The following is a 144,179-nucleotide window of genomic DNA, read 5'->3' on the forward strand; positions in this document are numbered from 1 at the left end:
CAGGCAGCGAAGTTGGGTGACAGAGGAGACACAATATATTATTATAATATCACCGGTCATTACTGCCCAGTCTGGGTCTCACAGAAGAGACACATTGTTGCTGTGAATGTATTGTCAGCTATTGCTCATGTTACATTTTTTCTTACATGACATTAATATAGAGCAAACATAAAGCTGACAAATATATATAACACAGTTACACTGTACATTTATATCACCCTAATATACCCCACAACTCTTTATAAGTGTTGACAGGAGTCTATATCTAAGGGTTATTTGTTTTTTTTTTATTTGCCCCTCTTGGTGCTAATTCTATACTGTTACTGTTTTGGGTTTTAATTGAGAATTTCCAACTTTCAAGCAATATTTCTAGGTAATGCTCCAGACTCCTCTAAATCCCCCTCACCATTTCCTAAAAGGCTTCTATGATTTGGCAAACTATGATTTACACACTGTGCAGTGTTCAAAGGGACGTCCATTAAAAATGAAAATGTATTATCGGTGGGGAGTACAAAGTATAAGAGATGGAATCGCCATCAACTAAAAAAATTCCACCTCTCTGACCTCCGCTGTCGGTCTTCTCCCAGCAAATACAACAAGCTGTGCTTTAAACTTTTTTTTAATTAAAGCCGAGGTGTGTGCTCCAATCACCCTTTGGTCTTTGGACCCTTCTCCAATGAACGACTTGGCGTGATAGACAACAATGGACACTGGGTACCCAACAACATCTGAGCAAACATATTGCCCATTGGGAAATAAGCAAAGAGACACAACCATTTGTTCATTAATATTATAATTTATTTCTATAGCAACACCATATTAAACAGCGCAGTACAGAGAATATTGAATCATAATGTAATGAATTCAAATCACCCTGCCCCATTGGAGCTTACAGTCTAAATTCCCTAACACACGCAAACAAAAAAACACACATTAGGCTCCACTTTTGTCACATTCTATTTAATCTACCAGTAGGTTTCTGGACTGTGGGAAGAAACTTAAGTACACAAACACAGGGAGAACTTAGAAACTCAGAGATTATGCAAAAAAACTCTACTGTTGCCAAACGAGATGCAGAAATTTGCATTTCTCCACTTGTTCATAACTCAAACTGGGTGTGTTCTCTGGATCATGCAATATTCTGCAGATCTCCGGAGGGGCTTATATTGATAAATTACTATTCTGGATACTAATATTATTATGCAATATTCTGCAGGTCTCTGGAGGGGCTTATATTGATAAATTACTATTCTGAAAATTATTATTATTAAACTACAAGATTCCAAATGGTATAAATTTACATAATTTATATTCAGTGTCCACAAGAAAACAATTTTACTTTTAACTACAATCTCTTAACCAAAGCGTTAACAGAAATAGAAATTCTCCATGTACGAAATAACATATTTTTTTTAGCACTTACATATATTTAATCAGAGCCAGAACTAAGGAGCTGTGGGCCCCGGGGGAGGAGGGGGGGGAGGAGAGAACCGGGGCCCACACTCACTAGTTCCCCGTGCAGATGGGCCCATTATCTCCATGGGTCCCAGTGCATCCCACCGCTTGCACCAATGGTATTTCTGCCACTGTCTTTAATGGCTATCAATCCTTTGCAGGATTGTAAAAAATATATAATAGTTATAAAGTGATATTGATATTAAGTAAAACTATAGACAAAAATAATTGTACAATAATGTTTTTAATTGACCATTCAAAAATACAAACACCAGCAGAACAATTCGCATCACCAATAAACAAAACATTAAGGGGCAGATTCAATTGTGAAAAAATCTGCGCAATATGTCTCCAGAAAGGGGCGCAAGACACCTCGTGCAGACTTTTTTTTACTGAAATATCCCTTATTTTTGCTGATACCCAAATGAAGTACAAGCAAAAAGGAGCATTAATGTTTACTGTAAATACGGTAAAAATGCCTCAGAACATCGCAGACAATTGAATTCTCCCTGTAGATGAAATAACAAGAACATGAATAAACATACAGTTCATGTAATTATTCAAATATTCTATAATCGCTGTATAAAGTTATGTAGGTTCTGAATAAATATTTTCAACAATGTGTAACAAATTCAGCACTACACATAGAAGAGGTAATAAATATAGATAATTATTTCTACAATTTCTGTTCTTATATACCTATATAAGTAATCCCTTCTGTTGATTGTTGATGGTGGATTGTTCAATTTAATATTTGAATAATTATAATATTTGTATAATTACAAGATTTGCATAATTATAATATTTGTATAATTACAATAATTGTATAATTATACAAGCTATTTGGTTTAAAACTTTTCACTTCATTGTTTTCTTACGGTTTGTTCTCTTTTTCTGGACTTTGCAATAAACTGCATGGCTTATTACGCTGCGAACTGTATTTTAATTTGCAATACATATTAAACAATGACCATTGTCCTTTAATTACAGTTTCCAGCCTATGTACAAACGTTTATAGTAGTATATATAAGGGTCGAGGATACACGCATTTCTGTGCATTGCGGTTAAGTGCAAAACATTTGCATGAAATTTATTCTGTGTGTAATAAATATATGTGAATTCCTCATATCACTGTGTAACACAAGGCATTAACAATCTGCAGTAGAATCCATTTCAATGTCATTCAGAAACATATCTAACCTCATAGGTGTTTAAAGACCTTTAGTAACACAGGACCATCTCTCCAAGTCTTGTTGCCCAATTTATTAGGGATGATGGATAAAGTTGACACTATCCAGTTTATGATTATTCATGAAATTTTTTCACAATTTCCTGATACATAATCCTGACACCAATAACAAGTTCTTGTGTCAATGTTTTCCTACATCCTATTTGATATTGGTATCCCAGTCGCCATCGTTATGTCAGTTTGCCCAGCGCGTCCTTCCTTCTGCATATAGATACTTTTATGTAGGTGACTCATTCTCAGTGAAGACATTCTGACTGGTTTATGACAGATCACCAGGGTCCAGGAAAGAAGGGATTTTATAACGAGATATATCTTCCTGACAGTAATCGTGTCTCATCTTTGCATGGCTCAGAAGTGCTCGTATAACGTATATATTCCTTTTATGGGCTCTCAAACTGATCACATCAATTGGGGACAATATATTTACCCATAACTTCAGTTTCCCATAATTCCTCCTGGCTGACATCAGGATAATATAAAGTGGATGAAGTAACAACATTTAAACAGAATCACCAAGTTCTGGAATACAATTTTGTGTATTTATTGCACAGTGCTTTGTGCACTATGCTCTGTACAACAACAAAATAATGACGTTCTGCTGTGGCCAATTTTTCCTGGGAAAGCTCATAAAGTAGCCCAATTTTAAGGGCCACTTGAGTCAAGCTGTTCAGTGTGCTAAGCTCTCTGATGCCTGCTTCCTTATACGTCACAGGTACCCTGACCTGGAAGCTCCAGGGGGCTGTACAGGGAAGGTGCACTAGAGAAAGCACAGACCATTTGGGACTCAAATCAGGCTGCTTATCCTGTTCTGTCCAAAGCATACTGGGCCATGGAAGAACAGGTGAAACCTCATTGTTTTATACCTGCGCGATGCACAAAGCTTCAACCACTGCTGCATCAATAGAATGGAAATCCAACACCTGGAGGCAGATTTTTTGATTTGCAATCAGCTAGGGGGCTTTGCATGGTGCTGTCCCGCCAACTGGCCAGTCTCAGTTGACAGCACCACAGTGGAGTTTAGTCACACATGGGTGGCCAAATAGCACCCTATCTGGCCATTTAGACTCTGGCTGAGACAGAGATGGCTTCCGCTGTCACTGAGGAAGGGCTCATGGAAGATGACCGAGATCACAGAAACCGATTACAGTCATCGTCCAACTGCATTGACCAACACACCTGGTAATGATCCCATGGGTTGTCATGGGGGAGGGGGCTCTTAAAGATTAAGTACAAGAAGAACACCAAGTATATTTAAACCTAGGGCTTCCACATGGATGTGACTCATGCACTAGTTAATAACAGGGTCATGTATATAAATGGTGCACTGTGACAGCGTACCTTGTTACTGTGTCATGAGCGTGGTGATGTCATCATAGAACTCCAATGGAAAAACAGCCAAGGACAACAGTGGGCGGAGCTGCCTACTCCAGGATTGTGGCTGCTGTGTATTAATTCAGGAAGGCAAAACAGACGAGCAAATTCAGATCGATTTCCTACATATTTCAACCTGAGGTACGAGCAGCCAATCTAATTAATAATGGTCGACGGAACTTCACAGAGGAGGATATCACAGATGGGCTGCAACGCTCCTCACACCTGGAAATACACATTTGCAAGTTCAGTGGAGCAAACAGCAGACAATGGATGAGCACATGTGTGGCACCAACCTGAGGGACTCTCCATCCCGAGTGCGCGTGTGGCACCAACCTGAGGGACTCTCCATCCTGAGTGCACGTGTGGCACCAACCTGAGGGACTCTCCATCCCGAGTGCACGTGTGGCACCAACCTGAGGGACTCTCCATCCCGAGTGCACGTGTGGCACCAACCTGAGGGACTCTCCATCCCGAGTGCACGTGTGGCACCAACCTGAGGGACTCTCCATCCTGAGTGCACGTGTGGCACCAACCTGAGGGACTCTCATCCTGAGTGCACGTGTGGCACCAACCTGAGGGACTCTCCATCCTGAGTGCACGTGTGGCACCAACCTGAGGGACTCTCCATCCCGAGTGCACATGTGGCACCAACCTGAGGGACTCTCCATCCTGAGTGCACGTGTGGCACCAACCTGAGGGACTCTCCATCCTGAGTGCACGTGTGGCACCAACCTGAGGGACTCTCCATCCCGAGTGCACGTGTGGCACCAACCTGAGGGACTCTCCATCCCGAGTGCACGTGTGGCACCAACCTGAGGGACTCTCCATCCTGAGTGCACGTGTGGCACCAACCTGAGGGACTCTCCATCCCGAGTGCACGTGTGGCACCAACCTGAGGGACTCTCATCCTGAGTGCACGTGTGGCACCAACCTGAGGGACTCTCCATCCTGAGTGCACGTGTGGCACCAACCTGAGGGACACTCCATCCCGAGTGCACGTGTGGCACCAACCTGAGGGACTCTCCATCCCGAGTGCACGTGTGGCACCAACCTGAGGGACTCTCCATCCTGAGTGCACGTGTGGCACCAACCTGAGGGACTCTCCATCCCGAGTGCACGTGTGGCACCAACCTGAGGGACTCTCCATCCTGAGTGCACGTGTGGCACCAACCTGAGGGACTCTCCATCCCGAGTGCACGTGTGGCACCAACCTGAGGGACTCTCCATCCTGAGTGCACGTGTGGCACCAACTTGAGGGACTCTCATCCTGAGTGCACGTGTGGCACCAACCTGAGGGACTCTCATCCTGAGTGCACGTGTGGCACCAACCTGAGGGACTCTCCATCCTGAGTGCACGTGTGGCACCAACCTGAGGGACTCTCCATCCCGAGTGCACGTGTGGCACCAACCTGAGGGACTCTCCATCCTGAGTGCACGTGTGGCACCAACCTGAGGGACTCTCCATCCTGAGTGCACGTGTGGCACCAACCTGAGGGACTCTCCATCCCGAGTGCACGTGTGGCACCAACCTGAGGGACTCTCATCCTGAGTGCACGTGTGGCACCAACCTGAGGGACTCTCCATCCTGAGTGCACGTGTGGCACCAACCTGAGGGACTCTCCATCCCAAGTGCACGTGTGGCACCAACCTGAGGGACTCTCCATCCCGAGTGCACGTGTGGCACCAACCTGAGGGACTCTCCATCCTGAGTGCACGTGTGGCACCAACCTGAGGGACTCTCCATCCCGAGTGCACGTGTGGCACCAACCTGAGGGACTCTCCATCCTGAGTGCACGTGTGGCACCAACCTGAGGGACTCTCCATCCCGAGTGCACGTGTGGCACCAACCTGAGGGACTCTCCATCCTGAGTGCACGTGTGGCACCAACTTGAGGGACTCTCATCCTGAGTGCACGTGTGGCACCAACCTGAGGGACTCTCATCCTGAGTGCACGTGTGGCACCAACCTGAGGGACTCTCCATCCTGAGTGCACGTGTGGCACCAACCTGAGGGACTCTCCATCCTGAGTGCCGGATACCAACAGTGAAAGGTTTCGGTAGTTCCATAAAGTTCTGAAAGAATTCTCAGATATTGTTTGAGTGCAGTATCTATTTTTTTAGAAGAATAGGTCAATGCTAATCACCACTTAATGATACCGAGGGGTCATCTTCATCCCAGGTTAGGTACGTGTTCACGATGCTGGGAAATCCAACAGCATTGAGTCCTACAAAACCGATTTGTGAAAAATACGACAACAATCTGAACAGACTTCCCTGAACACCGAATGTGCGGGTTTCCGAAGGAACCGCCATGCTGACAGCCAGGGCTTCCAAACACACAGGAGTCCGGCACTTGGGTTTAACGTCAGTGCGACTGATATCAATGTTTATTTAAAGTGGCAATGTGTGGACCCCGCAGGCTAAGTGTTTAAACATTCTCTGTGCACAGTGAGTTACCTCTGAATACTAATATTAAAGTAAATCTAGTACTTATAAAAATAATGTTTTCCCTTTATAGCGTACAGTCCCTGTACCCCAAGAAGTTGTCTGTGTGAGTGCAGTGAGGATGGTGTTCTCCAGCAGCCGAGGGGTTAATCACACTAAGTAAATTGTCAACAGTGATCACAGAGAATATGGAAAACATGTAGATTCAGCACCATGGACAGTAAACAGCGGCCACAGAATGTACTAACTGCAGCAGGTGATACAACTAGTGGCAGTAACCCTTACCGTGCCGGGGCTCTAGATATCAACCTGTCTCCCCACCAGGTCTGGTCTCTTCTATGGCAATCTGGACTTACACCCAGACTGGGAGTCCATGAGAGGGTGATATAGTGGATACATATGATCTTTGTACAATAACAACGGATAGACCACATTAATTGTCATAACTAATATGTCAGGATAATGATATTTTAAGTTCCCAGCAGGGGCTGGGGGGGCCAGGTGGGCATAGGGGGGGGGGCATATGCCAGTCCCCTTGTGGGCTACATTGGGGCTGGGTCACTGGACTACCTGCATTTTTTTCCCCTTTAAAATGATCCTAAGAGGCTGCCGAGCTTAGTTTCCACCCCCTCCCCTCCCCTCCCCAGGTAAAATTTGCCAACCAGCCCCTGGTACTCAGTGACAAAATGTATCCGTATGATCTTATTTATTAAAATAAATGGAGAGAAATTGTAAATGAGATGTTAGTGTCACACAGCAATCCTGTAATTAGAATACTGATCAAGTAACTTTATAATGAGCATCGTTTTATAACACTATGAAACCAGCCACTGTCAGAATCCAGGTGTAATCCAGGTGTGCTGGGTGTGTCTGTGTTATTATGTGTGTCTGGAAATGTGCTTGATGAAAACACTCCACCCGGTAACATCTATGAATAACTTGTCTAATTTATAGAACAATTAACATAAATATACAATAACATATGTTAACCAGCACATAGGAACAATAGACAATAGACTGTAAGGCAGCGAGATGATGACAGTTCAGCGCATACACGGAGGGCGATGGATCCCAAGTGTCTTTATGCTTCAATCGCACAAGTCCAAAAATCGCACCCTGTGTTCTCACAGACACACTGACATTTCCTGGGTGAAAAACAAATACAAAAACATGCTCACACCCTAGTATCAGCCACCTAAACATTATATTATTATAATACAGCATTGTTCCTTTTTCAATTTCGTTGCAATTGTCCTGTAATTCAGTTGCACAAATATGTATTAAAAAAAAAAAGATTTTCTAAAGAGAGTTTCTGATGCTCAAATGTACTAGTGAAACGTTATAGAAGAAGATGATGGAAATATATCTAACTGGGGTCACACATATTGTATCTTTATTATATTATTTTCTTGTTGCCTTAAGTGACGCCCGAGGACAAATGCAGCGAGCGGTGCAATCACTCCGGGGTTTCCTGCCTCTCGCTCGGTGCCATCGCTCAGTCAGCACATTTCTCACATTCATAATTGAACCTGCAGCATTTGCAGAGGATTCTGGGCAGCAGAGATGCAGGTGAACAGCCAGAGAGGGTTTCATTGCAGAGAGCATGCTTCATGAGTTACATTCTGCTCAGCTTAGAGCAGGAGAGGGCTGGCAAATTATAGCCCAGGGGGCAAGACTCGGCTCAGCAGCCTATCAGGAACATTTTAAAGGTAAAAAAAATGCAGGTAGCCCAGTGAGCCAGCCCGAGATAGCCCACTATGCCCTCCTGTCCCCAGCCCAGCCAGTCCCTGGCTTACATCTGGCATTATGCTGGTGATATGTAATCCTGGGATTAATCTCCAGACCATAGATTATATAATTGGCCAGATATCCTATCACCTACCTGACCAGGTAGACATTGAATGTCCTTTATCATATGTCTCTCTGTCTGACAGTCGGGGCACCAACGAGGGAGGGGTATGTAGAAAGCAATGGTGGTGATTACATGCGGGATAGATGGGGCTCTGACCTCATCAGAGACAGATTGTGGAAGGAGTCACACCCCTTATGGAGATTTCATAGTCCATTTCATAGCATCTCTTTTTGCTAAGTATTAATATATATATATATATATATATATATATATATATATATATATATATATATATATATATATATATATATATATATATTATGCACATTAAATTACTACGTCCTTCTGTCACATACAAAATAGGAGGGAATTATGTTCAGCAAGCAGAACATCAGAAGTGGCACTGTGCATTCCTCCATACATTCAATATACAAATACTGTGAATTGCATGCAGCATTCAGATCAAGAGAAGTGCTACTATGCAGTTTCCATACTTGCAGCCAATATCAGATACTGAGCATTACATCAGACATACAGGACTACAGAAGTATTGCTCTGCACTTGTCAGTAAACAGAATGAGAATGTACAGTGAGAATTGCACACAGCAGCCAGAGCTGTACTGGAATCGTGCACTTAGCCCGGTTTAGATGACATATACATAACAAGGAATCTGCCGGTGGTAGTGAAATCTGTTGGCAGCTGCTGAATGTTGTGTTGGCTCTAAAACGTGATTCTTAGCTGAAACCTGAAGATCATTAGATGATAATAATGAGTGTAACACATCTAACTTCCTGACACCTACATTAATTGCTTAACAAATTGCTAATCAAATGAGAACTGATTTGTTGCAACATAAAAAAGTTACAGTTTACACTTAGGGGCTGATTACAAGTTAGGTGCAAATTTTGTCTAAGTGCAGAATAAACAAACCATGAACTGCAAGGGGTGCAAATGCAAACCAGGCAAATACTGCTCATACATACTACACATAGTGCATACCTGCCAAATGTTATAGCCTCCCCTCTCGGAGGGAAGGTCAGTTGGCAAGTGTAGGAGGAGACCCAGTGACACCTTTGAAGGGGGCGGGGCCTTAATGATACATTGTAATGCAGAGGTTCACTGCATTCTATAGGGCGGGGCCTGATTATATAAATTGTGTCATTGAGCCCCGCCTATATCAGGATTGAGGGAGGGTGCCCCCCTTTTTCGGGAGTCTGAAAGGACCTCCCTGAAATTTGGGAGCCTCCCAGAAAATCCGGGAGAGTAGGTAAGTGGGACTCTCCCTCCAAGCGGAGCTGTCTTACCAAAATCGGGACAGTTGGGAGCTATGTCCTGGTACAGCTTTAATGCTGCACTCGTATTTTAAATGTAGACCTAGTACAAGCAAATAGTGATAGATAGTGGTATTGACAATAGTACAAACATAAGACAAATAAAGGAAGTAAAAGTGTTCTTTTCTGAAACATTTGTCTCAGCAACATTACATAAGTCATATACAGAATGAAAATAATTCTATATGTGCATCAGTCTAATAAATGACATCAGCAGTCACCTGAGGCTGCTGTAGTCCATTGTTCTGTGTATGGTAGTGCGCCCTCTGCTGGTCACAAGTCTAACCATGTGCTGGGAGATTTCATGCCTCTTCTCTTGCACCATGACCTACTTGTTACAGAAAGAGCTGTCACTTTGTACAATCTGTTGATGACAATACATCATCATCATCATCAGCTATTTTATACAGCGCCACTAATTCTGCAGCACTGCACAGAGAACTCACATAAGTCCCTGCCCCATTGGAGCTTACAGTCTAAATCCCCTAATACACACACACACACAGAGACACACAGACTAGGGTTAATTTAATAGCAGCCAATTAACCTACTAGTATGTTTTTGGAGTGTGGGAGGAAACCGGAGCACCTGGAGGAAACCCACGCAAACACGGAGCTGTAGTGTGAAAATCTCCACCGTGTCCCAGCTTGTGCGGCTCAGATGCCCAAAACAGAGACCTCAAAGGGTGTGACCAAAGGAGGGCGCTATACTGCCATGTGGTAGATATCAGCTGTTACCAACTGGTTGAACGGCATGAACCGAGTTTTCCAATAAAGACCCGTTCAGCAACCACCAAAGCAATGTGACCTACCATGCAGACTGATACAATAACTTCCCCAGATTATATTTCTCCATATTCATAGTGAGATAATGAGAAGCTGAGACTGACCCTTATCCCTTGTTCATCAATCAAACCAATAGTCAGGTGATCTCCACCTCTGACTTTGCTGTTTGTTGTTTTCTACAATTAATGTCACAAACTCTAATCTCCTACCAGACCATCTGCAGCGTTAATTTGTTTGTTGATTTTTGCATTTTTTATTCTTTTTTTTCTCTTATAAATAGGACAGTGTCATCCAATAACAATACACACAGATTGTTTTATTGTGTTTTTCATTCTCATGTCTCCTCTCTGGGTTTATAAACGTAGTTTGCTACAGAGTTTGTGCGGGAACAAAATAAAAATACATTATGTGCGTTTCTTATCCGTTTTAACATGTGGTTTACCTGGAAAATAAAAACAAAAACACACATTAAAAAGGATTACTATGCACCATGGAAAAACATGCAATAAAAGGACAGTATTTATTTAACAAAATGTATAATAAACATACCAGAAAAATATGTTATTTAAATATCTTGTTTTTAATGGCAAAATCCCAATTTGCACACACCTTTACCCGCATATTAAGTTACACTGGCTCCTCCCCCTCATTTGCATAGTAAGTCACTGGCAGTAACATCTGTCTGCGGAGAGAGGGGATCTAGATGTTATTTATCTGTACAATCAGGAAAGTGCTGTTTTATGGTCTAGAGTCAGGTTCTGCGGTTCTGTGAGTTGAGGTCGACGGCTCTTTAGCGTCTAATTAATTTATGTGTTGGCTGTAATAGAATCACGTCACTTCTCTCCCGTTACATATTGATAAGCAGATTATAGGGGTCATATCGCTGTACATATGACACCAGCACAGATGCGCTTCATAAAAGGTTATTGATTTAAATGTCTGACATGAAAAAAGTTAATCTAATAAACTGGCCGAACTCAGCGGCCAAATATATTTTCTCTGCCCCAGAGACGGGGGCAGGAGACACTAGCTCTGACGCAGCTGCTTGTCTAAGAATGTATGACACAACTTACACCTAAAGCGTAATATGCATCTTTGTAGTAAGATAAGAGGAACAGATAAAGTATTATTTAGAGTTCAGGTAGAAGGTGCAATCATGCAGCAAAACCAGGTTACGCTGTGGGATGTTGGGGGACATGTAAAATCGGAGGAGAAATTTAGATTTGGGAGACATTTCAGTGCTACATGCAAAATCATCCAGTGTTTTCCTGCATGAAATGGACACGGTTTCACAGGGCCTGACTATCCAATAGGCTGACAGGCTGCAGCCTAGGGTGTAAGGCTTTTTGGGGGGGAGCAAGATTTTTGGGGGTGCAAAATTGTGACAGGGAGAGATATAAACTGAAATTAATTTTAAAACAGAAGAGAACAGTTGTTCTCCAAAATAAAAAGAAAACATGACAGAAATTTGTTGTAAGGTTATCATTTTTACGCATTCCCAGGGTAAAGGCTGAAGACGATGGGCTGAGTCATTAAGGAGAGCAAGGCAAAAACATGGAGTAAGTCTTGTCCAGGACAAACCATGTTATAATGCAAGGGGTGTAAATTAGTTTGTTATTTTGCACATCAGATAAATACTGGCTGTTTTTTCATGTAGCAGACAAATACTTGATAGCTTTATTTTTACACTGACATTCAAAGTTCACCTAGGACATGCCCTACCCCAACTATAAATCTGTCCCCACATTTTAAATTTATCTCCCCCTCCAAAGCAACATGGTTTTGCCAAGGTGCAAAGTTACTCATTTTCTATTCTCTGCTCTCCTTAATGACCCAGGCCCAATGAGTCATCTTCTCGGCCATTTGGCTAAGATCAAGTGTAGTTCCTGTCCTAGAATGGGGTGACCAAACGCCCTGGAAGGGATGGGGCTCCTTGGTCTGATGCCAGAAGGCCGGTGGTGACTTGGCGGCTCGAGGTGTCTGTGCCTCCGGGGGACAGGGCCCGGAGGTGACCTGAAAATGCACAGGTGGTGGTGGCCCCATGATCACGTGTAAAGAGTAAGGCACAGAGCACAATACACTGAGAGCGAAACCTGCACCACTTTTTATTTTCTTGGTCCCGGCCTTATGGCTGGGCCAGAACAATTTTTACACCCTCCGGCCATCAGGCTGGGGCTTATGGGCATCCTTTTTTTTTATTTTGAACATGCAGCACTTATGCACACTTAGCACTTTTTTTGCACTGATTTCAGTTGGTTTGATTTTTGTTTGCACATTTTGGGTTTGGGTTTAACCCTAAGGGGAACCCCTCTCCCTCAGTTATCTGAGACTCTCTCCTTATGGGGAGAGTTGAAGAACAAGTCCCCCGGGGAAAGCTTCGGCCGACCTCGGGGTAAAGGGGACTGCCCGAGCCTTGCGGCGGAGGCAGTCCTGAAGACCCTTGCCCTCTAAGGGGCCTTATGGCTCCGAGGGTCGGGGAGTAAAGGGGCACCCCCTAGCTTCGGCGAAGGGGTGCCCGAAGAATCTCTTTCCTCCAAAGAGGCCTTTTGGCTTCGGGGGAGAGGGAGCAACGGGGCCCTTTCCTTTTTGGGAGGGGTCTAAGTCCCAAGCCCCCAGCACTGTTTTCCACGGCACTGGGTGATTTGGAGCACGCACCTCGAGCTTCAATAAAAAAAAATAAAAAAAAATAAGTGAGTAGGAGAGATAGCAATAGCACAACCTCAGTCTCAGGAGCGCACTCTCACTCCCCCATTCCACTGCACAGTTCTGATTTTAATGAAAATAAAATGAGTGACAGATTTCCGTGACCCTTTTCAAAAGCCCGGTGGAGCAGAGTTTCAAAAACAAGCAAGTGTGGGTGAAGGAGGCCGTATTTTAAATTAAGCACGAGTCCGTTTTACATTTAGCCTGTTGTAGAAGGCAAGGAGGCTACCAGCATATTAACCTAGGGGCGGCCTGATCCCTTAATTAGGCCCGGATGTTTTATTTTTGGTTTATTAGATATTTACTAAAACAATACTAAGTTTCATTTACTGAGTGCAGAATATGCAGACACACCACACATTTAATCCCATATTATAAATGGTACCAGCTGCGTGGCAATTTAAGCGCCCTATAGATACACAAAACAATAAGACAATTGTTGTCAGCACTTATCCTTAACTCTGCAAATCAAACCATGAGGTATTGGTTCATATTTTGATCACAATGTTTTCCACTTTAGGATCACTGCCTTTATTCATTTCACCCTAATTGTTTTCCTCCTAAAATACTTTTTATTCCAGCTTCATTTGTGTCTAATATTAATCAGGGAGTAAAAAACAGACACTTCCAAAACACAATGATCGGCTGAATCATCAAGCAGCGTTAATGCTGACATGTGCTGTATTTTGCGTAAAATCGCGCTATATGTGCTCAGACACGGACTATTCGCGGGTGAATGCAATCTTCGAATGGAAATGACACTTCCAACAGGCTATGATTTGAAGGGCAGAACAGGGGTGGGGAGGGGTGTATGCAGATAGGCAATGTACAGTAAGGGCGTGCCAAGGTTGGGCGTGCACACTTTTGTCTGATAGAAGATTTGGGCATCTATAAAGTCTGTGATTTTTAGTCGTATCACTTGCACCAGCTACAGACGCACATTGCATTTGTTTTCCGTCCCTTGATGAATGAGGCCTGATGTGAGGGTGTCCCGCCCACATTTATCTGGGACCACCCACATCTGCCCAGCTCCTCCCATCAGAAGACGCATACTTTGGTAGCTCCTGCAGATGACACTATCATGCACTTCCTGAGCACATTTGGGTGTATGACATCACACTGCAGGGTGCGTTGTACCACACACATGTATCACTGTACTGGTCCTGATATTGGTTATCACAACGCCTCATTATCACTATTTTTACATTCATTCAAGCTCTGGTATTATCCAATGAATGCGGCGCAGGGCAGCACAGTCCCTAACAGATGGTCCCGGGTCCACAGTAATCACAGAGTGCTGGTAATACTTGTTCATTGATTACACCGACACCTCCCCCGCTGCATAGTCCATCACTGTCCAGAGATATTGACCACAACTGACGATCATCCCCAGGGAGAAGCGGATGAGCTTTAAACAAACTCTCAGTCTCTAGTCCCTACCATGGGAAGCAGTAACGGGGAAAGGGGGCTGCTCAGTAGTCTGAGATCACCACTGGCTGCAAGCAAATGCCCATAAGAAACCCAGAGACTAGGAACACACATCTCCATTACAATATCCTAACAATGGAGGCCCCTGACAATGTGCCCTCTCCTCTCATTACAATGATCTCTCCCTGCATACTGAAGCCTCTGTGCTGCTCAGCAACATCAGGAGTAACAGGGAGGGGGGGTCGCCTGCTCTGTGCCTCACTAGGAAGCGCTACCCCTCCTCAAACGCAGCCATCTCGCTCCATAAACCTATGCACGCTGGTGAAAATCTACTTGCACCTTTTTCTTTTAAAATGTAAGCTCTGTGGGCAAGACTCACACTCCTGTTGTTTATCCTAATGTGTAAATATTAAATCCATACAGGTGCATGCTTCCTTGCAGGCTGCTGGGGGCAGCTTATCAATTCAGAAGCCCCCTCCCCCCCCCCCACCTCCAGGCTTCTACATTGTTAATCTGTCCCCAGCAACCTCCCCTCCCCAAGTACCAACGTTGAATTACCCTGCACATCAGAGGAACCTGCGTAGACCCACCGTGGTGGGATGGGACAGACATCCCAACGTCTCGCCAGTCACGACAAATGTGCCCACTTGCAGGACATCGGGACTTTCCACTAAAATCGGGACCTCCAAAATAGGGACAGTTGGGGGGTATGTCATCGATATGATGCCCAGAGATGTTGGTGTATTATAAACGTGTAATAATTACTATTTTGATATTTATAAAGCACCCGTATATTCCCCTGCACAGTACAGTGCTGAACATCGCATTTCATATCCCAGAGCCATCGTTTACCGTCTTGTAGCTGGGTACTTCAATAAATAAATGTATTCATATAGAGAATAAACATCAAAATAATATCAGTAATGGGGGTTGTGTATGTTAGAGCCCCAAATCCTATTAAAAATCCCCAAAAATGGCCCAATAACTCTAAAGTAGCCCCAAATATTACAATGACCAAAATAATCCCAGTGGAATCCATCAGATCAGTTTTGGTAATTTTGGTAAATTCGGCCAAAGGTGCAGAATGAGAGAGAGTTCCCTGAGATTGGAGGATTGTTAATGAATCTTAATGAGCAGCAATTTAGTGTGGTCAGCAGCAGTCAGCTCCTTTTATAAGGATAGAGACATGTGACATTTGTTCACCCCTGCTGATTGGCTGCTCTACATTCCGTGCACTGTGATTGGCCGAATTCTCTGGTGAGCATCATCTTCAACAGACCCAGGTCATGCAGGGAGTGATCCATCCACTCATCCCAGGGTTTGTACTGACGGAAGATCAGTCTGTTCACGGCCAAATTATTAATCAAATTGCTCGATATGAAAGACTGGTATCAAAACTATATGAAAAACAACAACACCTTTACCAGACGTTAGGGTGCCTGAATTGTGCTTAAATTAATATATCCTACATATAGCACTCAGTGGTTAGTAGTTAGTAGTTCTTGGCTTTAGGTAACTGAGGGAAGGGGGAATACAATATTTGGTAAATGTAGGGGAAATATTTGTTACAGGGGGGGTGGGGGGGTCTGCAGAGCTCCTGTAAGCAGCCACACTACAAATGACCTAAAAATATAAAGAATTGTAACACGCTCAGGTAAGTCACACGTGACTCCATTCCTGTGGCTGCATCATTTCTTACCTTCAGGTGACCTTGTTAACCCTTACGGTGTCTGGTTCACACGTCTGAGAGGTTTGAAGAGAATATGATTTATACCTCTTTTCTGTGCTCTGATTCCCAAAGGTACCCAGCAAAAAGTCATCAGTTTTCTGTGGGTGCAGCTCTTGGTAGTAACGCAGAGGCTTCTGGGGTACCTCTTTGGTAAGTTAGCTCTCAATTTAAAAACACATATGTATGGGCCAAATATATGGGACTCTCACTGTTTAGAGTTAGGACCACCCTATTAGCAAAAGTGCCGTGGAGTGGCGGGGGGCTTTAACATACATTTGCAAATGTGTGAAACTAACACTTTTGCATTTTTATCTACAGTAGAAGTGGCAGGTCTTTTGCTGGCTATAGCAGTGTGCTGGGGGAATTCTTTGTGTGTTTGTTCCTTTTAGGATAATCCCACCCTTTCAAGCACCTGCTATGAGCCTATAAATTGATTGAGCAACTTCCACTTCTGTATTAGTAACGCAGAAATGCCATATTTTGTGGGACAATGTGTATAATCTGTTGCTGCTGCTTAGTATGTACAGAGTTAGACTCTCAGTGAATGTGGTCCCAAGATAAGGAGCAGAATCCCCCAGCTGAGCCGCGGATGGTATCAGGTACTCAGACGGAATTATTTCTCTTTCATTTACCTGTGATAGACCGAGCTCAGCAGAAGCAGATACCAGACAAAGCTCCATAGAAAAGGATAGCGTCATGTAATGCTCAATAGAGACAGCCAACGCTCTACCCACAAGTCACAGCTCAATATATATATATATATTTATATATAGGTAGATGTCTATATACATAGAATACAATATCAGCATCGCACACTTACATCTTTACCAAGGCTGCTCTGACATAGATCCAGTCTCTGTGGACTGACACAATAGTTATCGGCTTTTTCTTGTGTTGGACCCTGGTCCGTGATATAAATGCGAATCGTTTGGTTAACCCTCCGTGTGCTGGCTTCTTGTATTTTGTAAGGATTATATAGATGTGGCTGCACGTCAGCCTCCCTACCAGAGAGGTGAGAGCATTAAGCTCCACAATGTTGATACGGTATCTGTTGCAACCACCTAACTTAATTGTTAAAACTTAACTATTACCTAAGAGATAACGGCACGGACAACTTCTTGAATTTGGAAATTTAGGACGCGGTTTAATTATGAATAAAATGGTGGCGGTGAGAGCAACTTGCGAGTCAGCTGACAACTAATCTCCAGAACCAATCAGTGTGCGGCCACAGAGACAACCGCTGGTACCAGGACAAAGTCCCTTACGATTGGCCGGAGCTAAATCTGGCGTCATTGTGACTGCTCCCCCTCTGGGCTCACGAGTACGAGCTCTCACAAAGCGGGCCAAGGGGCCCCTCTCACAAAGGGGCCAAGGGGCCCCTCTCACAAAGCGGGCCAAGGGGTCCTCTCACAAAGGGGCCAAGGGGTCCCTCTCACAAAGTGGGCCAAGGGGTCCTCTCACAAAGTGGGCCAAGGGGTCCCTCTCACAAAGGGGCCAAGGGGTCCTCTCACAAAGGGGCCAAGGGGCCCCTCTCACAAAGTGGGCCAAGGGGTCCCTCTCACAAAGGGGCCAAGGGGCCCCTCTCACAAAGGGGCCAAGGGGTCCCTCTCACAAAGGGGCCAAGGGGCCCCTCTGACAAAGTGGGCCAAGGGGTCCCTCTCACAAAGGGACCAAGGGGCCCCTCTCACAAAGTGGGCCAAGGGGTCCCTCTCACAAACGGACCAAGGGGCCCCTCTCACAAAGCGGGCCAAGGGGTCCCTCTCACAAAGTGGGCCAAGGGGCCCCTCTCACAAAGGGGCCAAGGGGCCCCTCTCACAAAGGGACCAAGAGCTGAGGTGCTTTGAAGGGGGCAATGATATGCAGCGCACCTTTGGTAGTACATGGCTTCGCTCCCGTCTCATGTAATGTCCCGGTACATACAATAAACCTCTTAACTCGAAGCACCAAAATGCATATTGAAGAGGAGATAATAGGTATTGACCAGGTTTTCTAATGGGAGTGTTTAGATACAAACTATATCTACCCAACTTAAGCTACTAAACATGGCACACCAGTCCTGCTCCCCAAATCTAGCAGAACACCAGGTGTTGGGCTGCTTGTACTCACAATGGGCAATTCCTTAATGGTCATGTAATCCTGGAAGGGGCGATACCATCATCTCTGTGCTCTCTGCCCCATCCAATGATGCTCTGGTCACACACAAGAGCGCAGAGAGGTGTAGAGTCCACAAGACACAAAATGCTGCTCTCCTGTGACACTGAATCAGCGGAGGGCGGGGGTCCCAGACAGCAGCTGTCCTGCTAGTGGGAGATCCTAAAATCTGACAGCCTGGGATATAGATACTGCTATTTGTCACTTTCCCAGTACTTTTGAAACAAAACATACAGAGGTTGAAGTGGAAACTTAGCCGTGGTGGTTTAGAACATGAAGTGGCTTTAGGGACAAAGTGTAGATACAGTTTTCTGCTTCCATTTAATTAGCACTTCTACACGTTTAGTTGTCTACCCTCGGCATTACAAATTCCATAAACTGTTCTTATCTTTATATCCACCTGGATATTTTTTAATTGGTTTAATTAGTCTCTTTCAGACAGACATGATATTTCAATGTCACTGAAAAGAGGATACACAATGTACATTGTTAATGTTTTGTTTTTGGTCGTGATACATTTTTTATTTCAAATGCATTTTGTAGATATTTGCACATATTCATACTGCTTATGAGATGGGATATTTTTGTCCTGGGATTTGCCGTGGATTATTCAATATCCACCTGCAGATAATGTTTGGGAATTATCTGACCTTTTGTCTGTACCATATTTTGTGTACTTTTAGTTAGGTTTTCATATTGAGGAATTACACAAACTTAACTTTATATTTTGATAATATCATTGAGACATTGGTTTTAATACAACGTTTTATCCGCAACATTGGTTTTTGTTTTGTTGTAATATACTTAATAAAGTGATGTAGGATGTAGTTGGTACAGTGATGACACGTGGAGCTCTCATGGTGGGTCAGTGATATTTGGGAGATTAGCGTTATGAGAACAGACACTGGATACAGAGTCTGGATTTGTTGGGTTTAGAAGGTGATCAGATTGCCCAAAACTGCTGACAGTGACCGGTATACAGTGACCCTCACACTCTTATTATCTGCACAATCTCATACTGTCATTTTGCCATCTACCTGGGAGACGCTGCAGCTTGGGAACTACATCTTCTGTGTACTGGAATCTATCTAAAGACCTTTCCCCCATGCAGAGCCTTCTGTGTTATTTTATAACTCCTGGAGGATGTTTTATTATAATGTGTAGCTGTTAGTAGCTGCCCGATCCTCTGCCTTAATCACATCATTTGAATAACATGAGAACGATTCCTGAGCTTCATCTTCACGATCCGTTGTCGCTGCAGAGAATATGGATCTTTCTTCTATATTGCAGCATTATCTGTGGATTAAGAGGGGCAAGAAACAAGATGAATGGCAACTCCAAAAATAACTCTACAGTACACTGAAATGTACTACTATGATTGATTATTTCTTGAAAACTAGAATGTGTGGTTACATACATTAGTGCTAACAGGAAACTGAGATTATAGAGCACTCATCACCTACACAAAGGGGGGCAGTTTCTTTGGGAGATGAATAAAAATTCAAAAGAATGCAAAAACCAGTGACATCACTGAGAATGCAGCCTATCCAGTCACTAGGAGCCAGTGACATCACTGAGAATGCAGCCTATCCTGTCACTAGGAACCAGTGACATCACTGAGAGTGCAGCCTATCCTGTCACTAGGAACCAGTGACATCACTGAGAGTGCAGCCTATCCTGTCACTAGGAACCAGTGACATCACTGAGAGTGCAGCCTATCCTGTCACTAGGAACCAGTGACATCACTGAGAGTGCAGCCTATCCTGTCACTAGGAACCAGTGACATCACTGAGAGTGCAGCCTATCCTGTCGCTAGGAACCAGTGACATCACTGAGAGTGCAGCCTATCCTGTCGCTAGGAACCAGTGACATCACTGAGAGTGCAGCCTATCCTGTCGCTAGGAACCAGTGACATCACTGAGAGTGCAGCCTATCCTGTCACTAGGAACCAGTGACATCACTGAGAGTGCAGCCTATCCTGTCACTAGGAACCAGTGACATCACTGAGAGTGCAGCCTATCCTGTCACTAGGAACCAGTGACATCACTGAGAGTGCAGCCTATCCTGTCACTAGGAACCAGTGACATCACTGAGAGTGCAGCCTATCCTGTCACTAGGAACCAGTGACATCACTGAGAGTGCAGCCTATCCTGTCACTAGGAACCAGTGACATCACTAAGAGTGCAGCCTATCCTGTCACTAGGAACCAGCGACATCACAGAGTGCAGCCTATCCAGTCACTAGAAACCAGTGACATCACTGAGAATGCAGCCTATCCAGTCACTAGAAACCAGTGACATCACTGAGAGTGCAGCCTATCGTCACTAGGAACCAGTGACATCACTGAGAGTGCAGCCTATCCTGTCACTAGGAACTAGTGACATCACTGAGAATGCAGCCTATCCATTCACTAGGAACCAGTGACATCACTGAGAATGCAGCCTATCCATTCACTAGGAACCAGTGACATCACTGAGAATGCAGCTTATCCATTCACTAGGAACCAGTGACATCACTGAGAGTGCAGCCTATCCATTCACTAGGAACCAGTGACATCACAGTGCATCTTCAAACACTACTCATTGTTTATGAGTTATTATTGTTTGTGTTTTTTATTTATTTGTTTAACCAGGGTTTAGTAAGATCACTATGTCCTCAAATAATATTATAATAATAATAATAATAATAATAATATCATAATAATAATAATAATAATAATAATAATAATATACATTTTGAAATAAACGCGGCATCTGTGGGTATTTTATGCACTTGTGTATTAGAACTATTGTGGTATAAGCAGGTGTGATGGACAAAGCAGCATCTAACAAGTCAGATGATGGAACCTATGTTACTCATCTCCAAAGTGAAACAAACAGAACAAATATTGTGCTGACACTAACCTGAATTCCTAAAATAATTAGAACCCCCCTCCCCTACACACCACCCTGCAGCATAGATCATGTATTACAGCTCAGCACTGATAACAAGAATGTGTCTGGTGTCTGCATCTGTAACCTGCACATACTAATATGTCATATAAATAATATCTATTATGTCACGTCCAGGTTCCCCGATCTGTGCTGGGTACATTGTATCCTAGAACTGATAGATATAATATATGTATAATCTACGGTGTGTGCTGGGTACATTGTATCCTACAACTCATACATATAATATAATATAATATATGTATAATCTCCAGCCGGGCTGCCCGGTGTGTGCTGGGTACAATGTATCCTAGAACTGATACATATAATGTATGTATAATCTACGGTGTGTGCTGGGTACAATGTATCCTAGAACTGATAGATATAATATATGTATAATCTCCAGCCGGGCTGCCCGGTGTGTGCTGGGTACAATGTATCCTAGAACTGATACATATAATGTATGTATAATCTACGGTGTGTGCTGGGTACAATGTATCCTACAACTGATAGATATAATATATGTATAATCTCCAGGCCAGTGTGTGCGGCTCCCAGGCTTCCTGTCTGTAATATCCCGCACACAGGAAGTGGTTCTTCCCACAGCTCAAACCGTATCTTAGAAACGCGATGAAAACGCCGCAATAAGCGCAGCTCACATGCGGCCCCCGGGATACAGCGCTGACCGTGCGCTCACCTCCCCGCAGCGCAGCCAGCAGCGCCCAGACCTCCGCGATGCGGCAGAGCGCAGCCCGAGCGCAGGAAAACGCGCGTGTGAGTATCCCCTGCATCCTTATTATAGTTCATAGTGAGCTGGTTATTTTCAGCACTGGACATGTTTCTGATGCCTCATAATGTACTTGTGTCTGTAGATAAATATACCACCACTAAGTGATTGTGCAGTGGACAGTGCTCCCCCTGTGGGGATCGTTGCTCCTTTATAATGAACCACCTGAACCACTCCAAGCATTCATTAGAAATATAGGGTTCATATGACCCCATTTTTGCTGCATTTTGCTCTTTATTGCAGGAACAGTAATTTTGGTCCTCACAGTATTTTCAGAGCAAATGTATTATATCTGGGAAATCACATGAGCTAATTCTATGAAACTGGTCATGAAAATAATATATGATAATATATTTATGCGTTTAAGGCCCCTCACCAACTGCTACTACTAGTTTTCTTTTAACGCTGTTGATGGGACCTTATTGGTTTAATGACCTTATACCCACTTGCGCTTATCGTTAGGAGTGATGCTATCTATTGGACGCTGCCTGCTCTATTCACTCATGTTCAAGCAAGTGGCAGCGATATCACTCGCTGGCATTTTACTAGTACCAATAGGTAACGAGCCTGTGTCACCCTACAGTGAGGTCAGATGCCACTGAAATGCGTTGCAAAATTGGGAACATTGTTCCCTATGGAGATAAAGGCCTTTGTACACCCTAACAAGTATAATTCTGCATGGTTGAGTGTTCTCATTTGATTTGGCAATGGTACTGAAAGCTGGTGTGTACAGATGATCTTATCTCCATAGGGAACAGTGTTCCCTATGTTAAGGAGCACTCTATCTGCATCCTGATGCTGTTTAGCGCACGTCATATCAACATAATATTGGCAGAACCATTTCTTTCTTCCAGTGTGGTCCATGCACAGGTCCCTATTGCCAAACCCTGTAAACAGATAATGTTTATTGCCATAGCGATCCATATGGTGTGAATTGGAGGTGTGTGTGTGTGTGTGTGTGTGTGTGTGTGTGTATATATATATATATATATATATATATATATATATATATATATATATATATATATTTTCACTTGTGTAAATAAGCCCTTTAAAGCTCTGCTGATGTAGGCGATGCAGTGAGGACAGACAGATGGTGAATCAGGGTTATGTTTGGGAGATTAGCTGCTCGCTCATTGTTCCTATGGTGTAATAGAGGACACAGACTGTGTCTGACAACACCATGAGCCGTATTACCCACCACACACACCTTGTATTATTCATGTCGGCAATTCGATCCTCTGGAACTTCTACTGTACTAGTGTTGATTTTGTAAGTTATAATAAAGCTGTGTGAAATGAAACTGAATTGCTACAATGTGCAATATTTGGTAATAATCCTTTTTAAAGTCCTAAATTTATTCCAACACCATGGACAGTATAGAAGACTAATTTATATTATCCTCAGTGTCTATTATAGCGGGTAAGACTTGTGTGAAACGCATGCTGATATGTTATTACAGATAGGTGTGTCTTTCGTTGTTTTATGTTATTACTGAGATTATGGGTAATGTGCGGCCCTTCTGAAGGTTACAGGGTCACCCCGTGTGGCCTAATACTAGTCTATACCATTGATGTACAACAGTGGTCCGTCCAGCCTTCACCTGTGGCCCCAGCTTTATGCCCCAGCTCTAGCTTCTATTGAAGTCAAATCTGGGGCGGCGGGTGAAGCTCGCGCCCTCGCACAGCGCGATAGGAGCATCCGCTTATGCATCATGTGATCACAGACCACATGACATCGAAGTGAGATCGAAGAAGAGAGAGCAGTCACATGATCTTCCTCCGCGGGACAGACCTTGACTCATGAATTCTGACTGACAAGTTAAGTGCACTTTTTGGACCACATGCAGGCACCTAAACCACTGATTGAGTGACATAATTTAACTCATTCTTTGTCTTTATCTTCACCCCGGAGCCCCCTAGCTATGTGCCGGCCACTGACATGGAGGGGCAGAAGAAGATAACAGGTCATGGATGCAGCCGCCTTAGCACATGTGCACACGGATGTTTAGCCTGCATTGCTCCTCCTCTTGAACGTTGAATCATTCATCCACTGTTGAACAGAATGGCGCTCCTATAGTACTTTACAAAGTTACCAATGACCCCTTTAAGGGTCCTCATCCTTTCTGGGCAGCACAGGGTGAACGCAGCATTGAGCAGAGAAAACAGCGCTGCACGCCGCGTCTATGCGCCGTCATAGTTCAATCGTCCCGGGCCAGCGATCCTTATAGGGATCAATTATCGCTTTTTAAAGTTCTTTTTTGAGCTTCCTTCTGTTCCATTCAGCTGCCTCTTAACATAAAGCAGCACAAGTGGAGAGGAAAGGCAGGCACAATGCCTGTGCACATGGGCCCGAAGACAGACCCTTGGCCTGCTTAGCATGTAGGGGTTACTGTTAGGCCTGGTCATACCTTCTCTGTGACGAAAACTTAGCCGCTGCGCCACCGTCCACAGCCCCTCCCTGCCTGACCAGCTGTCCATCGTCAATAGACCAGTAAAATGTATTTAACGAGACTCTGAATAACTTGTCTTGGAGCAAAGTTTATGAGAGTGTTTGTCATTCTTTATAGCTGACGTAAATATAAGACAATAAAACAATTCCAATTTGCAGAGGGTTTAGCACCAGGGAACTGTGGGTCACTGTACGTTCTGGAGACACTTTACTGGATTATCAATAACGGGTGAAACTCTCCATCTATGACCAGACTCGTGATTCCAGGATCCGTGATGTACGATGATTCCGGTGTTCCGCTGATAGCGAGTGTTCCGAATACACAGAACACGATCCATAGAATTCAGACAAGCAGAACATGAGTCTAGAACAACCTCCGGACCACCAGAACTCAGAGGTTTTCTATTAAACATGAATCAGCTCAATTCTGCCTCTTATGTCACAAATGTCCACACGTGTCATAATACAGGCTGGGCAGGGTATTCAGTCCTGCAGTGACCCCAAGAGGCCAGTTCAGAGGGGTATCTGCATAACCAGGTGAGGCAGACTATACTGTCAACTCAATAATTCTATTACAAAGCTCTGTCCCTTAGTTATGTTATTCTTTGTATTACCAATGTTGGGGTTATGGAGTAGACAACGTTTTGGAACAGCAAAACCTGATGGGACTTGTAGTTTCTCAATAGCTGGAGGAGTCTGGAACACAAACCTCTAATCTCTGTAATATATTTATTGAAACTTTTTTTTTTCCTAGCTCAAAGTTGTGTATTAATTCTAATTTCTGGCCAATTAGTTATCTGTTTTAGATGATTGTACAGAAGAGGCTCAGTCATTGCCCAGTGTAATGTTAATTGGAACGTGTGTAAATTTGGTGTTGACATTATAATTCTGGTGGAAATGTTATAAATAATACTTTATTTGACAGCTGATATTTTGTATTATCTCTTTTTTTTTTTTTTTTTTAAATCTTTCTGCACCAAAATAATATGTCTTTTATATTTGTTTTACCTGTCTTTTTTACAGCACAAGAAGTTCAATTTACTGACTGATGTACAAATGTATCTTATTTACTTGTATAATTAGATGCATCTTTGCCAGTTATTGTGTTGATGTTTGAGGTCTGGTTTTTCTTGCACACGTCAGTATTGTGCATTCTGTCATTTATGGGCGATTCCCTTTTGTTTCAGTGTCCAGGGTTCTGTCTGTTCCCAGGTGCGGCGTATCGAGCCCATTTAAAGGACATCTAAGTGTTAAGAGCAATGGTAAGTACACATAGCCGGGTCTTCAGTGGGCTGTGGATGATTTGTGGCCATCCTCCTCCTTCTGTAGCTGTAGGTAATTACTCAGACTCATGTCCTTGTCCAGGTTCTGCGGGACACATGGAAAACGGAGGATTTGTTTTTAAAATTGGTTTCAACTGATGCATTTAACCCCACACGTCATATTTAACATTCAGTCACCTGGTTGCATATAACTAGAGGCTCAGGGTTTGCCAATGAGGGTTTGTTCAAACCAGTTCTTGGCTACAGTTTGCAAACAGCACAGAAACTCTCGCACGACTGTTGCTTAGAAGGTTGGCAGTAAAAACGTGGGTGAAAGCTGGAAGGCGGAAAGCCATGGGTGCCCGACTTTCTGTGGTTCTGCTTGGACCCTTAGATTAAACTTGCAATTTAGAGAACTCCTAATTTTCCCACAAGTACCAAGGATCAATGATCCCAATACCTACATTATGTTCAGATCAGTGTGCTCGCTCCATGTTCTGTGTCATGAGCAAATTCTGCCACGACCCTTAGCTGCGCACACCCTTGGTCAGAATGACTCCTTGACTGAGCCATGTTGGAGATTACTTCAGCCCATTCATCAAGGGTCAGATGAGCAATCCGTCTGTTGGAAACGACAAGTGATTAATTCGCTTCTGACATACAGCAGCCACGGGGATCATCGATCACACTGCCTGCGCGTGTCTGTTATCCACATGGGTGTCTGTTTATATATCTGGGACTTGTAGTGCGACATTTGCTGAAGAGCCACTTATTGCATAATCTTGCTACATATCTTTCTGTAAGAACCTCCTTACATTTGTTGTATCCTATTTGTCAGCCTTATATGTTTATAGAGTGACATCTTGCACTGTACAATACAGATTTCCCAGGACAGCGCCGCTGTGCAGAGACTGACGGCTGCCACAGTATCACAATACAAAGCTTTGTCTCGATGGGATTTCCAGCTGCTCGTAGCTGAAGTGCTGGTAAAAGCCAAATTCCTTAATGGCCCAAATAACGCAAATCCCGGCAGCCAGGAATGTAATTACTCCCCAGCTACCGGCATCACCTCCATTCACTTACACATTAGGATGGTGTTATTAAAGCAACAGTTAAAGCAAATTTTGTCTCATTTCTATGCTTTTTAGAAGCCTTTAGTTACTGTATGAGGATGGCTGTAAGCACGCAGCCTCAATGGTTAATATTTTATTTAGTTTAAGGTACAGTTGTGTTTACTGTTGTACCTGTTCTTAATGGCTGTCACTTGTGCTAAGATGCAGATAGTAGCTACAGCCCCCCCTACACAACCCACCATCTGTTCTTATCCCAGAGTACGGGGTCCTCGCTCCGTCACTCTCCCCCACACCCCCTCCACTCTCCTCTTCACAGATCCCTCTCTCTCAACGCTCGCCTGCCTCTAAGCCACCTCTTCAACTTGTGTATTTGTGTATCAGTTGGCTAACCCGCCCCCTTCCCCTCTTATCCTGTACACATGCTCTTGTCTCACCCATCCTAAAATAAAAACTTTTCTCTTGACCCTGCCGGTCTCTAACTACCACCCAATATTTCTCCTCCCATTCACATCCAAATTACTTGCTCTGCGGCTTTTGTGGAATCTAATTACCTCACATCTGTTCCTCCTGTGGCCAATCAGGGTAATTGGCTTCCTAAAAAAAAAACATGGTTTCATTTAACCATGTTTTACAAGATACTCACAAGCTCAAGCTCCCTCACTGGTCCCCTAATAAAAATCAGAAGGGCTATCAAACTCCCACAAATGAGCCAACTACCAGAGGCTCCGACTCCGTACATACAGGAGAGGACACGGAAGAGGTGTCTAATAGAGTGTTCTGTTCCATAGGAGTCACTTTGGAGATTGTCTGTAGCCCCGGAGATTTCATCACAAGTCTTCTCTTATAAGACCCAGAGCAGTTATCCCACAATACCCAAGTAGTAAAGCAAGCATTAGCCTGGCCTAACCCAGACTATGCCTCTGACAGCATGTGAATAACTGCTGTTGTAATAAAGAAAAAAGTAAGAAAAATCCATGAAAATGACAGTTTCATCATTCACATACACGATAAGCACATACTCAGTCTCTCTATACGTTGTATATCTGTTGGAAAATCTCAAAGTACAGAATCTGTACCAAGTGACCACCCCCCCATTTGCTCTTTTTTTTTCCTCTAAAATATTTAGTATTCTTTATGATGATATGGTAAATAACAACACTATATCTTTCCAGGACAGCTCCATCCCCCTCTATACAATCTCACTAGGATAAACCGATTATTATAAAGTGACGTGTGCTCTCTATGGGGAGACGGTAGCACAGACCTCCTCTAGGGAGAGGGTTAATCCACTTTCATAGTGCAGTCTGTATGTTTAGAGAAGTGCAGTGTAGTCTGATTGCTGATGCTGGGTGATGTAATGGTTTCTTGGTATGTTGTATTACTCATGTTGTCATCTTGCAGGGAGTATTAATCGACCTGTTTTTCCTCCTTTTTAGCCTTTTACATCGGACGCGACAGCCGGCTAAGTGACCAGTACCGGATCAGGGACCACATGCTCATTCACTACAATAAAATCCTCGGCGCTAAAGGTACAAACTGCTCTCGTTAGAGATGCTGGCGGCCAGACGCCAGAGTCTCCTCGCTGTAAATCAGATTAGTGTCATGGCGGAGATGGAGGATGGATCGTGCAGTGTTTGCTAAACCCCAGCCTCTCGCACATCACCGGGGCTGCCCTGAGACCAGGGGAATCCCAGGTGCTGAATCAATGTGGAGTTTTACAAATTGATTCCTTTTTGGTTCATGGCCCCGGACAGGAATGTGAGTTTTATAGTTGAAGAGAATTTAGAGGATCAGTTTGATAAAGTGACCTCTCTGAGAGCGCGCAAGGTCAGCAGTCACCGGGGTGATGGGATATCCTATTCTTGTAGCGCATTTTGCATAGGATGGGGAAAGGGAACCCAATTATCAGTTCTGTTGTGAAATGGCACAATGAAAATATGCTACTTTTTTATGTTTTATTTCTCGTTTGCGCTCGGTCTTTACTTGCAGAATGTTCTCACATAATAATTGTGTACGATCCCAGATAAATCAGATTTACAGTTGGTTTTATAGCTAAACAGGGCTGCAAACATTCCAAAGAAAGGAACCAGGGCATCCAACAAATGTAAAATCAATTATTCCAAGGTCCTTGTTTCCACACTGAGGCTTATTCACAAACATAGGAGAAAACGCTAATAATACAGTGAGCTATAGCAACCGGTCATCAATGCGCTTTGTGCAGAGAAGGCTAAAGGAAGTGTCTGATTGCTGTGGGTTACTCCTGTATCCCTAAATCTCTCCTGTGTCAGAAAACTGGGGGTAAATGTATCAAGCTGAGAGTTTTCCGACGGGTTTGAAAAACCAATCAGATTCTAGCTATCATTTATTTAGTACATTCTACAAAATGACAGCTAGAATCTGATTGGTTGCTATAGGCAACATCTCCACTTTTCAAACCCGCCCGAAAACTGTCAGCTTGATACATTTATCCCCTGCTCTTTGCATGAATTAATATGTTATGTTTATCCATGGTTATGGAGGTTAGATAAATAGATCATTTTATTGTAGCAAAATATTACTTTGTTTTTTTGTAAGAACACCCAAACAAAAACAAACATTCTTCTATGACCCTCAGCTCTTGCTGTGATTCATGATAGCAAACAGCAGAGTAATTATTATTACATAGAATCTGTTTACTTACAGATTGTCACAATATTTATTTGAACAGATTTGTACTGTATAACCGGGAAGGCCTGGCGTTGTGTGTTTAATAGGTTTAAAGCGGTAATGTCAATCGTCTGTTTAGTAACCCAACAATCGAGGCCCTCTGCCCTGTGATCTCATCCACTCCCTGCATTATTAGACTCTACTAGTAATCAACTGCATACTGTTACTTCCCTGTACCCAAGAAAGGCCAGTCGTAAGACTTCTAGCCAATAGGAAGCTAAGCTGCAGCTCGCTGTTGTCACATGACCAGTCACGGCGCACCTGACTCATTCAGTTTATGATGCTATTACATGTTATCGGTAAATAACTCATTGTGTATTAATACCAACTGTATCATACAGCGACTTCATAATGAAACATTATTCATTCTGCAAACAATCAATCTATTTTAACTCTCTTCTATCTGTACAAAGCATTTACTGCTGTGTCTCAGATGTTGTTGTTGTTTGGTGAATGCAAGAAATTGTTGCGGTTTTTGATTAATTGTGATGGAAGCTGCAGAATCTACATGTTGCTGTTCCCACAAACAGCCCCCATCCCCGGTAATAATAAGTGCATGTTGGAAAATGACCGCCGTTGGGCTGTACGTACGCCCGTCTCCCAGAGACTCGCTCCTGTGTCTCCGTATTGGATGGTGTTCCGAGAAGCAGGACCGTACTGTGTTATTCACTCATCCACTATTATCTCTTCCCTCCCCAGCTGCTGTTGACTGTTCCGTTCCAAAGAGTATGATCAAGAGTATTAAATGTAAGTATCTCACACGGCTCGTTATTGCTACATTATTGTAATACCTAGCACTATGTTATATAGCATATTATCTATCGTACAAGGGTTCCCCTAACATTGCAGCTTCCAGGTGACCAGTGAGATAATTCTACCACCTGTAGATCTGTTACATTGTATCAGTCAGTAATGATTACACCTGTGGATCTGTTACATTGTATCAGTCAGTAATGACTACACCTGTGCTCCAGCAGGGAGATATTGAAAACATGCACTGTTAGGGCTCCCTAAGGACTGGGTTTGGGCAACCCTGCTATAATGTATAAGGCAGGAGATCTACATGGTAACGTGGGTCTGTAACAATGGAGGCTCGGAGCGGAGAGAATCCTCACACTGCACAAAGCACATTTTTTTTATATTAATTACAGTTTCAGCATTTGCTGACCAGGATGATAGAAATATTCTGCTGTAAACATCTACTTTTAAAATACATGATCTATAAACAGGAAAAGGAGGAACGAACGGGAACTCTGTAAAGAGACGATTCCTCCCTCTGTATCTGGTTGTTTCTCTCTTCCTCTGCGGTCCCTGGTTCTGAGTTTTTTGTGTCTGGAGATTATCTTTGTAGATCCTTCTAATTCAGGCACAATGCAGAGTTATCACCTCCGTGTTTGAGAACATTTGTCGCTATTAGGGACGGTTTCCAAGGTCAATAGAATTTGGCTGAGACACCGGGGTGTTCTTGGCAATTGCCTAAACCACTAATCTCCTCTTCCATCATCCTGTCATGTTTGTACCTGGTAATTGTATAAAGACAACACACATGGGTGACCCACAAGGGCGTGTAACGCAGAGATCTTCTATATTTTCCTGATGTCTGATGAGACTTGTTTCTTTGTAATAAATGTGTCATAACCTGATGAGAAAATACACCGGCACATTTAATTTTTTCTGTTTCCCATTCTTTATGGTAAAGTATTTATGTCTACATTCCTCCTAATTGTCCTGATTTAGCCGGGACAGTTAAGATTTGAAGGTTCTGTCCGGTGGATCAGGACCGATTCGCAGGACATCCCCATTCAATGCCGTCCAGTGGCAGCTGCGTGTGGTGCTTTAATTGTTTTGGGGGATGTTACTCGTAGGGCTGGGAGTAGTCCAACACTTCAGAAGCCCTGGACACGTCTCAGGGGGCATGAACCACGCCCCAGTGGCCACCTACTACTGTACAGTTTGACTGTGATCCTTCTCATGCACACGCCATCAGATTCCAAAAATTGGGGGGGGGGGGGTATGTTGCTGTGTATTATTTGGCTACAAATTTGGGTCGCGCCATACAACATTTTTGTCTTAATAAGCTTCCAATCTATTTGGCGCCTCGGAAACAGGAAGACAAAGTTACTCCTCTAAGGTCAACACTGGTATTCCAGCCGCTGTCTCCATCAAGTCTCTGTGTTCTGTTTTATACAGTTCCATAGTGTCCTTATTGTTATAAGTCCTCCTTTCAGAATGACTGAAATAGTAAATGCCGGAGAAAAGGATTGTTTGTAACGAATAGGGGCTCTGTTTTACAAGCATTGTCTCGTCGCATCTACACTAACGCCGGGTACCCCAGTTACTGCATTTAAGTAGGAAGCCTGAAAAGCTTCTGTTAGCATTTGTTCCACTATACCAGGCCCACAAACTGCACCTGATTGAAAATATCCATGGCCCATCCCAAGTCATCTATTGTCCAGCTGAGAAGCTAATATAAACCGTACACCATGAAACGCGTTGTACATTTCTTTTGCCTTGTCAATGACCCCTGCTGTTGTCATTTGGATTAGAATCTAAATTCCACAGTAACACAAGTTATAAATGTCCTTGTTGGTTTTGTGAAGGGCATTCAGGGGACTTCTTTTTCCCCTATATCTCTACCTCTTGTACTACACCCCACGCATTCCACACCTTCTTTCTCCCCTATATCTCTATCCTTGTCCTACTTTCTATATTCTATACCCTTGCCGCCTCCTCTGTCTTTCTCCCCTATATGCCCTGACGTTGTCTTCAAATCCAGTTTAAGGGCTGGTTATTGCATTCATGATTCATAATAACCAAGCACTGTGTTCCTTTTTGTTTTACTTACTATTATTTCTGTGTTTCCTTCAAGACAGCGACCAGCAGAGAAGGGAAAAGATGAACAGAGAGGTGACCCGGTTTGAGAGGGAGCCGTCACTTTATAGATCCCCCACACGCCCTAATTCTAGAGAGAACGGCGAAAGCTCCATAATACACAGAAAGGTGAGAATGTAACATCACTCTCGTGGTTCTCATGCAGTGTTTATGTGATGCACCGTTATATACATGAACCACACACAGGTTGACTAATTGGTTAATAAGGGATTCTATTTCTGCATCAATCTTATGTTCTGTAGAATCCGTCATCCCCGTATGATCGCACCCTCTTCATCTCTCTCTATACGGCTGCCTGATGCAGTCACATTAATACGAGTCCGAGATTCCCTGGAAACCAAACTAAGGCCACATGGATGTGTGTTTTTCTTGGTTATTTCTGGCAGGATCACCCCCCCCCCCCCCCCCCCCCCGAGACACATCCAACAATACAGCTAATGTGTGTTACACGTTATCTTCCAGAGCGTGTAAAGTGGTTACTGATTGGTGTCGCATGTACGTAGTGTTTTGAAAGCCCAAACCAGCTTAGGGTTTGATGTTGAACAAATCAGAACAATATCACAGTTACAATGTCACATTTATTAATAATTAATTTTTTTCTTTTTCTTTGAGAGTAATAGTCATTAAAACTGTTAATAACGACAAATCATATTTAAGTTTTGTCCCTCTTTAACATGAAGCTGAAGTAACTCTGAGTTCCCTTTGCACATTTGCTCTGCAGGGATGGCTGCCGCTTTATGTAAAAAAAAAAATTAATAATGATAAAAAAATTCTATGGATGCAACAAATGGTCACGTGACTGTAGTTACCATGGTAATCACATGACACTTGGCAAACTGTCATTCATTCATAGTTGCACAAAATCCTACGGAAAACAACTTCATAGGTCGCCAGGTAACAAAGTGAGTTATGTTTAGGAAATAAAAAAATGCCAAATTTTTAGAAGAGATTTCACCTTTAACTCGTCACTCAACATCAGTAACTTTAGGGCTTGATTGTGATGTAGACACGCCCCTTCCACAATCTCCGAAGAGCTGCAAAATTGGAATAAGCTGGCCCATAAAGAGCGTACTGTAATGTTTTCCTGGGTGAACGGAGAAACCCTGTTTGTTTTGCTTATTACGTAGGACACAAAGCTGTAACGTGAGCGTGCTGAAGCCGGGGTTCAGAGCTCTCGGAGAGACTCCTAAGTGTTTGGGGTTGTCATCAGCATTTAATGCCTCCATTATTGTCTGCGTGTTCATGTGTCTCGTCCAGGGCCGGATTAACCCGAGGTCTAACTGGGCTACAGCCCAGGGGCCTCCGGCATCCAGGGGGCTCACAGAGCTCAGCAGCATTATTGATCGGGGCAGGCGGCTAACAGGGGGGCCTCATGGGGGAATGGGGGCCCCCTTAGCCCAGGGGCCTCCATTCCTTTAATCCGGCCCTGGTCTCGTCTCTCGCATCCACTTCGATTGAGTGAAATCGGCAAACTGGAAAAGCCGCAGACCTGAGTTTTCACATGGAATTACATGTTACGGTGCTCTGATTATAATATAACGCTCTCCTTACTGTGCGTGATATGGGTGTTAGAAGTCACCAATGAAGCCTATGACCACATGAAAGCACAAGGTTGTAGTGTGACTCCAGAGCCCACTGTTTATGTATAAACTCCTGTAAATATCTCTATCTAACATTATATGTGTACTGGAACGAAAATAAATGCTTATTGGAAAGCAAACAAAACCGTATTTGCAGCGACTAAATTTAAACTCTCGCTGATAATTTGAACATGAAACAAAAGGGCGCAGATGGTGGGTGAGAGCCGCTCTTCTGTGTCCCTCAAGTTGGCAATTTTATTATTTATGTTTTCCCTTTTCAAAGGAATCCCGCAGAGTTGTGAGATCCGAGATTTGTTACTAATTTACTGACGTGTAAGAATAGGATGATGCGCCGTTACCTGCTCAGCCGATGGAGCGAGCGCGTCGACGGCCTTTAATGCTGCAGCAGCGGGGGGCACGAATATTTAGCCTGTCAGAATAGTTCATGTTTCCGTGGCAACCTTCTACAAAGGCGTCTATTTTTGAGATGATCCCAGTCTTTCCATTGCATAAAAATTGCAAAAAAAGAAACTTGTGTGAGTTTTAAGCTCTGTGAATTTAAAGTTTTCCCTGTTTTGTGTTTGATTTTAACTTTTTGTGGCGTCGCTAAATGTCAAATTTTATGCTGAATCTTCCAGTTATTATTAGGGCTCCCGACATTTAGGAACACAGTGAGATGTTTCCATTTGTTATCGCTGGTTCATTTTTCAATTTGTTGCAGTGGTTTCACTGGAGAGGGGATATATATATATATATTTCATTCCTTGTATGTGTTTGTAGCCATTATAGAGATGCCGTTATTTGTCCTGTATAAGATGTTTGCAGGATGCAGGTATGATTTTTCTGTAGTAATTACAAAGTGGGGTGAGAATGCCCCAGTCCATAATATAAACACCCTTTTATGAATTGTAGATGTGTTGATCTGGAAGGATTTAAAACAAAACCCCCAAAAGTATCAATGTCAGGGCTCCGGGGGAGAGGAGGGTGGGATCTCCTCCCTGACTCCCAAACATGGTGATCCTGTTCCCTGGATCAGTAACCACAACTAGTTAATTTGCTCTCATTGGGGCACATTTATCAATATTCACAGGAAATGAAAAATAGTTTTAATCCATTGATAAGGATCAAATTTCTTAAATGTATTAAAACACCAACACAGGAACAGCGGATCTGATAAACTGCTGTTCCTGTGAAAAAGTGGTAAAAACTTACCGCTCCATCTTCGTACTGCGATCCTGGGTGGCTTCTTCATTTCTCCTTTCAAATCCTGTGCGCATGCGCCGATTGATAACTCGGGCATGCGCACAGGCATCCAAACAGCACTGACCCCAAGAACCTGGGTCATGTGACAGGGCATGCTGTGACTTGTAGTTTCACGATACCTGGGGAGCCGCAGGTCCTTTTCCGTTTCTGGTGTCCACAATTGGATCCCGTATAATGTAGTACCATGGCCTGAATGGACTATCTTACCTACCTCATCCGCCATATGATACTTATAACTTATTTTCTTTGCATTGTACATGAAGAGTTCCCATAACTATGGCCGCCTACTCGTCCGACCAGGATACATATTCTGTGGCGAGCGCACATCTGCAGCGGTATGTTAACCCTTTCCTTTACGGTCCAAAGTCGCAGGAGCTCCTCAACTCTATTGGACAGAAAACTGATTTAATTCGATGAGATTGTGGAGTTTCCTTTCCACACTCAGAGGGTGGTCTCATCCTTTCTAATGTATAGAGACCACTAATGTGGGGGGAGGGGGGACAGATTTGCAGAAGGACTGAATTTTGTGGTTATTGGCCTAGACACTATGCAGTTTTTGGGGATGGCGTGGGTCTGAAATCTTAGGCATCGTGCTTGAAGGTTGGGCGTAGGGCTGAATTTAGTGGCACAGACACTGGTCTGACATAAATAGCCTTAAATACTTTCATTTTAACCTTGCCACGGTAAGTTGTTGTCTTTATCTTCACTGTACCTGGCAGACGTCGTTTGCCCATTGTCACCATACCGCTGATGTAATTGGTTTTTCGACATACAAGGTCCTCCATGATGTGGGTTCCCAAAAACAGGTGGCAGTAGGAGAGTACTGTGGTAGATGATGACGCACTTTGCTGTTCTTGACTGTAAGCTCTGTTTGCAAAGAAATATGGTAGTGTGTGGTGAACATCCAAGCTGTAGGCAGGCTGTTTCACATTTCAGGTCACTGACTCGGTATGTAAATTGTCCTGCTTAGTAGTGATTTATGGTACAGTCAATTTTTTGTTTTGTTTTGTGATTTTATATCCCGCATATGTATAGGACGTATCCTGCAGTGTATTGTCTGTTAGAGCAGAGCGGACCTAGACCCGTATTTATCACCAGACGTATCTTCACGTCCGCCCCTTGTTGAATACAGACGTACATATGCCCGGTTTATGTGTTTAAAGAAAAAACAATCTGTTTGTTTTGCAGCTTTAGTGAATCAGACCCTCTGTACTCAAACTTTATGTTGATCCAAAAGAAAGCATTAACAAAACAAAGCATAGTCCAATTTGTATTAAAAGTGACTCTTATAATTAACACTAACTATAATGTTACCTATAACTACACAGACGCTGGAATCCAGAAAGGCTCTTTTGCTACAAATGTCAGATATAAACAGGATAGAATGTTTTACACTCGTTATCTTGATAATTTCTGCAAAGTGTTTGCTTAGATATAACACAGAACAGTGAAATACCATCGCTGTTTGTTTGAAAAACACAATTAACGGAAACGTTTGGCAGCGGTAGAAGGACAGCGTGTACTTTCTATTTGTGTGCATGGAAATTGCAGCAATTTTACCTTTGTGTACTCCAATGAATACCTTTTTCTCCTTTTTATTATCCATGTAATTTCTGTAAAATACTGGTGTTTGCGGTGGGATCCTAATTCTCTGTGTCCTTAGCAGATTAGCCGCCCTCTCCTTCCTCCCCGTTTTTCCAAGTGGCTTTTCTCCTCGACCTCCCATGAAGTCCGTATTTTGTAACGGACTGTGAACGTGGCATACGGCTGGAAGTTTCATTGGTGCTACCAGTAGCACATGGCGTTAAGAAGAAAAGTTGGATGCAATTCTGTCCTACCTCTGCAATGCAGCGGTGAGACACCAGGAGAGGACAGGGGCTTCCATGCTGTGCTGGAGAAACCAGTAGACGTTGGCTCATGCACTTTGACCATGGGGGGTTTGTTTTGGTGCAGAAAACACATTACAATTTGTAGATGTGTGCACACTTTTTGGATGCCTGTTCCTACATCAGCCAGAATACAATTTGAATTAATATTTAAATATATAAATTTCCCCACAACTTGCACCAAATCTGTTTATCTAACCTCCTATCCAGGTGCTCTTCAAATCTCCCCAATAATGTCCTACTAACCCCGCTCCAGTACTATGTCTTATCCATGTCTCCACCTCAATCCATCAGATGTTGCACTCTTTATATAACTCCCACGTCTTCATATTAGGTTATGTCACCCGGTGGAAGCTGTGCATGGGGTGGGATACAATTGTATCCAGCGAGGAACTTTGACAATCATGAGAAAAACATAAACATCTGCCTGATGATATTGATTAGTTCCTGAGAAGCGCAGGAGTCATCCAGAAATATTGTATCTAGCAAAAGTTGCAGCAGAAGATGTACTAGCCAATATTAAAGTTATCTGAAGGTGAACCACTTCTAATACTGACTGTGATGTTTGCTTTCAGGATACTTATGATGGATATACTAATATGCTGAGACAATCCCCATATTCAGACCCCAGAAACGTCTGCTCTCCAAGCTCCTTCATCTCCACCTCTCCGAGACAGTTACGGTCACCAGAGAGCACGGCCGAGCTGGAAGAGAGGGACCCGGATTTCTCCAGAATGGCTTCTAGAATGCGCTGCGGCTTCTCCAACTCCCCGGGATGGAGCGGAGGCTGCTGCAGATTCCAGGACAACCAAAGGAAAATCTGTAGCGGGGACTTGTTGGAGAAACACTCGCGTCACTTCACTGAGACGCCGCTGCCGTTCACCCCACGCACCCTAAAGACACACGCCAAGTCCGTCCTTGCTCAGTATCGCTGTTACTCCGCGCCCAGGAGGAAGAGGAGGGAGATTGTGGCAAATGCAGAGGCCCAGACCGATCTCAGCAGGTAAACGCCAATAACGGTATTTCTGAAGCGAAACGTATCATTAAAATTGGAGTTTAATGGTGTGACTGTCAGATGTGAGAGTGCTGATGGAAAGAGGGACCAACTATCCTTTGGCCTTCAGGCTAATCTTTTAAATGGCCATTTTAAATACACCTAATGGAGGCAGCCATTTTGCATTCTAAATGTTGACAAGAATTAGGTGAGCCGTTTTGTTTTAACCCAATATTGATGATTGAAGCCCATCGATTCACCGGGAACTAGCGATGACACTGTCACAAGGCGCAAAGTACCTCAGTGATGTCCCTTCTTCCTAGTGGAAAGATCGGCCGCATTGGTGTTAGTTCGGGCTGCACAATGACTTTCTCCATTGTGCTTCAAGTGCACATTAAAGAAATATTGAGAGGCTACTAAGGGACAATTTTATGTCCTTATGTCAGAGAATGATTCCAGAACTTAAATACTTAATTGGATTACTCATATTCTAGTGTGTGTGGTTTTCAAATTAGATTACCAGTCAGCCATTTTGTGTTCTGAACCAATAGTCAGCCAGTCATTCACTAGGAAATGATGACATCACTGGCAGTGATGTCACTGACTCCTATTGAATAGCCTACAAAATGGCCACCTTTAAATACTGTTTTGGGCGACAACTCCAGACTGGAATCCTGTTAACATATGTTGCAGTCTGCACAGGGACAGTCAGTCCTATATTCTGTGTATTATATGTGTATTTACACCCTGCTGACGTGACCATTGTACCTCCAGTTTCCAGCACCGGTCTCCAGCACAAGAGACAGAGCCCCCATCTATCAGACAGGTAACCGAGGACGAAGCTTCACCTGAGAGTCCAGTAGGTGGCGCCATTTATTGGCTGTTGAATATTTTTCCATAATAATTGACTGTTAGTAATAGTGCTGCACAATTCTCTCAAGAAGACTGAAAATATGCTGCCGTTACATTTTGTTAATTTATGTAAAACTTCCCTGTATCGGAGAGGAAGCAATTTTCTCCTGCTCAAGTGACAGACATACAATTTCAAATATTTGTCAAGCATAACTTTTTTATCCTATATTTTTGAGGTCATTACAGAATCTGCTAATTAATTTAAATGAGATAGAACCCATCTTTTCTCCTATATAAAGCTGCTTGTATATATAGGTATTAGAAGTAGTAGGAGAAATTGTCTAATAAACAGAGGTCTGACAATTTGTGGGCTGAACAGAGATTTAGTATGTTGCATCCTCAGTGATGTCACTGGTTCCTAGTGACAGGATAGGCTGCACTCTCAGTGATGTCACTGGTTCCTAGTGACTGGATAGGCTGCATTCTCAGGGATGTCACTGGTTCCTAGTGACTGGATAGGCTGCATTCTCAGGGATGTCACTGGTTCCTAGTGAATGGATAGGCTGCACTCTCAGTGATGTCACTGGTTCCTAGTGACTGGATAGGCTGCACTCTCAGTGATGTCACTGGCTTCTAGTGACTGGATAGGCTGCATTCTCAGGGATGTCACTGGTTCCGAGTGACTGGATAGGCTGCACTCTCAGTGATGTCACTGGTTCCTAGTGAATGGATAGGCTGCATTCTCAGTGATGTCACTGGTTCCTAGTGACTGGATAGGCTGCATTCTCAGGGATGTCACTGGTTCCTAGTGACTGGATAGGCTGCATTCTCAGGGATGTCACTGGTTCCTAGTGACTGGATAGGCTGCATTCTCAGGGATGTCACTGGTTCCTAGTGACTGGATAGGCTGCATTCTCAGGGATGTCACTGGTTCCTAGTGACTGGATAGGCTGCATTCTCAGGGATGTCACTGGTTCCTAGTGACTGGATAGGCTGCATTCTCAGGGATGTCACTGGTTCCTAGTGACTGGATAGGCTGCATTCTCAGGGATGTCACTGGTTCCTAGTGACTGGATAGGCTGCATTCTCAGTGATGTCACTGGCTCCTAGTGACTGGATAGGCTGCACTCTCAGTGATGTCACTGGTTCCTAGTGAATGGATAGGCTGCACTCTCAGTGATGTCACTGGTTCCTAGTGACTGGATAGGCTGCACTCTCAGTGATGTCACTGGCTTCTAGTGACTGGATAGGCTGCATTCTCAGGGATGTCACTGGTTCCGAGTGACTGGATAGGCTGCACTCTCAGTGATGTCACTGGTTCCTAGTGAATGGATAGGCTGCATTCTCAGTGATGTCACTGGTTCCTAGTGACTGGATAGGCTGCATTCTCAGGGATGTCACGGGTTCCCAGCGACTGGATAGGCTGCATTCTCAGTGATGTCACTGGCTCCTAGTGACTGGATAGGCTGCACTCTCAGTGATGTCACTGGCTCCTAGTGACTGGATAGGCTGCACTCTCAGTGATGTCACTGGTTCCTAGTGACTGGATAGGCTGCACTCTCAGTGATGTCACTGGCTCCTAGTGACTGGATAGGCTGCACTCTCAGTGATGTCACTGGTTCCTAGTGACTGGATAGGCTGCACTCTCAGTGATGTCACTGGCTCCTAGTGACTGGATAGGCTGCATTCTCAGTGATGTCCAAATGAGGCGACCATCGTGTCACTGCACACACTGACCAGACTTTTGAACGAGCGGTCGTATGTCGGCTGATTGAGCCGATTATTGGACGAAAACAGTGTAGTGTGTACCCAGCTTTAGTGACTGGACGGGGGTGTCTTATGTACAGTTTAATTATAATAACTCCCCTAGTGATAGTTTATGAAAAATTAACTCGTAGCCAGCAACATAGAAAGCCAGAACTAACACAATGTTAAATCTTAATTTTGTTTGTCCCAGGTACCAAATTATATATTTATAGGCAGCACCGGGGGCCATGGTTCAGTTAAGGATTCTGTTTCAAAACATGGCTCATGGTTGGATATTTTTATGTTTGTGCCCCAGACACTGCAGACGGACGACTGTTCATCTCCCCATAAAAAGTTGTGTCCGGGTGATGTATGTGTGAGTTGGACCCAACTATAAAAAGTGCAGAGTTGGTCTCTGAAATGACTCCTAAAAATGTAATCTATCTAATTATCTGCCATATACTCCAGTGTGATTTAACCCCGCGTTGATGATATGGGGTTTTAGGGGTAGATCAAATTGTCTACAAAGGAAAAGTGGAGGTGTTGCCCATAGCAACCAATCAGATTCTAGCTATAATTTATCCAGTGCAATCTAGAAGATATCTAGAATATGATTGGTTGTTATGGGCAACAACTCCACATTTTCTTTGTAGACGGTCTAATTAATTTACTCCTTTAACCACCGCACCTAAGATCTCGCATAATGGAAGTCGGCAACCAGTAGATCTCCTCCATCCGCCTTCCCTTCATACAAGCAGTGTGTTATACGCCGCCGTAAGGGGTGTAACTTCTGATATGTCACCCAAAATGGGATGTTCCGTGTGTCCAGCAGATCCGATTTATAAAGTCACTTTTATCTGATTTTTTTTTTGCCTTTTCATTAAAAGTATTTATTACAGTAAACTCAGTAAGTTGTTGCAGGATTTGTGAATCTACTATACAGCCATGTTCAAAGCAAAACTACAAGACAAATGTAACTGGTGAATTTAGGCACTGATCTTTTTTATTTCAAGTTAGAGGTTTTCCAATTGTAATCCTATTTTATCCTCCTTTCCCCTTCCTAGGCCGTTTTATTTCATTATAAGACATTACCCACATTTATCTAGTAATATTTCTCTGCACTACTCCTTGGCCGTAAGATACTTCCAGCATGTAACAAATCTCTCACACTGTTATCTGATTAGAATGTGTTACATTATAGTATAGCGTGTTATTATAACGCGCTAATATCGCACTATAAGCCGTTGTACCTGGAGGGTGGAACACCAGGAGATGGGAATTCTATTATATAAAACTGTTGCAGAGATCAACGTGTAATTGTGGTTAGTGTCAGTACGAGTCTACAAGAACAGGGGGTAACAGCCAACATTGGAAGATGGCAGTAAGTGGAGGGTATGTAAATGACTTATCGTTGCACAATTTAGGATGGACACAGAGGTCATCTGCCGCTGCGTGAGGAAGAGAAAAGCTGTCGCCGGTTTTCTGAGACGTATACAGATCGTCGGCAGCCGTCACTGTCCAGGTACAGGATACAGCGTTATACATCATATATCTGTGCACAGCTTAGTATCACTATATGGAGCAACCCGCTAGCAGCGGTCTAGTGTGGTCAGACTATGGAAGATACCGGTCGCTATGGGTTACATATATCTAAAAGTAGTTATTAATCATCCTGTATAGCAATATTCTTCCTCTTATTATCTGCCTTTATTGATACATGTGGAAGCTGCCATGTTGGATAAATAGAGCCACTGATAGCTGAGAAAAGAGCATCTAGTGGCTAAATTCTCATGGAAGACAGCCCAGTATATCATATATTGTAATAACAATAACATACAGGAGTATATAATGTGTACATTTATTATAATAACATTTGTCCCATTAATACCCAACATATGTTTTCTATTTTCCAATTAACTAAAATCTCATCTGCTACGTAAACATTCTGCTCCTGGGTAAAACCTCCCCAATATAATAGTAGTTTAAAGGGATTGTCCAATGTAAAACAATTGTGACACTTGTATTCAAGGCAGATATTTCAAAGGTGAGTGAGATGTCTCCAGCGTTTGTGGCTGCAAGGAATTAGTTACCACTCCCTCTGCTGCGCTGCCCCCCTCGCAGCGCTCTCTTCTGCTGCTGCGCTGCCCCCCTCGCAGCGCTCGCTTCTGCTGCTGCGCTGCCCCCCTCGCAGCGCTCTCTTCTGCTGCTGCGCTGCCCCCCTCGCAGCGCTCTCTTCTGCTGCTGCGCTGCCCCCCTTGCAGCGCTCTTCTGCTGCTGCGCCGCCCCCCTTACAGCGCTCTTCTGCTGCTGCGCCGCCCCCCTCACAGCGCTCTTCTGCTTCTGCGCCGCCCCCCCTCACAGCGCTCTTCTGCTTCTGCGCTGCCCCCCTCGCAGCGCTCTTCTGCTGCTGCGCCGCCCCCCTCGCAGCGCTCTTCTGCTGCTGCGCCGCCCCCTCGCAGCGCTCTCTTCTGCTGCTGCGCCGCCCCCCTCACAGCGCTCTCTTCTGCTGCTGCGCCCCCCCCCCCCCCCCCCCCCGCAGCGCTCTCTTCTGTTGCTGCGCCGCCCGCCCCCCTCGCAGAGCTCTCTTCTGCTGCTGCGCCGCTGCCCTCCCCCCTGCCGTCGCGCTGTTCTGCTGCTGCGACGACCCCCTCACAGCGCTCTTCTGCTGCGACGACCCCAGCGCAGCGCTCTCCTTCTGCTGCTGCCCCACCCCTCTCGCTGCGCTCTCTTCTGCTGCGACGTCCCTCTCTTCTGCTGCTGCACCGCCCTACTCGCAGCGCTCTCCTTCTGCTGCTGCGCCGCCCCTCTCGCGGCGCTCTTCTGCTGCTGCGACGTGTCTCCCCCCCCCCCCCCCCCCGCCTTCTTTTGGTGCTGCGTGTCCCCTCTCGCCGTCGCTTTCTTTTGCTGCTGCAACGCGCCCCCACCCGCCGTCGCTCTCTTCTGCTGCGACGTCCGTCCCCCCCGCCGTCGCTCTCTTCTGCGACGTCCCCCCCGCCCTCTTCTGCTGCTGCTGCGACGTCCCCCCCACCGGCGCTCTCTTCTGCTGCGACGCTGTCCCCCCGCCCTCTTCTGCTGCTGCTAAGTCCCCCCGCCCTCTTCTGCTGCTGCTAAGTCCCCCTCTCATTCGGTCCTCTTCCCCATTTCAGGTTAGTTTAAAGTCCCTAACCAAAAAACACACAGTAGGGTCTTTAAAAAAAAACAAAAATAGCAGCCAATTAACCTAGCAGTGGTTTTTTGGACTGTTGGAAACTCTTGTAAACCAGACTGTACATAGAAGATCCAATTAGAATCAAACCCATTGCTGATAACTACTGTGCCACTCAATCCTATGAATACAAGAGAGAGGACAATTCCATTAAACATACATTGTAGCCACATTCGGATTAGTGATCTTTTGAAACTAAATTTCTGTATATAATTGAGCAACAATTAAATATTATATTACAATTTCCAGGAGAGTAACAGAAGTATTTTCTTTAGGTTGCTAATTGTTTACCGTTGTGATCAGTTACTAAGATTCAGTAATAAACATTGTATTTGTCTTTGCAGAGAGGAGGAACTGGGGTACCTGAACTTTGTGGTTGCTGTGACTAACGAAATACTGGCCCTGGGATTATTCTCGGACAGGTGAGTGACAGCCGCAAGACATTGGGGCTTCACACGTCCGTTATCCGTCTTCTAATTACTGTGCTCTGTGTTTAGAGTTGTAGATCGGATCTTTGAACGACATCTCCAAGAAAATAGACATAATTTAGACGAGGTAAGAAACTGACCCTTTATCACTTCTATCTAACTATATCTTGAGATAACTTATATCAAGTACTAAGCTTTAATGTGGGATTAAAAATACAATTATCAGTCCCTGTCCCGCTGGCTGTACGTCTGTGAGACAGCGGAGGCTGTACGGAAGAGTGAGCGCAGAGATAATTAGCTAATGGGAGATAAACCAATTAATCTAGTTGCCTACTGAGTACTAGTTATTCCCAATAAAACTGTAACATTTCTCTCCAAAGTGCAGTTTAACAAATCATTCTGGGTGATCTCAGGATTCTTTAGAAACTGGAATCTTACTGATAATCCTTGAAACAGGGTGTTTTTCATGTACTATTAATGAATATAAACAGTGGCTCAGTGGTTAGCACTTCTGTCTCACAGCACTGGGGTCATGAGTTTAATTCCTGACCATGGCCTTATCTGTGAGGAGTTTGTATGTTTTCCCCGTGTTTACATGGGTTTCCTCCAGGTGCTCTGGTTTCCTCCCACACTCCAAAAACATACTGGTAGGTTAATTGGCTGCTAACAAATTGACCCGTGTGTGTGGGAATTTAGACTGTAAGCTCCAATGGGGCAGGGACTGATGTGAGTGAGTTCTCTGTACAGCGCTGCAGAATTAGTGGCGCTATATAAATAAATGGTGATGAGATGTCAGACTTCATTAAACTTTAATTACAATGTTTTACATCTTTGTGAAGGGAATCGGGCCAAGTGCTTTATTATCTAATGAGTGGGTACAACATGATTAACCCATAGTACCTGGCAGTGCCTATGACACCTTAATTATTATCCTGCTGCACGTTTCAAAGCTCGAATATTACCCGCAGGTTAGAACCTCACTGAGCTGCAGGTATCCGACTTGCTTGTAAATAGCAACCAGGGGTTTGCCTCAAAATAAGCCCCTCTGCCGTGACCATCAGTGTTTACTCTACACTGTACATACAGGACGTCTGCAAATTTTAGAAGTCACAGAATAAAATAGGAGGCATGTTTTGTGGGTTGATTTTTGTGAAAATCACAATTAAAAAAAGCTTTTGCCTGTATGAATTAAAAATATTTAGTACTGATAGGGATTTCTGTGCCTCACCCACAAAAAAGACAGATAATATAACATTTGCTCAGATAGAGTTAAAAAAGCATTTGTGACAGTGAGAAAATGTGAAATATAGTGGGGCATCCTGAGATACAATTTTGGACTAGATCCCTGACCACGAAAGGGTCAGTGAAAATATCTCCCCTATGACCAATTTAGGAAGTGGTTTTAAATCCTAAAGTCTTGATGTGGTATTTTTGTGGTGTTACGTCTAAGATGGATACAATGTATCTTTACTTCTCTTACTCCATAGGACAAAATGCGCCACCTGCTGGACATTCTCAGGGCCGACTTGGACAGCAAACATGAAAACCACCTCAAGTCTTTTGTAGACAATCGCTCCGGCACCAGTGAACATTTAAGCAGCCTCCTCGCTCCTCATGATGGGGTCAGGAACGAGGCTTCTCATTCATGGGGTGACTTTTCTCAAGATGGTATAAACGGCGGCCAACATCAAAAAGAGGACTTGTTAATATACTTAGATGAAATAGATTCTGAATCCCAAATCAGAGACAATGTCCTCTCGGGCCGGGATACACGAGACGTTGGGCATGAGCAAGAAACTGATTTCCTAGTGTTCATAGAAGATACGAAACAGAACAATGTCCAAAGTGGTCAAGATGAAGGCGATGGTCTGCCGACAGCAGATGCCGCCCGGTGTTGTCCGGATGAAAGAGGATCTGACCGTCTGCCAGAAGATCATTTCCTAACTTGTCAGGATGACAGAGGAGAGAACGACCATGGATTTCACAATGATGATGATCTTCTGGGGCCAGAGAAAGCTTCTGAGGTGGACAATCTTCTCCTGGATGACGGTGATGTAGACCAGATCTCTTTCTCCGATGGATCCGGTGCTTTAGTCAACTTGGCAGACGGCAGCCATGACACAGAGAAAACCGATCTATTGAAGGATCTTGAAGACCTAGAACAGAGCTTTTCTGAGATCGTCCAGGTGTCCAAGGATGAAGACCTCTCTGATCTGGTAGCAGGAGACCTCACTGATCCAGGAGACCTCACTGATCCAGGAGAAGACTCAGAGGGTGAAACCGATTACTCTAAAATTCAGGAGCAAATCGAGTTCTAAGAAATTTCTGAAATAAAATACAGTTGACAGCTGCTTATATGCATCGTATATGTGACATACGGGTAATGAGATAGGGCTACACCCATTATATTGTAGAATCTTCATCTACCGGTAGAACTCTGCAAATTATTGTCCCTTTACAACCCATATTTTGTTATCCGGAGTTATACCTATAATATATAAAGCTATATAATATTAGAGAACCAGTATAGCATACCACCAGCCATGATACATACCAACCTCATCACTACATTAGATATAATCTGCTGTACATTATAAAGGATGTTACTGAGGACTTCCATGACCATATAAACAATGTTTCAATACTACAGGGTTACATACATTATCCTCATCACCTACAGCATAATGCACAGCAGATATTCACTATTATAGATGATGTATATCTTGGATGGCAGAGGTCAAACACATGGGTGAAATCCTAATATTTCTGCTTATTGCTATAACATTGGTATGTGATATCTGCCAGAAGATGACTAGTATAATCCAGGATGGCCGTATCTACATAAATAGGGGGGTTTCTAGAAGAACAAGGGGACACAATGTAATCAGTTGAGGGGGGGGGAAGGGGGGATAGATCCACACAATCGTCTCCCAGTAGTTGTGGACGGGACTCTTAACAGTAAAAGAATTTGGTGTGCACAGGACAAACTTAGGGTTAGTAAGACTTTGATCTAAAATATTAAATGCAAAAAAAAAAAAAGAGGTGGACATCTTTTCAGCCAATTTATTTTTCATAGTGATACATTTGAAAGGTCTAGTGGTTAATGTTATACCCTTATGTAGAGTAACTTATGACACTTTTATAGAACAACCCTCATTTGTTAAAGCCACAATTCCAAATATCTAAAGAAAAAATTATCCACTTTATTGAGACGCCTAAAACAATTCCCAGACCTCTGACCTATTTCCACAGGGAGATTTCTAAGGGTGTAACGTCCAACATAGCGGAGTAATCTAAGCAGCCAATAGGAAAATAGAGTTCTAGGGAGTGACCGGCGGTAACACTGTAGCAATAATCTATACCTACAAGTTGTCAGAATTCTATCAGGGTTATGTATAATCCCTGTGTGGAAACAGTAACGTTTTATTAACTCACGAATATCACTAATATTTGACGCAAGAAATGTCCTGATATTATAATTTATTGATTTCTAGACGTTATCACAGCACAACAGCTGCAGGACTGATAAGTCTCTGCCCAGAGTGATACATAAAATGTTGTTGTCACAATGCAGAGCTCTCAGGTTAGTGTCAGAGGAGCAGTTATTGCTGGATGAACTATCTGTATTCAGGGCTCAGACACTGGTTTATTTATTAATAGGAGGAGAGGTTATCTTTAAAGTGTCCCCGTCCTCTGGTCCCACTACAGCGGCAGCCATGTTGGCCACTGATCCAGTATTCACTAGAGGTCCGAGGCATGAGGCACTTTAGCTTTTAGTGTATTAAACGGCTGAGTTTGTTTCCTGCCGCTGCCTTTGCTCTGTACAGATGTTATTAACTCCTTCAATGCACAAAAATTTCAACTATTTTTGTCCTATTTAAAGAGATTTCTTGTAACTATTAAACAAATTATTTTTCAATAAAACTTTTAGAACCAATTTACAGTTTGTTTCATCTGCTGTACATTACCAATTAAACAAGATTGGCAAAATGTAAGAGTACAATAATCCCTAAACCCCTCACATGAAGTGTGGGTCTCACTGCCCCCGAGCGTCAGTCCTCTGAGCTGTTGGAATGAATTATAACACAGTTCAGATTCCCAAGTAATTTATAACATTAGTTCTCACCCATATGTAGCAAAACTATTTTTATACTTTCATGGCTGCTTTACCTATACAATCGCATCACATGCAAGGTTGTTTCCCTGTTGGTTTCCTATCCTCTAGCCCTGTGAGCTAACATTCTCCTGCTTCTCACTTTATAATGGAGAATGACTGTCCATGCAACAACCCTGATTACTATTTAATCCAAAATGAAGAATTACCAACGAGTAGGAAAATAATTCCCTAAGGCTCTGCTCCCTCTGTTACTCTCACAGCCCTGGATGTAAATTGGTAGGGGGGGGGGGGGGAAGTTGGTGAACAGGAGGACCAATCACAGGCTGCAAACAATAGATTACAGCTTGCAATTGGTCTCCTGCTCACACCTTCCTCCACGGATATTTAATGTTGGCTAGAAAGAATAATTTGCCAGTCCCATATAATAGAACGAGCAGAAGCACGGGGGGCTGCATATAGCGCTCTAGCGGGAGAAGGTTTCCCTAGATCAGTGATGGCTAATCTGTGACACTCCAGGTGTTGTGAAACTACAAGCCCCAGCATGCTTTGCCAGTAGATAACTAGCTGATAGCTGGCAAAGCATGCTGGGGTTTGTAGTTTCACAACACCTGGAGTGTCACAGGATAGCCATCACTGTCCTAGATGGTAGTGCAGCTGTCAGTGGGAGAAAAAAAAAAAAAAATCTATCTCCAGTATTAAGTTGGCCATACATGGGCCCACTCCCAGATGGGGGGGGGGGGGGAACCACACAAGAGCGACCAGTGGGTACACCAGAGCCACATGAGTGAGCGACCAGTGGGTACACCAGAGCCACATGAGTGAGCGACCAGTGGGTACACCAGAGCCACATGAGTGAGCGACCAGTGGGTACACCAGAGCCACATGAGTGAGCCTGGACAATAACCACACATCTAGACCCGGTCTATATTATCAGATTTACCATCCGTCCCCGTGGATAGAGCCCAATCAGACCACGATCAGCAGACCCTGTGATTTCTAGTCAGCAGCTCTAAAACTGAGCATCAAAATCACAACCTTATATCAATAAGAAACAGAAAATAACATAGGTCTATACTTGCAAAATTTGTAAGATCTCTACAGTTCGGCACAAGACAGAAAGACGGATGTAGCTGCTCAGCTACAAAGGCGCGAGTTCTAGAGGGGGCTCCGAAACAAAGACAAAACATTAGGCATAATAATTAAAGTACAATGTATATAAAATGTAATGTATGTTAATGGGGAAAAAAATGAAGTAAGATGTACATTAAAGACAAAACACATTAATATTAACCTCTATTAAATAAATGAATCTAGACTAATTATATATATATATATATATCATAAATGTTAGTTACTCACCAAGTGCTTCATATCACTCCCAAGAAATTGCAGAAGGTCCCCGGTAACTTGTCTGCTGCATTTGCTGTTCCTAAAGTCATAAAAACACTAGAGCCAAAAACTAACGGTGGACATTTTGTTGAAGCCGAAGTTAATTAAAACAGAGCCCCAAAAAAGTACGATTGCAGACAAAGGATTAGTTTTTGGGTTTTTTTTTAAATTCAGGCACTAACGAGGAGGTTCCTAGAAGCTGTTTCCTCCTCCTTAATCACACAACTGTAGTGATTGGAGTATGAGGGGGGGGGGGGGTTCTGGGCAGAGGGAATCCCCCTCCCCATCTTATGTGGTGCTGAACAAAGACTCCAACACAGGGGTAACTGCTCCAAATATTTATTTCCATGGCAAAAATATACTATGTTCATTTTGCATAAAATATCACATATATTACATATTTGGTAGAACAATCGCTGTACATATAATAGAGTGGTACTGATTGTACATTATCATACATTAATCTGAGTAATGTAATGTTTAGGTGAGTCTGGTCTGTATTACAGCCGATAGAAGAAATGCCGGTCTCTGTACATCACTCCATATTATACACAACTTATCTTTTATCATACATTAAACAGTCTACGTACTGGGCATTGTTTCACCCTGCGAGGTTTGCTGTAGAATCGTGTTGTGTATACAGTATAATCTCACCAGTTTATACACATTCTGTACATCACTTGCTCCGTATCATAGATACACCCACATACTGTAACCACCAATCAGCCTCCATAAAACATAGTTTTAAACATATTGAGGGACTTATAAAGTAATTGCACAGAAAAGATAAGAACAATATGTTTAATTTCTTTTTCTAAACCCGATTGGTTGCTATGAGTTACAGCTCCTTTCTCTATGCACTAATTTTCATAAACGTCTTCGGGACGACCTGTAGGGGTAATACCCTAAGGAAACACAGGGGCTTAGTGACCCACCATCCAGGGAGGTTCTGTCCGATTGGCCGGTCCAACGCTCACTTGACGCCATTACTGCAAGTGACCGGCGCATGAGGGGGGTACAGAAAAAGGGCTCTTTGGCTTCAGCCAACACATATAAAGATAAAACATCACCCTTGAGATGAACGTAACCCCCTCGCTGTCACCAAGGGGGTTGGTATTTGCATCAAGGGCAGTTTTATTGGCGGTCAAATTCTCCATATAATATAAAAACAGAGAGCGTTCGTCAGAACCTTAAACACTACCGTCTTCATTTATCCATCATACTACAAAGCACATTGTGCAGGAAAATATATATATATATATATATATATATATATATATATATATATATATATATATATATATATATATATATATATATATATATATACACATATACGGAGGATTTATATCGGGTATGAAATGTTTTTCCCATCTTAGACAATCTCTCATCAAAGGTTCTGGGCTACGGACCAACTGGTAGCCACTCGCTAACATTCTTAGCCCACCTCGGCCCAACATCCATAACCAAACTCTGATCATCTCACTACAGAGATGTATAACCTGAAGACACAATCTCCAACATCACCACTTACCTTATATAGTACAGGTACGAAGACCTGTACCAACCAGACGTCAGCTTTCATTAGACAAAATAAAGGCTGAGTTTATTTGATTGGTTCCCTATAGACTACAACAGATTCCTGCCATAGACACCTGGGTATCGACCATCTGTCGTAACCTGAAAAAGTTTCCACTTTCACATCAGTGGCCCAAAATTTACAGCTTCCGCCCCCATCCTTCATATCACGTTCTCATGTACAGTATAGAAAATATTCAATGTTTATTTGCATAACATTCCTAATCACCGCCGGTCTGTGACATGTTCACCAAGGTCGATAGTTCTGAGATGTAGAAAAGTTCAACATTTCCATTACATCTACCAAATGCTCAAGTCTAGTTCTGGGTTATCTATGAGCTACCAAAAGGGGATTCGTGAGGAAGAGGGGGGCAAAATTCAGGGCCCAAAAATATATTAAGCAATGATCAACGTTTTGGAAAACTCTTGTGTACGTCCAATTAAAGCAAATCATAATGTTCTACGTGTGCTTTGTATAAGCAAAGTGTGAAAATTAGCTACAAGACATCAATTAATTAATAAAACTGAACCATTATAAACAAACAAAGTTGTTAACATTGACAAACCTAAGTAAACATTTAAGGGGGTTTTCCATTAAGAAGATATTTAAGGTATGATATAGGGCAATGTTTTGTGATCAAGTACACTCAACACATCAAGATTTGAGAATTTCCTTATACTTGGATAAATTAATCCATTTGACTGGGACAATTCCGCTTTTCTGTGTGTGTACAGCAGACTTCCTGTCTATATGCTTATTGGGACACTGGGGAGAGACAGCAGATTAGATTGCACTAAGCAAAAGAACTACATAATATTTTTTATTCAGTCAGTCATTAGGTCAACTTGAATTTTAAGTTCAGTGACCATCAAACACTGCTGTGTGTGTAGAGTATGAAGGAGGTGGTCAGCGCTCCTTCTAGGGGGGGGGGGGGGCCATAAAGCGTCTCACAATCATTCCGGAGACACTTTGCTGCACAGATTTTGATAGAAATCTCTGCATTTTTCCCCTCGTGCTCCACAGAGGTGCAACTAAAAATGAGCTAAGATTTCTAACGCAGTAACAGTAAAAACGCGCAGCTTAGGTTCTGAGGAACATCGCAGCTAATGGAATTCCCCCTAAGGGGCAGCTTTAATGCAGTGCGAGGTCCAGTGGGAGCCGCACGTGTTGTGCGGCTGCGCACGTTACGGTACAGAAACTTCCACTCACTTTTGCTCGCACGCTGCAAAAATTGCGTGAAGCTCCGGCGGTACTCGCGCTGAATTCAATCCACCCCTAAGAGTGTTATTGCAGGGTTCAAATATAAATGTATGCGGTAAATTTAAAAACCAAAGTGTCTTAAAGACAACTTTAACATTGCTCATCCAAACACCACACTATTTATCCACTAGCCCAGAGATATTCTACACTAATGGTAAAAGGAAACATTCTGTGTGAGAGCTATTTACTAACACGGCTGGAAGTTACAATCCAATTAGACAAAGGTTATCGTTAGGGCTCACTTACCATCACGGCATTAAGGCAAATAACTTACTCTAATCACAGAAGCCAATCACTCGCTCTTCATTATCCAACTTCAACTTTACAGATATAAAAGCCAATTGCTAACATTATTCATTCCCCCCAATTGTCTTTTCCTATTCATTGGTTTGTTTCCTGTTTTTATTGCTACTTTGCCAAACTAAAAAAAAAATTCAATAAGAATTTTACTATTAAAAAAAAAAAAAAAAAAAAAAAAAAAGCTACTGGCTGATTAGCTGCTCTGATTTAGTAAATAAACCACTTACTTTCTCCCAAAACACTGTGAGCTGCCTGTCTGATGTAGGATTAGGAGACAGTATCCTACAGCTGGGATACTGTAGGCAATATCATTTCCTAACCATGTCTTCTACACAGCTCTGCTCTATTTAATCCAGATTTAATAAAATTCTGGGAAACCTCTACTCCAGTTTACGGAATTTCAATGACAAAAACATTCCTATATTCCTGGAGTTGCGGCAGTACAGATACTTACAATCTCTACAATAACTTGTGATTGACAGATGGCTGGAGGTGTGGCCTTGCCCCGATAGTGATGAGGCCACGCCCCTTAGCTGTGCGTCACGATTTGAAGCGCTGCAATGTTGGGATGCACAAGGTACATGTTTTTCTTTAAATTAAATAATAAATCCATCCCACAAATGTACTGTTTTTTTCTTGACAGGTAGAGACATCATGAATTTTGAATAAATGTAATTTCTGTGTAACATCCGATAGAAACAGCAGGTAATTTCCGACACGACATACAAAACAATAAATGGATTGCTTTAGCAAGCTGAGCACCTCAATCACTTTTCCATGAAACCAAAACTACAATTCCAAAGGAGCGAGGAGAATTCACATGTTCAAAAGGCGGGAGTAAATTGTAGCAACGGATTTCACAATTCCAAACTAGAGAGGAATCTTTACCATCGCATTTTGAACACTTTCCCACAAATCTGGGTCAAGGCAGCTGTGGTTTAAAGGTTATATGTTGGGGGAAAAAAAAAGAAAATATATAAATTGATTGAGGTGTATTATAAGAATATAAAGAGGTTTTTTTTCTCCAATGTAAAGTTTAACTTTCCATAAAAATTAAGGAAACTTAAAAAATACAAATTATTTTTCCCACTTCAAATTCATCTTCATTTGTACAAAACCAAGGAGCACACATGCTGCCAAATTCATTAGTTAAGATAGGATTCCCAAAACATAGGCTCATGAATAAATCGGTAAGTAACCCGTAGGTTTTACCATTCGTATTTCAAGGCCAACTATGGGGTTACTGATCTAAAAAAGGAAAACAAAACCATTAAAAACATCCAAGCGTATAGCATAAAAGAATCCATTCCACTCGCCCTACGGGCCACATTCAACCCTTCGTTCTGACCCATTGTGGGTAGTTTGTTAGTAAAACAAGTGGCTGATTAAAAAAAAAAATTCCATGAGTTATAATATCTGCAATATCATAAATAAACTCAAATAACCAAAAAAGGAAGAAAAAAGTGCTTAAAACATTACAAGCGTCAGACTTGATTTCAACCAGTAAAATCAGAGCTGTATATAATACTGTTATCATGTGCACAGTCCTTTACACCCTGCTTGTGTAGTGCGGCCGACAAAGACTACAGCCAGGCATGTAACAAAACGGTCATATCACCACCTAGTGGTTGCAACTCTTCCTGTAGCTTTGGTGGAGAAAATTTAACTTTGTACATCCATCGAGATCCAAGATGGCCCCTGCTCAACCTAGACCCAGCTAATCTTTAGGAACGTCGGTAGCAGGCTATATTCCTTGGATTGACAGCTGTAGGAATGAAGGGTCTATTTAAACCTCAGTGCCACCCAAGTCCATCGATCCAAGTGTGGCCACATACAGTTAGTAGTAAATCGCCCAGCGATTTATCGACTTTAGCACACAAATGGCCTAATCTGCCTTTCCTCTACACCACCTGGGGGTCATTTCTGCCGTATCTCCTGCAGTAGCTGAGGAAGTCCAGAACGGGGGGTTCAGATAAGCCGGGAACCCTTCAGGAACTGAATGAGGACTTTGTATACAAATGTGTACTGAGCGATTGTCTGCACGGTCATCATCCGCTGGTGTCTCAGCATGTCCAGCACAAGAGGAATGTCCAGCATCTGCGGAGAAAACTTGTGTCATCAGGATGGTTTCAAATATACGTCGGGGATAATGAAAATGTTACAGACAACAAGGCCTCACCTCATTGTGTTCCAGACATGCAATCATAATCTCCGACAAGATGACCACCCCCGTCCGGCCAACACCTGCACTACAATGAACCAGGACAGGCGGGTTTGGACTCGTGGGGTCTCCTGTGCTGTTTGTATGCCGTCTCACCGACTGGATCTCTTCTAGATAGGCTGTAATAAAACACCACAATGTTAAACACTGTAGCAAAACATGTAATACATTGTATCACTCCGTGTTCCCCTTCCTATACGAGAATGCTTGTAACGTACAGTGGAACCCGGAGATATTTGGTGACATAAGAAATCTGTTGAACTTACAGAGAAAACCCTTCAGATCTTCTGGATGTCCGTGTTCCGGCCAGTCCGTGTACTGTAGGTGCCACACGGTCCTCTCTTGGCCAGTGAGAAGGTGCTTTATCTTGAGGCCGGTGGTAGCGTAACAGCCGGAGTCTGTGCGGAAACGGGTGGTGATCTTGAAGCGGCCGTAGGTGACCGTGTTGTGCCTTGACCCCAACCTTGGCCAGTATCGGTAACTCTTCTCTCGTCCTCCCTCCTGGTAGAGAAAGGCGAGAAGCAGGAGTGACTAGGTGTATATTGTGTTATCTACTAATATGTCCTGTGACGGAACAAAGAACAACACTTAACTCATCGTACCGGTTGGGCCAACCCAGTCCTACCAATGACTATTGCTCCTCTACAACCTTCGTTAGTCTTAGCGTATAACGCAACCTCCCCATTCCTCAAACACAATGGAAGACTCTGCTGATTAAACTACACCTCCATCCAAAACTTTTAATCTTGTTTTTGGGAGGAATTCACCAAGAGGGAGATCAAATACACAGTTTCACTCCTCGGTGCAGTGATTTACCTATACAGCAGGTCATCATCATCATCATCATCATCATTTATTTATATAGCGCCAACATATTCCGTAGCGCTTTACAATTGGGGACAAACGTAATAAACTAATAAACAAACTGGGTAAAACAGACAAAGAGGTGAGAAGGCCCTGCTCGCAAGCTTACAATCTATGGGACAATGGGAGATTGACACATGAGGTTAAGTATACATTTTGCATCTTGGCCCAGCCAGACTGCAAAGGTAAAAGTGACTCATAAGCTAAATGATCCCGTCACACAACAATGTTGGTCCGGGGGTAGTTGTCTTGTGTGAAATTGTGTAACAGGCTAAAGGTAGTGAGGTTAAGATGGTGGTTGAGGAATATTATAAGCTTGTCTGAATAGGTAGGTTTTCAGAGAACGCTTGAAAGTTTGTAGACCAGATAAGAGTCTTATTGTGCGAGGGAGAGAGTTCCATAGAGTGGGTGCAGCCCGAAAAAAGTCCTGTAACCGGGAATGGGAGGATGTAATGAGGGTGGATGAGAGACGCAGATCTTGTGCAGAACGGAGTTGCCGAGTTGGGAGATATTTTGAGACAAGAGAGGAGATGTATGTTGGTGCAGCTTTGTTGATGGCCTTGTAGGTTAGTAAAAGTATTTTATATTGGATTCGGTAGAAGACAGGCAGCCAGTGTAGAGACATACAGAGTGATTCAACAGAGGAATAGCTATTTGCAAGGAAAATCAGTCTTGCCGAAGCATGCAAAATAGATTTTAGGGGTTTGAGTCTGTTTTTGGGAAGACCAGTAAGGAGGGAATTGCAATAGTCAATGCGGGAGATGATTAGTGCATGAATTAAGGTTTTAGCAGTGTCTTGTGTGAGATATGTGCGGATTCTGGAAATGTTCTTTAGATGTATGTAACATGATTTAGATATAGAGTCAATGTGGGGAACAAAGGATAGGCGTGAATCAAGGATTACACCTAGGCAGCGAGCTTGTGGGGTGGGATTTATGGTCATGTTATCAACAGAGATAGAAATGTCAGGTATGCTCTTGTTGGCGGGTGGGAATATTATTAACTCTGTTTTAGAAAGATTAAGTTTGAGTTGACGAGAGGACATCCAAGATGAAATGGCAGAAAGACAGTCAGTTACACGGGACAACACAGATGTCGAGATATCAGGAGAGGATAGATAGATTTGGGTATCATCCGCATAGAGATGATACTGAAAGCCAAAGGAACTTATTAGATTTCCAAGAGAAGCGGTATAGATAGAGAACAGCAGAGGACCTAGCACCGAGCCTTGTGGTACTCCAACTGATAGGGGAAGCGGAGCAGATGTGGCTCCAGAGAAATTAACAGTGAAAGAGCGATTAGAGAGGTAAGATGAGAACCAGGATAGAACTGTGTCTTGAAGACCTAGGGATTGCAGCGTTTGTATGAGAAGAGAGTGGTCAACGGTGTCAAATACAGCCGAGAGATCAAGGAGAATTAGGAGAGAGTAATGGCGTTCAGTCTTAGCAGTGATCAGATCATCAGGTCCCACTAAATGCTACAATGGCAGCCGGCTTCTTTACCTCTACTACCGATGCCCGATTCAGACTGCCACTTCTCTGTGAACTTTCATCCGTGGTGAAGGGAGGGTGATGCCAGATTGGAGAATCGCTCCAATGAAAGGGAAGTAGAACTGTGTATTTGAATGTATGTTGGTAAACTCCAAGCAATTTTGTGTTGAGTTGCTCTATAATTCATAGGAGGATTCTCTAAATGTTGGAGAACCTTTATGTAATAATTACGCTATAGATCTCGTTACACCAGATGCAAGTAGTTCACTCAAAGCTTTATATTGTTTCCTTGTTATGCGATCTAGATTCGTTACACACAATCGCTGCTGTCATGTGACAGCTGTATTAAAATAGTATTCATTGGTAAACAGGAAAACATGCTCATTACATGAAGTGCTGTGTTGGCATAAACGGCCATAACTTGGTTTACACTATGACATCAGAACCAAATGCAGAAAGTGAGGGATGCAAAGAAATAAAGCATGTCCCTGTAATCCTCTTAGACCAGAGGCTAGACCATCTGTGGCTTGCTAAACGTTGGAACTACAAGGCTTGGGCTGGCATGCTATAAATCTGTTTTATAACAGCGGCTGAGTCACGGGTTGCCAAATAATACTTTCAAAAATTGGGTAAGAGGGATACAGGACAAAACACTCAAATGGCAAAGCATGCCATGTCAGTTATACTTGACATCCCAAAGTAAAACGGGAAATAAAAAGGTGGGGGATAGGTACTGGTGAGAATGAGTGCAGGTTTGGTCAACTACTTAACACAATATAATAATAGACTAAATTCTAAAGTTCCTTTGCTATTTTTAGTCTTCTGGTACCATCATGACTCACCTCTTCCAGCGTTACCATGGCAATTATGGCCACACCCTGTTCCCAAACCATCTGCCAGAAGTCTTGGCACGTATTCTGCATGGGACCTTGCGTAGCAATGTAATCCCACTCCATGCCACCAACAGTCACCTGCGGATATTAAAGCAAACGTTAATTACAGCCAAAAACATTAACAAATTAGGACTGACGCTCTTCAGAGATGTGGGAAGAAATGGGACGGAGGTCAAGGTGTTACCTTTATGTGGGAGGCATTGATGTAGCCGGTATTGTTCTCTTTTGTTGGGACTAATTCCACACGGGTGTCGTCATACGGCAGCACATCCTGGAACCGGTTGCGTTCTGCGTTCTCTGGGAGCCGCGCTATGGAGCACTCCGTGTCCGGCAGACGTTTTTTGAGGGTCTGCTCGTACTCCGTGAATACCATTCCCTGCTCCAGCCGTTGCTCTAAGATCTTGCACTGGGAAATGTACAAAGGAGGTCAGACCAACGTCCATGGCTTTGTTACCAAAACCAAAAATTGTACCTCTGTAACCAAACCCCAAACCCATCCGCCTAGTGACCACAAAGTGCCGCTACGGGCAGTGTATCCCATAGAACTCTGCAGCCATCGTACAGGCGGCTCTACCAGCAGTAAGTCTTTAGTCCACACTGCAAAGAGTTCACTGTCCTGGTAAGTCAGTTGAAGACAGTGCACAAATATATACAGTATAATCCTTAAAGGGTTTACCAATTATAGATTAACAAGATACTAATTACCCGCTCATCGTTTGATGCCCTGATTGGTTCCTCTCTCTCTTCATCCGGCAGGGGAATCCTGGGCAGCGTTAAACCATTCCAAGCAGCTAGTTTTAGAGGCCCCATTTTTTTAGCTTCTGTTCGGTTACCTTTTTTTATGCCCTGCAGACGACAAAAAATATGACGAGTAAAAAAAAAAGAAAAAAGAAAATTGAAGATACATCGGAGTAAATTCATTAAAAAAAAAAAAAAGGGATACAGTATTTTCTATTTTGTTTCAGATTATGGAATCTTACTAGCAACACCCCCCCTCCCCCACTTGATGTCCAGCGACGCTGTCATTCAGGGGACACTGACCCACCTGCTCTTCTGATTGGCCAGTGCTGCTCTCCACACATTATAACCCCCAAAGGGTCAAACATTCCCTCATAAAGAATGATTAGTCATTAGGCAACCACCAGAAGAGGGGAGTATCTCCTGGTGCCCACCCTGACATTTTGGGATAAGTGGTTGTACTAGTAGAATATTTAAAAAAAGGGAACAGCTAATAAAAATTGTTATTTAATAGACAAGCACCATCCACAATGGCCAGCAGGTGGCGATAGGTCACCACTGAGAATGAACCGCACGTTGCTATTTTAGTAAATTTACAGTTTATAATACTCCTGTTGCAATGACAAAATATAATAAAAAAACAAACCATAAAAAATAAAAACCATCCAATCAGGACCAAGGTGACTTTAGGGTTTTTAAAAATGTTAAGTTTGAACTGACATTTTCCCATGTGAAATGATCATATTAATGTCCACATATACTAAAAACAAGTTATATTCCCACACACTCCAATTGAGACAAAAATAGTATATTTATAATAAGGGAAATTGTTCTAAAATTGACATTATTGTTGTTTTATCAATTGTTTCTCCTTTCTTTTGAGAAATGATGCCCCACTCGCCCCAGAGTAACGGTGGCGTAGCCCAGAAAGACATTACCAATCTTTTGTACTACAAGTCTACTTACTCCTGAAGGTGGAAGACCTTCGACAATATCCTTCTTGCTGGACAGAAAATCAGATACCGGCCTCTTTTTCGTAGGATCCTTTTTGACTCGGTACCTGACGTTAACGGCCGTGAGGTCAGACTCGGACACTGAAGGAGGAATGGCACCATTCTCTCTCCTACTGGTCAACAGATCTCCACCGAATTGTACCGGGCTGACCGCTGGCAGTTTCCTCTCTTTCTCCACCTCCGCTGGTTTGTGTTCATAGATATGTAGGTGATTCACCGGCATGGAACTGTACGGGTAGCTCTGTTCTGACTCATCAGGGTAGGTCTCAATCACTGTCCGCAGTTGGGATCGGTCATAGAGAGGCGTCTGAGATACATTCGTTCTATTGTCTTCTTCATTGTCCTCTTCGTCATCCTCGCTGCTGTGAATAAGCATGGTGGCATCCGAAAGAGATTTCTTGTGACCGTACCTCCCTCGGTCTTGTTCTGCACCCTGCTCCTCTTTTGTACGCTCTACGTAAACATTAGTCTGCGAGTCTGTTGGCATGACCCTCGGTGGTGCCACGTTGGCTGCCGACGTGGTCCTCTCTTTCACCCTCATCCCATCGAAGCTATGAGTGAGCCCTGCGATCTCAATGCTGTTCCGCTTCTGCAGCTGGGCGTGGCGTGCCGCAGTCAGCGGCTCACTCACTTCTTGCAGAGAATGAGCCACCGGCAGACTGTCCTCCTGGAACATTTGTACAGAATGGTGGACTCGTCTGGTGATCAGGTCCGGATTACTGCTGCTGGCGTGGTGTCGGGTCAGATCTGGGGTGCTGTTGGTCGGGCGCGGGTACGGATATGGGGGTGGCGGCCGGTAGACCTGAGTTTTCATGATGTTGGAGGCCGTGTAGTCTTGAGCTTGAAGCTGGACATTGGTTAGCTCTGGCACACTGACCGCTCCTACAACCGGGCGCCGTTCAGCCTGGTAAGGGTAAGGAGACTGGCTGTGAAAACTGTAGTTCAGGTTGAAAGGATAATGATGGGACTGGGGGGAGGTGAACTGGGCGTGCTCCCGGATTTCAGGTTGGCTGTAAACCAAGGCATCTGGCCGGCTGTACGCATAAGAATTGCCAATGTTGAGATTTCTCATAGAGTGACTCTGTCTGTCCGAGTGCATCACACCCCTGTTCAGCTGCCTCATCACAGTCTCATAATCGGGGGTGGGACGATAGGAGGGCGGGATGAGGGCGCTGTGGCGGTGGGAGGGGATGTACTCCTGCCTCATGATGTCACTTCCTGTGATGCTGGGATTGGAGGACATGGGCGAGGGCTGCATATAGTGTTGTTGGGTGTTGAGGGAGTTGGTGCTGTGAGCGCTGTAGACGCTGCCGTTGCGGATTCTGCCGTTATAATCGTGTGGGCTGCGGTCCAGGCTGGTCTGGGAGTGATAGTAATATCCATTCTGATTGCTCACAAACACTGGGAGGTTGTCTAATGGAAACAAAATAAAATGCATTAACACAGAGTGAGATTAAGAAATGATCTCTTATGCGCAGTCCTATCTACACCATAGAAACATCATTTCTCTATATAATAAAAGGTTAACACATAGTAACTATAAGGTTACAGTATTGTAATTTAGGTACAGCAGCCAAACGTAGCATTTCCACACTCCCGACCCAACACACAAATAAAACCTTTTCCTGAATATAGGAATTATACGTCGTACAGCAGAGAAAAGGCAGCGGAGCAGGACTTGCAGGGACTTACTAGGCTTGGGGACCGGGGACATCCGCCCCCTGGGCCTCTCCCACAGGGGACTGCCTTGGGCTGCGTCACCTGCAATTTTTTCCCTTTAAAATATTCCTAATAGGCTGCCGAGTTGAGTCCTCCCCCCCCCCCCCGGCTAAAATTTGCCAGCCCTCCCCTGAGTGTTTGGGCCTCACGTTGATTCATGCACAGAACACAAATAGTTCCTTGTTGTAGACAAATCCATCAATGTTTACAGGGGACGGATACCCCAGCCGAAAATTCTATTGGTTACAGCAGCAGGAACACCTGACTGAAAAGAATATCACAGGATTGGATGTGAGCTGATCATGTGACTGTCACATGTATCACGCCCCTTTTCAGCTAAGTATCCCCCTCGCACCCATTGGTATCCATCCAATTTAAGTGCAGTGGATTATAGCAATGCCACTGAGAGACCCTGGCTTAAATCAGAGCGTCAGCTCCTTGTGGGCAAGAGACGGTTTTCCAGACAAGATCAATTAGACGGGGAAAGAGATCTGCTCTAAAATAAAATCATGGTCCTCTCATAGTTGTCAATAGGAGATCAAAAGAAGAAAAGCAAACAAACTACTGATCACCTTGGGAGGAGGTATGAGGTTCATTGTAGTGTCCGTTATAATGCATCTGGGGAGGAGGCATCATATATCCCTGGTGCTTTTGCTGCAAAATACAAAATAAAACATAATGATCGGACACTTATCTCTGAAACGGAGACGACGTGATCACTTTAACAGGCAGGTGATGGTTTGAAAGGGTACCTATAAGCAGTGTAATGGACGTTAAAGGTCCAGGTTTGATAAACCAGAGGTGGCGGATGTCTATTGTCCCACCGTGGTCCCGCCACAGAATCCACAAGATTGGCAGTGAGATCTCAGAGTGTGGAATAGAAGATCACATTGGATTGGGTCATTACGGGGAATATTGGTGAATGTGGTGGAACATATCCCCTATCATCACTAATCTCCAAAAGCACCAACGAGCCCCAGCTGCTAGATATTGTACAATATCCCAATCACATACGTGACCCAACTGGCTCTTGTCAGGTTGTGTGTGGAGAGTGTATAGTTTTAGTCACCCAGTACAGCTATAATCTATTTTATGTAGGTCTATGGGGCTGCAGTTATTATCTCTGTTGCTTTTTTTCCCCAGTATTAACAGCCTGTCACGTAATCACTGGCTCCATTATCACTTATTCATTTAGGTAACCAGACAAACTGGAGCCTGAGAGATCACCAAGCAGGGTCGACTGCTGTGCAAGGCTCTTGTACAGACACAGTCATCCAAATCAACAGGGGGTAGGGGGATAAAAACATTTGACTTGTCGTTTTATTTTTGTGACATTTATTAAAGGATTGTAATACAACAGAACACAACCTTGGTATCTGTATAATAAACACGATACAGTCATTGACCGGTGTCTTACCAGTGACATTCTTGTTGATGACCTGCGTCGCACCGGATTTACCGCCTGGGTTTGCCTGAGGACAGAAGAAGGTTTCCATGACTTACGTTCGACATAACAATACCGAGGACACTATATAATATATAAAATTAATTTTCTCAAAAGCAAAAGCAGATATAATATATCATCACACCAGCTCGGAACATCTATTTGTGTTATAAAGAAGACATTAAAATCCATACATCTGTGGGGACATTTACTTAAAGGAGGTATCAGGCAGTAATGGAGTCTGTCTTAAAAATAAAATAAAAAATAGGTTCCCTTTATAACACACCGGATATAGATTTATTAGTTATTATACCTCAGTTAACGCCTATGTATAATGAACTCAAACAAGCAGTTCATTATAATGTTGAAAACGACTAGGTACCTGTCCCATTTGTATTAGAGCGGAGATAACCTTTATATATAATAAATATGTTTGGCCATAGATGTTCCACATTACTAGCTATATTGCAGCAAATTATTAAGCAGAATTGCCAGTACACGATAAGGCAACCCATGGCTCATGCACTACCAGTCCCAGCATGCAAAGTCTGCAATAACAGCTTCTACTAGCTGGATAATGAGCGATGCTACAACCCTTAGCTGCCTGCCCTTTACATGACAGCCATATTGTCGAGGTCCAGTACAGAAGACAGAAGCTTAAAGCAGCAAAGCAGGAAGTACACAGACCACATGCTACAGGATCTCCTAGAGAGCCATTTACAGGCTTCCTGTCCAGGGGAAACCATCCCGAGGAATGTCAGGGTGTATTTCTCCAGCTCACCCTTTGGGAAAACAAGGACGGGACAGAATTGGAAAGCGTTGGAAGGAGAGAAGAGAGAGAGATTTCTGGGTCCCAGTCGCAGGGGGAGGAGGATCTGGGGAGACCCTGAGGACAAAGATATGCAGAAGTCAAGACGAAGCAGAGAAGACCACTCAGCCCCTATTACCTGCTGCACCACCCAAAACGCTCAACAGGGGGAGCCCTGCTGCTGAGTCTAATAAGAAGCTCCCGGAGTCCTGCCTATGTATTATCTATGCATGGAAACACAGGTGTGGGCAGAGCTGAAATGCTAATGTCAAACAATCCAGTGCTTTGATTGGCTACAGGTTGTTTAAGCCACACCCACAACATCTCCTGCATCTCCATGCATAGCCAGTTATGAATAATAATTACAATAGTTTCTCTGACCCTAGATAAACGCAGGATAAGGAGTACTTTAATATTATCCATAGGTCCTATATAGTCTGCATGCTTTTCTGGAGACAATGTTATAAGTGCGGCATTCTCTATAGACTACTGCCATGTGGCCATTCAATCAGTGGAACGGAGGGTTAAAAACAAGTGGAATTAAAAGGAGGAAAATCTCTTTACCAGGATAAACAACAATTATCTCTGCAATATTTGAGAATGATTATTAAGCCAAGTTCAAATTTGTTTCAAATTACTTGACCAGCAATGTGAGGTTTAAAAGTTAAACATTGTAGCAATAATTACACTGTGCTAACATGCTGATGTGTTTTCTATTTGACACTTTTTTCACTAATTGTTTATAAACCTGAAGGTAACTTGATTTAATCCCAGTGTTCAGATCATTTCTGTTGACCGCAGAGGATTTAAATATTATTTTAGACATTAGTAAATATGAAAACATTATTGTTTAAAATCCAGTTCTATTTTTTTGTGAATCTGGCTCTAATGATTGTCCCAGAAGCAGAATATTTCTGTGTAAGAGACATTACTGTAATCCGGGCTACATATGTTATCACTAATTCCGGCCTTGCTGGCCGGAGGGGACAGATGGCAGATGCCCCGTAGTGTAGGTCTATTATACAGAGGACTTGGATTATACAGAGAGCAGAGTGACAGGTGTGTGAGTCTTACACAACACTATGACAAAGGCTCCTCTGTCTGCCACGTGTCCCTGTTTACACACAGGGATATAAAGGACAAGTGTGCACAGATAACAGCTGCCATCGTAGACATAAATGTCACTTTCACAGAGGGCTCTGCCGATCCCAAGTCCAAATACCTTCAGCGGCCACATGTGAGGCCATCAGCCTCTAACCATAAGTGACAAACAAAGAGCCTCCTTACAGCAGCAGGTATTCACATGCTCACATCTATATAATAGCAGCTTTATCCAACAGATAGCAAGGAATTGTGGGAGGGATCTGACCGCAGCCGTACATAACACACGATTCAGAGTCCTCTCCCCTGAAACCATTGATCCATAGCTTGCACTGGTGAGATCTAACAAGTTTGAAACGGATTGGAGTTATTACTTTGTTTTTCTCACATATTAATACTAGCGAGCCAGGGATTCTCTAGTACATGAGGCAATCGGAGCGATTTGTCTCAATTTACCTAGTGTTGAAGTTTCATTTCACAGTCTTGCTTCAGTGCAAAAAATGCTTATTGTAACCTAGTGGTGAGCATGTGAATACCTTTACCTGCTCTAGGAAGACTCTTTCTGAATTATTTACTACAGAAATAACATCAGTTTTAGAACAAATAGGAAGGGGATGGAATTAATATACAATGATGATCAGAGAGACAGTGGATATGGCAAATGATTTTTTTTTTTTTTAAAGTTTTTTATAAAAGAAGGTTTATTTATGGTGACCATCAACCAGTGAATTTCCCATTGGTGTTCAGGAAGATCCCAACAACCTCCACAGAAATTTCCCCTGACGTTACCCACTACCCAAAAAAAAACTATAGGGAACTGTAGGGAAAGGACTGGTACGGATGTATAAACATTCACCTAGGAATCCATTCTACAATGTGCTAATGACAGATTGTAACTGCGATACAAGTACTAGAACATTTCCATAAAAGGATTGAAGGTTGGGTTTGAGGTGGGGGATCCGTTTTGTTCCACAGCCAAGATACATTCATGCACCCTCTGTGGTAGAATTGATAGTAAACGTTTTATTTTCAGCTGTTGGAGAAAACAGAACAGACCTCCTGTCCATTTCTACAGAGACGCCAGCGCCTATAACCGTCTGTACTACGCTACATTACAGTCGTGTGCACAGAGCATCGCGCAGCCTTGTGGCGTACTCACAGATTACAGTTCATCCTGTAGAACTTGTGTCTGGCCACGCACATCCTCCACACGTATTTGGCAGTTTCCATGTCCTCCTAAGAGAGCAAAACAGGAAAATTTAATGGAAAATAAAATGTATAACATCCACCTGCTGCCAGATCCAAAAACACGTCCCATCACGTTCCGGCTAACCGTGTACTGAGGCTCCGACATGTGACATGAACAGACAGATTGTTTTCTAGTGAAACAGTCTCCGAATATGTATTCCCAACATCACATATCCTGCAGTCCTATCAATCCTGATAAAAGGATCAATACATCTGAAGGATAGAGGCATCAATGGTATTTAGACTGTAGTAGAGAGCATTCCCATATGCCTCTTGCTGGTATTTCCAGAGTGTAGATTGCCCAAGTGTGTTCACACTGTGACAATGTATTATACTCCAGCAATGCGCTCAGGATCTATGTATAGGCACCAACGTCTCCTGTAGCGCTGTACAATGTACATACAGAACATAGAACAAGTTTTAGGAAAATCTGCTCTATATTAATGAGAACTATATACAAAAGGTTTCTGTTTGCTAAATATAGTTACAGAGCCTACAAATATTATTCAACACCTTTGGTATTTTTCACTATTTTCTGATATCATGCAATCATAACGGACTTATTTGGGAATTCTTACCACTATCCAACACAAACTTACTAAATTCCCAGTAACGTAAAACAATAATTTCCCCCCGCTGTTTTGACAATTTCCAGATAAAAGAACACTGACTGTTTCCTATTGCAGCTCACAAATATGATTAAAAAAAAACCAAAACAAAATGAACACTCACTGTCTGAAATTGGATCGTTTCCTCTTTACTGGCCAACTCCAGAGTGAAAAAAGATTTGTTATGAGACATGTTTGCGATATCGAGCCACCTACAGACAGAAGAATCAGATCAGGGAGCAATGAGTCAGATGCTTGGGAAACTCACTAGTGCAGATACACAAACACATTCGACACATTGTAACACAGGCTGCAAAGTGTTGAAGAAATTCTCAACTTCATAATAACAGAAAAAAAAAATCATTTAAGTTTAAACCGCTATTAAATAATTTACAGATTGCAAAGTGCCTTGTGATTACTATGGCAACCACAGTCATATGACATAGGCTTTGGAATATTTGTAGCATTAAACCCATCCCCACTTCCTTAATCTGCCACCACTTGACCACAAAGGATCTTGGTGACTGACTGGCTCAAACTAAGATCGGGTCGTAGTTGCTAATTATACAGGTGCCACTTCCAACTGAAGTGTTGTAACTAGTCCTTGTTTCAAATCTCCCACTAACTCTGCAGTCGGCGAATGAATGATGCTGTCTGCCAGGCAGTGGGAGATCTGCCCACCACATTACTCTGCAGCCACAGCAGAGGCCAGTGAATGGACAGGACGGGACGCTTCAACTTTGTAGAAGATTTAAGAGATTCTATTAGTTCATCCACTTCAAGTACAAAGGTATAAAAGTCAGTTATAACTTCAAGTGTGGCGTCTACTCTGATCTCCTCATGAACCTGGTCAAGTAAGAATCTAAACAGTTTGTTCTTATTTTATTTCACTGTTTAAAAAATAAGAACACACAATCGTTCTAGTTGCTGGTTATTAGGAAGAGTCTCCAGATCTGTATTATATTCTACTCTTGAAAGTCTATAGCTGTCTCGTCAATACACACTGTCCGAAATAAAGTTTTACAATTCATGGGGTCAAAAAGATTAATAACTTATTAAGGAAGTTGCAGGCAGTTAGAGTGGAAGTGATATTGTAAACTTGTTTTTTTAGAACTGTAAAGTAAAAATGAAAGAAAAAAAAAAGAAAGAAGAAGTTGAAATTAAAAAAACAAAAACAAAGATCACACAACTTGCCGACGTGGTTCACGTGTGTCCCAGATCACCAACATTCCCATGTCGCAGTCATCGCTACACTTACGGGTCGTCTGGTTTAAAACAGGCCAAGAGAATGCGAAGGAACCCTCCGAGTCTTATTTGTATGAGTGGGAAACTTACAAGGTGGGGAGGGGGGGGGGTATCCACTGCCACTTGATCTGTTTGAAACAGGCCCCGCGATAAGTGTAGGTAGGAGAGCGTCATTGGGTCATTACGCTCTTGTCTTTTAGCTTAACGCCTTCAAATCCACCCAAAAAGGTAAATTTCTAACTGTCAGTTCTACTTTATCTTGTTCGGATTTCATTAACTGTATAAACAATTCGGACACTCACCGGAATATAACGGGTGGTCTGCCATTTTTGTGTCTGACAAAGATACCATTTAGACAAGCCCCGATGGAAAGGTCGGTACCTTGGCTGTCCTGGGAACAGGAGATCAAATAAAAATCAAACTCAGAGTAACTCCCCTCCTTACACCCCCCACCCCCATAAAATCCTAAAGTACATAGGATCAGTCTGTTACATGAAGCAAACATCCGGTTCACACAGAGGCTCTTGGTGCAGTAGACTAAGAAGATCCATAGCACGCGATAGGACTGTAGAGTTCGGGACGGTCTGCATTACGCTGGTTTGTGATGCAAAGAAAACCGTGAATTCAGCGCTTTGCGGCTCTGTGATTCAAGTGACATGGGAGTTCCAGGTGGGTGGGGGGGCTAATTGATATATGTAATGGGAAATTAATATTAAGAAGGGGTTAATCAAAAGTGGGCACTCCCTTAAATACATTCTTTCATTAAATATTTAAATCAAATAAAATATGATATGACTGTTGTTCTATTTATGGACTAAATCTGTTAATGAGCTCCCACTTCTTGGAAGTCATTTTTCAGGGTGCTCTCCCAGGTCTTGCAGGTAACTATACACATGAAACACCTTAGCAGCGATGCCGAGATCAATAGTGTGCACCACCTCCTTCTAACCTGCAGGGGGCAGTGCAGCAAGCTGCCTATAATGACAGTTGCTCAAAGTCTCAAGTATTCCTATAAACTTTTAAAATGTTTGTCTTGCAATAATTTAACTGTTTATTACAAGTGTTAAACAGTTTCTGTTTGATCCCGCAGTGTAACAGAAACAATGGGGGACATTTGTAAAATCTGGGGCAGGTAACCGGGCAGATTGTGTGGGCGGGGTAAATACTGAGCTGTAGGAGGTTTCTGTAGGAGATTAAGCAGTTTCATGGGGGCGCAGGGACAATAGAACGCTATGTACACATCCTGCAAGCGACACGTTTCCGCTCCGACTAATTACCTTGGCAGGGTAGGTTTCCTCTCCATAATTATCCAGCCTCTCAATCTCCTGCATATACAACATCTCCGCTTCAGGGGGAGAGAGACCCCTAACAAAGCAATTACACAGAGATTACAATGTAAATGCAAAGAGATATACACATATATATATACACACATTATGTGTACGAGACTCTCCTACCTCAGTTTTTGGTGAATCAGGGCCACATTCTGAGTCGCCTCTTCCAGCGTCTTCTCATCCTGAATCCATCCCTAAACACAACAGTTCATTATCAGTCTCTATGGCGCTAGGAATTTGGATGACATATTAGTTCGATACATTTAGACACCTGACTGAGGAATCGCTCCGCTAAAATGTTTTGTGTATTTATCTTGTTTATTGTATATATTTTATTTATATAAATGTTGTTATCTTCCCAATAAAAACAAGTTACTTTGTTGACTATTCTCTACTGTAACTCACAAACAGATGATTTATGTGGGTGCCCATATAGAGGGCAATAAAACTCTGGAAAGGAAAGAATAGGAAATAAAAGGAAGAGTACAACACAGAAACAGCAACAATGTTTCCCTTTTTAAATTAAAAAAAAAAAGTTTCAAAATGATCCAAAACGGAAAATCTCTCTATCACTGGGGGTTTCCTCAGTAACGCTCTGCTGGGTCTCGTAGGGTTAATGCTGAAGGTCCTTACCACAGGAAACAGAGCGTATCGCTGCAGGAAATCCTGAGATTCATACTGATCGTAGTCTCCAAAATCAGCTGCAGAGGGAAAGAGGGAGAAATAAATCAGTAAACAGAGCTGACAAAGCCTGGAAACCACATGGTGATAGGACTGGGTTATTCCATCACTGGAACGCCGCACCCTGTCCTGTTATCATCATTTACACAGCGCTGTACAGATAATCTGTGATCCTCCTCATCGCTGGACTACAAACACATGGGAAACTGAGCCCCCGGGAACCAACAGCCGCTGTGCAACCTGCCCACTGCCCGGCAGTATAAACTGATAATTAAACCTTCAAATATATTGGTATCCGTGGGACAAGCCGTACAATACATATTGATGGACACTCTCCAGAGGGACAGATTATAAAGGAAAATTCAGTTTGTTAAGAGAGACGGCAAAATGCACTGAATCGATTCCTCTGGTTTTCTCTTTAACCATTTTAAAAAGAGCTATTTTAAGGGTCATTTACATATATGAAATAATCAAGAGGTTAAATAAGTTCACTGCACAAATTGATAAAGTTTTATGTTCACAGTCACAATCTCATTTTATGTTTTACTAAACACCGGAAACTGGAAAATAGAAAAAAAAAAAAAAAAATGTAAAAACATCCCAAACTTCAAGTAAAATAAGGGGGGAGTGGGAGCACAATAGAACAGAGTGTGTGTGTCTGTGTGTGTCTGTGTTACATGCAGAAACAAAAGGAACAGAGGACTTTCCGTGAAAAACTAAATCCACGCACAAAAATAATCATTAATGTAAAGGATACTTTAGATTTATTTTATTATTGTTCTCACCTTACTGCAATGAAAACTTAACACTTTCAGTAACACACAAAACTACAGTAAATTCCTATGACAGTACAAACACTGTTTTTGGGAACATATTGTGGTGTAGAATGCGGGAAGAGATTGTGTAACACAGTGTTTCCCAAACCCAGTCCTCACAGACCCCTAACAGTGCAGGTTTCCTGGGTGACCAGTGAAATAATTCTGCCACCTGTGGATCCGTTACATTTTGTCAGTCAGTAATGACTGCACCTGTGCTCCTGCAAGGAGATATGGAAAACATGGAGTGTTTGGGCTCCCTGAGGACTGGGTTTGGGAAACACTGGTGTAACATCACGGAAATAGGGGTATAATAGGACTGTGTCTGTAGGTATGTACCCACACACAGCCAGAAGTGCCCCCCTGCCCGTACTTACCCTGCACAGCCAGACCCGCCAGCTGGATCGCTTGCTCCAACGTGCAGGGGATTTTACCCTCCAAGATGTCCTTCTTTAACTGCAAGTAATACTGGTATCTGCACAAGACAAAATAATAGTACAGGTATGTAATGTGCCTGTGCGCCCATGGTATAACAGCGCTGTACACTATCAGTACCTCTGCAATACCATCTTTCTGTAATTGAATTTACACTACTCCTGTGGCCGGCAGCCATGCCAGAAACTCGTCAAGAAATACCGGTTCTCTCATGGATTCAAAAAGTCCCCAAAAAATGTTGCCATATATTGTGTTTTTTAGTTACTGCTTTTGACTTATATGGCGCCAACATATTACACAGCGCTGCAGAGAGAATCTTTCTTCATTCGCATCAGTGTCCTAGTGGAGCTTACAATCTAATTTCCAGCCACAGTCTTAGTAAAATTCATAGGAGCTTATTGTAAATTATAATGATTCAGATTATTTTCCTTTAAGTCTATTGAATGACACAGACAGGAAGCCTAACTCAGTCTGAAACAGCTGACATCAGAGAACAATAGCTGGTAAATGCAAATGGACAATTTAAATACACTCATCCACACCCACGGTACAATGGTTTACAAGTGTCAGTAAAAGGTCGCTCAGTACCTGGTGATCTCCTGCTGCAGCTGGTAGACAGAAGGAACGTAGTACACTACTCCGAAATACACGGTGGGTTCCAAGGCGTATTTGTCCAACTGTTTCTTCAGCGGTTTGTCCAGATCTACCCATCGCTGCTGGTTCTGCTTGTTGTAATACCACAGACTGAAGTAGGTCACCTGACAACAGACAGACAGTGATAGCGATATTACAGACAGATCCTGTATTCTCTCTGCCATTACTTCATGAAGATTCAAACCCTAGGGGGCGCTCTCACTGGAGAGAACTGAGGACACCTTATATAGAAAGACATTTACACTCACACAATCTGCTTTCATCAAATCTGTGTGGCCTGAACACTCACACAATCTTCCACAACATGGTACGTGAGAGTTTGAGTTTAGATTCTGCTTAAAAATGAAATGATCCTTTAAAAATCAACAGAAGAAGCTGGTGGCCAGTACAGATCACAGTAATCAGTAGATAGGTACAGAGATATGTTACAGAATGAAATATTCCCTGGTGCATATAGAGAAATACAAATCAGTATATAAATATCATATATTTCCGTTCATAAACCATTATCACTATACATTATGCTGTTGACTGTTAAACCATTTTGAACACAATGTTCGTGGTTAATATTTATGTTCAGAAAGTAGAATCAGAGAAGTGGAAAAGGGAACTCGGGGGGAGAAAGATCTTCATGTTCTGATCAGCTGCTTTTTTGTTTTCTAGAATGCAGCAATGACTTGTTTCCAGGGCCGGTGCTAGGGTCCATGGCGCCCTAGGCAAAATCGGCGCCCTCTCCCCCCCCCCCCCCCCTCGCCGCCCTCCTCTCCTTACCTTGTCTCACCACCGCCGCCTCTCTGCTCCGTCTCCTCCCCTCCACTCCACTCACTGACACTAGTGAGTGGAGGGGAGGAGACGGAGCAGAGAGGCGGCGGTAGTGAGCAATAGCCTCTTCTCCCCTCCCCCGTGCATCTGAATGCTGTGCGGCGGCCGTGACAGGTATGGTCAGCGGTTGCCGCACAGTTTTAAAATTAATTTCCAGTTCTGTGGCGCCCTCCAGAGCCCGGCGCCCTAGGCAAGTGCCTAACCTTGCCTAATGGGAGCGCCGGGCCTGCTTGTTTCACACAGAGTAAGTATTGAATACAAGGGCTCCTGAGGTTCAGATGTTTTCGTGACTGAAGATTGGATCCAACTCTCGCCCCCCCCCCCCCCCCTCCCCAAATCTGGAACCATTGTGTAGAAACCACAGGCCGATTCTCATTTCCAGGATCTTATGGTCTATTCATATATGGTCTATTCATATAAACTATCAATATGGCTTTTTCTCGTACATTTTTAGCCACTATGTTGAGTGAAATGAACATACAATTTTGATTCACCGCTTTGTGCCCTTCTTAATGCCTAGATCGCCCCAGCCTGTCTAGGTTATCAGATGGGTCGGCAGCTAATGAAATACTGACTTTAAGGGGCAGATTCAGTTTGGTGCAAGATGCTGTGGTATATTGTCGGCTATTACGGTAAGACATTTCTTCTATGCACCTCTATAGGATGCAAGGAAAAATGAACGGGGATTTCTGTACATTCTCCGACGCGATGCGTCTCCGTAGACTGTTCCAGAGACATCGCGTCACCATGCGCCGAATTGAATCTGTCCCTAAGGGGAAGATTCCATACAACGTGGTGTGCCGTGGAGCACCTCCAGCAGAGATTCCATACAACGTGGTGTGCCGTGGAGCACCTCCAGCAGAGATTCCATACAACGTGGTGTGCCATGGAGCACCTCCAGCAGAGATTCCATACCGTAACAGGCAGCAATGTGCGCAGTCAGACATTGCAGTGGCTCATGGCTTTGAATGAAATCTCCCCCTTACGTGCTGAATTTCTGCACTGTGATATAATGTGATTTTTAATCTCATAATAATTTGATGTTTTGTACCATAATATTGTTTCCTTATAGACTAATATTTTCGCTATGATATAATTCCTACTCTAAGGAATAATGAGAAGATGAAAAGTTGGCTCATTTTCCAGAATTGCAGTTATGACAAAAATTCCAGATAGAAGGAATATCCGTGATATTACAGCCACTAATAGTGACATCTACAGAACAACTAAAACTATCTGTACCACATAGTTCTGTAGGTGTTCCCGTTACCTACGTAGACACTTTGTTGACCGAACCAAAATTCTGCTCAGCAATTAATAGATAAATAACTCTTCTCTGTGGCAGACAGGCTGCACTCTCAGGAATATTTGTTGAGCCAATAAAATATCTCCATCCACTGTGTGTAGGTGACGGGTTAATTACGTTCAAAGAAAAAACAAAAAACCTACACAAAGTAATGTTATATTCAACAATAACCTTTAACAAGTGCATTAGTTCAACTAATATGTCATCGCCTTCCTACTGGAAGCATAATAAAGAGTATTATCAATATGAAAAGCTTTCTGGCCTCCAGCATTTCACACGGAAAAGCATTTGGACGCGCTGGGATATATTCACACAGAGCCCTTTGTTGGACATGGAACCAGCGAGTAGTAAAGCGCCCATTACATCGTATAATCATCACGTGTGCGAGGACGGCTGAGCGAGCGCACGCATATCTCAGGCTGGGTTACCCCACCTGTCCACACCACTCGGCGATACTTCACGCACAGGGGATCTCTCCACAGCGTGTACAGACTTGTCCATACCGGGGGGCTCAGCTTTCCGACAGCGAGGTTAACCCCTTCCCTCCCTGTACTGGAATAACAGTACTACATGAATCTCACTGTGCAGAGATACGATCTCTTATACACAGTGAGCATGATTCATTAAAGAACGTAAATGCTGATACGTGCCGTATTTTGGCGTAGAATCACTCTGCGCTGCCCAGAACTGGACCATACGCCAGAGAACGCAGCAACGTTCAATTCACCTTCAAACTCAAACAACCCTACTACAGCCTATGATTACAAGGGCAGAACGGGGAGGGGACTGGGCGTATGCCCGTAGTCATTGCACAGTGAGGGCCAAGGTCGAGCGCACGCAGCAGCATCAGATTCAAGCTCTGGCTATCTCTAATGTACGCGTTCTTCAGTCGTATCACCTGCACCAGCTACAGGTCGGGTGTAAGTGCTGATAACCAGTGATGACGGTTTGCAATCAGGAGTAACTGTAAAAATGTATTTTGTGTACAGTAGACATTAATAACATCCTAATAAATGTAATGTTTGCTTTGTTTATGTTTTGTTAATAATGACTACACTATTACAGGTGACATTAAGCGATTTCTTTTTCTGCATGTTCTAATGGGACTTAATATTCAACATATGTATAGGACGTATCCTGCAGTGTGATGTCTGTTAGAGCAGAGCGGACCTAGACCCGTATTCATCACCAGACATATCTTCACATCCGTTGAATACGGATGAGCATATGCCCATTTTGAGTTCGTAAAAAAAACTAAACGCAAATTACGTCTGTTTTGCGTTCCATAATGAATCAGGCCCAGAATATAATGCATCACACATACATACTAATATCTATAATATAATATATATATATATATTAAATATAAATTATATTATAGATATTAGTATGTATGTGTGATGCATTATATTCTGGGCCTGATTCATTATGGAACGCAAAAACAATGGGATATAGATATATATATATATCTCCCATTGTTTCTCTAGTAACATAACAGAGCCCTCGTCCTACACTGATGAGCTTTGTCGTGCTATGGATGTTCAGTGTGCAAAGCACCAACTCAGAACTGCCATTTAAATTAAATTCCCAGAAGCCTCTCTGGCTCACGGGGAAAGCGCTGTGCACATGTGTGTAAACACTTTCTCCATTCCCTGGCAGTGTTAGGTGTCGGTCAAGAGGGTAAATACTTTGTTTAGGAGGGGGGAGAGGGCATCAACGCAAGCACTCCCAGCATAGTAAATAAATTAGTGACATTGATAGCTACTGCGCTGGGGTCATAAAAATACAGAATTTAAACTAGCAGTAACTTAATTACAGATATGACGTGTCAGCAATCCTCCTCCTCTTTGCCTGCATGTGATGTATAGTATACAATGTATCATTCCCTACCTAGACCATGTATCATTGTCCTAATTGAAGGACAGTACAAGGCTGGAGTCTCTAATGGTCCATAACAAACAGACAAAAGTGTGTACATGTTTAATCAGGGTATAGGAACATATTTGTCTATGCTACAGGACAGAGTGTACCCAATCCCTACATACACTGGAACATGCAGTTTATCCAGCTGAACCACTATTCATAAAAATGTAGTTTACAACAGGGGGTAAATGTATCAAGCTGAGAGTTTTCCAGCGGGTTTGAAAAGTGGGGATGTTGCCTATAGCAACCAATCAGATTCTAGCTGTCATTTTGTAGAATGTACTAAATAAATGATAGCTAGAATCTGATTGGTTTTTCAAAACTCTCAGCTGGATACATTTACCCCCTAGGAGTCCATAACTATGTGCTTTGTGCCTCAGTGAAGTAAACAGTAGAAACACTTTGTAAAAAAAGTAAACAAAAAAGTAGTTGTAAGATATTTGGAGTATATGGACAATATTTTGGATTACAGGTACAGCACTTAATTTGGGGGATCTACAAAGCTTTTCCCCAACTTAGTTTTCATGCAACGTTTAAAGTATCATCTAAGGATCTGCTACAATGTAACTCCAGATGACACAGCCCTACAGGAATGATGTGAAGACATATTTAGCAGCTATGTACCAGGCTGGCATGTTAATCTGCCACCCAGATCTCTTAGTCATCGGCCACTTGGGCACTGAATCAGAGACATAGAAACCCACATTCTCCGGCTATAAGTTCCCCAAGAGTAACTGGCTGCTCTCATCTCCACAGGACAACGAGGTGATTGTTACATCAGCCACAGATCAGCCGGAGAATGATCGCTCAGAGCCGCAGCCGCGCTCGCTCAGCGCCCAGGAATGTCGCACAATGTAGCTGCGCATTCCGCGCGTGTTTTACATCTGGCCGAGTATCTGGGACGGAGCAGCTTTGTCTCTGGGCAGCGGCCGCTGTGCAAACAGAGGGTCAGATTACCACAGTGCGGAGTAAGGAAAGTGTCGCTGTGACGCACGATGTAGTAACACGCCCCACGCTGCGACTCGCAGGTAACAGCTTCTGTAGATGGGAGGAGGGGCAGCGGAGCTCCACATTTACTTATCAGCACTAAAAGCAGATGGGAATTTACCTCCCGGCACACTGCCATATTCTACAGTGCTATCCGGTACCAACTCTGCACGCAGCGATAACTCTGCGCTTCTGCTGCGCGCAGCCGCAGATGGCACCTAGATCTGACGGGGTCAGGACGGAGGGGAGAGGGGCACCTAACTACTGACCACAATCTGGCCAAGTATTAAGTCAACAGGTATCTCACCTACTGCCCCTCACACTGCATGCACCAAAGTCCGATATACCTGCAAATAAGCTAGAAAAGTTCCCGATGACGTTTCAAACTATAAAAACTATATCAACAGCTGTCCCCAGGGGGTGCAAACCTCCCCTGATAAGTAAATCAATTAGTCAAGTTATCCACTGTGCTTGATATAGACCAAACATTCTACTAAAGAATTATTTCAATTATATTATTTTTAAAAAAAAACCACTCAATTATGTTAGTGATAAACATAGAATATATCATTTAATTAGCATCTAACATACAAACTACATATAATATATATATATATATATATATATATATATATATATATATATATATATATATATATGAATCCTTGATGTTATATATTAAACAACCTCTTTTAAACAAACAAGGAAAACATAAGTATGTACGTTTGTAACAATTTGGTTATTATCTTAAATAGATTGTGTGTTTACCTTGTTTGTTTAGAAGAGTTTATTTAATATATAACATCAAGTATTTGTTTTGTTTTTTACATATGTGGTTTGTATGTCAAATGCTAATTAAATGGTATATGCTGTTTATCACAGACATAAGTGTGTTTTTTTAGCAGTATAATTGTAATCTTTCTTTAGTAGATTGTTTGGTCTATATTAAGCGCAGTCCCTGTACCCGGCGCTTGTTCAGATACCCACTGTAGTTAGAGCAGAGAATTATAACAAGGGGACAACACATCGCTAATAAATAAAAAAAAATGCTCCAATAGTAATTAAAACAATATCAAAACAAATAAAAATGTTATCAAAAAAGAAAGACACCAATCTGTAATAACACATCAGCAGCATTTTACACAATCGTTACACTCTATTACAAACAAATCTGAAAATAAAGCAGGAAGGATTTGGGGGCCACAGGTGAAGGCTAAGAGTGCCATCATTTCTTTTCAACACCCACTACCACATTTCTTTGAACGTCCATCCCAATTTATCTCCGAATTTGATGAATAAATATACTGCCACTAGTGTATCAGGTCTCCTTTTTACCATATTGCAAGCTGTTGTCCTCTGTTATCAAGACTTTATTCTCAGCAAGTTTCTTAGTACTGTCCTTCACTATGTGGACTGACAGGAAGTCTAATATGGAAGAGAGAAAATTCTTCCCCCATAATCAAACCCTTATCTCAAATATCTTTATAGTTTGGAGATTTTCCTGGAAACATTAGATATATATCCATAGATGAGCTGTTACCTAAGATCTCACAGCCAACAGCTACACACATATAAACAAAAGAGAAGAAACTGTTTCAGATGAAAACATGAACCGAATCCAGTGCCTTTCATGCATAAGATCATACGATTTTTGGAGCAGAAACCTCATTCACTGTATCCCAGAATTTTTAGATAAAAACCTTCTCCACAACATAATCATAGTGCACGTTACTGCAGAAGGAGACAAGCTGCGGTTTCCAGCAGTTGTGGAACTAATAGTGCCAGCATGACCTGTCAGCATCTGTTGTAGACTAATGAGGACAAATATCTGATTGTTTTCAGTGGTTTACAAGATATAAATGCTATTGGCATCAGATTATTAAGCGTTAGTATTAACCATGAAGTGATTGTGACAAGATGTTTACTGGCAGTTACACACTAAACCACCTGTACAATATACTTACACTGCGCTACAGAGAAACCCACAAACACTTATTATAAACAGATTTATTTCATAATAAAGTGAAAGTTAGAAACCAAAAGAAGTTTTGCTGTAGCCAATAGTATCCAGAATAACAAATATTCTAGTAGACTGCCAACAGCTCAAATCTGATTGGTTGCTATGGGTTACAGCGCTGCAGGGCTCTTTGCCCCATATTACATAATACATCTCATATTAATCAATAACCAAAGACAAATTCTGTCATTCAGCAACAAAGCAGCTGGACGGCTAAAACGCCAACGGCCTAACGCACAAACATACGCTGGTCTTAGGACCGCCGATCACCAGGCTCACCCTATGGGTGAGCCAATCATATACCCCAACTAGAAGATATTCCCATAACAGTTCAGTGATGTAAGTGACTGGAATGTGATAGTGTTACAATGTAGCAGTATGAGAAGTGGCGGTGTGACATATCCCGTATACCCCCACCTCCATCACTGTGTGTATATAATGTAAGTGACTGGAATGTGACAGTGTTACAATGTAGCAGTAGGGGAAGTGGCGGTGTGACATATCCCGTATACCCCCCACCTCCATCACTGTGTGTATGTGTGTGTATATAATATAAGTGACTGGAATGTGACAGTGTTACAATGTAGCAGTAGGGGAAGTGGCGGTGTGACATATCCCGTATACCCCTCACCTCCATCACTGTGTGTATGTGTGTGTATATAATATAAGTGACTGGAATGTGACAGTGTTACAATGTAGCAGTAGGGGAAGTGGCGGTGTGACATATCCCGTATACCCCAACTCCACCACTATAACAATTTCTAATTCACTTCCCGAGGGTCCGACACATTGCACTGCAGTGAGAACATATTTTTTCTGTATTTCGCAATGTTTTGTGTTTGTTTTTTTTGTTTTGTTTTTTTAAAGCGCTCATAATTAATTAGATAAAAATATAAAAATCAGGACATCCAGCTTTCTCCACCCCATACATCTGTTTAGGAACTTATTCCGATTTGTCCTGTTAATTTGTCTTCATTAGGAGATTATGGGAAAATAAAGTATAGAGTCAAAGATTCTGGATGTAAAACAAACAGTCGGTGATTGAATCACCAGAACACATAGAAGCTGTACACGCACTGCTAGATTGGTCCATGAGGTATAAGTGTACGGGTCACACATGTGAGGATCACCTCATACAATACACTTATAAAATAAGAACAACTGCAGGGCTCATTGTCTGACAGCAGATGGAGGGAATCAGCTAGTGTGAAACTACAAGTCCCAGCATGCCATTACACCGTGCTCACCTCTCTGAGCTCCAGCCTCTGAGCCACGGCCTCCAGACACTCCTGGCCCGAACTCTCCACCGACAGAGTGAACTCCACAAACTCATTGTTGAGCAGCTGAATCCGAGCCACGAGGCAGCTCTTGCTGGACACTGTGTACCTCCGCGTCCGCTTCAACTTCAGCCCGAATGGAAGCGGCATCTTCCCAAAGAGAGCGATCAGCTGGAGCGTTCCGGGCCTCCCCAGATCATCCAGCCGCCATTAAATAGAGCAAAAAGAATCTGCATGGAGGAAACATTCAGGACCCTGCGAAAAGACAGAACACAGGTCAGCAAAAATGGACATTATATAGAATGTTTTTTATTTATTTTTTGAAATATGTTTGATAGGATCCTTCTTAAAGTCGCACACCAATTGTAAAGCGCAGCGGAATGATGACTATATATAAATAAAATGTTAACAAATATTAACTCAAGACTACCCATTATTTAATAAATAAAAATCCACAATGAACATTTCTTGATACAGTCAATTGAACAATCATTCATCTTATCATTAACCCTTTCAGGCAGACTATCCAGTCACTAGGAACCAGTGACATCACTGAGAGTGCAGCCTACCCAGTCACTAGGAACCAGTGACATCACTGAGAATGCAGCCTATCCAGTCACCAGGAGCCAATGACATCACTGAAAATGCAGCTTATCCAGTCACTAGGAGCCAGTGACATCACTGAGAGCGCAGCTTATCCAGTCACTAGGAGCCAGTGACATCACTGAGAGCGCAGCTTATCCAGTCACTAGGAGCCAGTGACATCACTGAGAGCGCAGCTTATCCAGTCACTAGGAGCCAGTGACATCACTGAGAGCGCAGCTTATCCAGTCACTAGGAGCCAGTGACATCACTGAGAGCGCAGCTTATCCAGTCACTAGGAGCCAGTGACATCACTGAGAGCGCAGCTTATCCAGTCACTAGGAGCCAGTGACATCACTGAGAGTGCAGCCTATCCAGTCACTAGGAGCCAGTGACATCACTGAGGCACTGCCTGACTGATAATCATGAGGTGCTGGCTACTAGTGAATGGATAGGCTGCATTCTCATGAAGAGTTGTTTAACCCACGAAACGGCCCCCACGTATAAGCAGCTGGTCCAATGAAACCAGCTATTCCGATAACCACAGAAACACATAATACATTTTTTACTTCTTTGCAAATCATCAAACTTCCTTCAGGACACAGAACTGAGAGGAGAAATCTAAGGATTCACTTTCTCCCCTCAGTGCCGACTACTGTACATAAAGCGTTTTATCAGCACTCTTTACAGACAGAGTAATTCCCTGTTACTCACCCTATATATTTCATTCAGCAGTTATGTAACTGTACCGGCTAACAGGTGATACTGATATTTATAGAAGTAACATGAGTCAGACAGGTTATTTTAGGACCTGTAAATCCACTGAAACATATGAATAACTGGTTAAATATTTGCATAATTTACTTACTATATGCTGTCTATTAGAATAGTCCGATCTCTCTCGGTGTCGGCTTTTTCTCCTCTCACACTAGAGATTATTTTAGGGTCGTAGTCTATGACAGCCGCCCATCTTAAGACCCGCTCCCGTTCATTATACAACTATAACGCTACGTCCACTTTTTATTGTGGGGTGTAGGAGTTAATGAGAGCAAGTAGCAGTGCGAGACATCACGCTTTTGTCAGGGTTCTCTCTCCAATGTCACCAGCAGGCCCCCCGACCCACCCCAAAAAATGTCTGCTTGGACGCAAGCATAGGTGGGAGGTCACTTCCACCTGGGTGGGCTTAACTGCATGCACGTAAACAGGATTATCATTTCTAAAAGCTGTTTTCTCTCATATGGAGGGTCTCTGAGTGCGTCAGGTAACATTGTGTGAAATTGGGGAATTTGGACCCTTTGAAGCAGCAAAGTTCATTCAGGAATTCCAAGATGTGTGAACTCACTTACTCATCTTTATTGTGTTTCTGCGATTGTTAAAAGCAACAATATACACCACAAAAAAACAATTGTCCGACATCTTGTTCTGTACAGTCAACATGAGACATTTAAAGTTTTATTTGCAAACACTGTGAAAATGTGTTAAAAGGTCTGTCACATACCTGAGCCTGCTTGACCTGTGTCTAATCACAGCACAACAAAACCTAATCTGTATAACATTATTAAATTTTCACTTTATTTATACCGCACGCTTAATATTGCCACCACCAAGAGTTGATTCCAAACTTAAATCAAAAAACTTAAGTTAACCAGAGTAATTGTAAAACAAACAAACCCCTGTATTTCAGTTATGTAGCATTATAATAACCAAGCTAACTAGCACATGAATTTCTTAAGATCACAAAGACAGAACATTATTAAATGGAGTTTAATAGGACACAACTCCATCTCCAGTGCTGCATTTATAGACTATAAATGATTCTAATGACTGCAGAGTTTAGTGCTTACCAACACTGCGTTCAGAACTATGAGCCACAACTACCGTGGACAAAGCCGTTCTTGCTGTAAACTCCATTGATAGCATAACCAGTGTGAGAATGTATTAAGAACAGTCTGGCAAAGGTAGCGGGCTTGTGTATGATATATGGAGGAAGTACAGACTGGTGTATTATCAGTGACAATTGATTTTTGCTTTGCTTGCAAGTTTTACATTACAATATTGTTGGCTTCTAATTTCAGGCCCTGGCTTGTAACTTTTGTATCAATCTGTTGAAGCCTGCATTAAATGCAACATTTCCTGTAGTAGTGTTGTGTACCCCTCAAAGGATCAATCAGAGGAGGTTTTGTTAATCTCCTTACAGAAGTCTAGACACAATCGTTAGTTGGATTTATCCATCTGTTCTGAGAGGAGCTCAACAAGGGAGCAGAAGACCGGACACATAGATAAACACACAGTCAGTGGCCACTTTATTAACTACACATCGACGTGTTCTTGTGACATGGTGTGTCATCCTGCTGGAAGCAGCCATTAGTAGATGGGTAGACTGTGGCCATACAGGGATGCACATGGTCAGCAACAATACTCATGTAGGCTGCGGCATTTAGACGATGCTCAACTGGTATTAAGGGGCCTGTGTGCCAAGAAAACTTAACACCACCAGCAGTATGCATTGTTAATGGGTGGATTCATGTTGTTTACGCCAAATTTAGACCCCATTATCTGCATGGCGGAGCTGAAATCGAGATTCGTCAGACCAGGTAGCATTTATCAACTGTCCAGTGTGGGCGAGTGTGTGCCCACTGTAGCCTGTTTACTGTTCTTAGCTGGCGGGTATGAAATCAGGTGTGGTCTTCTGCTGCTAGTTTTTTTAAATTATAAGGTTGCCACTGGATACAGAAATGCATTATAGCGGCCAAATTACACAGATGATTAATAATAATGAAAATAAACTCAATGGATCATTATCAGACAGGTAGATAAAATCAGTAATCAGCCCATGCGTGAAGTCAACCTCACAACCGTTAATTAGCCCATGTGTACATCATTATTGGTGCTTAACTTTTGTGTCCCCTTTCTCCACAGAATCTCACCTTCCTGGATCCTGAACAAAGACTTACACAATCTTTACAATATTGTCTGTTTAAATTTAAACGTACAATCATCAGGTTATTACATGCAACGCTGAATACAGAAAGTTCACCCATACTGAATACACCAAAATGTAAGAGTAATAATTGTAACATTTAAAGCCATTTCTTTCCTTTTATTAACATTTATTTATACAGCACCAGCATTTACACCACATCTAAAAAAAAACACTTAATCAGCGTACAGTTTTCCTCCTATTTAAATACACTCCACTTTCCACTAATTTACAAGACGTCAAGGTTATTAATGCTAGCCCTGGAGACATTAACGAGGTTGTTAATTATAGTGGCTGCACAAATTCTAGTAGTTAGAGACAAATTAATCAAGCTGTATCTTAGATTATTTTCCTATTCTATTATAAAACACAAAAGGTGTTGTTTAAACACACCAAAATCCTGTACAAACAAGATACCCAGCACTGCGACTTATAATAGTCAGAACTTGGTTACTTATAATAATCCTATATAACATTTAGTACTTAGGGCCCCCGTCCATCACTGGTTTTCATTTCAAAATAATAACAGATGTAATAAAACAGCATTTGTTCTGGTTTCACGAAGTACCGACTCCTGTTATTGTACATGTGTGTTCATGTGTCTCCAGCAATAGATTCCATGTTCTATATACAGTGCTCTGAACCCTTACTGGCACCATATAAAGAATGATAATAATAATATTATACTAAGTCATAGAATTCTGGGTACAAGACTGCAGTTCGAGAGCTTACACAAAAGTCATGTAATTACCAAGTGATTTAAAATATTGGCATAATTTACATTGGTGAGAAAATACAGCATTATATAATAATGTAGTGATGTTATCAGCCCTAACAATTTTAATAGTGGTGTTTTGTTCTGTTTTTTTTTCCAAAATGTTGATCAATTCTAACAGTTTAATCCTGAAGTGGATGAACAATGTAGAGATGTAGTGGAGATGTTGCCTATAGCAACCAGATTATAGCTGTCATTTTGTAGAATGTACTACATAAATGATAACTAGAATCTGATTGGTTGCTATAGGAAACATCTCCACTTTTTCAAACCCGCAGCTTGATAAATGTACCCCTAGGAATGGAGGCAGGAGTACTACCCACTGTGATTTAGAGACACATCCTCCTCAGTGGCACAAGAGAGGGTCAGGAAGAATTAATGAATTTATACTGACTTTCTTTATTTCTGGGTGTATCTAAACAAGCACATTGTCCTGGAGGTAAGCGGCACATCTATCCATCGTGGTCACCGAATTCTTGTGGGTTAACAGAGCTGCCAGCTAACGTATCAATCTGTGCCAACCAGCACAAGACCCGTGACTCAGTGCCCTCTCTCTCTCGGAGGTGGGCGTCCGCTGATCTCTCACGGATACAGCTGGTCCCTTACAACGCAGAGCAACTATCACCAGACTGCACATTCCGAGCACGGACACAGTGAATACCTGACCTACCAGCATTATCTGGACAATAACTGGAATGTGCCAAAGCGGCAGTTCTAGTGTATAAATCAGAGCGGATCAGCAAGAGAGAACTTAAAAATATTTTTTATATTTTACAACTTTCGTTTGATAACAGGAAATCCATAAAACTCACTGGAACGAGTTCAATTTGGCGCAAGGGGACAAGATGCGGCTCCACACCGAGACACATCGCATCGGAGGGTCTGAGTCATTAAGGAGAGCAAGGCAACAAAACAAAACAAAAAAAAGCAGTAAAGTTGATCCAGGACAAATCATGTTACAATGCACGGGGTGCAAATTAGTTTCTTTTTTTGCACATAAGATAAATACTGGCTGTTTTTTCATGTAGCACACAAATACTTGATAGCTTTATTTTTACACAAACTTAAAGTTGATCTAGGACAGTGTTGGCTAACCTGTGACACTCCAGGTGTTGAGAAACTACAAGTCCCAGCATGCTTTGCCAATATATAGCAGCTTATTCCTGGGAGGGTATGCTGGGACTTGTAGTTTCACAACACCTGGAGTGACACAGGTTATCAAACACTGGTCTCCTCTGCTTTGCTCTCCTTAATGACTCAGGCCCAGAGTTATTACAGAAATCGTAACTCATTTTCCTTTGCCTCCTGTAAAATCCTGCAATACGCATAAGCGAAGTTCAGCAGCACAATGAAAGCAAAAATGTGCATAGATTTCTCTACCATAATAACCAGTTGTGCGAGTAGCTGCAATTTGCACAAGGCTCTAACAGGACCAAGTACTGAGTTAAATCTGCCCTATTGGTTACAAAAAAAAAAAAAAAAAGTGGATTCTGAGTTTTGTTTTTCTTTTATTTGCAATCTACACTTTGTTATGTGTTTCATTTTGAAATGACAGCGTATAAAAATACAAACAACGAAAAGTGTTCGATAATAAAAATAAACAACCATCAATAATAAATATCAGACATGGAAACATCCTCAGTCAATTATCACAAACATTTAGTCTGATCTAAGTAAATAAAATATGAAGGGCTGGGAAGGGAAGGAGTGCCTTATGTATATATCAACAAAAAGGAAAGTTACATTTTACACTCGATAATTTACAATATAGAGCTCAAGTTGGAGTTAATGAAAACCAGTATCGTAGTCAAAGGTCTATGTAGTACATTGGGTCATCTATTGTCAATATGGTAAGAAAAACAAAAAAAACAGGGACAGAATATTGTGACGCGGTTGAAGTTGGAAAGATAAACGTAAAACAAACATATCTTCCGATAGAACCAAATGTATCTACTTTTCCTGGTAATCGTTAAGCATCTGTTTCCATAGGAAGCTCCCAATGTACACTTCTTATGAATACCGAGCAGAGGAGAATGCTCAATGTGCCTTAATGAGAACCTGTCACTTATTAGATAATACTGGTAGTTACATAATGCTATTTGTACACAAATATGTTCACTCCCTTTGCTCGGGAGAGAACCTGCATGCAAATATGAATCCTCAGCTCCAGAGTCCTCCTTCATATTGATCTCTACTCACTCCCAGGATCCGGGCTAACAAGCAGCAGAGACGTCAACTAGAGGCGCAGGGCCTAGCGGTACAACGCAAAATGTGGGGCAACTCTCAAGCCGAGGATCCACTTTTGCATACAGCGTGCACTTTTTTTTGTTATATTTTCTATTTAACAAAGAAAGCAAATACTGCCATTTTTGTACAATTAGGTAGTTCTTTAGGCCCCATAGAGAATAAGAATTACCTAAAAATTACAGGCTCTCTATATCCCCCCACACATTTTTAAAATTTCCATCTATTGCATTCTGTACTATCAATAAACAGATAAGACAAACACGTTGAGATTGTAAGCGATTGCTTCAAATAACAGTTTGTATCTGCCTGGCTGCATTACATGTATGAAGCAGGATAGTTCTGTGACCCTTGCATGTCAGTCATTCAATTACAAAGCACACACTTCAATGTGGTCACTTCTGGATGAAAAGTCCCCACAAATCAAGATGGAATAATCCACTGATTGACCCTGAACATTTAATTGTACAACTGTACAAATGAAATACATTGATTTTGTTAACAATTCAATATAGATGGATTGGATTAATGAATGTAAGTAATTGTCAGAATGGAGAGAGCTGTGTCAGTTCCTTAATCACCCCTATCTGTGTCACAGTTCAGACTTAACACCCCCCATTCCAAAAATGTTCTGAAGGTTCTAAGGCATACTGGATAGACCAATTTACATTTCGAACTAAGTTAAGATTTTGGTCTTATATATAGAAGTATTGTGCTCCACCCCAATTATTTAATGAATGTAAAAAGGAAAAAAATGGAAACTGGGCTGCAAGTGGGGGGTGACCACATTGTGTAAACAAAAAAACATTAATTCTCTGTACTAGAAGACATCATTAATGCTATATTAGAGAAATCAAGCTGTACTCTGTATTAAAAACAGGGAACGTTACCACACTTTGCGATACCTGTTAAGCTGACCAACTCCTGCCAAAGTCTAACGCTAGTCCGAATCTAAATATAGATGAATTTAATTTTAACATGATAATTGCTATGCTTTTTAACTAGACTGAGCCTTACCTTCACATAGCTTTAAAAGGCAAGTACTCCCCATACAATAGAAACTATAAGAAACCACAACAACATTTGCTCCTGTATATCCTATACTATTGTAAACATATTAAAAAAAATAATGCAAAAGCTCTGTCCATTAACACTGTAGAAGACACAAACACAGAATTGTTTTCTCTGTAAACACATCAAAGTGTTTTTACTACTCACTGGCACTTTCTAAACACTAATTACGCTGCTTCACATAGAAGTGTAACATTTACAGGCAAATTGCAACAGAATGAAAACAAAAAATCACCTATATCTGTCTGCAGAGGATCAGAGCTCCAACAAAAGACCCTCCAGCTGTCACTTTCATGGTGGGTACCACTGTGCCCCTCTTATCTTTACAATATCAAAGTCAGCTACATATATTTCATATTTGCTGGCCCACAGAAAGGGCAAAGTGCCCTGACCGGACCAGAATAACCCCGATGGTGGTACAGCTCTTAATTTAGACCATAAAACCCCCGGCCAGACTTCCAAGAAAGCCCCCTGGATCCATGGAGACATCTGCCACCCATTCGACAGTTCCAACATCCAGAGATCAAGGGCTAGATTTACTAAGCTGCGGGTTTGAGAAAGTGGGGATGTTGCCTATGGCAACCAATCAGATTCTAGCTGTCATTTTGTAGAAGGTACTAAATAAATGAAAGCTAGAATCTGATTGGTTGCTATAGGCAACATCCCCACTTTTTCAAACCCGCAGCTTAGTAAATCTAGCCCCAAGAGTCGCACAGCAGGCAGCAGAGACAGTGTAACTCTGTGGCAGCAGCTACAATGTAACTCTGTGGCACAAGCTACAATGTACCTCTGTGGCACAAGCTACAATGTACCTCTGTGGCACAAGCTACAATGTACCTCTGTGGCAGCAGCTACAATGTAACTCTGTGGCAGCAGCTACAATGTAACTCTGTGGCAGCAGCTACAATGTAACTCTGTGGCAGCAGCTACAATGTAACTCTGTGGCACAAGCTACAATGTAACTCTGTGGCACAAGCTACAATGTAACTCTGTGGCACAAGCTACAATGTAACTCTGTGGCACAAGCTACAATGTAACTCTATGGCACAAGCTACAATGTACCTCTGTGGCACAAGCTACAATGTAACTCTATGGCACAAGCTACAATGTAACTCTATGGCACAAGCTACAATGTAACTCTATGGCACAAGCTACAATGTAACTCTATGGCAGCAGAGACAATGTAACTCTATGGCAGCACAGACAATGTAACCCTATGGCAGCACAGACAATGTAACCCTATGGCAGCACAGACAATGTAACCCTATGGCAGCACAGACAATGTAACCCTATGGCAGCACAGACAATGTAACCCTATGGCAGCACAGACAATGTAACCCTATGGCAGCACAGACAATGTAACCCTATGGCAGCACAGACAGTGTAACCCTATGGCAGCACAGACAGTGTAACCCTATGGCAGCACAGACAATGTAACCCTATGGCAGCACAGACAGTGTAACCCTATGGCAGCACAGACAGTGTAACCCTATGGCAGCATAGACAGTGTAACCCTATGGCAGCACAGACCATGTAACCCTATGGCAGCACAGACAGTGTAACCCTATGGCAGCACAGACAATGTAACTCTATGGCAGCACAGACAATGTAACTCTGATGTTACCTGTTGCACAGATCCGGAGGTTTGAGCCTCACTCAGGAGGTCTCTGTAGGATGGGGGGCGCTGATCTCCTGTTTTCCTGGCTGCAGAGCCTGTGTTTGCATTACAAGCTGCTCTCCCCCAATCACCCCAAATCTGACTCCCAGCCTCCAGCAACACTGACTACTGCACACTTCCTGTCTGAGAGAGCTGGCATGAGATCAATGCGCGCTGTGATGCGGCAACAGAGGAGGGGGTTGTGGGGTAAAGACTCAAAACCAAGGCTTCCCCTAGTGCACAACCTAGCCTGCTAAATGCAGACTGTGCACCAGCTGCGGTGGTCCGGACAAGCAGACACTATTTAATGAGCCTGGAGGTAGGGGGTGAGATGTAGTCCTGCGCGGAGGGATCTTGGGTGGCCACACTATGAGTACTGCCCATGATGTCAGTGGGTTGGAATGCCAGGCTCTGGGAATGTCAGTGATGGGACAGCTGCTCTCCAGCTAGGGCACATTACAGAAATAGAGGACTATTTAACAAATAGGAGGCAATCCGGGCAACAACATGTGATTTATTTGCTCTGGGCTTTGGCTGGCAGCAGTGGTAGTGAGTTTGTGAAGAGGTCAGTCTGATACAGGCTCTGTCACTGCAAATCCCCAAACTAAAATACTACAGTCCTTTAAATAAAAGTAGTGAACTGAGCTGACCGGAGCTCCTGTATCTTGCCCAGTATCCACAAACCCACAGTATTAATATCACTTCAACAGGATTATATATCAGCCCAGCAATATTTATTTCATGATTTTCAAATTGCTTATTTAGAAAACACAATAAGGTGTTGCATGCAGAAACAGACACATATTATGCACATTTGCAGGATGCAGCCAATTCGTTTCTGCAAATGGAAAATAAAATATCATGATCTCTTGCCTTTTGTGCTATCAATATTGTGCATTTTAGTCACTTTACAAAGAATAATTGTAGTCTTTCCTTTTGCATTTCACAATAAATTGGCACTGTTCCATTGCTGCCTATAGGTGACATTTTAGTTGATCTTAACAGCAAGAAGGATGTCAGACACATACTGCAAAACAACATGTGAAAATAAAATGTAGATTATATAGATTAAAGATCATTTTATTAACCAATCATTTTTTTTCATTAAATGTACTCTGTTTTTTTGTTGTTGTTGCATATTTTCCAGTGGTGCATTGTTTCTTTGTAAAACAGTAACTTTTAATGCAATTGTATTGTCCAAATCCCTGCAATGAATATTTTTCGGAGGGAAGATGCTCAGAATTCCTTTGTTGCGCCTGTGGTTGAACTGTCATGTATAATGGTTATATATTATGTTACAGGATTAGATCTGATCTCTGCAGTCCCTTTCTGTAGTTCTCTGTATCCTGATGTGCGCCCAGGGGACAGGTAGGTCGTTATGTGAGTGTTGTGTATCTGGTTATATTGCTTTCAAACCACAATGAAAGCAGAAGGTTTCTCCTGGCGATGAGTCTGTCTCTGACAATCCTAAATATGTGTTATGCATACTTCTAGGATTACTCATTGTTTACCGCAGAAACGCTGCTATTAACTGCATTCTCTAAATCTCCCATCGCTTTCTGTTTCACAGTTATTCATCTATTGGATCTTTTCTAAAGATAAACTCTTGTAAATAATAAAATGACCGACAAAGATGAGTTGCCCCAAGGGCTTACACTCTATAACAACTAAGACATTGTTACTGTCAATTTTTCTGCTCTGTTCTTATATTACAGAGCTCTACTCTGAGAAAGAGCAATACATTTAGTATAAGTTGCAGGAGGGTATTTTAAAGTCCATAATTTACTGTCTTCTGTCGTGGTAGAATCCTTTCAGTCATATACCCTGATAATAAAGATGGATTACTCATTTAAAGGGCTGAGAATACCAACAAAACCACACGTCTGATGGTGCGTCATGGCTTTTATTTGTACAGAACAATACATTATCAGGGATTGTGATCTCAGTTTAGAATTATAATTGAATTTGGCTACAAAGTGTTTGGGGAGTTCCTTGTCTCATTCAGTGAGAACACTGGAATTATTAGATGTACAAGACACCCTCTAGTGATTACATCTCCAAGTATGAAGAATCCTTCCACCTATAATTATTTCTCGCCCACCAAGTAACATAATTGTGGACCCCTAAAGTACGTGAGTACCCCCCCATCAGGCTATATTGTATATATACAATCAGTGCCAGAGATACAATATGACTCCCTTTAAAGGATTTAAACTGCAATTCTCCACATACAGGCAACATAAATGAAACACTTTAGTAAATGAGGTATACAAAGTATATTGAAAGCAAGTACTTATACACCTGAGTTAACTATCTCCCATGATATTTAAGGTTATGTATAAAACTGCTGGGTAAGCCTAGTTGCTCAATACTGTTGCTATTATGTCTAGAGGAAGAGACCTCTGAGATATTGAAAGAGGGGTGATCGATGGGACATGTTGTGGCTTCACTCTGGTTACTCTCGGATAATATTGGGTGTAGGCAATTGTGGAACTAGCGACTTTGCAGGGAGTGTGGAGGTTGTGGGTCAATGGAACGACGGTACCGCTGCCACTGGTGCGAGCATACACAGTGCTGTACAGAAAATGTTTATTATCACATCAGTGCCTGTCGCAGTGTAGTTTACAATGTAACACTCCCACAACACATTAACACACATACGTATGTCTTTCTCCATAGAAGAGGAAATTGATTTACTGCACTCACCTTTATCAATATAATAAAGAACACTAAGATCTTCTTTAATGCAATATAGTTGCATTAAAATGCACAACGTGTTATAAATATGTGTCACAATCAGCACTCACCTGAGCCTGTGTGACGTGTGTGTGTGTGACCAAGAGTTAATCACAATGCAACAACCTGGTTTGTCTAAAAATTATTAAATCCCCACTTTTTCTGTAACACATCACTATCAATTCAAAACTGCCACCACCAAGGTTTGTTTCAAAAGCTGCCACTCTTACAGGAAGTCTTCGGCCCTACCCTATCGCAAAACTACAATCAGAACTTAAAACAACCAGAGTTAATGTTACCTCAACACTCACCGGTACTATGTAGTGTTGGAATAGCCAAGCTATCTAGCACATGAGGTCGTTAGAACACGGAGACAGAATGTTATTAAATGGAATTTATTAAGGCAAAATAGCCACAATGCTTAAAAAAATAAGATAATAAAAAACAATAATATTAGGCAAAAGAGTTTCTGTGACATAAAAAGGAATAATGACAGAAAATGAACCCACTTCTATATATTTGCCTGGGAGAGGCGGAATGGACAAATCTCAATTTTATCTAAATGAGGCCCTATGTCTCTAGAGAGATCCTCTATCCTACTTGGGGAACCTTTCTCAAACTGCTGCAGTGTCTACATTTGAAAGTGCTTAAAGTTACCCTCCATATATACATATAATTTGTACTAAATAATTCTATATAATCGAGTCATAAACCTGATCTTTCCATATTAGAGGCTGTTGTGTATTACAGCACTGATATAACTATTTGTATGTACATAAAGTAGAAGTTTCCTGAATTAAACAATTATAGATAACAATAATTTGAATTTGGTGACTATTTTAGATCACAGGCAGTTGCTGGTGTCAGGTTTTATAAATTACTAATTATAAGAGTGATAATCTGACTACAGTAATATATATAAATATATATATATATATATATATATACACAGACACAGATAGTTTGGTCAGCACAGGGCAGATTGATTGACAGTTGGGGGGAGGGACTGTACGTTCTGCAGTTGGGTCATGTGACACCTGGTGCTGCAGTGTCTCCTCCGCTCCGCCTGGTGTCGCTGTGATCTTAACTCCCGACCGGTGATATCTGCACCCAGGTGCTGGGCCTGGTGCTTCCAGCTGTCCGGGGGAACCATGGAGATCGGGACCGAGATCAGCCGCAAAATACGGGTGTGTAACTGCTGTTACCCGAGGGCCCTCACCCTGTACACCCGAGTCACCGGCCCTGAGCCCCTCACCCTGTATACCCGGATCACCTGTACAGAGCCCGTCGCCCTATATGCCCGGGTCACCTGTACAGAGCTCCTCACCCTGTATACCTGGGTCACCTGTACAGAGCCCGTCGCCCTATATGCCCGGGTCACCTGTACAGAGCTCCTCACCCTGTATACCTGGGTCACCTGTACAGAGCCCGTTGCCCTATATGCCCGGGTCACTGGCCCTGAGCCCCTCACCCTGTATACCTGGGTCACATGTACAGAGCCCCTAACACTACACCCAGATCACCGGCCCTGAGCCCCTCGCCCTATACGCCCGGGTCACCGGCCCTGAGCCCCTCGCCCTGTACGCCCTGGTCACCGGCCCCGAGCCCCTCGCCCTGTACGCCCGGGTCAACGGCCCTGAGCCCCTCGCCCTGTACGCCCAGGTCAACGGCCCTGAGCCCCTCGCTCTGTACGCCCGGGTCACCTGTACAGAGCCCGTCGCCCTATATGCCCGGGTCACCTGTACAGAGCTCCTCACCCTGTATACCTGGGTCACCTGTACAGAGCCTGTCGCCCTATATGCCCGGGTCACCTGTACAGAGCTCCTCACCCTGTATACCTGGGTCACCTGTACAGAGCCCGTTGCCCTATATGCCCGGGTCACTGGCCCTGAGCCCCTCACCCTGTATACCTGGGTCACATGTACAGAGCCCCTAACACTACACCCAGATCACCGGCCCTGAGCCCCTCGCCCTATACGCCCGGGTCACCGGCCCTGAGCCCCTCGCCCTGTACGCCCTGGTCACCGGCCCTGAGCCCCTCGCCCTGTACGCCCGGGTCAACGGCCCTGAGCCCCTCGCCCTGTACGCCCAGGTCAACGGCCCTGAGCCCCTCGCCCTGTACGCCCGGGTCACCTGTACAGAGCCCCTCACCCTGTACACCCGGGTCACCTGTACAGAGCCCTTCATCCTGTATACCTGGGTCACTGGCCCTGAGCCTCTCACCCTGTACACCAGGGTGAGGGACTGCATTGGGGACATGGATATGTGGGTGTGAGAGATTTCTGCGGTGGTGACCCAGCACGGGTGTGAGAAGTTATCTCTACAATCTGTAATGACACCTACATGATATAAAATCATGGAGCACTTTTACTTTGTTCCTTATTATGTAACCTTGTGATGTTCTCTCTATATCCCATTTATGTCTTCTGTATTTGTCATAACCTCTCATTCTTGTGTTCTTTGCAGATGGCCATCAAAGGGAAGCTGCAGGAGCTGGGTGCTTATGTTGGTATGTTTCTAAACCGGAGGTCACACAAAGATTGTCAACTTATAATATATATTTATTATTGATCATATTAGGGTATTACCATTTGCATAGGAGAGAACACGACTGTAAAGTAAATAAAAGGAGTAGAAGTTCAAAAAAGTGTTTTGCTTGCTACATGAGAAGGTAAACAATGACAACTATACTGAAGAATAAAACTAGCATCATCATGCAAACTAGGTTGTCATATAGAAGGAATATTTTTATTAATTCATCCCATAATATGTACATTTGACAAATACAAAGGTGAATAAATATTAGCGTCTTTATAGGTAAAAAGTAGTTTTGTTTTTGTTTGGTTTTTTTCAAATGATTGTTTTTTGGTTGTCTTTAGAAATTGTTATAAAAGCAGATTTTAGAGTTAAAATATTTTATAACCATGCATGAAACATGAGGGGTTTAACAAAGAATTCAGACATATCACTGGGCAGGGGCAAATGTTCTATAACTGGCCAAATTTGGCGACAAAGCTTACAGTTCTGAACACTGCAAGTCATGGTAAGGGGGACCTATACTATATATAGAATTCTTCCCCATACAGATAGCTACTCTTTACCGTGCAACCTAATTCAATGTATTTAAATAGGAGAAGTGCGTTTGTGACCTAATCAATGTTTCTTTTTACTAGACGAGGAGCTCCCGGATTATATAATGGTGATGGTGGCAAACAAAAAGAGCCACAAACAGATGACCGATGACTTATCTCTCTTCCTGGGTGACAACACGACCAGATTCACCACATGGTAACTCAGCCTTCAATCTGTTTATCTGCTTGTTTTTAAGAGGATGGGTTTTGCTCTCTTCTTAATTTAAACAGGGGTGTATTTGTTACTTAAAGTGGTTTATTTATTCACCAGAAACCTCCGGACACACAATACCTTTGCACGTACTTCTGCCTGTCATTAATGATTTCCTGCATATGTTAATATGTTACTACAAGGAATTCTACACCCATATGACCAAACTGAAAGCTGTCTCCTTAGAAAGTTGGAGTCTGTTGTCACAGTTAATGTTTATAATCAAGTGAATTTAATACATATATATATATATATATATATATATATATATATATATATATATAATCTCCTGTAAAAAATATTTTTACTTAAAAAGAGAGTTCAGACATCATCACTCCAGAGTTCATTAGGAGAACTTGTATATTATAAAGAATAATGCTCTCCTGATTATTCTGGATATTAGAAGTCACATTGTATTTCTCTGCCTACAGCCTTTTCTATGATCACCGAACTCCGTGACTTGGAATATCCATACAATTTACAATAGGGGGTTTATTATCCTATATATGACTTATTCACTATTTTCCAGCATTGTATAATCGCTGTTCTCTCTATCTGTGTAGGCTGCAGGGGGTGCTGGATAAACTGCGATCTGTCAATCCAGGTCAGTAATATTTGCTGTATGTCTTGCATTATTCTTAATGCCCTATAATAATTTACACTGCACAGTATAGGTGTGTGTGTGACGGTGTGCTCAGTCTTGTACATGACACTGCACAGTATAGTATAGGTGTGTATGTGATGGTGTGCTCAGTCCTGTACATGACACTGCACGGTATAGTATAGGTGTGTATGTGATGGTGTGCTCAGTCCTGTACATGACACTGCACGGTATAGTATAGGTGTGTATGTGATGGTGTGCTCAGCCCTGTACATGACACTGCACAATATAGTATAGGTGTGTATGTGACAGTGTGCTCAGCCCTGTACATGACACTGCACAGTGTAGTATAGGTGTGTATGTGACAGTGTGCTCAGCCCTGTACATGACACTGCACAGTGTAGTATAGGTGTGTATATGATGGTGTGCTCAGTCCTGTATGTGACACTGCATAGTATAGATGTGTAAGTGAAGGTGTGCGCAGTCCTGTACGTGACGCTGCACGGTATAGTATAGGTGTGTATGTGATGGTGTGCTCAGCCCTGTACATGACACTGCACAGTATAGTATAGGTGTGTATGTGACGGTGTGCTCAGCCCTGTATGTGACGGTGTGCTCAGCCCTGTACATGACACTGCACAGTATGATATAGGTGTGTATATGACGGTGTGCTCAGCGCTGTACATGACACTGCACAGTATAGTCACATTAAAGCTGTTGTCATGGTGTCAGACCTGCTGCGGTACCGCAGCAGAGGTGACGCAGCCTGTCCAATATTTCAGTCCTTTTGTCCCGTAAACAGCCCTGAAGTTCAGTAATCTGATTGGATGGTTATTGGGTATGATGAGATGAGTGTATATTGGACTATGTGTGATTACCGTCGCTGGTCATGCAGGGAGAGATCCGGATCTATATTGGCCACAATGGATCGGTCCCTTTAGGCCCAAGATCGGACCTGTCACACGTAGATTCTACATGACTGCTTTGCTTTCCTGTGTTATCCCTCAGTGATTATGTTGCTGGATGTCCGGTGTAACCTTTATTATCTCCTGTGGTTACTATGGAGTACAGGAGCCGATAGTGCAGGACTCCCAGTGAGGATGTGAAACGCGTTGAAAGCTGTATTACAGCCGCCTTCATTCTTCATTGATACAAAGTGACATCAAGTTTATTTGTGAAACTTCTGATTCACATTTTCTCTCTTCATTCAGAATCTAACAGCTTGAAGGCATCAGAGGCCATTATCTTCAATAGCAGCATGCCCCCGCTGAAGAGTCTGCCCCCAACCAGAGAGGATTCTGGGAGAGATGCCCACCCACAGCCGCAGGAGAGGATCCACATCCTGGCAACCAGCAGCTCGCAGGCTCCGCGACCTTATGATGTCAGGTAGCGTATTAGGTCCTACACGGGAGGTGGTGATGGGAATGGAAGCAACAAATAGTCATTATTCATTATAATATATATAGTCGCCCTTCATAATAAGTTTACAGTGCACCCATTACACACAGTGGAAGTCAGGAAATGTTAATCAGTCATTTGATTTTTACAGGCAGCTGTATGGGGCAGCACGGTGGCTCAGTGGTTAGCACTTCTGCCTTACATCACTGGGGTCATGAGTTCAATTCCCGACCATGGCCTTATGTGTGTGTAGTTTGTATGTTCTCCCCGTGTTTGCGTGGGTTTCCTCCGGGTGCTCCGGTTTACTCCCACACTCCAAAAACCTAGGTTAATTGGCTGCTATCAATAATTGACCTTAGTGTGTGTGTCTGTGTGTGTGTCTGTGTGTGTGTCTGTCTGTGTCTGTCTGTGTGTGTGTCTGTCTGTGTGTGTGTGTGTGTGTCTGTGTGTGTTAGGGAATTTAGACTGGTAGCTCCAATGAGGCAGGGACTGATGTGATGAGTTCTCTGTACAGCGCTGCAGAAATAGTGGCGCTATATAAATAAATGATGATGATGATGGGGGATATTTAGGGCTGAATGCTGAGATGCACGTTGCATGAGATGGTCCTTGCATTCCCTGGGTTCTTTCATACATTATGATAAGGTATGAAGGGTTGTACACCCATAATGTACTATATACTTTACTAGGTTCAAAAAAAGCTGCTTTATTCACTTTAGAGAATTATTGTTTCCAGGTAGCTGTGTCTGAAGCTTTAAGTAAGATGAATCATTGAGCAGATGAAACAAACTCAATTTTCTTGGTTCTCCTGTTACCGTAAGAGCAGAAATCCGCAATGTCCCGTCACAGGTAGATTAGGAGATTGTGTTGTCCGTGTATCTCTTATTGTCATTCTGATGTAGAATAGAGAAGATCAGGAGATGGGGGTCTAGTCTCTTAATGTGAGACGGTTTCCTATTCTATACTGAGGGGAGGATTTTTAGGCTAATAGTCACCTATGAAATAATATATGTATTTTTATTAATTTAAAGGATGTCCTCGGACATGAGCTTATCTGCCCGTCTGACCTCTGCCGTGAAGCCGCTCCGAGAGTTGTCTCCGTCTGAGGCCGTCATTGACATCAAGCTGGACATGGACGACCCTTTTGGCGACGACCTGAGCGGCGGGTCGGAGAATTTGCTATACTCCCGGAAAAGGCCCAGCGCTTCCTCCAGCAACAGATACCAGCGGCCCGCAGCTCAGTTGTACAGACCTCCCGGCAGCAGCCAGAACATTTACCACACTGCAGAGAGCAGCGGCTTACACAGATTGTCGCAGAGCGCTTCCGCTTCTGCCAAGCCAAACAGCTCACAGGCTGCCAGCCGGACGATGGGCGCCACCAAACTGTACCAGCTGCAGGATGCCCGCAGTGCGCAGGAGACTTACCGATCTGCGCAGCCTTCCTCAGGCCGAGCGTCCCGAGAGGTAAGTACAAAGCCGTAATTCTTACACTGTCCATACTACAGTGATGGGCAACCTGCGGGGGGCGCATGTGACGGCCCTGTAACCTTCAACGCGGTCGCACATTACCATTAATCTCAGTAAGAAGTTAAAATCATATATTATAGATAGGCGTCTCTTTCGTTGTCAGCCAGCAATTGAAACAAACGTTACGTTATATAACAAAGCATGAAGGAGCTTTTGGATGCAGGTGAAGGCTCAGAGAGCCGTCTGTTGCCCAGCAATGGGACAGCTCGCCCTGCTGTACGTTTGTTAAATGCTTTCTCCTGTCCTTATTATGCACTTTTGCAAACAAAGTTCTGTGCTGAAAACCAAATTATTTGTATTTTTGTTTTTTTTCTATTTGTATTTGCAAATTCATTATGCCCATCGATCGTTACATAGAAATATATAAAAATGTGGAGTTTAGGTGGTCGGTAGTTATGGGAACTGAAAGATGAAGCATGTAACACGTGGGGATGTCCCGCTGTGATGGTTATAGGTTTGGAACACAGGAGCTGACAGTCCGCTTTGGGCACCATAGCTGAGCGTTCTGCTGATTGATTACTGTGTTGCTCTGTCTTGTAGGGGGAGAGCTCCCGTAAGAGGAAGATCCCGGTGGCCAGTTCTGTGGTGAAAGTAAAGAAAGGCGCTGAAGATCTGGAGTATGAGTACGTGGAGGAGGATGAGGAGGAGGAAGAAGAGGAGGACTATCTCTCCCGAGCAGCTGGGTTATCCAGTAGTGTATCCGTGCCTTCCCGGCCGGAGAGGAGGTACGCCAAGCTTCAGATGGATAGGAGCTAATACTGTGATATAGGGGCATGCTGGGATTTGTAGTTGACAGCTGTGGAGGAGGCACAGGTCCGCTCCTGGTTGTCTCTGCCGTGTGCTAATGATGGGTAAAGTTTAAGGACTATCTGTACTCTCCCTGATAACCATCATGATTGCTGCAAAACTTTCCCTCTGTTACATTTACAATTCAGGAAAAGACAGTGCACTGAGTGTTACATTCATTGTCAGTGATTGCTGATTATTCAGAGGTGTTTGGATCCAGCAAAGAGAGTCCAAATTCAGGTCCTTAATGAACCACGGTGCCCTGCTGCCCATATTACGCTGCAGCCCTGCGTCAGAAGTAATGCGGGTGCTTCATGCCAACTCCAGGAGTAATTAGTGTAGTGTGTAATATGATGGCGCTAACTATGTACATAGCTGCGGAACCCATGTAAATAAAATGTGATAATAACATAGTAATATGGTGTTTGATGGGCTCCTGTCAAGTCGGGAGTTTACGTTTGCTTTTTACGGTCGTTAATCCTGAAATAAAGCTGCTCTGTTTAAAAGAACCAGAGATAAGTGCTGTGTATCTAATAAGATGTGAAACCTTTACCTATAACTTGTCTTTTACATTAGACAATCTGTATGTTTAGCTCAGTGGTCCTATACGAAGCGGTTCCCCCTAACTTTCCCCCACGCTGCCTTCAGCATGTTCAGCAGAAGGGCGCCCCCTAGTGATGCAGAGGAATTGTTTTTTCATTTCATTCGGTCTTCCGTTTTTATTTGCTCCTTGCTCAGTCATTAGTGTACATCAGGTTATATTACAGCAGTCCTCCACCTCCTTCCCTTACCCACTGACGAATAGTTATTAAGCTCCGTATGGTGCATCAAGGTATTCAGTGGCCTTGGCTACCATTGTACTATTATTTGGTTTTGCAGAGTAGCCTTTGGGGATCTGGATATTGGATAGCTGGTTACGGTGCTATCTCCGTTATTTGGATAATTGTTGGGGTTCCGGGTATTGAGGTGCTGGTTAACGCACTCTCTGCGCTATGTGGAGAAGTGTCTGTTGGGTCTCTGGGTATTGGGGGGCTGGTTAACGCGATCTCTCCGCTATGTGGAGAAGTGTCTGTTGGGTCTCTGGGTATTGGGGGGCTGGTTAACGCACTCTCTCCGCTATGTGGAGAAGTGTCTGTTAGGACGCTGGGTATTGGGGGGGCTGGTTACGGTACTCTCTCTGCTATGTGGAGAAGTGTCTGTTAGGACGCTGGGTATTGGGGGGCTGGTTAACGCACTCTCTCCGCTATGTGGAGAAGTGTCTGTTAGGACGCTGGGTATTGGGGGGGCTGGTTACGGTACTCTCTCTGCTATGTGGAGAAGTGTCTGTTAGGACGCTGGGTATTGGGGGGCTGGTTAACGCACTCTCTCCGCTATGTGGAGAAGTGTCTGTTAGGACGCTGGGTATTGGGGGGGCTGGTTACGGTACTCTCTCCGCTATGTGGAGAAGTGTCTGTTAGGACGCTGGGTATTGGGGGGGGCTGGTTAACGCACTCTCTCCGCTATGTGGAGAAGTGTCTGTTAGGACGCTGGGTATTGGGGGGGCTGGTTACGGTACTCTCTCTGCTATGTGGAGAAGTGTCTGTTAGGACGCTGGGTATTGGGGGGCTGGTTAACGCACTCTCTCCGCTATGTGGAGAAGTGTCTGTTAGGACGCTGGGTATTGGGGGGGCTGGTTACGGTACTCTCTCCGCTATGTGGAGAAGTGTCTGTTAGGACGCTGGGTATTGAGGGGGCTGGTTACGGTACTCTCTCCGCTATGTGGAGAAGTGTCTGTTAGGACGCTGGGTATTGGGGGGGCTGGTTACGGTACTCTCTCTGCTATGTGGAGAAGTGTCTGTTAGGACGCTGGGTATTGGGGGGGCTGGTTAACGCACTCTCTCCGCTATGTGGAGAAGTGTCTGTTAGGATGCTGGGTATTGGGGGGGCTGGTTACGGTACTCTCTCTGCTATGTGGAGAAGTGTCTGTTGGGTCTCTGGGTATTGAGGTGCTGGTTAACGCGATCTCTCCGCTATGTGGAGAAGTGTCTGTTAGGACGCTGGGTATTGGGGGGGCTGGTTACGGTACTCTCCCCGCTATGTGGAGAAGTGTCTGTTAGGACGCTGGGTATTGGGGGGGCTGGTTACGGTACTCTCCCCGCTATGTGGAGAAGTGTCTGTTAGGACGCTGGCAGTTGGTAGTTGGCAGTTGACCCGCTGGTAGTGTGAGATGTCTCTGGCAGATGGTCGTGGAAACATGTATTATCTCGGTAGGAGGTGAGTCTCTACTTATCTATATTATCAGTTATTACTACTGACTGCTGATACAGAAGGAAGATATAAATGTCTGTACTCCCAGCGCTGTAATCACACCAGTGGACTTGTTCTACTGCCGTGACGCCAGAGATAGGACAAATGGGGATAATTTTGTGCTCTTTAACACAAGGCTCACACAGCACTTTGCTGTCCCCTCAATTAAAGAGCTGAATCGCCTTTCAGATAACTCATAAATATCACCCAGAAGAGAACATAGAAACCCAGCCGCGCTGTATACAAATGGGCCAAACTCGTCTCCGCTTCCTCCCAATATCTGATCTCGTCACCTCACGATCGATCGCCAGGACGAGGAACTGGATGGGGGAGAGCACATAACGAGGGTTGTTGTCTCGAAATAACCTGTATACAACACGGGCCGTTAGAGCATAGACAAACGGCTGCGTCGAGACATTTAGTATTGTCATCCTTCACAGCTCCAATCCGGAGTCACATCCAGATCCTGTTTCCCTCTATCCTAAATTATGTTCCTGGCTGGAGAAATGTGCATTTCCTATAATGATAATGTAACTTTACAATAGAACAGATGGTTTATTGTAGTGTTTCTTCCTAGGCCTACCCTCCCTCCTTCAAAACAAGCGAACAAGAACCTAATCTTAAAAGCCATATCTGAGGCCCAGGAATCCATCACCAAAACAACAAACTACTCTACAGGTAACTGTTGCTCATGTCCCCACTACGTGGAACTAGGTATTTATGTTTGTACGTGCACTTTTGTGTAGGGAAATTAGATTGTAAGCTCCATTGTCACAGTGACTCATGTAAAGTATTCTTTGTACAGCGCCGCTTAATAAGTTGGTGCTATAACCATGTAGAGTATTATTGAAGGCTCCACGGTAACCGTCTGTAGTCCATGTACTTCCAATAAACCATCTTTAGACTGGACTCATTGTGAACGTTAAACAGATGACATCCGCTGTCTGTACCTCCAATGTGTTTCTTATTTCTCTTGTAAGCTCCCCCAAAGCAGACTGTACCTGTTGCCCCACGCACCCGTCACCTGCCTGAGGAGGAACTGATCCTGATGAAGAGCAGAGCGTCCATGTATCACTACCAGGCGGAGCCCGAGGGGCCCCCTGTGCTGGACACCAGGCAAGGTACAGAGGCTCTGCCGGGACTAGACTAGGTCATGTGACTAGTAACGGGGAAGCTGCTTACAGAACACGACTGTTCGAGAGAATTTCCGTATCTGTGCTTGTTACATTGTATCAGTAGTTTCTAAGTTTTATTTTGTCATTATGTTGTAATCTATAACATTTTTATATATTATTATGGGAAATGCAGGATAATTAATGCTAGGTGTAATTAATGTTTTGTGATATCTTATTAGAGCAGCGCAGAATGGATGTATTATCCAGACTACAGTCAGATCCCGCTGATGAAGCTTCGATCTGGAAACAAGGTGAGTGACCTGTCCTCTGTTACACTGGGGAAACTGGCATTAAATTGTCATATTCTAGTATATGTTCTATAACTGAAAAGACCGTAAACCAGAATGTAATGTATATATCTGTAATTCAGTCTATTGTGCAGGAATGTTCTATACTGAACAATAAAGAAGATGGTCTGTTATTGTGTGTTGTCGTTCTGTCACTTACTTGTGTATCTCCCTGTGTGTATTGTATGTATCAGATGAGGAAGCAGAGACTCTGAAACCTGTGGACAGCAGATCCTTTATCCTGAAGAGGCCAAAACTCCCCAAGGATTCAGTCCCCCAAACAATTCCCGCAGCCCCTGACAGCCAACCTCAGCCGGGACCTCCGCCAGGACCTCAGCCGGGACCTCCGCTAGGACGACTGATCCAGCCCAGGTAGTCTGAGCACCAATCAGATGTTCTATCACAACAACTCGCGTTCTTACTTGACAATCAAACATTTATTACATCGGTGATGGTTAAACCCTTCAGACCCTATCTGAGGGTAACACTATTAAGCATCAGAATCAGATTCTGCAAAATGCCGATCGGCCATGTTCAAAACGGCAATTATATTAAAGGCAAAACGCGATGCACTTTGCCTTTTAATAAATTGCCATTTTAAATATGGCCGTCACAGTTGGCGAAAATCTGCAATTTGCTGAATCCGCTGCTTAATACATTTTCCCCCTTGAATCTTGTACAATAAATAATTACGTCACCTGCCGTAGGACATGCAGCAAGCGTCACTCTTCAACGGGCCGCTCACCTTTGGATGACTTGGCCAAACCAAGCTCTCCTGCAACTTTTACTAACTATTGCTTTTATGTTTCTGGCTTCCGTGTTTTTCGGTCATGAATTAGCAAAGTTCTTAGTTGTTGTTGCCCCTGGATACGACCTAACTCTGGTTTGGAAACAATTGTATCCAGAGAGCAAATAAACCAAAATAAACCACATAACCGGATGGTATAAGTACATGGCGGATACACATAGAGCCAAAGGGGTAAAGCAGTGTATGTTTAAAGTCACAGGACGGTACCCACCATTCAATGTGAGTCATCAGGAGGTGGAAAAACATTTAAACGTAGATTTTATGGCATCTAAGTATTGTTATTGTATATCTAGTGTAGTAAGACAAAATGATCTGTTTTTGCTCATTCAGAGAAAGTGTGATCCCCGAAAAGCCTGCAAGCCCCAAGTTTATTGTGACGTTGGATGGGGTTCCCAGCCCCCCAGGATACATCTCTGAGCATGAAGCAGAGGAAGAACCAATGTCTTATACTGAGGAGAGAGACACTTACCCAGAAGGATACAATACTCCGGAGGAACAGAACTACCCCAAGTTACCGCACGACACAGATGGTACGTCTGACAATCCTGCGTTACGCGTTCGCTGCGGGGAATGCGCAGTCTGTCCATCTACTAAACCAGCACACATGTACAGATTTATGTTGTATTTAATATAGACGAATGAGCCAAGGCATGTACTGTTACACTAAACATTTACTGCAGTACTATCATTCTAAATCATTATAAATATTCAATACATTTTTATTTATTTTTTTGTTCGCTTTTGTGAGATATCTCCCGTGAGGTTTCCCTACTAAAATGTAATTGTGAGAAAGCTAAATATTGTGTCCTACATCAGATTAAAGAGAAACATCAACGTATGGCTTGGTTTAATGTGCGGCATTAAAAAGTAGTCATGTTTCAAATATTGGACATTTACAAATGGTTCTATTTAAGCCCCATGTTGTTGGATGCAGCCAGTAGGGGGAGCTACATGCTATTGCCATCTTGGAGACAGCAGTGCAGTTATGGGGTTGCTTACTAACCATAGACGGTGGGATGGTTTGTCATAGGACCAGTAGTCTAGTTAATTCCCGCACAGCAGGGACACTGTCCGCAGTTAGTTTACACCATTCTGAATGGAAACTCCGATCACCCCACCACTTAAAGATGACTAACCGAATTCATGTATTACAGAACCGGTAGCGCCCGGGGCGCCGGCTGAGGGTGGGGAAAATGTTAACTAGGTTTGTAGTGCAGATTTTAGTCCAGTCTCCCATATAATGTAATGTTTCTGGCTTCCCGCCGTTGTGTTGTATAATGTGATTTGTTCCTCTCCCCAGAGGCAGAGTCTACTGATGATCCAAAGACGAAGATCCAAGAGCGCTGCAAGTACTGGCCAGCGTGCAAGAATGCGGAACGCTGTGCGTACCATCACCCCACTATCCCGTGCAAGTAAGTGCTGTGTATACCACCGTCCCCCTATTGTGTGCGCTGCCCAGCTGCTCTCCTGTCTGGCAGATTGTGTAGTAGATGTCTATTTTTTACACATTTGTGTGACCTGTGCTCTATAATGCTGGGGAAATGGGGTTTTGAATTCTCCCTTCTCCACCTCCTTGTGTGCAAGTTGCGTTCAGATGTGGATCAGGCCGCTATCTCCACACCCTGAGAGCGCTCTGACCCGTATCACTGGCGCTCATGTCATAGAGCTTTGTCCAGTGATGGCGGTAAGAGTACCGCTGTCACGGTGTGATATATATCCATCAACAGAACTGGAAGAAAAATAAGCAACAAAAGTATTTAAGTATCACAGTTTCGTGATTGTTGGTGTTAAACAGCAATTGCAACAGTGACATTTGCAGACTTGAATTAAATCCTTTGTTTCTTTATAAGAGGGAGGAGGTGTAGAAAATCACCATGTCATTGTTGAAACTAAATGGCAGAGGTTCACTTTCTTCATAGGCTCCGATCTGTAGCTGCTCCTGCTGCAGCGTTAGGCTTTGATGCTGTTTGTTTAGAGACCGAGCACTAGGGATTGACGTAAGATGGATATCTGTATTAGTAACTGTAAATCAATGATGCCGGTACCAAACTGACTGTACATCACTGGTGCTCGACCATTGGCTATATGCGGCCTGTCTATGTCACACACTACACTTCAATGTAAGGTTCAGATGCACTTTAGCAATAGAGCTGCAAAACCGTAATCCTTTGGGCCAAACGTCCTGGACGTTACAGGTGTGGATGGCAGGATGACCTGTTGGGGTATCTAGATAGCCTGGCCCAATATGTAGCTGTGATACATGTTATTTTATCACGTGAATCAGACCTGTCGTCATGACGAAATGTTCTGTGTTTACTTCTTGAAGAACTAATATCTTCCCTCTTCCTCCAGAGCTTTCCCCAAGTGCCGCTTCGCCGATAAATGTTTTTTCATCCACCCCAATTGTAAGTTTGATGCCAAGTGTACCAAAGCAGACTGCCCTTACACCCACGCCAGCAGACGTACCCCGGCACCACCACCCAAGAAAGGTAACTGTCCCATGGTGATATACGTACCCCTTTCGGAAGCGTTGGTGTACAGTGATCTTTGACCTTTAGCGCGATCTGCAGCAGCTCAGCGAACAAAATCATTACATGGGGGTAAATGTATCAAGCTGAGATTTTTCCGGCGGGTTTGAAAAGTGGAGATGTTGCCTATAGCAACCAATCAGATTCTAGCTATCATTTTGTAGAATGTACTAAATAAATGATAGCTAGAATCTGATTGGTTTTTCAAACCCGACAGAAAACTCTCAGCTTGATACATTTACCCCATGGAGTCTACTGAGCGCTGAGGAATAGACTTGATAAAGTATAATGACCATCATGATCCCATCAATTGCTGCCATTTGTGTTTTGGGTATATAATCCAGAAAGAGATAAACCAATGGGATTATTGAACAAATTTTAGGCTGAGTTCAAACATAGAAACATAGATTTATAACACGACCTGCAGTGAGCGGTGTTATTTCTAGGCTGAGAGGTTAGAGAATCGTTTGGTTTAGATGCTGGTGCGATTGAGGGGTAGAAAGTTCTCTTTTATTTAAATTAGAGTAAGAGGTTTGTATTTCGCTGAATTACCACAGCTGTCGTTGTTCCTAGCACCTGCGGCACAGAAATACCCCGTCACCCAGCACTGCCGTTACTTCCCAGCCTGCAGGAAGACAGAGTGCCCGTTCTTTCACCCCAAGGTAAGAGTTTCTCCTTCCCTATTTCTTGTACAATCTGCTTCTCAAGGACACAGATCATTACAGCTGTCTGTTCTGGGCTATCAGCATTGCAGATTCAACACCCAGTGCACACGGCCAGACTGCGAGTTCTATCACCCGCCAGTGGCTGTACCTCCCCGGCACGCTCTAACGTGGACGCGGACACAAGCCAGGTACGTCCCCTCCCACGTGCCAAGATTTTACTACTCTGTTTTCTAAAAATTACGGTTTAGATTTTAATCGGTGCTGCTTTGCTGAGAGAAGATACTCTTCAATCTATAAGTATATTCCTCCGGGTGATGCGGTTGTTAAGTGCACACCCTGTGGGGGCTGCGTTACTGCCCACCGCTAGTGAAAAGAGGAAGTTTGCTGTGTGTGGGACATACAAGATGCATATTGTGATTAGAGCCCCAGTAACCACCAAAAATTGGAGGATGGGGAGATCTAAAATTAAAAACAAAGTACAAAATTGTAAATTAACCACACACAGTTGAGACGGACATTTCGTTGGGGTGGCGTTCATCCGAATTTCTGTTTTTCCAACAACATAGCTGCCTCTATTAGGTGTAAGTGACTCCATTAAACACTGCACCGCCCTACAAATAACACTGAATGTGGAGATTAACAGCTGTACCTCATCACACCCGAAGGTCTCCCCCCTAATATATGGGACTGAAATAAGGAACTTAATGGCAATAAAGGACTCCTGAAAGAAGTAGAACATCAGACGCTTGATACGTGTAGCTGCAATGTAAGAGTTTTCAGTAATCTCGCACTTTGTTTGTCTTTTGGCAGCGACTGACGCGACTTCTTGGACTGTAGGACATTTGGCCTTAGTTGTATGAATTTCGAGCCTCCCACCAGCAGAGAAGAGGAACGTGTGACATTGTGAAAACTACATGTTATATTTTATGTATTTCTTATTTTATTGATGAATTGGTTTTCTGTCTTATACTTGTGGTTTTATATGCGGATGTATAGGAAAGCCTTTGGTTTTGTTTTTCCTGAATTTTATAAAAACATTTCATGTAGATGTTGACCTCTGACCTGTTCTCTGATGTGAAGAGTGAAACCTCTTCTAGTAAAACATCTTATTTTTAAATCTCTGCTTTGTGTTTTCGTTCTTTGTGTTTCATTGTTGCTAAATGATTGCAGATGTCTTATTGAAATGAGAAGTAATTAACAGAACATGGGAAGTCCATCTAGTCCCACCAGCTTTGTTAGATCTCCAGGAAGAGATACCTGGACAGTACAATGGTAGATGGGTATCTGGGTGAAGGACACCACAGTTCCATCAAAATGTTCTTTACCAAACAGTACATGATGCCATCTGCAGCAGATGGAATCGTTTGTTACATACAGTCACTATCCTGTGTTTTTCTAATATATTCAGATTTTTTGGTTTAAATGGGAGATTTCAGACATTGGGATAATGTCCAACGTACGTTCTTCTCCATGGCAGCTGATTAGAATCACCTCTGACCTTTTATATTCTTCTAGCTACAGCTGTCATGTTAAGTAGTGGAATTCTAATTCCAAAATGTATATATTTTTGTTTTTCTTGTAAACCTTGTTTGTCTTAGAATAGTGAGTATCGTTGTTTGAATTTCCTACCTACTGTTAACAAAATCACCAGCTTTCCACAGTATGTCTCTTCAGGCCCAAAGCTGTGTGTCCCCCTCACCCTTCCCTGCGCCTCTCAGAACATTCTCCACAGTAACCAAGGACAAAGTCTCCGCACTAATCTCATCTCACCCCACAAACCGTCCTCTTCACTCTGTTCCCTCAACCTCTCTGCTGCTAGATTACCTCTCTCCACTGGAAGATTCCCATCTAAACACACACACTGCTCACTACAATCTCTTAAGCCCTTTGGAGCCGTACAACTGCCCGTCTCGCTTTCTCTCGACTCTCTGAAAATAAGCTTCTGTCCCCACCAAAGTCTCAGGGTTACTTCTCTATACTCCTCTTCCAGCTTGTCTCATCATTTATATAGCACCACTAATTCCGCAGCGCTGTACAGAGAACTCGCTCACATCCTCTGCCAGCTTGGATAACACTTCTCTCCTGGTTCACTTCCCACCTATTTGACCACTCCTTTTAGTGTATCCTTCCCTGAGGTCCCACCATGCTGTCCTCATTGTAAACTTTTTCTATTGCTGAAATAAATCGTTATCCAGTATCACCTCTATGCTGACACCAAAATCTATCTCTCCTTTAATATCTCTTGTGACCTACTACTACCTCTCCGCTGTTCCATGTATCTCCCAACACTTCCTAAAGTTCAACATGTCCAAAACACAGTTCAACATTTTCTCACCTTCCCTCAAATCTCCCTCGCTGTCAACAGAACCATAATTCCCCCACACCTTTGATACCAGTACCCCTGAACCCACCCTCTGCTTTCCTCCTCTCATCCAGTGACTAATAGTTTTGTTGCCTCCACCTTTGAAATATAACTGGAATACTGTTTAGTTACCCATGATGCCACCAAAACCCTTATTTGTTCTCGTATCTCCCGCCTTTACGATTGCAAATTCCTCTTATCTTGCATCCCCCTCACCCATCTATCTCTCCTCAGTCTGTCCTAAATGTCACAACATGACTGATCTTACTAATCCTCAACTACAGAGCCCTCCACCACCACTCGTCTGTCCATCTCAAAACACTCTCTCACTCAAGCCCTCAGAACTGCTTTTGACCTGGGCCTCTTCTCTGGTAATCACCTCTTCACTCCCGCCTATAAGATATCTCCCGGCTACAACCAGCTATTGATTTCCCCACTACCCCTGATCAGACTCTCCTCCAGCCTTGTCATTTTTACATGCTCTTTGAAAACCCAAATCCTCACTAGGGCCGACCCTTCTCCCACCTACACACTGCATCGCCCGACCCTTCTCCCACCTACACACTACATCGCCCGACCCTTCTCCCACCTACACACTGCATCGCCCGACCCTTCTCCCACCTATACGCTGCATCGCCCGACCCTTCTCCCACCTATACGCTGCATCGCCCCACCCTTCTCCCACCTATACGCTGCATCGCCCCACCCTTCTCCCACCTATACGCTGCATCGCCCCACCCTTCTCCCACCTATACGCTGCATCGCCCCACCCTTCTCCCACCTATACGCTGCATCGCCCCACCCTTCTCCCACCTATACGCTGCATCACCCTTGCTCCTGCCCTGAACTCAAGTCACGGACTCATCTGGTCTCAGCTCTGCACTTTGTGAGTCTTCTCATGAACAGGGACCTCCCTACCCTTTGATTTCACTTCTGCATTCATTTTGTCCAAATAATATGCTGTTTTCCCCATTGTTCAGCTTGGGGCACCTTACCAGTCCATGTTGATACACAGCAATGGTCATGTCATTCTGTTTTTAGGTTGTGTTCTTGGACCCTAGTGATAGAATGCTTTTCTTTGCATTTAACCAATCCCGCAATTTTTGCTTAATGCCAAAAAAAACTACCAAACAATGTGGAAAGAACTTATAAGAAATTATATTTATCATGTTTCCAGGAGTAAATGCACCCATAGTCCCACTAGTGACCCCAATATGAGTTACAGGCCCCTTCTAGCATCGAAGAGGTTTAAATACACATCTCAACAGACTGGATAAAGTCTTTATAACACAGCTGTAAATGTCAAAAAGAAACAAGCAGCACATAAATATGGCAACCGCAGCGTGGAACGGACTGAACAAGGCAAAGACGGGACATGTTGACTTTGGGAGTGTAGGGAAGGCACTCGCATCCCGGCTGGCACAGCTGTCAGAGCGAGCGAGGCCCTGGTCCACGCAGTATGGCCTGGCTGCTCTGCGCTGGTTGACAGCACCAGCATCCTCATGTGACTGGGATCTCCATACTTCTGGTCAGACCTGTCCCGTAACTGGCACGTTGAGATCGAAACACGGTGGCGGGGGAACGAGGATGTCTGCTCCAGATCCCAACACATCAATCCTAAAGACAGGCGGGCCTGTGGTTGTAACGCATGCTGCCCTGTGTCACTGTGCCTCTCGAGGGCCAGATTCCCACCTGAGCGCACGTCTGTCCTTCCCCATTGGATCGCATCGGTTTTATATCTGAAACACAACTTCTCTGTGACTTTGCAGCAGCTCAGGTATCCAGCAGGCTCAGAGAGGATGATCTATCCCATCCGGTGCTGTGGTTGGAGGATCGCGCAGTCATTGTCCGGTCATCAATGTGGCATGTGGACACACTTCCATACAAACAAGCTGTAGCGGACAAAGACGACCAATTAGTTTCAGAATGCACAAGATACTATTTTGGAAACTTTTTGCGAAGTACTCGTCCCTCTTCTCACAATGGAGGCAGCTATTTTGCAGACTATCCACTCATTAGTGACCGTGCTGAGGCATATGACATGGGCTAAATGGCAAATGCACTAACATTATAGAAAAGCAGATTGGTATATTGCCATGGAATGATCCTGTGGACAAAGCATTATATGAACACTCTGCTTGGGAAGCTACCCATGATATAACCAGTATATTAGACAGATTTTTTATCCTAGAAATCGTAAATTTAAGGGATGTCATGTACAAAGGTTCTTGACTTATATGGAAGTAGAGTTACATTAATTATGTCCATCTTTGTTCTTAATAGCATTGAAACATTGCTTGATGCTGCCAACCCCTCTTTCTGAAAAAAATAGCTTTATACATAAATGGGGCAATATGACAAATCGGGTTACAATGTTTCTTTTTAATTTCATAACTACGCCCAAAACTAAAAATGTAATTCTAGGTGGAGATAGTGCTGGACAGTTACCTCCACCAGGGACTCTACAAATGGGACATCGAAGGAAAATATCTATATACACCTCCTAAAAATTGTACTTAACTCATTGAACTCCCCCCAAAACTAACATTTTAGTTTAATATCTTACATACGGTACTTTAAGAATACATAATATAATAAAATATTCAATGCAAAAAGTAAATCTACAACTCCAGAAACCTTTTTGTTTTTCCCCTCCAGGAATAGTGACGGCTTTTGGAGGTGAAGAATAATGTAAAGATCTCTCGCATTCGTACATGTAGCTAATGTGTTTAATGAAAGAAATAAAGAGAGCCCGTGTGGACACAGCCTTACCCTCAAGTAATGGCAGGACTAGGTTATAAATATTGGGTGTTACCCCTCTCACCTGCAATCGTCCCCTCCGGCACTGACGACGTAGCGATCTGCGCTGGTGAAACGTATGTTAGTCAGGTGCGCTGAGTGGCCTAGAAACCGCTTGTGTTTTGCCTGTTAAGTTAGAAGAAGTTGTATCCAGTGATAATGCAGAAATATCAGATCATTACATAGGTGGATACGTGTGTTCACCTGTTGGATTATATAATATATACACACACACTGTTACATATTCCATTTGTGAATGTTACTATAATGTAGGGTTATAAAAAGCCCCTCTCTCCCCTGATCTGTAGTATTTGTTTCCCAATAAATATAACTGCAGACATCTCAAACCCAGGATCCCGCTATCCTGGAGATTTCCAAACCAGCACATCTAATATTAATTAATTAGGGGGGGAAAGTAAACATATCCATTACAAGGTTATGGATTGCCAGCTGCATCATTGTCTCGCTAACAAGTTATAGGTACAGGAGAAACCGCGCTGTTTGGGGCTCTGTCTCAAGCCACGGCCAGTTCTACCAGAGGCTTATCAGAGTTAATACCCAGTCTACATCCAGTTACACTGAAACCATTCAGAGCATTTGAAAGACGGCGTGATCCTTACAAATTTTTCCGGACAGGGGAAATCGAAGAGTTTGACCATTCCGAAGTCATCGCCCGTAATCAGGCTGATCCCTGAGTGAGACACGCAGGCACACGTCACATCTGACTTCTCATTGTGTCTGGACCAGATTCCCACCACCTCGTCCCCCAGGACACTGTGGGCGAAGACAATTATAACACGGGTTACAGCCAATTAAAGTCTGAATTATAAATTGGAGATCAAAGCATTTCTTAAAGTATAGGAGTGCAAGCATTAATAATGGACTTGTGTACAGCCTTTGAACAATTATATGCATACTGTGCTCTGTTTCTGATATAACTATTGCTCTATATAGTGCAAAGATATTTGCAAAACTTGCAGCATATTATACAGACAAATGTACCATGGTTACAAAGAGGATACTATACCCAAATCCTGTTCTGTACTGAAGTAAATATTAAGAGCACATTACACAAAACTCTACAAGAAGCATCTGCCCAACGAGCTGTATATATAAAGGATCTGTGGTGATGTGGGATACGACAGGTGGGTAATTAGCTGCCCTAAACACATCACTCACCTTGTCCAGGTAGCCCAAGTTATCCTGTCAATCACAGCTTGTTCCAAGAGGAGCTTTCCTGAAGGCACTTCATAGACCAGTCTCTTATAACACCCTGTAGAGACCTGAACAGAACCCAGAACAGTATATTATGTATAATCTACTATATAAATGCCTAGTGGCGTGTGTGAAAAAACAAAACAAGCTGCAGCGCCACCTGCTGGGCAGAGTTATACACTGACCTATATATTTCTTGAAGGAGAAGTGACAGTTGGGAGTGGTTGGTGGTTGCCGGGGGTGACAGTGGGGAGTTTTTAACACCTTAAGAAGCTTGATGAAGGATGTGGCGATGAAGATGAAGGATGAGGTGGTGACATGTGGACAAAACCACGTTAAAAAAGGGCGCTTGCGTCGGGAAGTAACGCTCTTCCCCTGAGGAGGCCTGGGCTAGGCCCAAATGCATGACAAGAACCTTTTTAACACCTTAAGTAGCTTGATTTGACTAGAATGCATGAGTATCATGCACGGGTTAACTTGTGTGTGTATATATATATATATATATATATATATATATATATATATATATATATCTTCCCATGCTAACTGTCACATGAAAATGACAACACATAGATTAGATCACAAGACTGAATGGTTTATCATGCTAGTCTGCAGATGTTATCATTCATCGCTGTCTATATTTTCCCCTTTGTGTCCACCTGTCTTTTACAGTGGAAACCAATATACATACAAGTATAAAATGTATATGGGCCAAATGCACCAATATCGACAGGGGTGCATGGCCTCAAAAACCTTGATGTCCAAAAATAATCAGAGTGAATTAGATTGGGGACCTGTTCTGGGCTGCCTGTAAATGCGGTCGTTAGATAATCGATATACGCCTGTGTTCAATCATCTGTTGACCGCACTAATAGACTCTGATGTAATGCAAGTGCCTGGACGGTCTGATCTGTCTAAGTTGGTCATCCATCAATGTGGTTAAATTGATAATGTATCTTTTCATTTGGTGCCTGGATCCAAGCGACAGCTGTACCGTGATAATGAAATAGACAGAAAAGTGAAGGTGATAGGACTAGTACCTGCACGTAGCGGCTGTCTGCCGAGAAGTCGATCTGCAGCACAAAACTGGGGATGTCTTTGCAGTAACTGATGCGATTCAGTGAGGGGCCAATGGTGAGATCGTAGAAATCAACAGCATTTTCACTGGATCCCACGGCCAAGTAATGGGAGTTCGGACTAAACCTGCAGACGTAACGAGTGTCAGCACACGAGCTCACACAGATTCATTAGAAGCACAGGAAGCAGATTAAGAGTAGCAGCTGTTACTGACACAAAGTCCTTCACCTTCATCCAGTGACTTGTTCCAGCCTCACCTGATATCTTGTATCGCAGACCTCCGGTCTCTTTTCTTGCCCCAGATCTTTAAGGAGGCGACAAGGAGTATAATGAACTCTCCGTTCTTCATGCCAATGGCCACCATGTCCCCCTCAGGGCTGTAGCACACAGTACGGGCTGCGTGACCCAAATTCACCTTGTTTAGCATCTTCTGTGAGAAAAAGAGGATCGACATTAAACCACAAAAATCCTGTCTGGCATAACGGTGAAGAAGCAGAAAGTCATTCTGTATATGTGGGATGATTCTAAGGGGCTGATTGTACTAAGCTGATATCCCATGAAGGTGCTGACACACTGTCGGATTATTGCTTTTTCACAAATACAAATCAAACACTATCCCGTATTCACTTGTTATTGCAAGAACAAGTGCAAACCGGGAAGCCAAAATATTGTCCTTATATTACGTGATATTGCATCACCATACATGGTAAACCTTAGCAAACCAAGTTTTCTGCTCTGTAGCATAGACAATATTAACACTAAAGCAAAATGAGCCATCAAAGCCAGTGTCCAGAGACCCCGACGATGAAATGGTCGGGACACTAGACCGTGGTGGAGAAGACGTCTCTACAGCTATACTTCCTACCATGTCCATCAAAACCAGTCGAGAGGCCACCAAGATTACCTGGACATAACACTGTATCTATCAGCGTAGCCACAAGGGTCTATGAACAAAAACCATTATCTGAGGATTCACTGTTATTCCCTACAGTGTGTGGACTAAAACACCTGCTTCCCAGTTTATAGTTACTACAACCATGTGCCCCATCCACACCATCATAATTACAACATTTGTTGGCATTAGCCAACTAAATCCTCACTGCGTTGTACAGTTTTAAGATGTTGGTATGGAGCCATGACTTCTCCTAAAGGTCATGGTGCAGAAAGAGGAGATGGAGAAAGACTGCCCAACTTGGACAGATGACTGCTCTCCTTCCGCCAAAGGTAACTATTACGGAATGGTTTTTGAAAGGGTCAGTACATGCTTCAGATTCTGTTATTGGAGTTTTGTTAAATACAAAAAACAGTTGAACAATAAACTATATCTATGAACAAACCAGAGCACTCTCTCAGGTCCAAATGTCTGAGAAAACTATAAAAAGAGAATCCAAAAGTGAAGTAGAATATAGTGGTATGGAAGGGTTGGAATGTGTTCTTAAATATACAGGGCATCATTTGGGCCTTGGTAATACCATGTTCCAATGCAATGAAACGTGTGTTACACACTAAAGCAGCCAAAAAAACAAATTGCATTTGCATCCCTTGCAGTGATCACTGTGTGTCCAGACACACATTTGCTCCCATTATACGGATTTGCTCCCATCTAAATAGTCCCATAGGGAGGCAACTATACCCCAACTCTACCTGCCTGTATCCCTTAAATGACGAAGGAGAAATTAGTTATTGTTACTGTTCTGCCAAATGTGAGGAGGGGCAAGAAGTTTTTTTTTACCAAAGAGAAGCCCATGGACCCTCATCCGACCCTAGTAGTAGAAGTTGTAAAACGTCTGCTTTACCTTGTCCACGATATCCCACAACCGAACGGTCCCGTCCTCTGCGGCAGACAGAAAGAAGTCTCGGGTTGGATGGGTCGCCAGCCCCCAGATTGGTCCGTCCATGTGTCCGTTGATCAGAATGTTACAGGCGGCATTTTTCTCTCCCACCTCGATAATTTCAGCATTACGAGTTCCCACCAGGATCTTACCCTGAGGACAGATGCCAAAGAATCAGATGCAAGTTAATTTATGGGCAGAATAAGTATCGTCTCCTAATACATTTAATTCATGGACCTATTGAGTAACTTAGTGGTACTGCCAGTGCCTTGTGTAGCAATAAGTTACATTTCTTAACACAGCTTTATTATAGAAAGGAGAAGTGTTTTTTTTAAGGTGGACACTACGTTAATAACAACAATAATTCTATGTGTAGTTGCACCTAGTACAGGGGATGTAACACATGTAGATGCTGGACACCCGTTTGTCTGCTCTCTGTCACTTTGTTTTTGAAATTTAGAACCCCTCAATAACAAGAGCATTAATACCTATGAATATGACTGACGGGAGGGTTTTAGGAGGAATTAAAGGGATTATGGCTGTGAATGCAGACTTGGTAACACCTGTACAGAAGCTATGGAAATTCCTGCAAAATTTTTTATTATAAATATAACTCTTAATATTTATACGAGATAAACACAAAGGCAAACAATAGATTATAGGTTGTCGCCAACACAGGCGATAAGAGGCACTGGGTACAACCACTCACACAACAGGGAGTAAGTAAACACGGATTCACATACACAGCCTGGCAGGCAAGGGAGGTATTATTATTATTAATGTTTATTTGTAAGGTACCACAGTGCTCCATTACTTGGGAGAACAAATATTCAATTATACTTTAAAGTGAACTTCAGTTTCTGCCTCTCCCTATCACAGCTTTGCATAGCCCCCCTCAAAGGCCTTGTGCCCTAGGCTACAGCCTGGTCAGCCTATTGGATGATTGGGCCCTGCCTGTGGCCTACAGGGAAGTTACATAGAATGTGCATTGAATATTTTATGACAGGGAAGAGCTTCATACTGTCCAGGTACAGGACACGTAGAATATTCATTCCAGGGAGAACGAGAGGGTGCAGGAAGCATTTACAGATGGGGCTGCAGAGAGAAATCTTCTTTACACTTTAACATTAGGCCATCTAATATAAAGCCTGCAACCAGCATTGTACCTTGTTTATCCAATATGATTATGTAAAACAAACAAAGAAATAGGAGTGTTCAGCGTTACTAACCTTCCCCCTGCACACAGACCGCACACAGTCAGTCGTCTGACCCGTCTCTAGCCTGAAGGCCCGGCATCTCTTCAGCTCCTGATCCCAAAGCTTCACTGCGCCACCTTCCTTGGACCTGAGGGGGGGGGGAGGGGGAGTGATTATTACACACCGAGCTGGAAGTAATGTCATAATGTCACAGAGAAATTATTTAGTCCCAAAGTAAGACAAAGTTTGTGGCATCCATATGTACTGACCAAGTTACACAATGATGTACTGCACATATCAGAGTTTCTAATGGTATTTATCTATCAACAATCTGTAATAATTATCACAGACTCGGGAGTGTAGATTTTTAAAAAGACTCAGACTGGGCAAATTACGATTCTCAGGACTTACGGTCTTTCCTTCCCGCCAGTGACTATGAGCCCGTCCCTCAGAGTGGTATACATGGTAAACACCGGCCCGTTATGAGCTTTGGCCACGATCCGTGACAATATGTGATCCTTCCAAACGCAGACGTCCCCGCTGATTGTCCCTGTAAATGTCAGGTTCCCCTGAGCGAAGGAAGAACAGCGATGTGAGCGCAACATCCTGATACAGCGAGTGGTGGAGGAAGAACACAACTAGAACACGTTCAGTTCAACATCTGGGGGTAAATGTATCAAGCTGAGAGTTTGAAAAACCAATCAGATTCTAGTTATCATTTATTAAGTACATTCTACAAATGACAGCTAGAATCTGATGGGTTGCTATAGGCAACATCTCCACTTTTCAAACCTGCTGGAAAACTCTCAGCTTGATACATTTACTCCCAGATGTAGTCTTTATAAATAAATGGATGTTTTTATGACCAGATATTTATAATGACCACTTCAAGCTTTATCCTGCGGTCCTATGGTTGCAAAATAAATAAACAGGAGTATCAGATATGGCGAAGACGTATCTGACGTGATAGAAATAGCCGGAGACCTGGAAATTTTTGTTTCCTTTAATATTAAGGGCTAGATTTACTAAGCTGCGGGTTTGAAAAAGTGGGGATGTTGCCTATAGCAACCAATCAGATTCTAGCTTTCATTTATTTAGTACTTTCTACAAAATGACAGCTAGAATCTGATTGGTTGCCATAGGCAACATCCCCACTTTTTCAAACCCGCAGCTTAGTAAATCTAGCCCTAAGACTTGTGTCTGTACCCAAACCTGTTATATAAAGGTTATATATCCTAATACATTTATTGAGGTGTTGTCTTCATGTCTCTGAAATTAACAAGATAATACTCTAAAATTAAGAATGTTAGATGCTCCCTAAAATGAATATGGTGATTTTATAATTGGAGCGCTCCGAGACCCCTGGTAGCACAATCTGTGTAATATTATTAGTTATAGGATGAGATAATGCCCCTGTAGAACGGATGTAATTATCTCACATTGATTAGTAATAATTTACTCACTGCTCCAAAAGCCACGGCCAGCATGGTCTGCATCCTGGCGTCCTCGATAGAGCTCAGCATTCCCTTCTTACTGAGCAGAGCCCTCCCCGCCAACGTCCAAAACCGCACGTGCTTCACCCCCACCGACACAAACTGGGTGTCAGAGTCTGGCCGGAACTCAGCCACAAAGATACGCTGGTTGTGGCCGACTTTACTGGCAATTTTGGCACCTGGAACAGGTAAAGAAAATGAAATGTGTCAGTTTGTTGTATATATGCTCCTCTACAGTACATATATCACTCCTGCCTTGTTCATCTACAGTACATATATTACTCCTGCCTCACTCCTCTACAGTACATATATCACTCCTGCTTCGCTCCTCTACAGTACATATATCACTCCTGCCTCACTCCTCTACAGTACATATATTACTCCTGCCTCGCTCCTCTACAGTACATATATTACTCCTGCCTCGCTCCTCTACTGTACATATATTACTCCTGCCTCACTCCTCTACAGTACATATATTACTCCTGCCTCGCTCCTCTACAGTACATATATTACTCCTGCCTCACTCCTCTACAGTACATATATTACTCCTGCCTCGCTCCTCTACAGTACATATATCACTCCTGCCTCGCTCCTCTACAGTACATATATCACTCCTGCCTCACTCCTCTACAGTACATATATCACTCCTGCCTCGCTCCTCTACAGTACATATATTACTCCTGTCTCGCTCCTCTACAGTACATATATTACTCCTGCCTCACTCCTCTACAGTACATATATCACTCCTGTCTCGCTCCTCTACTGTACATATATCACTCCTGCCTCGCTCCTCTACTGTACATATATTACTCCTGCCTCGCTCCTCTACAGTACATATATCACTCCTGTCTCGCTCCTCTACTGTACATATATCACTCCTGCCTCGCTCCTCTACAGTACATATATCACTCCTGCCTTGTTCATCTACAGTACATATATTACTCCTGCCTCACTCCTCTACAGTACATATATTACTCCTGCCTCGCTCCTCTACAGTACATATATTACTCCTGCCTCGCTCCTCTACAGTACATATATCACTCCTGCCTCGCTCCTCTACAGTACATATATCACTCCTGCCTCGCTCACCTACAGTACATATATTACTCCTGCCTCGCTCCTCTACAGTACATATATATCTCCTGCCTCGCTCCTCTACAGTACATATATCACTCCTGCCTCACTCCTCTACAGTACATATATCACTCCTGCCTCGCTCCTCTACAGTACATATATCACTCCTGCCTCACTCCTCTACAGTACATATATCACTCCTGCCTCGCTCCTCTACAGTACATATATTACTCCTGCCTCACTCCTCTACAGTACATATATTACTCCTGTCTCGCTCCTCTACTGTACATATATCACTCCTGCCTCGCTCCTCTACAGTACATATATCACTCCTGCCTTGTTCATCTACAGTACATATATTACTCCTGCCTCACTCCTCTACAGTACATATATTACTCCTGTCTCGCTCCTCTACTGTACATATATCACTCCTGCCTCACTCTACTACAGTACATATATTACTCCTGCCTCGCTCCTCTACAGTACATATATCACTCCTGCCTCGCTCCTCTACAGTACATATATCACACCTGCCTCGCTCCTCTACAGTACATATATCACTCCTGCCTCGCTCCTCTACAGTACATTTATCACTCCTGCCTCGCTCCTCTACTGTACATATATTACTCCTGCCTCGCTCCTCTACAGTACATATATTACTCCTGCCTCACTCTACTACAGTACATATATCACTCCTGCCTCGCTCACCTACAGTACATATATCACTCCTGCCTCGCTCACCTACAGTACATATATCACTCCTGCCTCGCTCCTCTACAGTACATATATTACTCCTGCCTCGCTCCTCTACAGTACATATATTACTCCTGCCTCGCTCCTCTACTGTACATATATTACTCCTGCCTCACTCTACTACAGTACATATATTACTCCTGCCTCGCTCCTCTACAGTACATATATTACTCCTGCCTCGCTCCTCTACAGTACATATATCACTCCTGCCTCGCTCCTCTACAGTACATATATCACTCCTGCCTCGCTCACCTACAGTACATATATTACTCCTGCCTCGCTCCTCTACAGTACATATATATCTCCTGCCTCGCTCCTCTACAGTACATATATCACTCCTGCCTCACTCCTCTACAGTACATATATCACTCCTGCCTCGCTCCTCTACAGTACATATATCACTCCTGCCTCGCTCCTCTACAGTACATATATCACTCCTGCCTTGCTCACCTACAGTACATATATCACTCCTGCCTCGCTCCCCTACAGTACATATATCACTCCTGCCTCGCTCCTCTACAGTACATATATTACTCCTGCCTCACTCTACTACAGTACATACATTACACCTGCCTCGCTCACCTACAGTACATATATTACTCCTGCCTCACTCTACTACAGTACATACATTACACCTGCCTCGCTCACCTACAGTACATATATCACTCCTGCCTCGCTCCTCTACAGTACATATATTACACCTGCCTCGCTCACCTACAGTACATATATCACTCCTGCCTCGCTCCTCTACAGTACATATATCACTCCTGCCTCGCTCCTCTACAGTACATATATCACTCCTGCCTCGCTCACCTACAGTACATATATCACTCCTGCCTCGCTCCTCTACAGTACATATATTACTCCTGCCTCGCTCCTCTACAGTACATATATTACTCCTGCCTCGCTCCTCTACAGTACATATATTACTCCTGCCTCGCTCCTCTACAGTACATATATTACTCCTGCCTCGCTCCTCTACAGTACATATATTACTCCTGCCTCACTCTACTACAGTACATACATTACACCTGCCTCGCTCACCTACAGTACATATATCACTCCTGCCTCGCTCCTCTACAGTACATATATTACTCCATATCTCCTGCCTCGCTCCTCTACAGTACATATATCACTCCTGCCTCACTCCTCTACAGTACATATATCACTCCTGCCTCGCTCCTCTACAGTACAGTTCCGCCCCTTTCCCTCCATTACCTTCCTGCCACTTCCATATGGTGATGGTGTGTTCTGCGTCCAGGCCCACAGACAGGAGCAGTTTGCCGGTGGCGCTGAAACTGACGGAGCACACCCCCTTAGAGTGATAACAGCGCAGTATGGAGAGCGTCTGTTTGCTCATCGCATCCCACACGTGAATAGAGGGGGCCGAGGCTGCGGGATACAGAAAGAGGGATGTAGAACCCGGTCACATGACATAACCTGGAACGTCAGGGCGTGCGGGAATCTATGGATTATGTCTCAATTATTATTATCAACTATAAACATTTATCAGGATGAAATCATTTCATTAATAACTCTTATTACTCACCAGACATATCGGCTGCGTCGCCTGCAATATATAAAACACATGTTATACCAAGGATAGTTAACGATTTAACTGCTGTACGAGATTCTACATATTCACTGATTAGATTCTCTGTCAAACTGCAGCCAGCACCATAAGGATCTATACGTTGCAGCTTGCTTTTATTAACTAACAGTAGCCATTCCCTTATACACCATACATACCTACGAAGACGTTAGAATAAATAAGTTTCCTAACTCAATTTTTAAAGGACCATTAAATCTAATACACAAGTTGCCTTAGATAAAGAACTATGAGATTTCACATATATATTTGCAACACTTTCCACACATGACAGTCTGAGATGTTTGAATTAGTATTTTGCTGACTGCGGCAGAGTGCAAGCTATTAGTCTCAGGTATTAGCCACTTACCTGCAAAATGTAGTGCATATTATATATATATATATATATATATATATATATATATATATATATATATATATATCTATCTACACACATACTGTACACACACATACAGCATATTCAGAACTGATAAGCTTGTAACATAGGTACATACATATTTCTTGATTATTTTATATAAGACAACTTGGATTTTAGATTTAATGGTGCTAGAGATTAAAGATATGTGTGATAACTAGTGTCATTAATTATAATAATATCAAACAACAGGAGATTGATAATGTCTCCTTACATTCATAATTATTACAATCCACTTATCTCAAAGACTGACATCATTCACTGGAAACATTCTATCAACTTTATCAAGATCCAGTTATAGATCAACGAGCGGATACACAAAATGTGCAACTACCCACATTCTTCTGTGTACAATCGGTACAACGGGGGTATATTGTGCAGTCTGTGCTCACTAACCCCCTGCATATACCACCATAAACATTACAGACACAGGGCAGGCTTTTCATTGTCCTGGAATCTGTTCTGAGAAGCTGATAGTTTAATATAAGGACAGATATAGGACAGATATAGGACAGAGAGGTGTATCTACATTTGTTTTTCTCTTCTGTGTTTCCCTCAAAGCTTGCAATCTTTGTACTCTTATTGGTTTTCTTCTTTTTTTTTTAAAATGTATTTTAAAATATTACTTTGTAGTTGGAAGTATTTCTATTGGTACTTTAATACAATATTAATATTCTGTAGTACTATACATTGCATTAATCAGTTCTAGAGAATGAATACTCAGACAGATAATAAGTAAATTGTGTTGTATGATGAGGACCGCATACACAGATGTACATCTTGTGCTATGTATGCACTTCTGGTACAATTGTTGGGGGGTGAATACTACTATGTAAGACCTGAGTTAAGTTGGTCATCTGGAATCTCAGATTCTGGATCTTTTGCTGGGAAGACTGAAGTCCAACAGCAACACAGAGAGGAGGTCGCTGTACAAATTATTTTATAAAATCCTGTTTTATAGTTTATCATTTAAGAGATTAGTGGAGACTGCAGGTTATGGAAAATATCAGTTATATATAGAACGGAAGAAGCACTATCAATGTTACTGCGGTGAGAGATAGATAAGGTGAAATAACTGGAACAAACTATAAAGCATTGCTGGGTGTGTCCACATAACAACTTTCCACGCTCGCTGTTATTCCACATAGATTATATGTTCCCTAGTGAGGCAGAAAAGTCTCTGTTGTCAAATACTGAACCCAGCCTATTGCAAAGCTCACAATTAACCCGTTACAATGTGTCAAATGTAAAAGAAGATATTCTGAGCAAGCAATAATTTGCAATTGAACAGATTTCAGCCTATTTATTTTCTGTGCTGGTGTAGATATTACCAGTTTACTCCTATGAAAGTGCAATGGCTGCCTAGACTCAGTTGTCCTATTCTACAAAGCGCACACAGACTACAGCGTTTGCAAGCAGGGAGAAAATCAAAAGTCTGACCTCAGACCACAGAACCACCTCACTCATTAATTATAAACATTTCAGTTTGTCTCCTATATTACCACTTGGTTTAGCCGAACTTATACTGTAAAGTAATCAATAGATTGAGGGGACTGTCACTGGTTCCTAGTGACTGGATAGGCTGCACTCTCAGTGATGTCACTGGTACCTAGTGACTGGATAGGCTGCACTCTCAGTGATGTCACTGGTTCCTAGTGACTGGATAGACTGCACTCTCAGTGATGTCACTGGTTCCTAGTGACTGGATAGGCTGCATTCTCAGTGATGTCACTGGTTCCTAGTGACTGGATAGGCTGCACTCTCAGTGATGTCACTGGTTCCTAGTGACTGGATAGGCTGCATTCTCAGTGATGTCACTGGTTCCTAATGAATGGATAGGCTGCACTCTCAGTGATGTCATTGGTTCCTAGTGACTGGATAGGCTACATTCTCATATTGGTTAAGCTCATTGTGTACATGTGCAGTTTTATTTCACATATTGGATTGCTAGTTATCTCATTCCTCCAGTGATAGAAATAAGCTCCATTAGAGTATCACTTTTTATAACATTTAATGACCCTCAGGAGGAAGCACTCACAGTACCAGTTATTATGGATATTGTGTATGGCGGCAGTGTGATTTGGGGTGCAGTGCAGTGTGTAGATCGTGCTTTACATACAAACATACCTACTTGGCCAGTTGCCACTATGTTGATGAACTTTGGATGCTGGTTGATGGTCAGGCACAATATGTCATCGGTGTGTTCTTGGTAAAAACTCTGAGATCCTGTAAAATTAAAAAAGATTAATAGGGAGAAATGTTTTCCCTACAAAAGGTTACACAACATGCTTTTGCGATATCCGTGCCTACACATTTTTAATGGGGAAGAAATGTTTCTGGATAACAAATTCCGGCTTGTAGGCACTGCTGCAGTAATATTACTGGCCACATGATGGCACTCTCTTATTTTAAACACTATATTTGTTTATTTACTCCACACCTTGGTGGGACCAACATACTGGCGGCCCACACTCATTAGGACCCTCTATTCCTTAGCAGCACATGCAGGGGTAAGCTGTGTGCGTCTGCATGGTGGGGCGACTACAGAACTGGTACAAATCTTGTGAGAATCTAGGAACACTCCTGTTCTGAATGTTCTGAATGGTCAGGCAGATCCCATGATGTGATATTTCTATAATTACTTCCGACCAGTGCGGTTCTCCCCTTAGAGAACACAAATAGCTGCAGGGTGTGTACAAGTGACCGTGTTCATCCAGCAGAAGTTGAATAAAGCTTTGTACAGTCAGTGGACTGAATGATGCAGACGTATCCTAGAGCTTTGCTTTATTAAACATGACTCTGGTTTTATTATATTAGTAAATGCTGAAAGCCGGCAACTCCAGAGGAGAATTCACCATCAGGCTGTTTAGAGCAACGTTCTGTTACCTGTGGCGACATTATACAGGATCCCGACAGAGGCAGCGTGGTACAGGATATCGGCACCTTCATTCAGATAGTGCACATTATTTCGGCAATCTTTACCCCGATACCCGAACACCAGCTCCAGCACCAGATCCTGCAGGTGGACATAATGTCACTGTTTAATTTTACTTCTGCAAAATCCAATAGAGAGAGAGACCCCATCCCCTCCAACCCTCTTCCATATATATATATATATATATATATATATATATATATATATATATATATATATATATATATATATATATATATATATATATATATATATATATATATATATAAAAACTAAATATGCCCATATTGCCCTCTTTCACTCCTCTACAGCGGTTTGACATATTTGAAGGGGGATGTTTTTCTTGCAGAGCAGACACAATGTGACTGACAGCTTGGTAAACTTGCTCTGCAGAAATGCACTGTAAGGATTGGTTGATCAGTTCATCACTAAACAATATATTTTAGCTTCATGGTTCAGTGGTTCCTTAAGCTCTGAGATGCTAACAGGCTTCTCTTTTACAATCTCCTACACAGTAGATGGAAAACCATCGGCTCCCCAAACTTCTCATTCTTTACACTAATTCCCACAGGTCTTCCTTCTACACCGGCCTTACCACAAAAATCATGGTGTACAGCGCTACACTTCCTGTGGACAATGTATACAAGAAAAGGAGCTCAAGGACCCCTCCTCCCCCCCCCCCAAGATTACAGGATGAGGAGTCTTACCTCAATGGGTCTTTTCTTTTTCCCCACGTTGTTAGTCTGGAGTTTCTCAGGCTGCGGCAGTGCCCTACTAACGGGAGGTCTGCAACAGAGAACTGAATAAGAAAAGGCCAGTCCGTCACCCAGTTACACACAAGAGCAAGAGATCTGCAGAACGACTGGAAAGGGGCACAGCACAGATTCATATACGGAACAGAATGGATGTAGGGTATATAACCGATCCCCTGCAAGCTGCGTGGACTAGACTGGTCTGCAGATCCCCAAACTGCCCACTAGGAGGCACTTATCAAATGAACGGTCAATACGGCAACAACTCAGCCATGGTTTCCACAATCAGAACAGTGAGGATGGGATAGGTATATTGATGACATTCAGATGTGAATACGCTCTGCGGATGGCTCACGGATGATGATGGCGGAACATGGAGAGAAATACAATTACCTGGAACCTCTACACAGCAGCAGATAAGAGAAAGATAAGTATTACACACACAAGGACAGCTAGAGATGAAGGCTCAGAGAAGAACAGAAATATGGCGGTCTATCCAAGAAGACAAATCACTATTGACGATCTTTATTCCAGCAGACAAACTCGGTGAGGCTTTTGTTGTCGAGAAAAACAAAATGTATCTGGTTGACCGAACAATGTTACAGAGGAAGCGTATTTTTAAAAACAGCTATCTATTAGGGATAATGTAGACGATCGTCATTTCAAGTTATTAGACCTGTGTCTTATTAAGCCACGTGTAGAGGGACACAGGAATGTGTAGTTCCGGTCTGTTTCTTTGCTCCAGGAATAATCTGGTACCGGTTGGCAAAAGGGACAAAACTACACAGTCCAGTGTCCTGTTACACACATGGTACATGCAGATCCCATGTATTTATCTCACGGTCATCTGCATGATCCATGTGGGGGGTCTGCCTCTTTTTAAGTAGCATTGAACAGAGCAGAGTGACAATTAGAGAGCAATTTTAAAAAGGGATAATTAGTCCAATTGTCAGTGTGATTGTACAACGACCCCAAGTGTCAGTGTGCTGCTGTACTAAGCCTGCGTCAGATACAATGCATTTCATATCTAAGTCAGGGAACCCCAAAACCAAGTTCTTCGGGCTGCATCAAACCACAAGTTGTACAGTTCTGGATTAAAGCCGCTTTCATAAATGCCTCCAATCTTTTTATTAAGTTAATTAAGAAAGTATGAAGATTTTAGTGCACAATAAGCCATGTATGAAGCCCTCTGTAGTGTAATGAGCTATTTAGTGAATTACATTTAAGGCTTCTAATGTTCAGTTTCGTTTTTGGGTGTTTATAGTGTTTATTAAACTCTGTTTTAGGTTTTACAAATACGGGGGAAAGTGTTTTTTCAGTGTTTACAAATAAACAAATCCTAAAAAAGTGAAAGTAAAACTAATTTAATAAAATTAATTTGGTTCTTATCTTGTTTTTATTTTCAACAAGGAAAGAGGGGAGTGTGTCTGGGGACAGTGTGAGGGTCCCCTGAATTCTGCAGGGTTACACTGAATGTAAATCAGATTTTGGGTTGTCAGTGGATTTTTTCCTGGCTTTTTTGATTGCAATTAAAAAACCGTGATCCCTAATGATCCTCATCTCTCCATAGTGAATAGGTGTCAAATAATCTGGACAAAGTTGATCTGTGAGAACAGAGGGGTTTAGATAAGTAGGGATGGATGTAGAAGTAGTAAAATAGGAATGTTCTCATTAACAGCTGTCCAATGTATCAATAAAGAGATTTACAGATGTATCTTCAGGAAACGTCTCTCTCCGGACAGCGTTTGTCCGCTGAGCTGTGAAGTGTTTTTCCTGCAGGCGGTTCTTACACATTCCCGCGGTATTTCAGTCATTATAAAATGCAAATCAGCCTTGTGATGAGGTTTGTAAGAAAATACCATTAAATGAACATCTGCTGCTGATCTGAGTCTGCATTTGTCGGGGGAGGATTGGAAGTAGAATTTATTTAAAGGGAGAGATCCTGAAATATATTTAGGGGTTGTGATTAGAATTTCTGCCTTTGTTGTTTTGTGACGTCCTGCAGCCTATTTCTATAAAATGCAATTTGTTTATATGATGTCAGCATCTGCGGGCGGTTTGCAAATTTCTGCATCTCCTCATGGGAGGGTTTCAGAGTTTCTATATAAATGTGGGGCTGGGAGAACTTGCCCTTGAAGAGCCCATATGCAAAAACAAGATTGTTTACAGGGGCAGTTCCAAAAAACAAAATATGGTCGTGCTCCTATGTCTGCACCAGGTGGATAAAAAAGAGCTTTTGTGCGAATAGGGAAGTATTGCAGAAATGACTCTCCAGTCAGTCCACCCCCATAAGACCCCCATCAGAGAGTGGAAAGGACAATGGAGGTACCTTACCTGACTACGCCCTGCCTTCAATGAAGCAAGGACAGAAGACGAGAAAGATCAGTGCGTTATGATCTCAACAAAAGACACAAAAGTTCACGAAATACAGAACTCCGGGAACAAACTTTAGAACGTTATTAACATATTCTCTCTGAAGACATAACAAGCGGTAATAAAGAGGAATACGTATTGTTGAGTTATACTGGAAATATAGAAAATAATTCTGCAGTTAGTTAAAGATTTAAAGTTTCATCTGTCTTTGTTTCCTAACAATGCCTATTGACTCCTGTACGACAGAGATCTCCAACACCTTAGGGTATATACACACAGACAATCTCATCCACCCTTCTAGCTTTCCATCGTTCTAGCGTTCCTGAGAGGGAAGACAGAGGTGGCAGAGATCACAGGGATCAATCATCCCAGTGTAGTAACACAATACGGAGCACTTATTCGTGAACACGGACACAGGACAGAAAAGAGCATCTTTGTTCATCCTCCATCATCTCTACAGGGATTGATGACCCCTGTTAGCCTCCATCTCCTCTCCCCTTGTGGAATTCACTTTACCATTGTCTCCAGCTGTACAAGAACTTCTGGTCTTTGAACATTTTGTTGTTCTGCTCAAATTTTATTCTGAGACGTTATATATATTTCCTGTGGGTCCATTAATGCTCCGTGATCCAGTATAACTGAAACATTCTACTCCTGTTGTGTTTAATAGCAAAGGGGACACTAATGAGGTTAAACAATAATTAATATGTTAATTTGTTGCTTATTGAAATGAGGTCACCATTTATAGTTACACAGCTACAATTTGTGAATCTGGAAATCTTTCTTTAATATTATGCGAGATGGTTCCTAATTGCCCCTGTCCTGCCTGTTGCTGGGGGTTTTGCATCTGAACAGGATTTGGATGTCTAAGAACTTGGCAGTTACCTCTCATCCAGGGACATTTCCTTCTGCTGCAGGTGAGGTTTGATCCCGGACATCGGCCGGATGTTGTTGGATAAGGCTTTGATGGTGTAGGTCATTTCATTTTCTCTCGTTACATCGCTGTCATAACCTGAGAGTAAAGAGGTTTGTTACCCATACAAGAGTGACAGCAGCAACAGCCAATCATAGGGCTATGTAAGACACTGCACGGACTTACCACCATCCTCCTCGGAATCCAGGTCGGACTCCTCGCTGTCGCACTGTCTGGTCTCTCTGTGTCCCTCCACCTCGTGGGTCCAGACCATGAGGGACGTGTCCAGGCCGCCCAGGGTCACCAGCAGGCTGTCATCGTGGATCCAGCGGAGGTTGGTGACGTGGGAGCTGTGAGCAACGTACCTCTTGAACTTCCCAAACTTCCCCTGAAGATTACACAGCCTGTTTCATGAATGCGGTAAGACACAGGACGCTACGGCATCACTCCACGGCACAGATAGGCAACTAACTTTTTTTTTTTTTAATGGGGCAACTAATTCTTTGGAACATTATTTATTATGAAAGTTGATAATGAGAGATGTGCAGCTGATCCTGAATTTCACTGCACTGTATAAATTTTAGCTACTGAGGATCTATATTTTGGAATTATTTTTCCAGAATTCAGATGGTTTAACTGCATTTGTCCTTGAAAAAATGAAGAAAAGTCTATTTTTTTTATGGACCAAATGAACTTTATCAGATGTCCCGATTTTCTGCTTAGTAAAAATGATATTAATGATGTGGGGTCTGTCTGAATTAACACTTTGAAAGTACATAAATGTCACAAACCTTATATAGACATTATAGCGGGCGAGTAGCAGAAAGTAACTCACTTAATTATTCTGTACCTCTCTGATGACATAAGTCTTTCCCTGCGATAGGGGATTTTAATTTATTGCAAGACTTTTTTCTTTATATACAGAACTAAACATACATGTGTAAACAAGTAGTACATTTGCAATTTATGCAACTAGAAGACAACGTTACTCACAATTGACAAATCGAAATTAAATAAATAATGTTGCCATGAAAGATTATTCTTGATTGTCAGATCAACTCTGTTTAAATTAGTAAGTTGCTTCCCAGTACATGCTGCCATAATTCTGAAAAAGTCTGACCCATGTCACAGACTTGTATATAATATTTTAAAACTGTTTTACATCTTTCTTTTAAAGAACTTTTACAGAATTTTCTTTGCGCTCAACATATACAGTGGTACAGAATGCTTTCAGTTATTATGACAACGGCCGGGTAGCAAATGCGAAAATGGTAGGAATGATTCTAAAAAGACATAATGAAGATTTTTTTAGCTCAATAGTTGGGTTCCCCTTTAAATAGGTTCTTAGGACATTACCACCCAGTAGAAAATATTCTTACTTTAACTGGGTAGCGAAAAAGTTTCACAAATCCAAAATCGTCCCCAGTGGCCAAGACTTTGTTGTCATTCGTGAGGGAGGCTGCTGTGACGTCGCTGACCTCTCCAATCACCGGCCAGATGCCCTCGCAGCTCGGACCCAGGACACTTGTCCAAGACGACCAGGACATTTTTTCTACCTGAGAAATAGGAATCTCAGTATACGCTGGGCCGCTGGAACCCCTCAGTTCCCTCATCAACAGTTTGGATATAACCCTTTAAAGTTTGCTGCACTTTTCACTTAATCTTTATCATGTACAACAAATAGGGGGGTTTCCAATGTGAGCAGCCCCTGTAATACACTGAGTGCACTAAATAGTGTCTTTACTGCAGAGTACACATAATAACACTATGTGAATGGACGTTATATATTGGAACATTGCTTGTTTAAAAAAGTATATATGTTCTAAATACAAGAGAGAAGCTTTATTCAGAATGTGTTCTTGTCTAGGTAAAGTGTTTATGTCACACAGAGCATTTTTATGTCCTACACCTGTGCGGGTTTCCTCCAGATAACTGAAAGACTGGTAGGTTCACTGGCCCTGGTGTGTGTGCCTCTGACGTAGGGAAATTGGAATGTAAGCTCAACCCATGCAGGAACGTAGGTGTCTGAATAGCGTGTCCTAATTTTACAGTGACGTTGATTATGTTGGTGCTATATAGAACATTTTGGTGCCATGTAGATAGATGATAATAATTAGTGACATTGCTGAGGCATGAGGCACAAAGTACAAAATGCCTCATACCTCACAGGCTGTCTAGTGAATCGATAAACTGTATTCTCTTAAAAATTGGTACAGCCCACAAAATGACTGCTACACTGCGCATTAGTGACACTAAGAAAGTATTGTTTGCAAAAAAACAAAACAAAACATTATATTGGGATAAAAAGAAACTTTATATCCTTTGCAGAATATATGTATATTACACGCAGTCAATGATGTATCTTTGTTGTATTGAGTATTTGCAAATGTGTTATATATCCAGGGGCCCCAGTTTGTATCTACAATTTGTGGTCTTAAGAATTATTGTTTCTCTTATGAGCATCTTTGTTGCATAAAATATCTAATATTTGTTCCAAGTATTAAGTAAGAAACAACAACAATATTTATGTATCTGCCACAATCTTGCCGTCTTTTGACATTTTGTCTAAAAACTAAATAATGGAAGAAATTATTTTCAATTTGCAATGGTTAAAAAAAATATTATTCCACTTTTATTCCCAGTATAGCTGCAAAGTAACATTGTAAATGTTTGTCACACTATTGTGCTGTAAAATAAATATTTGTTGTCCCTGAAAGTTATCATTCAGAAACAAAGATCATAAACGTGTCCCAAACACTGAAAGTTGTTCTCGTACCTCCGGGGGTGGGATGATCTGTCGTTTCCCTCGCGGAGCCTCAAAAAACAGCTGTTCCTTAGCACCAGTGTTCACTTGTAACAGCTTGCCTGAAAACAGCACAGGAATGTAAGCATCAAGCTGACCCTCCATCAGTTCCTGAGACCCTCCCCTCCACCACCCACATTACCAGCTGCCCACAGGTAGATTCCTCCACCGCTACTGAACTTTATAAATGAACAAATACTAATATTATTATTATTATTATTATGAATATATCTAATTATAACATATTTAATTTATCCAGTAGAGTCGTCTCATAACAGATCAGAAGCATCTTCCGAATAACACATATTGTATTGACCCTGGGACTCGGCATGACACCAGTATTATGTCTGCATATAGGGGAATAGGCCGAAAATGTCATTAAGAAATAACTTCTATTACTATAACGTAAAACCTGCTCTTTCCCAGAACATTTTCGAGCCTCTTGTGGAGACCGCCTTATCCACGGCAAAGATAAGGACATTTACCAACAGCCAAAAGCAAAGCAATAAGTAAAAAAAAAAAAAAAATCAATGAAAGACCTTTGTCTCTTGCAGACACCGCACTGCTCAGAAGACGCGCTCTTTCCAGTGATTTTAGTTTGTTTAAAGTCAACATTTTCTGTGTCTTTATATAGCTTTTCATCTATAAATTCGTAGTCGCCAGAAAACTTGTCCGTAAAAAAAAAAAATGCAGTTTAAAGTAAAGTGTAGGTCACAGACAAGCATGGGGGTGTTCTAGAGGCTCCAATTTCCCCTCAGGACATGACCACCGATTAAAATGAATTAGAAAGGATTTATACTATTGGTCAGTAAGGGCAGTGATGGATTTATGCTATTGGTCAGTAAGGGCAGTAAAGGATTTATGCTATTGGTCAGTTAAGGCAGTGAAGGATTTATGCTATTGGTCAGTAAGGGCAGTGAAGGATTTATGCTATTGGTCAGTTAAGGCAGTAAAGGATTTATGCTATTGGTCAGTGAGGGCAGTAAAGGATTTATGCTATTGGTCAGTGAGGGCAGTAAAGGATTTTTGCTATTGGTCAGTAAGGGCAGTGAAGGATTTATGCTATTGGTCAGTAAGGACAGTGAAGGATTTATGTTATTGGTCAGTAAGGGCAGTGAAGGATTTATGCTATTGGTCAGTGAGGGCAGTGAAGAATTTATGCTATTGGTCAGTGAGGGCAGTGAAGGATTTATGCTATTGGTCAGTGAAGGATTTATGCCATTGGTCAGGTGCAGCCAATAGAAAGAGCCCGGTGACATCATTCAGCCAACAGAATCAGTGTTTCTACATCATCAATGTGTCGCTGAACTCCATCTTGTCCTCAGTCACCTCACAAGATTTGAATGTCAGGAAACCCGACAGGAACTCACCCCTCGTGTCCCAGTCCAGGTGGGTGATATAGCTGGAGGACCCCTTGCACACGCCGACACGTTTACTGCTCATCACATTGTAGATATCTACAAAGTTATCATAGGAGGCGACTGCCAGGTATTTCCCAGTACCTGGAATACAGACAGACACAGAGCTCGGTGAGACAGGACTACATCATGGAGACAATGCAAGATCATCAGGTCCGTAACTAACCGGGGGAGAAGCGGATGTCTGAGATGACATCTTTCCTGTGGTGAAAAGAGACCAAATCTTCCAGAGTGTCGGCGTTCACAATTAAGAAGCTTCCGTCATTGAGACCGACAGCCAACGCCTTGCCGTCCGGCGAGAAGGAGCAGCAGCGGCCGCCTGTGGCAGGAGAGAGACAATTCTGTATGAACCAGGAGGGTCCATTCATAGGACGTGCTCACTAAAATCACGTTACAATATGTATCCATAGTTCTCGATCACATGTGGCACAGACACACTTCTCCGTGTCTGGTAAAGTTACAACCTAATTTTGGCGCCTGGGACACAGAAAGACAAAATAACCTAAACCGGGTGTCCAGATATTGTCTCAGATTCAGTCCGTAGGTTTAATCATTATTCCTTTTGTCGGTTAGTCAATCAATAATATATTCAGTAAGTCAATCACTCAATCAATAAGACAGGTAAAGTCCGCCACTAAATGAATAAGATGGGCAATCAGTCCGACATGCAATAAATAATACAGACAATCAATCCATCACTCAATCAATAAGACAGTCAGTAAGTCCATCGCTCAGTCAATCAACAAAACAGGCAACTGAATCATCACTCAATTAATCAATAATCGATCGGTCCATCACTCAATAACACAGGCAATCAATCAATAACACAGATCAACAATTAATCAGACAGTCAGCCCATCCATCAGTCAGACACTAATATATGTTAATAATTATTGACCCCCCTATGTCCTGTAAAGATATGTTCCTTTATAGGTGGTGGTGTAAGGGGGGTAGAGGGGGGGGGGCTGAGCCCTTTTCCTGCCTCATAAATATCACTAAGGATTGTGAGCTTCCCGCAGGTTCTTCTTACCCTTCTTCAGTTTGCGCACGGCCAGCATGCAGTGGCTGGGGGACAGATCCCAGATGCGGAGGGTCTTATCATCACTCACAGTGGCACAGATTGGTAAATGAGGGTGGGTGGCCAAGCCCCAGACCTCTCCTTCCATGTGTCCCTGTCGAGCACAAGCAGACGTTTGCCGAGTCTCAGATGTTGATACAAATCCGTCAACAAGGAATAAAAAAACGAAACTTCCCCATCATGATAATGTTACATGGAGTAGACAGTATCACAGCCAAATACGTCAGTGTCTACTGATGTATTTGTATTTATCCTTATATATAAGGATACAGTGTCTACTGTATCCTTATATATAAGCCATATATATATATATATATTAAGGATGCTCAGTTACCTGGACAAGCAGAGTGACCGGCCCACTCTTATCAACTTCCAGGATCTCCCCGTTCTTTGTCCCCACAAGGATATGGCCGTGTCCCAGCGATATGGCACGTATGGAAGGGTTATCTTCCAGGAGCAGCCCTGAATTGATAAGGGAGCGAGTGTGAATACAGCAGGAGGATGTATATATAGGGGAGCAGCAGGAGGATGTATATATAGGGGAGCAGCAGGAGGATGTATATATAGGGGAGCAGCAGGAGGATGTAATAGGGGAGCAGCAGGAGGATGTATATATAGGGGAGCAGCAGGGGGTCAGGACACTGGGTCTTGGTTTTAAATCCAATTGCTACGCAGTAATTTTCCAATTTATGCAGAGCAATCATCTGCCACTGATGCTCTTATTTACATAGAAATAAGAAAGGTATTAAAATCAGTGAACCAAGGGTCAGTCTTGCAGTATAGTGAGTAATATGGTGTAATCAGTAAGTGATCATATTGTGCAGTGTTGCAGTGTGTTCACCTTTAGAACCAGGCGCCAGCGCTGTCCTTTTGATGGCGTAGGTTTTGAGGCATCGTTCGAAGGAATCGTCCCACAAAGCCACAACTCCGTCCTTTCCTCCAGTTACAAAGCCCTGTGGAAAACATATAAATCACAGTACTGGAGAATGGAGGCGAGAGGTGCAGTCTAGAAGAAGAAAATTGTTACAATAAGAGAATGAGTTTCAAGGCTACATTGTCTAATACATGAAGTGCTGTTTGCAGCCTTGTGATCTCATTTGACACAAAATTGATGTTACAGGATCATGTCTTAATTTGTCAAGGAATCCCAGATATTGGGAACCAATTCCCCTATGACCCCTCAGCAACGTCTGACTCTGGACAGCTGTCGGACATACGGAAAGATCGTCCAGTTCAATGCAGACGGGCTCCTCTCACCTTGTCTAGGGCGTGCATGCTGAACACGGGCCCATCGTGAGCCTTCACTGTTTTCATCAGGAACAAGTCTCTCCAAATGCAGACATCCCCATTGGACGTTCCAGAAAAGGACATCTCTTCTGTCCAACCATACACAACACACATCGTGGTGTCCATCTTCGCCCCAGTTCCTACACAAGCCTTACGTCCTATAAGACCCCCACCTGCCAGGGCACAGAAGATCACACTTATAATAAACCACAGTGTGTTTTATACATTTACCAAGATTTCTTCATGGTCACATTGTGTTTGTTTTTTGGCTTTTTATGGGTCTTATCACACCCCAAACCCTCTCGATTTTATCCGCCACCACCTTTTTACAACCCCATTCCGCTCATTCCATCACATCACCCCAATGCTAGTTCCTTAATACCCTGAAATCACTTCATCTCCATTTTCCATATGAGCTCATATGTTTTACTTATTTATCTCATCTGCTTCTCAGGTCAGGATCTATATTTTTGTGCCCCCCTTGTTTTTGCTGTGCAGCCCGCCCCCCCCCCCTACACCTCCAATCGTTACACAGTCCAATGTTCCTCCCAACTTCCCAACTGGATACAATAAATACGTGAACATTACATATAACCAAAGATTGTTACGGCTGACAGGTAGGTGTGCCCCAATGTACCCAACTGACTGACAGCTCATGTACATATTAAATACATCTACAGACTATTAGGAACCACCTGTAGAATATAAAGCACAAGCTGTCTCTTATCATACTTTTCTCACTCTAAATTGATCATTTCATGCCCTCAAATCTCCTCCATATCTATACATCCACATGCATCCCATTGTATCCTTATTTTATCTCCTTGATCTATCCTCGTTTCATACTTTCTACCCTCACTTATCTCACACCGACACATTCGAACCTTCCTCCACCTTAGTCCTACCCTCCTTCACCAACATCCATCCCCCACATATACACACAAAATCTATCCATCATTTTAACTCCCCACTGTTCTACCCGAACAGGTTTTCTTTTCATGTTTGCTTCATACGATTTCATCTTTCTTTCTTCTCTATTTCCACATTTAATCTGTCCTCCCTTCTTTTCTTTCTTTCCAGAATATACATTTCCAACCTCCTCCTTTCCCTGCTCTGACCCAGTTATCTAATCACTTGGAACATAGGTCATATCCTGGTTACTGTAATGGTTCTAGGAGTCAATTGTACTGTTGTATAGGGACATCTTGGCTTTTATTGCATGCTATATATAAATATATTATAAACCAATAAAGTCCACAGGAATAAAATAATCAGAGAGCTATTGATTTAGTAGCTGCAGATGTTTGGAGCGTTTTATAGCATGTCAGTTGCAAATATAATTTTATCCACAAGGTGTTGCTGTAAGGACATCAAATCATCTCTGAACTGTAAACGTATTTATAAAACATTTAACTGGACCACAAGAAGAATTTAATGTGATCTGGAATCGATATGAAAACTATAACTTCTTAATCTCCCTAAGGCAATTTTACCTGACTACCAGAACCTTACACAGGTCACTTAAACTTACATTTTTGCTCCTTTTATACTGAACCCCCCAATTTGATATGGGGGAGTTCTATCAGAGCTTGCTTATAAAGAATGTTTGTTTTGCTTTTTATTTACTGATATTTTTGACTACTCTTCTTGCCAAAAGCTTCTGATAAATTAGTATAGTAGATTGGTGACAGGCAAGGGAGTTCTGAAATCCCACTTGGTCTATGCCAATATATTGTGACAAACAATTATTTGTTAATAAGTTATGGATTTGAAATACATTTTACAAACTAAGTAATACAAATTATAATTTTATTCAGAAAACGCTTGAAATTCTCTGCTCACGGTGACATAGCAGTTTCTAGTTAATGGATTGTCCTCACCGTTATCGGTAAGTTACCATGTGGGATGGAATCTGGTGTCACCATCCCCTCTATACACAACAGTGACACACAACAAAGAAGCCGCACATTACAGATACACCACCCAGTAAGCGATGGTAAATAATAATAATACATAATGTGTACCTGCTCGTCTCCAGAACCTCATGTGCTTCACCCCAGCAGTGATCAGCTTATCAGGCATGTAGGGGTTAATCTTCACCACAAATATCTTATCTTTACTTCCTCTGAAATAAAGAAGGACAGATCGGATGTATGAGCGTTTGACACTTTTTGGGGGCATCAGTCAGTATCTACTACTCAACTGTTGGGGAGTTAATAGTTCCCAATATAAAACACTATATCCAGAAGTTATACTCAGCCTGGCACCTACTGGTGACGGACAGCGCTGTCTGTACAAGATGTTCTGCAGCAGCAGCAACCACACAGTTGTTTAGAAAGTCCTACCAAGTTGTCCAAAAAGTTTTGGGTTTTTTGACAGCTCTTAAAATGCTTATGTTACACTTATTCACTACTCCAGGACTAAAGGTATCTGTAGTACAGTTTTGGGAATAAGTCCCGTGTCAGACACGTGTTTAATAACAGTGTAAATAACAGAAATGTGCTGTAACCGGTGGTAACCGATTCATTTTCCCCATCCTGACATGCCATAGGTCGCTCTAAGCAGCCATGGTTCCTTGCTCTGGTTACAGCGTACAGGTGGAAACTGCACCATGTCAGTCAATAGGTTTTACAGTGATTAGTGAGAGATGAGATTACCCAGGTACATTAACAAGCATCGTCAGCCGGGGGGGACATTGAGGGTGTACCTGACAGACGACAGCTTCTCCCCTTTTTTCCAGTCCCACAAGACAACGGTGTGATTGTCATCAATGCCCACAGAGGCCAAACGCTTCCCATCCGCTGTGCAGAGAAAAGGAGAGTTATACGGAGCAATGTATTATTATATCCAGAGAACAGTGACATTATTGGTCATTACACAGATAATAATACTGAATACAGCCATATACTGGTGTTCTGGGCATCAGAACTGACTGCTGATACATTACATTCTACAAGATAATAACATTCTAGTGGTCTTCCCCTACAAGGCCCTAGATAACTCCTCAGGAGGATGTGGGTTCTGTGACTGCAAATCAGGCACGGCCAACCTGCAGCTTTCCAGGTGTGAAACTACAAGCCCCAGCATGCTTTGCCAATAGATAGCCAGACGATAGCTATCAGGGCATGCTGGGACTTGTAGTTTCACAGCATCTTGAGAGCCATAGATTGATCAGGCCAGCTGTATGTGTATGTGTGAGAGGATCTGACTTCTGACTGCTGGAACAAGCTATACATTGACAGGCACCAGGGCGGGCAGCTACCACCTTTAAAGCATCACTAAAGTTAAAATACAAATTACTCTATAACATTCACAAATATATATATATATATATAAAGATTTCCAAACCATGACAGAACTTGAAATGTTTTACCGTATGCACATTATGGGCTTTATTCATTAAGGAGAGTAAAGCAAAAAGAATGAGTAGCTTTGCACCTTGGCAAAACCATGTTGCATTGGAGGGGGGGGGGGGGTATATTTAAAATGTGATGGCAGATTTATAATTGGGGTAGAGTATGTTCTAGATCAACTTTAAATTTCAGTGTAAAAATAAAGCTATCAAGTATTTGTGTGATACATGAAAACACAGCCAGTATTTAACTTATGTGCAAAATAATAAATTAATTTTGCACCCCTTGCAAATAGTTTGTCCAGGAGAAAACTTACTCATTTTTTTGCCTTACTTTCTTTAATGAATCAGGCCCATTGTCCTCTGCTCTGTTATCAGCCATATTTAGGTAATTGTGGCTGACTGCAGTGTCCTTCAGTGGAATTACTAGGAGGAAGTCTGTAGTACGTAGGGAAATATCTTCCCTCACAATCACAGGAAATGGGAAATATATATTTGTGAATGTTGTTACCAGCTCTTTTATATAAAACAACTTGAATTTCAGCTTTAGTGGTCCTTTAAGAACAAGTGGCAAATACCCCAATACTGTAGATGGCGACCACTTCAATCACTTCATCTATGTGGAGACTTTTATAACACACGTGGTTTACAATGTTGCTCCTGGTTGATATGTTATAGTCACTTAACAGTATTACAATGTTACACATGTATTACATGATTACCTATAACTTTATTACTATGATCAGTACATTAAACAGTGTAGGTGTTAGTCATATATACCTCTTGCTAACTTGGAATATGTATAACTTACCACCTAATATTAAAAAAAGCTAAATATTTGGGCAAAATAAGCCCCACCCAAGATCAGACCAAACCCTGCACAGGTAGACCTCACACCCACTTCCATGATAGGCTCCACCCATGTGGGGGTGCTGCGGATCATTGGGAAGTATGGTAAACATTTATATCATACTTCCCTACAGTGGCAAGGATGACTCCGGGAGATCAGGGGGAGGTGGGCAAGTTGGGGGCGGGGCACGACGGATCACGTCATTTGGCCTTATCCCCAAAACCATCAATCAGTGTTTCCGGCCAATTACAGCGGGTGGGCGGGGCCACGATGACACGCTATTTGTGTCCTAAGCCTCGCCCCCTGCCATTTTACTATTATGACGATCAGATACCAGGAGGTTGCCCTGCTCTCCCGGGAGTCCGGGAGGGCTCCCTGAAATTCGGGAGTCTTCCGGACATTCCGGGAGACAAGGCAACTATGATTTATATGAAGCCACATACATGAAGTATTCGCTTGTTCAAACATTAGATAGAGGCTCTTACCTTGAAGAGCTTACAATCTAACTACGTATTGGGAGACATAGACAGATAGGTACATGAATGTGCTGGTCACAGTGCTAGTACATTGAGCAGAAAGCAGAGTTTTCATATAATGGGTTAAACCAGGGAAGGTAACCAATCCCGTCCCACCAGCCGTTACTAACCATCTATTGTCACTAATGTATGTCTACCACTGTCTTCATGCACTCGCTGACCAACTTGAAGGAGCCAGCCCAGCAGGATACCAGGGGAGAGGCAGGCGGCCCCCATCCTGCAGGCCAGTCCTCTCCAGAACAGCTCAATCAATAACACCCCTCCTATGGGAAAACACTTAAACTCAGAGAGCACCATGAACAAGCCAATCTGGAGTAAGGAAGGGGAGTCTGACAAGGTTCTGAAGGGGATCGCGGCTTCCGCTGAAATCATGCAAGGACTTTACAATCCAGCTGCCCCAGAAGCAGGTACATCCTTTGCACGTCTTACTGCCAAATGTTGGGTGACATGCAGGATAAATCACTGTGATAAGGCAACTGGTCTCTCCTGGTGGTGGAGCACCACATTCCTCTAATCTTTGTGAGTTATAAGTGAGCACCATACGAGTATTAGGTTTTATTTCTAATAACTGTAACTGTCAGTGTGTGTCTCTGTGTCAGTATTTTTAATTTAAACGTCTGCATTATAATGAATTATATATCCCCTATCTTATAGTATTACAGGTATGAGAAGTTACCTTGGAGTTCCATTACCTGTATAATAGCACACATGCTTTTCATGTTATTATAATTTACTGTAGGGGGTAGAGTATCCTTTATATAAATACTCATACTCTCTTATTAATGTCTGCATGTTCCAAATTCAGATCTTTAAATGTCTACCTAAGTGAATGAGAGCATTACAAATGTTCCTGGTGAAAGAGAATCGCTTCATCTAAAATACCAACAGAGATTAAGTGGAATTAATGCAAATTGCTGGTAAACCGTAATGTAATGCAGCAGAGTGAGACGGCACAGAACTACGTCGTTGGCATAACAAGGAGGTGATTATACAGCGCACGGTACCTCCCAGCCCCCCGGGTCAGGGCTGTATGTATCATCAATCAGGAGCCAATCCCCAGAACACATCTAACCAAGCGCCTCATGGATATTTAAGCTAATGAAAGGGATGCCATGCATAGAACAGTTTGCGCTTGACAGCAAATGAATCAATTTTCCTGGCTTGGTAATAAAGTATCAATTCTATAGAGATGCAGAAGTTGATCTGTCCACTTACAGTGTGTACTGCGCGTACCTCTGATACTAGTAAGAGTGACGTCAGGAGCCTTTACAATCATATACATGGACGGTCTCTAGGGTTTATGTCATTATGTCATTAACAAGTAGAACATCTGCAAAACCAACAACCCATCCGACACAATCAGATACCGGCTTCTATCCATCTGGCTACAAGAGACAGATTGCTGCAATTATACCACATCTCTTTACACAATGGGCCGTATTTATAAAAAAATGCGGAGATAAGTATTATATCTTACCCCCTATTATCATAGCGATAAATTGGCGCAATTTGTCAATAGAATATCACCAGAGCAGCTCAACGATACTCAGCAGCCACGGCAAAACCGTCCGGTCTCCGGGGCCGTGCGCAATGCGTGACCCATCTAGCCGTCTCGCCCACATGCACAGTAAATTTAAAGCCCAGACTTGCGAGTGCATTTTAAATGCGAAGGTGCAATTCAACCGATGTAATAAAATACTCTCATGTACGATTCTAGCACAGGTAATAAAGACTGACTCACTCATGATCCAAGTAAGGCATAAT

At 42.9% G+C, this 144,179-nt stretch overlaps 4 protein-coding genes across 21 annotated transcripts in view; 2 read left to right on the forward strand and 2 right to left on the reverse strand.

The window, feature by feature from the left end:
* The first annotated feature begins 22,022 nt into the window (after positions 1 to 22,022).
* On the forward strand, positions 22,023 to 46,908 carry SPATA7 (spermatogenesis associated 7). Of its 7 annotated transcripts, none has more exons than XM_075193446.1 (11): positions 22,023 to 22,206; positions 25,858 to 25,932; positions 28,442 to 28,534; positions 30,411 to 30,458; positions 32,581 to 32,711; positions 37,908 to 38,335; positions 39,101 to 39,185; positions 42,349 to 42,446; positions 44,474 to 44,551; positions 44,627 to 44,684; positions 46,045 to 46,908. In XM_075193446.1, exons 1-11 carry the CDS (start codon positions 22,092 to 22,094, stop codon positions 46,873 to 46,875), a joined length of 2,040 nt encoding a protein of 679 aa, XP_075049547.1. In that variant the 5' UTR covers positions 22,023 to 22,091; the 3' UTR covers positions 46,876 to 46,908. The 7 variants fall into 7 exon arrangements, with proteins under 7 accessions (XP_075049547.1, XP_075049548.1, XP_075049549.1 ...); XM_075193447.1 differs by having other exon boundaries at positions 39,101 to 39,152; XM_075193449.1 differs by lacking the exon at positions 22,023 to 22,206 and adding an exon at positions 25,151 to 25,207.
* Positions 46,909 to 53,828: 6,920 nt separating this feature from the next.
* PTPN21 (protein tyrosine phosphatase non-receptor type 21) lies at positions 53,829 to 90,415 on the reverse strand. Of its 2 annotated transcripts, XM_075192554.1 has the most exons (20): positions 90,122 to 90,415; positions 80,816 to 81,100; positions 72,448 to 72,617; positions 71,802 to 71,899; positions 70,562 to 70,629; positions 70,052 to 70,122; positions 69,872 to 69,959; positions 68,897 to 68,985; positions 67,474 to 67,561; positions 66,653 to 66,729; positions 64,366 to 64,470; positions 63,558 to 63,612; positions 62,713 to 62,794; positions 60,375 to 61,834; positions 59,376 to 59,516; positions 58,855 to 59,076; positions 58,620 to 58,748; positions 55,690 to 55,924; positions 55,382 to 55,542; positions 53,829 to 55,299 (listed from the first exon to the last, which is right to left on the reverse strand). In XM_075192554.1, exons 2-20 carry the CDS (start codon positions 80,993 to 80,995, stop codon positions 55,171 to 55,173), a joined length of 3,648 nt encoding a protein of 1,215 aa, XP_075048655.1. In that variant the 5' UTR covers positions 80,996 to 81,100; positions 90,122 to 90,415; the 3' UTR covers positions 53,829 to 55,170. The 2 variants fall into 2 exon arrangements, with proteins under 2 accessions (XP_075048655.1, XP_075048656.1); XM_075192555.1 differs by lacking the exon at positions 64,366 to 64,470 and having other exon boundaries at positions 90,122 to 90,414.
* A 3,551-nt stretch (positions 90,416 to 93,966) lies between these two features.
* ZC3H14 (zinc finger CCCH-type containing 14) lies at positions 93,967 to 113,417 on the forward strand. 2 transcript variants are annotated; one of them, XM_075193634.1, is made up of 17 exons: positions 93,967 to 94,077; positions 95,357 to 95,399; positions 96,064 to 96,178; positions 96,796 to 96,836; positions 98,045 to 98,219; positions 99,263 to 99,695; positions 100,299 to 100,483; positions 103,408 to 103,508; positions 103,811 to 103,951; positions 104,185 to 104,256; positions 104,487 to 104,664; positions 105,431 to 105,630; positions 106,401 to 106,512; positions 107,453 to 107,589; positions 108,202 to 108,290; positions 108,375 to 108,481; positions 113,314 to 113,417. In XM_075193634.1, the coding sequence occupies exons 1-17, from the start codon at positions 94,042 to 94,044 to the stop codon at positions 113,336 to 113,338; spliced, it is 2,190 nt and encodes a 729-aa protein (XP_075049735.1). In that variant the 5' UTR covers positions 93,967 to 94,041; the 3' UTR covers positions 113,339 to 113,417. The 2 variants fall into 2 exon arrangements, with proteins under 2 accessions (XP_075049735.1, XP_075049736.1); XM_075193635.1 differs by lacking the exon at positions 113,314 to 113,417 and adding an exon at positions 109,104 to 109,414.
* The window catches only part of EML5 (EMAP like 5), a 106,272-nt gene continuing 73,884 nt past the window's right edge, over positions 111,792 to 144,179 (reverse strand). The window contains exons 16-42 of one of the 10 annotated variants that reach the window (XM_075193627.1): positions 140,385 to 140,478; positions 139,702 to 139,802; positions 137,648 to 137,850; positions 137,232 to 137,343; positions 136,725 to 136,852; positions 136,343 to 136,484; positions 135,479 to 135,631; positions 135,265 to 135,396; positions 133,868 to 133,956; positions 132,471 to 132,647; positions 131,278 to 131,479; positions 131,064 to 131,190; positions 127,761 to 127,839; positions 127,005 to 127,134; positions 126,246 to 126,344; positions 123,644 to 123,664; positions 123,313 to 123,486; positions 120,238 to 120,446; positions 119,186 to 119,343; positions 118,808 to 118,922; positions 117,543 to 117,731; positions 116,004 to 116,173; positions 115,710 to 115,872; positions 114,634 to 114,737; positions 114,075 to 114,228; positions 113,480 to 113,580; positions 111,792 to 112,547 (exon numbers count right to left, since the gene is read on the reverse strand). In XM_075193627.1, the coding sequence (XP_075049728.1) occupies positions 112,511 to 112,547; positions 113,480 to 113,580; positions 114,075 to 114,228; positions 114,634 to 114,737; positions 115,710 to 115,872; positions 116,004 to 116,173; positions 117,543 to 117,731; positions 118,808 to 118,922; positions 119,186 to 119,343; positions 120,238 to 120,446; positions 123,313 to 123,486; positions 123,644 to 123,664; positions 126,246 to 126,344; positions 127,005 to 127,134; positions 127,761 to 127,839; positions 131,064 to 131,190; positions 131,278 to 131,479; positions 132,471 to 132,647; positions 133,868 to 133,956; positions 135,265 to 135,396; positions 135,479 to 135,631; positions 136,343 to 136,484; positions 136,725 to 136,852; positions 137,232 to 137,343; positions 137,648 to 137,850; positions 139,702 to 139,802; positions 140,385 to 140,478 (3,563 nt within the window). In that variant the 3' untranslated portion in view covers positions 111,792 to 112,510. Of the gene's footprint in view, positions 112,548 to 113,479; positions 113,581 to 114,074; positions 114,229 to 114,633; positions 114,738 to 115,709; positions 115,873 to 116,003; positions 116,177 to 117,542; positions 117,732 to 118,807; positions 118,923 to 119,185; positions 119,344 to 120,237; positions 120,447 to 123,312; positions 123,487 to 123,643; positions 123,665 to 126,245; positions 126,345 to 127,004; positions 127,135 to 127,760; positions 128,358 to 129,110; positions 130,155 to 130,174; positions 130,833 to 131,052; positions 131,191 to 131,277; positions 131,496 to 132,470; positions 132,648 to 133,867; positions 133,957 to 135,264; positions 135,397 to 135,478; positions 135,632 to 136,342; positions 136,485 to 136,724; positions 136,853 to 137,231; positions 137,344 to 137,647; positions 137,851 to 139,701; positions 139,803 to 140,384; positions 140,479 to 144,179 lie in introns of those variants that run through there. The other 9 variants (XM_075193626.1, XM_075193628.1, XR_012680373.1 and 6 more) reach the window with 9 other exon arrangements.

Source organism: Mixophyes fleayi, chromosome 12 (assembly GCF_038048845.1).
Source record: "Mixophyes fleayi isolate aMixFle1 chromosome 12, aMixFle1.hap1, whole genome shotgun sequence".
NCBI lineage: Eukaryota > Metazoa > Chordata > Amphibia > Anura > Limnodynastidae > Mixophyes > Mixophyes fleayi.

What these genes read in the sequence shown, in the direction of transcription:
- SPATA7 (XM_075193446.1), top strand. Translation starts at nt 22,092, where the DNA reads ATGCGGCCCCCGGGATACAGCGCTGACCGTGCGCTCACCTCCCCGCAG. An exon ending in TATGATCAAGAGTATTAAAT is followed by an intron (nt 30,459 to 32,580) that starts GTAAGTATCTCA and finishes GTTTCCTTCAAG; the next exon opens with ACAGCGACCAGCAGAGAAGG. An exon ending in GCTCCATAATACACAGAAAG is followed by an intron (nt 32,712 to 37,907) that starts GTGAGAATGTAA and finishes GTTTGCTTTCAG; the next exon opens with GATACTTATGATGGATATAC.
- PTPN21 (XM_075192554.1), bottom strand. Translation starts at nt 80,995, where the DNA reads ATGCCGCTTCCATTCGGGCTGAAGTTGAAGCGGACGCGGAGGTACACA. An exon ending in TCAATGCCTCCCACATAAAG is followed by an intron (nt 58,749 to 58,854) that starts GTAACACCTTGA and finishes TAATATCCGCAG; the next exon opens with GTGACTGTTGGTGGCATGGA. An exon ending in CATGTCTGGAACACAATGAG is followed by an intron (nt 55,300 to 55,381) that starts GTGAGGCCTTGT and finishes TTTTCTCCGCAG; the next exon opens with ATGCTGGACATTCCTCTTGT.
- ZC3H14 (XM_075193634.1), top strand. Translation starts at nt 94,042, where the DNA reads ATGGAGATCGGGACCGAGATCAGCCGCAAAATACGG. An exon ending in GGACGACTGATCCAGCCCAG is followed by an intron (nt 104,665 to 105,430) that starts GTAGTCTGAGCA and finishes TTGCTCATTCAG; the next exon opens with AGAAAGTGTGATCCCCGAAA. An exon ending in GCCCGTTCTTTCACCCCAAG is followed by an intron (nt 108,291 to 108,374) that starts GTAAGAGTTTCT and finishes CTGGGCTATCAG; the next exon opens with CATTGCAGATTCAACACCCA.